The sequence below is a fragment of the Tribolium castaneum genome, chromosome 6, assembly GCF_031307605.1.
Source record: "Tribolium castaneum strain GA2 chromosome 6, icTriCast1.1, whole genome shotgun sequence".
NCBI lineage: Eukaryota > Metazoa > Arthropoda > Insecta > Coleoptera > Tenebrionidae > Tribolium > Tribolium castaneum.
Window position 1 is genome coordinate 1,777,754 of NC_087399.1, and position 106,318 is coordinate 1,884,071.

At 37.6% G+C, this 106,318-nt stretch overlaps 11 protein-coding genes and 3 long non-coding RNA genes across 21 annotated transcripts; 5 read left to right on the plus strand and 9 right to left on the minus strand.

Annotated features, from left to right (window-relative positions):
- Positions 1 to 541: 541 nt before the first annotated feature.
- On the minus strand, positions 542 to 9,883 carry LOC662621 (zinc finger protein 271). Of its 5 annotated transcripts, none has more exons than XM_064357503.1 (6): positions 9,355 to 9,883; positions 9,232 to 9,250; positions 6,517 to 6,720; positions 6,237 to 6,458; positions 4,223 to 4,453; positions 542 to 4,164 (listed from the first exon to the last, which is right to left on the minus strand). In XM_064357503.1, exons 1-6 carry the CDS (start codon positions 9,399 to 9,401, stop codon positions 1,954 to 1,956), a joined length of 2,934 nt encoding a protein of 977 aa, XP_064213573.1. In that variant the 5' UTR covers positions 9,402 to 9,883; the 3' UTR covers positions 542 to 1,953. The 5 variants fall into 5 exon arrangements, with proteins under 5 accessions (XP_064213573.1, XP_064213572.1, XP_008197279.2 ...); XM_064357502.1 differs by having other exon boundaries at positions 4,223 to 4,465; XM_008199057.3 differs by lacking the exon at positions 9,232 to 9,250 and having other exon boundaries at positions 4,223 to 4,465.
- Positions 9,884 to 10,012: 129 nt separating this feature from the next.
- rempA (reduced mechanoreceptor potential A) lies at positions 10,013 to 17,349 on the minus strand. Of its 2 annotated transcripts, XM_968680.5 has the most exons (9): positions 17,203 to 17,349; positions 16,936 to 17,160; positions 16,698 to 16,888; positions 12,941 to 15,047; positions 12,273 to 12,559; positions 11,968 to 12,221; positions 10,903 to 11,429; positions 10,441 to 10,858; positions 10,013 to 10,391 (listed from the first exon to the last, which is right to left on the minus strand). In XM_968680.5, exons 1-9 carry the CDS (start codon positions 17,347 to 17,349, stop codon positions 10,072 to 10,074), a joined length of 4,476 nt encoding a protein of 1,491 aa, XP_973773.3. In that variant the 3' UTR covers positions 10,013 to 10,071. The 2 variants fall into 2 exon arrangements, with proteins under 2 accessions (XP_973773.3, XP_064213571.1); XM_064357501.1 differs by lacking the exons at positions 16,936 to 17,160; positions 17,203 to 17,349 and having other exon boundaries at positions 16,686 to 16,823.
- A 65-nt stretch (positions 17,350 to 17,414) lies between these two features.
- hob (hobbit) lies at positions 17,415 to 37,895 on the plus strand. The gene is made up of 16 exons (XM_008199052.3): positions 17,415 to 17,554; positions 17,600 to 17,726; positions 17,770 to 17,967; positions 18,013 to 18,285; positions 18,956 to 19,902; positions 19,954 to 20,084; positions 21,939 to 23,014; positions 25,096 to 25,339; positions 29,157 to 29,321; positions 29,370 to 29,570; positions 29,616 to 30,158; positions 32,358 to 33,391; positions 36,141 to 36,989; positions 37,037 to 37,528; positions 37,575 to 37,679; positions 37,727 to 37,895. The coding sequence occupies exons 1-16, from the start codon at positions 17,496 to 17,498 to the stop codon at positions 37,784 to 37,786; spliced, it is 6,504 nt and encodes a 2,167-aa protein (XP_008197274.2). The 5' UTR covers positions 17,415 to 17,495; the 3' UTR covers positions 37,787 to 37,895.
- Positions 25,334 to 25,835, minus strand: LOC135266549 (uncharacterized). 2 transcript variants are annotated; one of them, XR_010334653.1, is made up of 2 exons: positions 25,715 to 25,835; positions 25,334 to 25,509 (listed from the first exon to the last, which is right to left on the minus strand). It is a non-coding gene; the product is annotated as an uncharacterized LOC135266549 (long non-coding RNA). The 2 variants fall into 2 exon arrangements; XR_010334654.1 differs by lacking the exon at positions 25,334 to 25,509 and adding an exon at positions 25,529 to 25,670.
- On the minus strand, positions 28,680 to 29,148 carry LOC135266548 (uncharacterized). The gene is made up of 2 exons (XR_010334652.1): positions 28,910 to 29,148; positions 28,680 to 28,866 (listed from the first exon to the last, which is right to left on the minus strand). It is a non-coding gene; the product is annotated as an uncharacterized LOC135266548 (long non-coding RNA).
- A 753-nt stretch (positions 37,896 to 38,648) lies between the features above and the next one.
- mRpL50 (mitochondrial ribosomal protein L50) lies at positions 38,649 to 39,487 on the minus strand. Its single transcript, XM_968616.4, has 3 exons — positions 39,333 to 39,487; positions 38,862 to 39,184; positions 38,649 to 38,810 (listed from the first exon to the last, which is right to left on the minus strand). The coding sequence occupies exons 1-3, from the start codon at positions 39,485 to 39,487 to the stop codon at positions 38,686 to 38,688; spliced, it is 603 nt and encodes a 200-aa protein (XP_973709.2). The 3' UTR covers positions 38,649 to 38,685.
- Positions 39,488 to 39,715: 228 nt separating this feature from the next.
- On the plus strand, positions 39,716 to 80,439 carry skd (skuld). The gene is made up of 15 exons (XM_008199050.3): positions 39,716 to 39,856; positions 46,943 to 47,267; positions 65,785 to 66,099; positions 66,158 to 66,436; positions 67,137 to 67,413; positions 67,840 to 67,986; positions 68,242 to 68,667; positions 68,722 to 69,172; positions 69,224 to 69,497; positions 70,765 to 72,636; positions 74,985 to 75,214; positions 75,268 to 75,459; positions 75,515 to 76,186; positions 78,448 to 78,962; positions 79,012 to 80,439. The coding sequence occupies exons 1-15, from the start codon at positions 39,788 to 39,790 to the stop codon at positions 79,142 to 79,144; spliced, it is 6,177 nt and encodes a 2,058-aa protein (XP_008197272.2). The 5' UTR covers positions 39,716 to 39,787; the 3' UTR covers positions 79,145 to 80,439.
- On the plus strand, positions 48,618 to 49,986 carry LOC135266551 (uncharacterized). The gene is made up of 6 exons (XM_064357509.1): positions 48,618 to 48,976; positions 49,034 to 49,181; positions 49,239 to 49,286; positions 49,336 to 49,404; positions 49,460 to 49,584; positions 49,645 to 49,986. The coding sequence occupies exons 2-6, from the start codon at positions 49,034 to 49,036 to the stop codon at positions 49,954 to 49,956; spliced, it is 702 nt and encodes a 233-aa protein (XP_064213579.1). The 5' UTR covers positions 48,618 to 48,976; the 3' UTR covers positions 49,957 to 49,986.
- LOC135266552 (uncharacterized) lies at positions 50,028 to 61,526 on the plus strand. Its single transcript, XR_010334657.1, has 2 exons — positions 50,028 to 55,747; positions 56,080 to 61,526. It is a non-coding gene; the product is annotated as an uncharacterized LOC135266552 (long non-coding RNA).
- On the minus strand, positions 56,789 to 58,971 carry LOC135266550 (uncharacterized). The gene is made up of 2 exons (XM_064357508.1): positions 57,923 to 58,971; positions 56,789 to 57,865 (listed from the first exon to the last, which is right to left on the minus strand). Exon 2 carries the CDS (start codon positions 57,863 to 57,865, stop codon positions 56,813 to 56,815), a length of 1,053 nt encoding a protein of 350 aa, XP_064213578.1. The 5' UTR covers positions 57,923 to 58,971; the 3' UTR covers positions 56,789 to 56,812.
- Positions 80,318 to 81,343, minus strand: IPIP (Inositol phosphatase interacting protein). 2 transcript variants are annotated; one of them, XM_008199048.3, is made up of 4 exons: positions 81,139 to 81,343; positions 80,904 to 81,092; positions 80,686 to 80,817; positions 80,318 to 80,629 (listed from the first exon to the last, which is right to left on the minus strand). In XM_008199048.3, the coding sequence occupies exons 1-4, from the start codon at positions 81,341 to 81,343 to the stop codon at positions 80,463 to 80,465; spliced, it is 693 nt and encodes a 230-aa protein (XP_008197270.2). In that variant the 3' UTR covers positions 80,318 to 80,462. The 2 variants fall into 2 exon arrangements, with proteins under 2 accessions (XP_008197270.2, XP_973645.2); XM_968552.4 differs by having other exon boundaries at positions 80,318 to 80,641.
- Positions 81,344 to 81,372: 29 nt separating this feature from the next.
- LOC100141573 (protein chibby homolog 1) lies at positions 81,373 to 82,214 on the plus strand. The gene is made up of 4 exons (XM_001812838.4): positions 81,373 to 81,622; positions 81,672 to 81,787; positions 81,836 to 81,934; positions 81,993 to 82,214. The coding sequence occupies exons 1-3, from the start codon at positions 81,373 to 81,375 to the stop codon at positions 81,902 to 81,904; spliced, it is 435 nt and encodes a 144-aa protein (XP_001812890.3). The 3' UTR covers positions 81,905 to 81,934; positions 81,993 to 82,214.
- On the minus strand, positions 81,950 to 86,525 carry Top3alpha (Topoisomerase 3alpha). Its single transcript, XM_968485.4, has 7 exons — positions 86,271 to 86,525; positions 86,014 to 86,223; positions 85,717 to 85,969; positions 85,495 to 85,665; positions 84,130 to 85,445; positions 82,216 to 82,869; positions 81,950 to 82,171 (listed from the first exon to the last, which is right to left on the minus strand). Exons 1-7 carry the CDS (start codon positions 86,424 to 86,426, stop codon positions 81,998 to 82,000), a joined length of 2,934 nt encoding a protein of 977 aa, XP_973578.3. The 5' UTR covers positions 86,427 to 86,525; the 3' UTR covers positions 81,950 to 81,997.
- A 121-nt stretch (positions 86,526 to 86,646) lies between these two features.
- Positions 86,647 to 96,460, minus strand: LOC662351 (calcium-activated chloride channel regulator 4). The gene is made up of 4 exons (XM_968452.4): positions 96,070 to 96,460; positions 90,108 to 90,538; positions 88,476 to 90,049; positions 86,647 to 88,422 (listed from the first exon to the last, which is right to left on the minus strand). Exons 1-4 carry the CDS (start codon positions 96,211 to 96,213, stop codon positions 87,002 to 87,004), a joined length of 3,570 nt encoding a protein of 1,189 aa, XP_973545.1. The 5' UTR covers positions 96,214 to 96,460; the 3' UTR covers positions 86,647 to 87,001.
- Between the last annotated feature and the right edge of the window lie 9,858 nt (positions 96,461 to 106,318).

Here is a 106,318-nt window from a genome sequence, read left to right on the forward strand (position 1 = left end):
ACTGCACCGATGAACAATTCAGTGCCTTCTTTCCTCACCTTTCCAAACTTGTGAAACTTTTTCTTCTATTTTTTTTGGCTGACTATAACAAAATCAATTGTATTATACTCTGGGAAAATAGGTTTGACTCGTAAAGTGCAGCGATAAAGCGCCTCATTTTCGCCGTTTATTACCAATTTTGCGATGGAAAACTTGCAGTATTTTTTAACGCCTCTTAGATAATATATCACTCGCCCGTTCGCAGATCCTCTCCGTTTAAATCGACCACTAATCTTGGGCGTTCCGCGCCAATAAATCCTCATTTTCGTTCATTTTTTCGAGGATTAATGACGCGTTTACTGTGCGACTTTATAAATATCGTGTCGTAATCGCGCCAAATTTCGAGATAAATTGCCGGCTATATTTCCTCGCCCACTATATCGCGATTGTAAAAGCGCAGTGTTCTTGAGATAAAAGCGTTCCTTCTTTTGTGTTCTACGGTGCACGTCTGGCTGATTTCCCTCAGGTAATAAGCCCATTGTCATATCGGAAAATCAAACTCTCCAATACAACTATTTTTATTAAAAAAGAAACATACATCTTGGTTGTATTACAAAATAATCTAAAAAATATTAACTAAAGTGTATATGTATAATATATAGCTTCTATAAATTTATAATAATTACTCTCGAAAATTTACAACTACAAACACTTTTCGGGTTACTTTACATAATAGTTATGTACAAAAAAGCATTTGTAATCATAGTAATTGTTCTACAATGTAACTAAGTCAGAAACATCCAGTAACAAGTAATTGTTACATTATCTAATAACAAATTTACATTTTAGCATAATTCTCCTATAGTTTTATGTACAGCAAGCTTCATTAAAACTCGTCACTTGAACGGTAAAAAATCAGATCTGTGCAAAAATCAAAAAGTGTTTTCAACACATCAGTCCCCGTTATTATAGCACCAAAAAAATTAATATCAAAACAAGTGACGCACTAACCCTACAAATTGGTCGTGAATACACAAAATAGGCCCGCATCGAAATCATTTATCACAAGAATATTATAGTATAGATAAAATTCCACGATCTAAGCTGCTTAACATAAGTACAAAAATTCAACTGGCCTCGTTAATATATATAATTATTTACAACACAAACCGCTAAATGTACAGGGTGTGCACGGAACCCTCACTGGGACATGATCCCCTAATACTCAATACGCCACCAGCTGAGCCAAATTCATAGGTAATAATAGACAACCATACGACATGTCTTATTACCAGTAGTATTACTTCTTGATCAAATAACTAAGGAATATTGATTGGATAGTCTCTCTTTCGAGCTTTAGATTAGCTTTAAATCGCCCATTCGTTGTTTGTAAAAATATAGAAAACACCAATATACTACCGGGTGACTATAAAAGATTGTGTCAAAAATCTATTGGTAGCACGGAATTGGAAAAGAATGACAACTATGTATTAAATTTTCACATTTAAATCTGATGGTACAATATTTAAGTCACCCGGTACTTTAGGGAACAACGATAGGGCACATGTAATTACCATTAGTATTACTTCTTGATCAAATAACCATGGAATATGGATTAGATAATCTCTCTTTCGAGCTTTAAGTCAGCTATAAATCGCTCATTTGCTGTTTGTAAAAATATAGAAAACACCAGTTATACCACCTGGTGACTATAATAGATTGCGTCAAAAACTTATGGCAACACGGAATTGGAAATGAATGAATTAAACTTTGATGGTACAATCTTTAAGTCACCCAGGCGTATTAAGTATTAGTAGGCCATGATGGGCTTCCATCGCGTCATGGCATACTTTAGAATATCATCGCAGTGTCAAGTGCTCCTCACTTGTCACTCTCTTCTTAACCTACTCGAGGAGGGAATACTGCTTCAAGGATATGGCAATACAAGGAACTACCTAACCTCACAATATCACACTAATAACTAGCCAAGACATTTCCGTTGGCGGTAGGCACAACGACCGGATGATTACTCGGCGGATGCATCGGCATTTGCGTCACGATGTTATTGCTAGGCGCCGTTTGCGTCTGACTAACTTGCGGTATTTGCAAGTTGGCATTCGACGTTTGTGGCGCTTGATTCGTCGCCACCTGATCATTACTTTGCCCGTTTTCGACGGTATGTTTACGCAAATGTCGCAACATATTCCCTTTTTCGACGAAAGTTTTACCACAATCGGGACACGAATGTGGTCTTTCGCCGCTGTGTGACCGACGGTGCGACACCAAATGCCCTTTGCACATGAAATCCTTCTCACACAGGTCGCAACGGAAGGGCCGATCGGCTAACGCGCCCTTGTTGTGCGACCTTTGGTGGAAGAGCAAGTTGCCTTTGAGTGGAAACGACTTTCCACATTCGGTACAAGCAAACGGGCGTTCGCCGGTGTGTGATCTCATATGGTTGATCAGATGTTCTTTGCGGGTGAAGGGTTTGGAACAAACGTTGCAACAATGCTGGGTTTCCCCCGTATGTTGTCTCAAATGATTGGTTAGATGTTCCTTGCGAGTGAATGTCTTTTGACAGAACTCGCACCGATGTGGGGACTCCCCTGTGTGGATCCTCACGTGATTCGTGAGATGCTCCTTGCGGGTGAAGGACTTGGAACAAAAGTGACACCTATGGGGGGATTCCCCCGTATGTTGTCTCACATGGTTGTTCAAATGTTCCTTCCGCGTGAATGATTTGGTACAGAACGTACACTTATGGGGTGATTCCCCCGTGTGCTGCCGCACGTGATTAACCAAATGGTCCTTGCGGGTGAAAGCTTTGGGACAGTAATTGCACCTGAACGGCGTTTCGCCGGTATGTTGTCTCACGTGATTGATCAAATGTTCCTTCCGTGTGAACGACTTGGAACAGAAGCCACAGCGATGCGGTGATTCCCCCGTGTGTTGTCGCACGTGATTTAGTAGATGTTCCTTGCGTGTGAACGTCTTGGAACAGAAGTCACACCGGTGGGGGGTTTCCCCCGTATGCCACATGATGTGATTCGTGAAGTGTTCCTTCCGCGTGAAGGATTTCCCACAAATCTCGCATCTGAACGGCGTATCGTTCGTATGCGAGCGCATGTGATTGGCCAAGTGTTCCTTCCGTGTGTACTTCTTCCCGCATATGTTGCAGTGGTGGGGGGTTTCCCCCGTATGCCACATCACATGATTCATGAAGTGTTCCTTCCGCGTGAAACTCTTCTTGCAGATTTCGCAACGATGCGGTGTTTCCCCTGTATGTTTCCGCACGTGATTCACCATGTGTTCCTTACGGGTGAAGGTTTTGGCACAATACTGACATCTGTAGGGGGTTTCCCCCGTATGACACCGCGTGTGATTATCTAAGTGTTCTTTCCGCGCGAATGACTTCCCGCAAATTGTGCAATTGTACGGTTTATCGGTGGAGTGTCGCTTCATGTGACGCTCCAGAGAGGCCGCGTTTGCGAACACGTGGAAACACGTCGCACACGTGAACATACTACCGCCTAGATGGCACTTCCCGTGACGGGTGAGTTCCTGCGAATTGGTGAACGCTTTACCGCAAACTTGACACGTAAACGGTTTACGTTCGGTGTGGTAACGTCTATGGACGATTAACTGGTAACGAAACTGAAACATTTTCCCGCATAAATCACAGACGTGGTTCCCTGTAATCACCGTGGCGGTGTTGTCGGTCGGTAAACTACTAGTCGAAGCCTCCTGCTCGTCTTTTCTCACTATTGCAATGTTGTTTGTGTTTTGTTGGAGATTCACGTTCGTGTTGTTTGTATTTTGGACGATGTTTTGACCAGTTGTTGCAATCTCACCTTGAAGCTTACCGAAAACTTCATGATACGCCAACAATTGGTTCAAGTCGTCCACGTTCACTTTGTACATATTTTGCACCATTTCAACACCCAAAGTCTTTGCCAAGTCTTGCTCTTGAAGATTCGTCGAGATCTTGACAATACTACCATCAGCAGTCCGCACATCCATCAAGTTACCTTTATGGTCTTGCAAACCAAACTGTGTCCCAGACAGTAACTTACAATTTTGTAAGTTTTTCTCGTCTTTTACAATTTGGATGTTGTCGGATAGTTGGGTTTGATCGGCGGTGTTTGCTTGATTTTGCGTGTTTTCGACCGAATTTTCCATCCGGACCTAATTATTTTATTTTATTTAGAAAAAATACAAATTGAGGAGTTTTTTTGTTACTTACAACATTATCAAGGACTTGTTGCACTTGAAGATGTTGTAATTGTTGAACGGTCAATGCCTGCTGATTCAAGTGTTGATTATCGTTTAATTGAATCTGAGCATGGGCTAGTTGAGCAGCGATTATATCTTTTTGTTCTTTGCTATCTTCAATTACTGAAACTAAATTATCTTGGACTTGGACTTGCACCATGTTTTGCTGGTTGGTGTGGGTTTGTTGCTGTTGATGAGACATCTGGAAATTATGCTACACATTGCTAGACGCTCGACAAAAGCAAAGATTAGGCCAGTTTTGGCCGAATTTTCTAGTTTTTCACGCTAATTTTCGTCAAAATTTCGTATTTTTAACCGAAAAAACCAAAAATAACACCACTGAGTAAATAAAACTTACTAATTCTTGAAATGTGCTTACACGGTCGGAAAAGTTTTTGGGTTATTTGTGACGAAATATCGTAAAATAATTCCGTTTTAAGCTGAAAATGTTGCTAAACAGGGCAAAAAGGCAACAATTATATAATTCTCGACCAAATTTAGTGATTTTCTCATTAATTCTTTAGAAAATTTCGTTAAATAATCGTGTTCCTAGATGAAAACTTGTAAAAAAATCGCTTTCGTCATAGTAATTTTTCGTGAAATCTTGCAAAAATTTCTCAGAGGCGTTCTTTCATATTCAAAAAATGCTAAAATAACAGCATTTTCGCGTATTTTTGTAAAAATTGCGTGAAACAATCGTGCTTTTGGCTGAAAATCGTGCTAAAACTATCGGAAAAAACAAAAAATATACTGCTCTCCACATAATTTAATAATTTTCGGTCCGATTTATCTGCGATTTCATCTCAAAAACATACCAAAATTACTCCAATTTCAATGATTTATTAATTCTTCGGTGTATTTGTCTCGAAATATTTATTTGTCTCGAAATATATTGCAAAATAATTGTATGTTTATAAATTCTATGCAAAAAAAATAAAAATTATGTCCTTTTAAATCGGATTTCCGCATTCTTGGCCCGATTTAATAACATTTCACAAAAAATAAATTTGTAGCTCTTAGACAATCTAAAATTATGCCTTCTTCGATATAATTTAGTCATTTTTTGACTTATTTATGGCGAAATATCGTGAAATAATTGCATTTCCAAGTGAAAATTTTGCTAAAATACCAATGATTTTACGTAAAATAATAAATGAAAAACAATTTAAAACTCTGAATAACACAAAAAGCTTATCTCCTTTGACATAATGGCAATTTTTCCCGCAAAATGTTGAGTTTTTGGCTCAGAAACGTACTTTTATACTCGAAAAATGTAAAAATAACGAAATTTCTGAATAATTTTTGTAAATATCCTGTAAAATAATAGTGTTTTTGGCTGAAAAACAAGCTAGAACTCTCGGAAAAAAGACAAAAAAATATGTCGTTCTCTAGATAATGTAATAATTTTCAGGTCGGTTTAACAAATTCTCACAAAAATAACAAAAACTCTAGCTCATAAACATACCAAAATTATGCCATTTCTGTCAAATTTAACGATTTCCAGCTTGTTTGTCACAAAATATCGCAAAATGATTATTTTTTAAAACAACTTCTCACAAAAAAAAAGGTTGTTGTTTTCTGCAATTTTTCGACCCGGTCTAGTGGAATCGAGCCAAAAACTTGCTTGAACACTTGAAAAAAAAGAAATAACACCAAAAAACCCGCAAAAAGGTAAATAATTTAATTTCTAATGATTAGTTTTTTGCAAAATCTAAGTTCATGATTCAAAAACGTGCCTAAATCCTCACCGAGAAACAAAAATAATATCATTTTCAACAATATGTCTTTATGTATTTTCAGACAATTTCTTAAAAAAATTGCGTTTCTCGTAAAAAACGGTGCCCAATTGCCAGAGAAAGACAAAATAATTTTGGAGTACACATTTTCGCCCGAACTTGACGATTTTTCGGTTCGGTTTAGCAAAAAGTCGTAAATAATTTGCCTTTTTAGTTCAAAAATAATTCTTTTCGAATTTTTTTACTCACATCTCGATTCATCTGATTCTGATTCATGGGATCATTCTGCTGATGCCCTCCCATGCCCTGATGCCCCTGGTGATTGGCCTCCAGATGCATACTACCTGTCGGTATCGACAAACTCGTAACCCCTTGCGATGTCGAAATACTGACAGGAATTTGCGAATGTTGTTGTAAAAGTAAGGGATCAGCTGGTAACAACCCAGCCGCATGTTGCCCCAACATAGCCTCCTGAACCAACCCAACAAATCAACCCATAACAACCACCACAATGAACAAACAAACAAACCTGCGATGTTATTTTCCCCTGATTATCACTACGTCCCGATCCCGGTAACCCATAAACACTCACTTGGGGAATGGGTCCCGGGAGGAGATTCGTCAACACCCAGTATTTCGCCACGCTGGAAAGCGCCACAGCGTTGAGGGCTGTCGTATTCACGCGAAGATCGGTCGGGATTGAAGTGGTTGGTGGTGGACGTTGGGTGGTGGCCTGGAATTTAACACGGGTCACCCTTGGTGGTAATGACACGAAACCCCGAGTTTTGAGACATGTGGCAAACTTACGGGCGGGTTTAACTCGAAATGTCACCGGTTTTGATGAGGATCGAGTTGATGGACCATTGAAATTAATAAATGTAACAGGTGATTGCGCCGTTTCGGTTTTTATTCTAATTATTTCGGTCGCGTGCTGCCAAAACCATTTGCTTTGACACGGGCGTGATTTATTTGCCTCACTTGAGACAAAGGATTTTATCATTATTATTACATAAACTCCTTATCAAGTTATCAACCTAATGATAAAAAAATCTGCCATAAAACAAGTCGGTTTATTGTCCTTAAATAATGACCTATAAATTCATCAAACAAACAGGAATTGTTGTTTATGCATTCGTAAATTTAGCCGGTTTGATGTCCACAATAACAATGAGTTGCCATAATTTGTAATTATGACCAACTAATTTACTGGAGAAAACAGGATAATTCGTCTTTGTCAACAGATAACGAAGCAAGAATCGTGAAAATTATGGAGGTAATTCCGGAAATTATCAAATTGTGTTTTACCATTTTATCATAATTCTGTGATTACAATTAATTCCAATTCATTAAAAAAACTGAGAAAATGCTTGATTAATAAATGAATGTAATTAAGTTGCTTTTCAAAAGCAATACAATGTATAGCACGTACACACTACCAGCTCTTGCCACTCCTTTCCATGTCCTTGACATTTACCAAGGCCAAGTTTAAAATACTTCCAAAGACTACAATGTAGTCCAACACAAACGCCACAGTTTACAATAAATAAGACCACAGCTGACTGCCAAATACACAATTTAAAAAACTAAATTCCGAAAACTTTTTTTGACTGGATGTTGGGTAAATGTTTTCTTTTCAGCCTTGGAGTAGAAGTTCTACTTTTGTGCCCAAGAACTTTTAAATCACCAATTTTTACAAAACGAATAAAAAGTACTCGTTCACTATTATAGCAGAAGAATATTAAAACATTATCCAAAACATTATATGTGTTTTGAAAGTTTTAAAGATCAATAATTTGTTCCAAAATGGACTTTACTAAGTTATCTGAATAATTACAATAAAATTTTACGACGATAGGACCAACTTTCTTAAAAGGTTTTAAATAAATTAACGAGTTGCAACGTTTCGTTGATATAACAAACATCATCAGGCTTATTTTATTTCTGAAAAGGTATTTTTTAATAGACTTCAAAATAATCTGTCTGACAAGTGATGATAGTTAAAATTTTTGTGAATCAAGCTAAGAGACGAGCTCTTTTTTCCTCAAAGCACATTAAAATTTCAATTACGCAAAACGTCTTGAGTTTTTTACTACTTCTCACTTAAAAATAGGAGGAATTTTTACGAGAAAACGATTGCAATAATTTGAAAACAAAAAATTTGTAATGTAGTTTTTTGCATTCACGCTCAAACTTTACCGTTTGTGAAATATTTTTTCTTTTGAGCAAACAGAAGTATTTCTACTTGACACACCCTGTACATTGGTTTGAAGGTGAACTTCAGGTGCACTTTCTTACGGTGTAGAATAAAATACAAATAATAATAATGTAAATTAACTTCTCAAAAGATTAGCTTTATTTTAGAGTAAAAAATCTTAAATTTTCGTGATTTTATAGCTCAGCTGAATTACTTAAAATTTAAAAATAAACGTTTAGCTTCGCTACATTAAGTATTTACTCATAATAACATAATCTATTTTAATCTACGAAATCTATAAAAAATCTACATTCCAGTTGTCTTTTGACAGTTCTATTGATAGAAGTGACATGACCACAACAAAAACAAACCGTGACAATAAATTTCCTTTAAAATTTTAAGAATGAAGATAAAAATGCACAAATTTGCGTAAACTCATTCATACATTTTCTTGTTTTTTGTGCTCCCATTGTTGTTAAAAGTACACAAAAACATTATTATGTAATTTAAACTTCAATTAATGTCATGTCATCTAATTTTAGAATACTTCATGCAGTCACTTTTTTAGCTCATGCATCGAAAACGTAATAAATGTGCTTTCTATTTGATTACATGTCCATTGTTGAACTAATCCACAATTTGAATTCGCCCTTAGAATAGCTCGAGGGTTCGGAAATGAAATTCTGGGATAATTACATTAACCATATAACCAGTCTGATAATGTAGCCAGTTTTTGGACAAGGGTTTCGTATTATTTACACAAAAAATTCGTGTATTGACACTGAATGGAATTTCTAATGAGGCGGAACGCAACAAATGGAAATATAATGAGCAGATTTTCCTTAATTTAATTAAAGAAAAAAATAATAATTGAGGTTCGAATGTAAACAAGGACATGGCCGTGCAAAAATGACAATCAAGTGACATGTTTGACAGCTCGCTGTCACATAATTTTTTTGTTTTGTTGATTAATAATTAGGGAAAAAATGTTCAAATTAACTTAATTGAAACAAAAACACCAATCTAATAAACAAGCGACAAAAATCTTACAATTCTGTTTCCCCGATTACTAAAAAGCACGAAAAAATAGATCAGCGGCAATAAACGTTACATAAAGCGCGTAATCATCCGGCACATAAACAATCCATTCGCTCAAGACAAAACAAAGCTTACCTCCGCGGCTTCAGCCCCGTGAGCCCCCGCAAGGGCGTTCGGATCATTGGTATTCATCAGTGTGGTGTCTCACCGCCCCCGGAACTCGCTTTCCATTCAACAATCGCCAACCGAAGCCGATTTTCGAAAATATCACGTGAAAATTTTCACTGTCATTGTCTGCACACCAACGGGGGGACGCGAGAGGTAGCCATTACAAACCGAGAAGTGATTTTCACAATTTTACGCCTCAAGGCGCGCAAAGGACCCGCAAGACTTAGCACAAACTCGCCGCAAGACCCCGCACATCGCTCTTATCGCCCTTATCAATCACATTTCGGCCTAAATCACGAAAAATTTTCGATCAAGACAGAAACGGTCGCGGGGCGCCTCAAACAATAAACAGAGAGAATCAACATGGCCGAGAGTGAATCCGAACCGATGCGTCATAACATAAACAAAGCTTATTCACCGGCATTGGGCCCCCGTTTCGCGAAAACAGCCCCACAATTTGGTAAATTGCACTCTGAGACAGGTCAAAGTGTGGCGGACGCCCCCCTTTACCCCAATTTTAAGTCACAATTTTAAATTACAAACCCCCACTGTCAACAACTAAGCGCCGCCCACCTGCTCGGTCGGTAACTCACGGCGCCAAAAACGAATCAGGGAACAAAGAAACGACAATTTGAATGGTTTTATTTAATCACACAAATGGACGGATTCGTTTTTAAACTTAAACTAATCTTCAATTGCTTCTTCAACAAATTCCTCGGTGTCTTCATCCTCGAGTGTCATTTTAGCGGGAATTAGGGTTGAAACAGGGACACCTAAACCATGGGCCAGTGCTTCAATTGTTTCCTTATTCAGGTAGTAAGTAATCGGTGTGTTCCCACTACTGAACAATAACTGTTTCAATTCCCCTAGTAATTGTTTAGCTTCGGTAAAATTCCCACTTTTGATGTACTCCTGTATCATTAGGGCACAAATATCGCCCCTGCGAACCGATTCTTCCAATTCCTTGCCTCCGGTCATTAACAACTGGCGACATTGTGCAATGCCTACGATAAAAAACGCAAAAATTGGGCAAAAACCTAGTTAAATTTTTACCGGCTTGGTAATCCCCCCGATCAAATAATCTCCTAATATCAACAAACCGCTTAATCATTGTGAGTCTTTGTTGGACGATTTCGGTCGCTCTCTGATGTTGGCTTGAGTCCCTGGGATTGCCTATTTTAGCCAAACACCGCGACGCCTCAGTCAAGGCCCCAAACGCCTTTTCGTAATTTTTAAATTCGTCAATCTCGACTTGTGCACAAGCCACGTAAAAATTGGCCAAAAGATCCAAAGCTTTGCCTTTCGAATAAAACGTAATAATGTTGCGTAAAATCTCGGGATTATTTTGCCAATCCAGCGATTGTAAATAATTCGCTGCCATTATGTAAATCTCTCTTTGGCGCGAAACGCCCGCGAAAAAAATGATTTTGTCGGTATCGCCACTTTTTAGCAACGCTTTCATTGCCCGAATCTAAAACAGTTCTAAAACGGCAACCAACAATTTTTTATTCTCACCTTATCGCCGGCTTGTGTGAATTTTTTCGTGGCCAAGTGGTAATTGCCTTGCAACATTAAACTTTCAGCCAACGTTTGCAAGACATTAACACGGTCCGCTTCCTCCAGTTGGTCTTTCTCAGGTGTTAACTTTTCGGCTAAATCTTCAGTCAGTTGCACGTTATGTGTCAGACAAATCGTGATCGCCTCTTTGTATTTTTTCGCAATTGCGAGTAAATCAACAGCTTTGTCGAACTGTTCGTTTGTTACAAAATAATCGGCGCATTTTTGCACCAAAGCTGGGTCACTATCAGCGTCCAAGTCTGTGGCGATTTGTTGGAGAATGTCGTATTGTTGGGCTTTAAATGCAAGGTCGAGGGCCTTGTGCAGCATTCCGGCCCTGTGGTATAAAATAACCGACTTGTCAAGGGCCCCAATTTCCTCGAAATAGCGCGCACATTCCAGTTTTTCGCGAGTTCCGGCAACAGAGCCGATGTTCCATAATTCGTCGCTCATGTGGTTCTCTTTGCAAAGTCGGACCGCGTTACCTAGGAAAGAATTATTCTGTCCAAATATCAAAAAAAAAAATCATAACTCGAAAACTAAAAGACATAAAGCCAAACGGTTTGTTCCATTGGATTCTGCGGCTCATTTTACATATTATACCGGCATTTATCCAAGACTAGCCTGCTCAAGAACTTAGTTAAAAGGTTATTTTGAAATGAAAAATGGTGGATGCGCCGAGCTAATTATTAAAAAATTCATAACTCAAAAACTAAAAGTCGTAGAGCAATGCGGTTTGTTCCATTGAATTCAGCGGCTCATTTTACGTATTATACCACCATTGTTCCAACACTGACTTATTCCAGAATTTATTTAAAAGAACTTATTCCAACGTGAAAAATGGTGGATGCGCCAAGTTGAAAAAATTCATAACTTAAAAACTATTGCTAACTTCGCGATTTTCTCGATGCCAATCGATTCCCCGGATCGTTTTACGTAGATTTACATCAGAATAGTTCCACTTTTTCGAATAGTTTTGCCGTAATTGAGAAAATAAAAAAAAATGAAAATTTCTAAACTTACTGTAGGCGTTAGCCTTTGTGAAAAAATTCACAGCCTCTTCAAAATTCCCTGTCGTTTCGTAAAACCTAGCCATGTGATAAAAGGCGGCCTTATCCCGTCCCGACCTTGCCAATTCAGCCGCTTTACTTTCCTCCCCAAGAAAACAAAGCACCCTCACTTGCGAATAAACATCACCTGCACTACTATAAATTTTCAAGGCGGCTTGCATCTCCCCTTGAGACTCAACATACTGACCCCACCACTTAAGCAAATCACTAAAAAACAAAAAATCATCACACTAACAACAAACCCCAACTTCTCCATACGGGTCTTTAGTTTTTCCCATATAAGTTTCAAGTTGTTGCGGTTGATCTAAAAGCATTCTTGGAACATCGAATTTATGAGTGTTGGCCTTTTCGTAACGAACAGCCGCCTCTTTAAAATCCCCCACGGCTTCAAGGGCTTTACCCCACGCGTGGTCAGTGTTTTTCAAATGGATGCGATCTTGCGATTCTGCAATGGCATGAGCAGCGTCGAATTTATTCCGACTTCGGAGCAATTTATTCAAAAGGTCGTAACGCTGGCATTGGATGTACAATTGCTCGGCCTCGTCCTTCAAAAATTTGGTAAAAAAACCACTACCGGAAAAAAACCGCGCACAAGAAAAAACCCACAAAGAAAAAATTTTGCTGTCCCGTCCGTTATTACAAACATACATGTTGCTCTTATTTCTTACGTCGTTAAACAACGCCAAGAAATTTTAATTTTCACTACATAAATAATTTTTTTAGAGTTATTTTCACACACAAGATTTTTTGTCCCATCCGTCATATGTAAACAAATAGTAAATTTGTAAAAAATAGTTTGAATTAGTGCCTTTTAAGTTAACAGAATTTTAACAAAAATATTTAACGATAAAAATTCAAAGCCTCATTTGTGTCACGTCCGTGATCCATGTGAATTTTTTTGTGGGTTTTTTCACGGATTCACTTACAAGCATCCCCAAATGTACGGCCAAAACGGCCAACTTCGCCTCATGTGGCAACGAATAATCAGCCACAGCCACTCGGAGTGCCATCGCAGCCCGTGCATTGCCCATATGCCCCAGACAAACCCCAGCCACATCCAAACGCCTCGTCTTGACACACATCCTCGCTAAACTACCCCAAACGCCCGGATTTTGCACCAATTTAATCGCCTTAAAGGCCTCATCCATGTTACCAAGACTCAAATTATAACTAAAATTCAAAACAGCATCGCGCGTTTCCTTATTACAACTTTCAAGCCCGTTAAAATCACTCATAACGTCCCGAACTATGACCAACTTCTCCAAAATCACCAAATAGGGCGTAGCCAAGGCCAGTAACCGACTCTCAGCCTCCACACCCCTGATATCGTGCATTTTAATCCCGTGTTCGGACGACACAAACATCGTTATAATAATATGGTCCTGATCCTTGAGCGTAGTTTTGGTATCAGACCGCGACCGTTTCAATTTTTTCTCACCCAAGCCTAACTTGACTTTTTTCGCATCACAGATTAATAATCGCGGGTCATGAGCGTCCCAAAACAAGTGCAAAGGGATGCGATTCGAGCAAATTTCGTCGAAAACCGCAACGGTTTCGTCGTCGTTTGACGAATCGTTTTGTTCGGTTCGTTCGTCGACGCTGAATTCGTCCGGACTTTGCTCCAAATCAAAGTTACCGTACTTGTGGAAATCGTACGATAGCAAATTGTCGTTTTCCACGTCCCAGACGTACAAGCGCCCATCGGGCACTAGATTGGCCGCGGCTAAAGTCAGGGCGATTTTATTGCCGCTTGAGTTGCTTTTCGCCTGGATTATTTCGCCAAAGTCCGGGCACATGTCGTACAAATTCCGGGCCGGAATCGACAGTTTCGCCTCATTCTCGCCCAGTTCGTACACTTTCATGTAGCCTTCGATTGTGAAAATCGTGAGGTAATTCCCCGTGACGTCGAGTCCGATCGGTTCGCCCTCGTGTGAGGGTGACACGATGGTGGTTATAACCGAACCGTTTAATTGTCGGAGTGTGACCGCTTTCGCGGTCAAAACAACGATCATTTTTTTGTGGAGTAAAACCTTCTCATTGTCACACGCAAACGTGCTGATTAGTTTAATCGAAAAGTCGGCCGAACTTTCGGTCTGCTTGGAAATGTTCGTATTGAGTTCGAACTTTTCCGAGTCAGACCCATCCCAGAAAATTTCATAAACTAGAACACGTCTCCCATTTGTGAAAATTGCAAACGTGTCATTGATACACATATCAGTGATTTGTGTCTCCAAAGTCAACAAAACGTTGCTTTTGGCGCTTTCGACAAGCACCTGACTGGCGGTTTTTTGCGTGCACCAAACCTCATCGGAAAAACACGTACAAATCGATTGTTCCTTCATTATGTAAACACACGTGACGCAATTAACGCTCAATAACGGGAGTCTTAACTGAACAGAACCCCACATTAATTGTTTAACGGTTCCGCTGACCGTATTTACGTTATTCAACTCCCAACAATCCTCGGGATTTTCCCCATTGTTTGTGTTCCTGGTCCAGAAATAAATGCGGCCAATGTTGGTGCCCGCACACAGAGTTTGGTTCAATTTGCAGAACGCCAAGCACGTGAAAACTTCACTAACTGTGCGATTTTTATCGTCGTTTGTGTAGAATTTCAACGACGTGGGTAACACGTAGTTATCGTTGGTTTCAATGTCCCAAATGCGGACGATTAAATCACCGGTTAAAACCGCCAAACTGGAGTTGGAACACCAGACTAAGCCCTGTGTTCCAACACCGCGACTTTGCACCCTTCCGCTTAATTTAACTTTAGCTAATTCGTTTAACTGGCCTTGACTATCAACGGAGAAATGACCGATTGTTAAACCCTCCATCATGACAATTAGGGCGTCTTTGCTCGGATGGTGCACAATGTAAGAAAGGGGCACCCCTTCCGTGTTTAAGACTTCCATGCACGAGCCCCCGCTATTAACGTAGTAAATTGAGCCCACTTGCGTCCCCACGTAAAATGACAAGTTGTCAGAACCCTCCTGAACACGGAATTTCCGGGCTGTGGTCTTCGGACGCCAATTACTGGAAATTTTTGGCACGTGAGCCCCAATTTTCAAATTTTTACGTTAATGAATTGTGCCCACATTTTTTTTTTTTTGGTCTTTTTTATTTGTGTAACTGTGTTTAGGTTAATTTTTTGTTCTAAAATGTTTCTTGAGCGTTCCTGGCTTAAAGCAAAACTAGAAAACTCCTAGTTTAGTGTCTGTGTTTAAATGACCAAATCTCGTAACCGTTTATGGCTTAAAAGACCGCTTAAACAAAAATAAATGAGTTTCTGGCTCAAAATTGGATGAAATACATTGAAAAAAATTAAATGAAATGTGATTTAAGTCGCAGGCTGCAACAATAACTTAGTGGTTTACACAACAAAACAATATTTTTAAAATTTAACTAATATAATTAAAAATAAATTGCCCATATTTTTAAATCAATTCATTCATTTTATTTAAGCATTTGTATTTACGTATTTTTTTTCCTAAAAATTCTTTAGTTGATTTGTACAAAATTCTTGAGCACTTCTGGCTTAAAAGGGAGATAAAAGACTCACAATTCACTGAAATAACATAACTCAAGCCTTTTTTATTTGTTTGCTGTTTCTACAAAAAATAATGAGTTCCTCACTCGTTAATTAGCTGAAATACATTTGAAAACATAAAATAAAACGTGTTTTGATTTGTGACCTGCAAAAATAAATTGCTAGTTGGAATGTACATATTTTTAATATTTTTTTAACTGGCGTAATCTGGAAACAAATATTAACATTTATTATGGAAAAATATTTAAAAATAAATTGTACATTTTTTTATTTTTCGTTCTTTGTAATTTTTCAGTCTTTGTTTGTGCTACTTTTTTTCTAGTGATTCTCCGTTTATTTGGACAAAATCTCTTCCTAATAAAATAAATGAGTTCCTGACTCAAAATTGGCAGAAGTACATTTGAAAATATTATGTTATATTGTATTATACTTTAGTTGGAATTTATCTAACAAAATAATCTTTTTAATTAAACGTAATCTGACGGCTTATATAAATATTTATTGTAGAATAATACTTAAAAATAAACTGTCCATATTTTTTTATTTCTCATTTTTTCTAATTAGGTATTTATTATCTGATGTCTGTTTAATTAACTTTTTTCTAGTAATTCTTTAGTTTATTTGACGAAATCTCTTGGGCGTTTCTGGCCTAAAAGAAATTAGCTGAAAAACATTCGAAAAAATAAAATAAACAGAGTTTACATAACAAAATACTACATAATTAATATTTTTTTATTTCAGGTAATCTGGAGACTTCCCAGAGACCATCAATCGAGATCCTTCATTTTATGTTTTTAATATTCATTGTAATACTTAAAAATAAATTGTCCATATTTTTTATATTTTTCTTTTTTAATAAATATGTGTTTTTGTGTTACTTTTTTAAATTCTCCGTTTTTTTTTTGATAAACCTCTTGAGCGTGACTTTTTTGGCTTTCTTTGTTAAAAATGAATGGATTTTTGACTCAAAATTGGATACAAAACATTTGAAAAAATAACTTGGAAACTAATTCTTTCACAAAAAATTTTTTTTTAAAAATTAGTTTAGTTGGTTGTTCATTTTAAAATTGTCAAAAACCGGCACAATTCATTAAAATAAACAAAAAAATAAAAAAAGGAGCCACCTTTATCCTGACCTAAAAAGATCGAGGGCCCTTTCATCCCCATTAACCGCCGCCTTAGCCAACCCCTCAACATCAAAATCCGGATGCGGCTTTATCGTAATCCTGAACGTCAAATGCGTAATCGACTCCTTCAAATCCAGATGAAAAACCATAACAGTCTGCGCCTGAGTATCCACCACCTTCCACCCCACAAGCGACCCCGCCTGACAAAAATTCCCTATAAAAAACCCCCCAAAACCCGCACACTCACCGAATCGCACGACACAAGCCGGCCCCCCTTTTCGCTGAACTCCAGCAGCGTGATGGGGGCCTTGTGCGGCCCCCCAATGAGCGCAAAGTCCTTCTCCCCGTTCCAGATTTTAAACTCGCCGTTTTCCCACCCGGTGGCCAGGACATGGCGCTCGGGGTGCCAGGCAAGGGCCGTTACTTGAAAACTGCGGTGTACGGGGTAGTTTATATCGCTCAAAGGCTCCCCCTACAAGCTCATCAGCTGGGCAAAAAAGTTCGATAACCTTACCAACTCGTCGAAAATCGTCACGTAACCGCCCTTATCTTGCGAAAAACTGGCCACGGCCAGAAGGGCCGAGTTCGGGTGCCAGACCCCGTTCAGGGAAATCGAGCCCGGCTCCGGAAAACTCACCGGATTTTCAAAATAAAGTGTCATTTTTTCCTTGTTTACATGGCGTTGCTAGGACGCCGTGGGGTTTTTGTACGGTTCGTTTGGCGCCACTGCTTTTCAAAACTGACAGATGACGTAAATATTTAGCTGTCATGTGGGTGTTGTGAAAAAAACTGTTTTTTTGGGGGAAAATGGGGGGTTTCCTCGTTTTTATCGTGGTTTTTTTCCTCCTAGTTTCGGTGGTTTTATGGTAATTGTTGTGGAAGAGAGTGTCACGTGATAACTCGTGTTTTAGGGGCTTCAGGAACATCATATCATGGCTGTTTCGCCGGAAATACAACGTTTCGCTCAAAATCGGAAGCATAAAATTGCCCTACTTGAAATTATGTGATATTCAAATATCAAAAAACGGCTTCAACATTGTGAGTCGCCCCATTTCAGGCCTTCGTTTACGTTCGGTTTTAGCACATTGATGAGATCGGGATCAAGAGTAGTTTTTTGAATTCAGAGCTTACAAAGTTAGTTACGTTGGTTGTGAAAGATGTGCGAGTTAACAAAGACATCGGACAGAGTTCCGACTTTATGGCGGTCGCCGGAAACGGCAGAAAAACGCTTGATTTCAGAGATAAGAAAATTCCCCACTTTATCAACACTTTTGCACAAGTAATAAGCGACTGTTTTTACTATCGTGATAACGGATAATTGTAGTTTATGGCTGTGCACGTTTACAATATCTCGGCTATGTTACTGAGGTCTGAAACGCCAGGTTGTCTCACACATGCAACCGCCTCTGAATTGAGACTAGACGGCAGTATTTTAAAAAATGCAAGACTTTTGTTAGTTAGTTTAAACCTAATTGATGCCTCTGCCAAAGTACTGAGGCACCAAGAAAATCAATCGAAACAAACCTGTCTTGCAGAATTTAGGTTTGGTGTTTCAATGGACGTTATTTTGATCGCTCAGGGCCCCCTATCAGTTGAGGTATTTTTTTTTAAAACGTCTAAAGTACAGAAAGGCATTACACCGTCTTGAGATCTCTAGTTTTTTAGTAGATGTATTATTTACACGTTTAAGAATCTGCTAGAAATGGCAAGAAAAATACGCCCATTTTTTTGAACTTGTAATTGGACAAGTTATCTCGATATTTCGTCAGTCGATTGTGACGAAATTTTTACTACAGTTTAAGTAGTATATTATTTGGGATTTAGCGCAGAATTTTTTAAATTGGACTTTGCGTTGATTTTTTATTCATTTTTTAAGTTCAAAAAGTGGAAATCAATGTTCTACAAAAAAGAAAATAAAAATTTGTCTGTGTTTTTATCTATTAGAGCTGTCTTGTTTATGTTTTTTTAAAGGCATTCTCTGATAAATAAAAACTATGGCTCTAAGGTATTTAATTACCTCTGCATTTACTTATCTTTAGTTAAAATTAAACCAACTCTTTTTTGCACACAGTTATAACTTCTGGCGAGAAACATTTACGTAAATAGTGGATTTATAAACTCATTTTAAAACTAAAGGGTTCTGTATAGAACTTTTTTATTTTAAAATAAATACAATGTATTTGTAAAGTCCCAAGGTGGTGTAAGACCTTTAAGTTATTTTTTGCTCTTTATTAGCTTTAGTGCTCCAAACAACGAACAAATTTCAGAAACTCAACTTCAAAATGTCTCAGACGAGTTCAATTATCAACGACAGCTTCTACAGTCTGGCTCATGGCAGCAAAACTAGTTCAAAACCCAGCCAAATGGAGGACGATTTTTTGCACAAAATCCTCCCGTTAATTCCAAAAGTGTGTTACATCCAAATCGACGACACGTCCCTCAAAGGAGTGAAAGAAAACAGCCAAATCGAGTACAACTCCTCATTGAAAAAGCTCTCCCTCACTTACAAATCCTCAAAACTGGACACTTCAAACTTAGTCTCGTTTAATTTCGCCATGTCCGACCTCCAGTTACAAAACAGTCGCGAAAAACTCCTCTCGTTAAAGTCGCTCACAATCGACGCGAAACTCAAAAACGATATTGTCAATATTTACTTCCAAATGAACACTTTCCTGCTCACTTACAACCACGACGTGATCCACCGCTGGGTTTATACCAATTTTCTCAAAAACCGGGAAACCACTCATTTTGTGAAAACCGAACAAATCGACTCACCCCAGAACAGTTTAATCGAAAAAATTGTCAAAAAATTGGTGATCAATGTTTGTGCCGAATTCTCGCAAGTCTCAGCAACGATTAAATTAAGCGGCCACACTTCCTCCATGGGCTTCAATCACGTTAAGCTCATGCTGGAGCAAGCACAAAAACACCGTGGGCCGTCATACAGTTCGTATTTTTTCAATTTGTTGTTACTCGATCGTCATTGGCAAACCGAGTGTTTGATTGAATCGTTCTGGTGGAGTTTCAAAGAGTGGAATCAGGACACTAACGTTTCGAAAAAAATGCACATTTGGGGGACGCCGGTTTATTTTGTTAAAGTGTTGGTTAGGGTGTGGACGCATGAGAATTACGAGATGGAAGTTGTCTCGTTTTTGGATATGGTGCAGTTGGAGTGGTCACTTGAACTGGCCGATTGTGTGCTTTTGGCCATAAAGTACTAATTTACTGTTTTTTGTTGCAATTTGTTTCGAATTTTTAATTACAGGTGTTTGAAACAGTACGGTTTAGATAGGAAAAATTCAGACAGGGTGGTTTGTAAAGACTTGTCAAAGCCCCAAATTTATGTCAATGTTGGGATTAATCATTTTAATTGCTTCTTCCAGTCGCAAAATACAGGTAAGTGTTTTTTTGGCAGAGACCAGATTTTTAGGAAGTTAAAAACTTGATTAAAAAGATTAAAACCCTGTTTTTTTTAAACTACGGATATCTAAAAGTTAGGATGTGAGACGAGAAATAAAATGTTCCCGTGTCCATAGTTCCGTTAATGTCGCCAGAGAGCGCATTCTAGTACCGTTTAAATTTTGAAATGAATTTAAAAAAATGGTTATAACGGTTGACACAGAGCAAATAACAAATTATAGGCAGATAGAGCATTAAATTTAAATTATCAATAGTAAGACTTAAACACAACAAAAATTTTATCATAAGCTATTTAAAAAAAGAAATAACTTTTACTAATTTGCACTCTGCTCCATATTTTTCGAGACGCTGCAAATACGGTTATAGATACAAAAAAAACGTTTAGAAGAAAGTTGTAGAGAATTAAATTTCCTACAAAAAAGTCCGCGAGACGTTATCTTTATCTTCAACCATTTAGGCCCCAAAAACGCTCAAGCGACGGATTTGCGTCATTTTGACGGTGGTGAAGTATTGTAAAGTTAATTTATACCTAAACCGTTGAAGATAGAAATATAGTGTCGCGGACTTTTTTGTTGAAAATTTAATTCTCTACAACTTTGTTCCTTACACTTTTTTTGTATCTTCAACCGTAATTGCAGCGTTCGCAAAAATATAAGGTGGAACGCAAATTGATAATTCTTAGCGCACCGTCGCATATTTCTCAAAACGCTGGGAATACGGTTGAAGATACAAAAAAAGTGTAAGGGACAAAGTTGTAGAGAATTAAATTTCCTATAAAAAAGTCTGCGATACCATATTTATATCTTCTACAGTTTAGGAATAAATTAACTTTCCGTTACATGGCCACCGGTAAAATGAAACGAATCCGTCTCTTGAGCGTCTTTGAATGTCTTTAGGGCCTAAACTGTTGATGATAGAGATACGGTCTCGCGGACTTTTTTAAAGAAAATTTAATTCTCTACAACTTTCTTCTTAACATTTTTCTTGTATCTTTAACCATATTCGCAGCGTCTTGAAAAATACGAAACGAAGAGCAAATTTCAAATTTTAAATAATTTTTTTCTCATGTTTCTTATAGAAATTTTAGTCGTCAGTTTTTCGCAGTGTATTAAGAGTGCAAAGCTCAACATTTCTGCATTTTTTCCCAAGTAATTAGTGAATTGGTTGAATTTAAATTAATTTCAAACGATTTGACGCCGAGACGGTATAACACTAAGAGCGCCCTCATTTTCATTCTGCCGTACTATATCTTTTAGGGTGGGATTTTGTATATCGTTTTGTCTCCTAAGTTATAGTTCTCCGTAGTTCCGAGTTCAATACGAAGGTTTTTCTATTGAAAAATTCATCTAATGCGCTCGGAACATAACTTTAATAACTTATTTAAAAAAAAACACTGGTTTAAAAACAGTACTATTGCGTTGGAAGTCAATTTTGGAGCTTAATCTTTTACTAAAAAAATCACCATAGTTACGTGCCATTAAAAAATAACTCTTAGGCTAAAAGAAATTTCGAAAATTTTGTTTTGAAAATTGATTACATTTTTAAAGTATACTAATTTTTTAAATACTAATATACTAATTCTTTTTTTCCTAAGATACATAGTTTAGTCACAAAACGCTTGGTTCTACACTTTTGCCTATCTATGTGTGTATTTACATTTTTTACAACAAATTTATTTATAATAAATTTATTTCAAATTACATGAATTGCGGGTAAATTTCCTAAAATCCGGTCTCTATTCATAAGTCAAAGGAGGACTAAAAACCCAATGTAGCCCCGAGTTTTTTAGTCCCCTGGTCGTAAAAATCGCAAACGTGATCGTAATTTTAGAGTACTTTGTCGTCCAGTTGAACTCAGTCGATTTGACCAAAAATCTGGACTCACTGAACGTCCAATTTGAAGAGTTTAAAATCTTCACAATTCACAACACTGGCGCTTATTATTGTTGCATCCGAACCGAGGACATTTCGAATTACAAAGTGTTCGTAAAACAGGCACAAGTCGATTCGAAAAACCACAAAAACACGATTAGTCTTCTCGACGAAATTACTGTTTACTGGTCGACGAATTTCCACTTGAAAGCCTTGCTCTTAATTCGAGACATTAGCGACTTTTTCGGCGAACTTCGCGACGAGTTTGGCTTAAAACTGCACAACTCGCACAGTGATAACGTGTACAATTGTGCGGTGGTTGGCGCTTTTGCCTTCCATGTGGAGATTTCGCCGAAATATTCGGGCAAAGTCTCGATAGATTCGCTCAAAGTGTCGAAAACGCGGCACGACCTAACCGTCGAAAACACCACCGCTGTGATCTCAATCGACGGCTGCGACATTTTCACGATCAAAGGCTTTCATTTGCATCGAATCAAAGACAGTAAATTAATCCGAGACGAACGCCTAGATAATGAGAATTTTAAAGTCGCCTGGAACAGAACCTGGGGCCTGTCGATAGATTTATTCAAAGCGGTGTTTCCCTACGAGCACAATTACGCCGATGCGGTGCAGAACGAGTTCATTTCGGTGTTCAAATGGCTCAAGATCGTGCACAATCACAAGAAAGTGCCCTTTACGAGTGATAGTCCGCTCCCGAGCGATTTACTGATAAACGTAAGGGAGTTTTTGTTTGAAATGAGCGACGATCCGTTCGAAGTTAAATTGCGTGATAATTTCGAACTACTCGAAGATGAGTATAATGAGAGTTTGAAAAGGCAAAAAATGCTAAAAGAAAAAGTAGCCGAGTTGTGTAAAACACACTTGCATTTGCCGGCCGGGAAGGTCGAAGAATTGTACAATAATTTGAAGAAGAAGAACGCGGAAATTTACATACAAAGGTCGAAGCAAATGTTAAGGGCTGCACCGCCCAGAACACGACTTTTCGCCTGGAATATGACCAACGTGGAGATCATGGTACTAACCAGCAAATAATTAAGGTTAAAGGGGAACACAACAAAGATTTTTTTTTATCTTTTTATCTATTCACTTTTTTCGGAAACGAAAAATGTTTTGATTATTGAAACGTAATTAAATTTGCGCCAACGTAACACTTTTTTATTTTTTTGACTTATTTTTGAAAAAATTTTGGAAATGAAAAATATTTTTAAAAACCAAGGCAGACCGACGAATCGACATTTCTTGCTGATTGCAAATGAATTTTTGTTTTCAAAATTTGTTAACCGGAAAGTTATCAAAATGCGAATTTTGTAAAAAATTTTGACCTGCCTCTATCATCTTGTGTGAGGAAGGCACTACTTGAAAGTAACAACAAAAAACAGTGGTCTCGTTATTTGTACAGAGAAGCATTTGCCTTTATCTTACGTTTTGGAAAAAACGGTTTACTTTATTAAACATTACAAAAAAGTTCTTAGTACATTAGATTTTGTATCTATTACATAAAAATTTAACTCTAATATCTAGAGTGAAGGATTGGTTTTGTCTGTCTTTTATATCTTTCTCTTCAGATGATATTCAAAATTTTTAAAACTATGTATTTTTTTTCTATATCTCTATGCACCCGATTTTTTTTCTACAATTCCTTATAGTAATTATTGTCAGTGAATTGAAAATATTAATAAAATTAAATATGAAAACATTAATTAACCAAACTGTCATACTAAAACAAACGATGCTTAAGTGTGTACAGTCACCCAAAATAAAAATGACGCGTCCATACCTTGGAGCCATAGCTTTATTTGATTTGTTTCACTCGATTCTGTTCGTTTTTGAGCGATTTTTTTTAATGTGTAACTTTATATTTTTCAAGCATGTAAACATGTCTTTGAAAAATCACAAAATTTAGTCGAATAAAATATTCTTTTTCTTATTAAATATTCTTATTTTTATATGGTTTACAGTCTGTAATTAGTTATCTTTCAAATTTTTTGACAAAAAAAATCCGAAATTTACAAATTTTTAAACATGTTATTAATATAAAATCAATTTTTGTATTAGATTATTTTTTGTACAAGAACTTTTACAACAATAAATTTTATTTTTGGCTTTCTTGAACATTTCAGCATGTTTTTGTTTTTTCCAAGATTTAGAAGAAACTAAAAAAGCACCAATTTAAGTCCAAAATTATCATATTTTTTTGGGCGACAAATTTCGCTAAAACTGCCTGAAAAATAGCCAAATCTGATGGTAATTGATATTAATTGTATCTTATTTCAGCTAATTATTAGTTTTTGAAACTCATTTATTTTGGAAGATTTCGTCAAAACGCACTTCAAAATCAAAAAAATAAAATCAAACTGATGTTTCACTCAACTTGCTTTGTTTTTGAGCAAAATTTCGTCAAGAATATAAGCTGAAAAATGACATAATTTGGTCAAAAAAGAAGTTTTTCCTGCTTTTTTCAAGTTTTTAACCAGTTTCCTAGTCAAATAAACCGAGCTGTTTACCTAACTGGGTGTAGAAAAACGTAACTAATTATTTCAAAAAACTTTACAACAGTAAGCCAAAAAGTAATCAAGAATTTAACATAATCTTCAATTTTGTTCATTAATTCAAACAAAATGAAATGAGAAGCGAAAGCGTCATTTTTATTTTGGGTGACTGTACTTGAGCTTCGCTCACAGTTCCAACATCTTCCGAGAGAATCTTACCTGTTTCAAAGAATTTAAATGCACATTGTTAGAAATCTTCATTAAAAAAGATTTTTTTCCGAAAATAATCAAATTAAGTTTTAACTTATTTTTTCCAAAGTAGAAAGTAGATTTTGACGTATTCTAAACTTTTGATCATTTGAGCAATGAAAAAGGAACACAAAAAGTACTAACAAAAGTGGCAAAAAATCATTACTTCATAAAGAAAAAAATATCACACAAAAAAATCTCAAATGATTTTTTTTTACGTTGGCGCAAATTCTAATTGTTTAAAAGACTCAATTTCATTTACAAATAACACTAAAAAACAATGTTCCTTATACTTATACTCGCCCCTTTAGCCTTAACTTTTTCTTGCCGAAAAAGTTGTCAACAGTTTTTTTGAAGATTTTGGCGGATCCCTCGATTCACGGCACCGAAAACGTGCTAAAAATCATGAAAGAGATCGACTCTGAAAGCCCCTGGCCCGAGGAACCGCTCGATTTCACCACTCTGTGGTGCCGCGTGGTTTCGCTACGTTGCAAGGAATGGAAGTTCCAGCTCAGGGACTTCCCCCAGCCGTTGCTGGACATCCGCCAGTGCTACATTTGCGGGCAATTAGTAGGGGCTGAACAAGTGGCACCAAGACGTGGTAAGTAGGCTTTATTTTGTTAGAACTTGTGACAGAATCGAGCGTTTTTTGCGGCCGACGGCGCCGAACATGTCCATCACGCCTTGAAAGGTGTCCACCAGGTCAAAAATAAAGCCGAGGATCATGTCCACGAGGTCGTCGGTAAAGCTCAGCTTTTGGGGGGTGGTTACCTTGAAATGAAAAAAATGATAGGTTTTTCCGTTTATTTTTTCTGTTGTACAAGGGTTGAGAGGATTCCGGTGATTAGTTCGGCGGTGTCTTGGAGGCGCTCTCGGATGCGGGACGCTTTGGTCATGACGGTTTCGACGAGTTGGTCTTTGTTCGCCACAAACTTTTAAAATTCGGTTGAGTTGTTACGTGAAAGTGAAAACTTACTTTTCGGTTTTTGTTTTGGGCCTCGGCGTAATTATTTATGATAAAGAGGGTGATAAAGGCGAGATAAAGTGTTGCTTTGAATCTTGCCATTTTTGCCGGTTGATGTCCACTACAGTTTTCATTCCAGCCTTGGTGCTTATTTATTCAGGATGTCATTATTTTTTCATCTGATATGGTTTTTTTTGATGTTGGTAATGATAATGGTCATTATCTAACTGTTTTATTTTGTTTGGAATAATAACTCGGCAAAATCGCTTTGTAAACTAATTTAATGCGACGTTTTTCGGTTGAAAAACTGCCAAGTTTGACTATTTGATAATAGAGATTCCATAAATTCGGTTATTCAAGTAATAGAAAAAAATTAACAGAATACAAGAAAATATGAAATGTTAGTCCAGAGACTGTGGTTAAGTATGAAACAAAACTCGCTTTGTGATTTATTATTTTATTAAATTTATTTAATATCTGCCTAATGTTGCTAATAAAAGAGCTAAAATTACGCAATTTGACACAAAACTGAAAAAAAAATTTAGAAATTGATTTTTTGAATATCTTTTTTAAATAATTAGAAACTGCTGTTATACTTTTTTTTTAGAGGCAAAAGGTAAAAAGTCTGTATAATTATTAGAAAAATAAATTTATTTATAATTTTTAATGGCCAAAAATAGGTGATTTTTAGGTTCAGTGGCTCATTCTGGATCGAAATTAGTTTTTTTAGTGGAAAAGTGAATAATTTAGCAAAAAATGAGTTTTTAACTTGGAAACTTGCTTAAATTAGGTCGATTTTTTGACCAGTTTATGCAAAAAAAACACACGATAAACGGCAAAATTAAAAGTTTTAAACTTAAATAAGTGAATTTTTGCAAGAATCTTGGGGAAAAAACGTAGGGGGAAATTTTTTGCTCAGAAACGTACTTTCTCGCTTGAAAAAGGTAAACATTACTTACTACTTCTTGGTTTCTCTTCTGATATATTATCTAGGTTGTCTTAACAAAAAAAATAGTTAAATAAGCTCATTATTAGTTTAAAAAAATTAAAGAACACAAAACGTCGTAATTGACTTATTTCAATGTTTTTTTTATTAAAATTTTTTCAAAATTTCAAAAATTATTTTTGTAAAGGGCATTTAAGTCCTTTAAAATCCTGTAAATACCAAGTTTTAGGCTGTTTTATTTCAAACATACATCAGTTTGGTCCGAAATTCTTTTAATAATAATTTAATAATATTTTTTTAATGAAATCTCGCGGAAAAAAATGAATAATTCAGGAAAAATTCTGTTAACGATTGCATAAATAACTTCATTTTCGATCTAGACATGTAAGTAATTTTCAGCCTGTTTTTAGTAAAATCTCACGAAATTAAAGAGTTTATACTCAAAAAACTTTAATATGCTTCAGCAAAAAAAACAAGAATTGTTAGCTTACCAAATGAAAAAGGCATAAATAATTTTTTTCCATCTAATTAAATTATTTTCAGATTTCTTTATAATTGAATTATCTTTGTAATCTATTACACAAACATTTCACAACTGTTGCATAATAAAAAAACTGTTTAAACTATATCCAGATATAAAAGTAGAAAATTATTAGAAAAAAAAATACGAACTTGAATGAATGAATGAATGAATGGTATTTGGTGGATTATCACACAACGACATAACAATGCAAATACCAGATTATCTTTAGATGTAAAAAATAATTAAATAAATAAATTCGTTAGATTAAAAGCTAATAATCTGTTAGAGTTAGATGATCCTTTATTTATTAGATCTTTGTTTAGGAAATGCGGTGAATTTTCTTTCGAACATTTTACTAAAAGAAATATATCCCTACACTGATTTTGTTTTTTATTTACTCTCTAATGAATATTTAAAAATTTGTAAGTCTTAATTTTTTATATATTATTAGATATTCTACCGTGGGTAAAAAATGTTGTAAACTAGAGCGTTATATTCCTTGGCTGAAAAACTGCGAAATTTTAAATGTAATTATTTTCATAACGATTTGCTAACTTATCTATTCATAAATATTAAATTAAACAAAAAACATATTTTTATAGCAGTTTTCTTAAATAGACACTTTTTTTAAATAAACAGTTTTACAGGAAATTGCTTTATTTTTTATTTTCTCCACTGCAGATACATATATACAGGGTGAGTCAATAGTGGGTTAATTCTGAATTTCTATAATTATGGAACCAATAATACTAAAATAATACTGTTTCCTGCTGACCAGATCAGCAATAATCGTTAAAAAAATTAAATTTAATGTTTGTATTATAATTATTATTATTATTATTATTATTATTATTATTATTATTATTATTATTATTATTATTATTTTTATTATTTTTATTATTATTTTTATTTTTATTATTATTATTATTATTATTATTATTATTATTATTATTTTTATTATTATTTTTATTATTATTATTATTATTATTATTATTATTTTTATTATTATTATTATTATTATTATTTTTATTATTATTATTATTATTATTATTTTTATTATTTTTATTATTATTATTATTATTATTATTATTATTATTATTATTATTTTTATTATTTTTATTATTATTATTTTTATTATTTTTATTATTATTATTATTATTATTATTTTTATTATTTTTATTATTATTATTTTTATTATTATTATTATTATTATTATTATTTTTATTATTATTATTATTATTATTTTTATTATTATTATTATTATTATTATTATTATTATTATTATTATTATTAAGATAAAAAACTAGTATTTATTTATTCAAACGAAGTATCCAAGTGATAAGTGCAATTAGTATGTTTGGTTGCATCTTAGGACATGTCAGAAGTAACCCACTATTGACTCACCCTGTAGAAGCAAAATTTTTCAAAACTGAAGAAAAACGTTTAGAAATGAAAAAAAATTGTCACAGAAAAATCTACGTTTATTAAAACCACAATAAAACAAGCAATTAATCAGTGCATAGACCTTTATTATTTATTACACAATCAAAATTAATTCAAATAAGGTGAGATTTTTTCGGACACCTTTTCAGCGGCTTGCGTCACCTTCGACTGAGCTTTTTCCAACTTGGAGCTTACTTTTTCCATAATTTCATCCGGAGATTTGGCTCCTGCTACCCGTGACGGGTTCCGAGCCTAAAAATTAATTAATCACATTTTTTTTTATCGATAAACTCACTTCTGGCGGAGGAAACCAAAACTGCCCCTCACCCAAATGGACCATCACCAGCAAAAACGCAACAAAACACACAATTTTCGCTTTGTCCACCATTCTAAAAATACGCATTTCCCCGTTCGTCCCTTTCTTTTAAATCCTCAAACAGGATACGAAGTTTTTGTTCCGGAAGACTACGTGCAATCATACTGTCATTACCCGATTTTTAATTCAATTTGTTATCATTATCACTCATCGCAATTTTTTCAAGCTGTACGCAGCGTTGTGGTTAATTTGGGCGAACCGTTCGAACCATTTACTGTCGAACGAGGGATGCTACCATTGAAATTTTACCATGATTTCAATTGCGAGATTGAATCGTACAGTTACGCCTTTGGGCCGTGCTGGGAGCCCGTCATTGCCCAATGTAACTTGAGTGAGTAAAAAAATGGGCGAGAAAAATGTGTACTGTAATAAAAAAAAGGTTTTGAGAAAATTCTGGCACCGTCACGTGACCCATCACCCCCACTGTCTTTCTGGGACAAAATGCGGCTTTTGCTGCATGGGCGCTTGACCATGGTCGTGCAGCAGTTAACAGTGTTATTGCACGCGTCTTTGGACCCTTATAACACGACCGAGGAGATGGAATTGACTTGGAGCCAAGTCGTCATGGACTGGACCAATGGTACTAGCCCATAATTTTGGACGTAACTTACTTAACCGTTTTAAGCCAAATTTGTGTATAAGGGAGACTTGAATATTTTCGTCCGCACGGCGTCAAAATACGACGACTGCCAGCTCCTGCATTTGCCCAACTTGAAGCTCGTCCTGGGCATCCAATGGGTGTGTCTGGGTGACCCCAACGACCACCATAATGTCATACAATGCGCTCCGGACAAAATCCCCGAATATTCCAGTAATCAAGTGCATGATTCTTTCAGAGCTTTTAGGTCGCAAAATGTGAACCTTAGTATAGTGCTTGAGACTAAACCGGTGGCCAATCAATCAAATTTCGATTATCCCATGCTTTTGCTGTATGGGAGCACACTGAGGTGGATCGAAAATTTGAAATTGATTTTGTCTGGAGTGACGAGGCCGACGAAAAGGGGCAAGATTTTTAATAATGTCCGGCCGAGGAAAATCCAACTCAGTCGGCACTACAAGAAAGTGCATCTTTTGATGGGCTTGCACAAGTTCCAAGTTTGTTATTGGATGTCGTTTGCGATGCAACGCGGGTGTGAGCTGATCGGGGGCCGGCTGTCGTCCAGTTCTGGTTTGTTTTAATTAAAGATCAACTTTCAAAATGCATTTTTTTTTCGTTTAATTGAAATCGAAAAATTTGGACAGAGGGTTTTAAAATAAATGTGCCGCTTTATCAAACTACTGACAGGCATTCAGACTATAATTCGGAAAAACACACCTTGTATTTATTTTTGAAATTGAACAATCGTCAGTAACATAGCTATTAAGCAAAGTAATCAAAATCTGTTTCATTGTTTTTTTAAGCCGTTACAATTATTATCATTATTTTCAGGAAATTTTTTTCTAATTATATTAATAACAGAAAATGGAATGATTTTTCTTTTATTTTTTCCAGGAGCTATCGAAGATCAATATACAGGGTGTTTTGTCTAAACCCCACATTTGACGTATTGGTAGTTCTAATAATGATAATTATCTGAAAATTTGTATACAGCCATAATCTCGTAAGTCCTGCTTAATGAAAATATTTTCAAGATGGTGACACTTCCGGTTATACCGGAAGTCGCTATCAACTTCCTTATTTTAAATGGAAAGCTATATTTGTTAATGCGTTTTTGGATTACTAGAGTTATTTTAAGATAGTTTTCATAAGCTTTCCCTATACCTAAATTTAGCCGTTTACGAAATATTTAGGATTTTTTTTTTGGATTTGCACCTTCCAGTTCAAAAATCGATAACTCTGCCATTTTTTAAAGTTTGGAAATATTTTTTAGCTCATTTGAAAAAGGAAGCCTAGATCTTTCCTTTGGTGTTTTCAAATTTCTAAAAAAGAATAACAAACCCCAAATATTTAAAGTTAAGTTTTGAGGACTTTAAGCACCCATAACTCAATTTTTTCAAATGAAATGCCACAAGTTTTATTTCATTAAATCGTAATAATTTTGGATCTATCTGTATTAGCATTCCCTATACTTATGTTTAATAGTTTTCAAGTTACAATAACTTTTTGTTGGGGTTGAAAAATTCATTAGTCATAGGTTGCCATGGAAACAAGAGAAAAAATGTGTAAAATTAAGGTTTTTTAAATGAGTTTATTTTGTTTTTAAAGGATGGACAACACAATTTTAAACAGAGTTTGTCGTTTGTTTAATCAGAAATGTTTTTATGGCAAACTATGCAAAAATAGCTGTGGTTAGTAAAAAATTTTCTACAATGTCAAAAAACCAACATAACTTAAAAAGTATCACAGATAGGTATAGGGAATGCTAATACAGATCGATGCAGAAAAAAATTCTCTTCTATCTAGTAAAATAAAAATTGGGACATCCTATTTGAAAAAATTAAGTTATGGACACTTGAAGTTGCCCAAACTTAAACTTAAAATTTTTTAGTTTCTTAACTTCTTTTCCAACTTTGAACACACTGGAAAACAGATATAGGCTTTCTCTTTTAATTCTCAAAATATGATTACGAAATCTCGAAAACTAGGAGAGTTACCGATTTTTTAAGTGACAGGTGCAAATCCAAAAATTTTCAAAAAATCTCAAATATCTCGAAAACCGTTAAACTTAGGTATAAGGAAAGCTGATAAAAATTCTATTAAAATAACTCAAGTAATCCAAAAACGCAGTGAAAAACATAGCTTTCCATTTAAAATAAGAAAGTTGATAGCGACTTCCGGTATAACCGGAAGTGCCGTCATGTTAAAAATATTTTCATTGAGCAGAACTTAACGGATTATGGCTGAGTACCAACTTTCAAAAAAATATCTTTATTAGAACTTTCAATACTTCTAAGGTGGGGTTTAGGCGGAACACCCTGTATGTGAATAAGAGTATCAATGATTAGCATTGATATTAATATTATATAATTAATTATATTAATTATATAAGTCAATCGATGATTACTTATGCGCTAGCGTCATAATTTTTTTTTAACAATGCTTTTCGGGACTTCAGTATCCAACACATTTTTATGACACTCACTTCGTTCGTGCCATTTCGTCATCTTTTACAATAACCATGTTTTTCGCAATTATTTTAGATTAATTTGCGGCAAAAGTACTCTTTATTTTACATTTTTCTTCATTTCTATCATCACGTCATGCACTGAATTACAAAAAAATCATATCTCACTTGTTTTAAAAATATAGAAAAAAATTATTCTTGAACTCCCCCACTAGTTCAAATTTTTGTAACGACTCATAATAAAAAACCATTTTGAAAGTTGATCTCTCGACCGAAAAATCGTCCCGAACCCACAATTTTAGAGCACATGCTATCGCTAGTACCAATCGACGACGGTCTAACCCACCGTCCGAAAGCCGAATGGTCGATCGTTTACATGAATTCGGAACTCAACGACTCGGAAATCTGGCTCAAAAGCGCCCTTCAGGAAGACTCCGAATTCGAGGCAATGTCCCTAAGACAACCGGTCGAAAAATGCTACTGTCTCTCGGTGGCCAAAGTCTCCTACGGTCGCGAGACCGTGATACCAACCCGCGAACACAACACGTGTGACCGTAACAAGGACACTCCAACCCACCGCCTGGTCGTCTACGACCTGCGCGGTGCCTGGACCAAGAGTAACCGAAACGTAGCTTTCGCCCTCTTCGACACCTTCATGAAGAACAAGCAAATGAAGAAGAATTTATCGACCGAAGCCTTGAAAGCTTTCAGGAAAGACAGCAACACGACGCCGTTGAAACGGCGCACCGACGCCCCGGGCACGCCCCCCAACTCCATCCAGACGCTCCAAGACGCCCACTCCCCCAGCACCAAGCTCCAGTCAGGCCATGCCGCCAACATGCTCCAGCAACTAATCGCCGAAGCCGACAACAAAGCTGTCGTCTACAGCGATGATTTGTCGTCGGTGACGCGCCAGCAGCACCTCCAGGGGCTGCAAGCGTGCCAAGAGGACGACGTCCAGCACAAGAACTGGCAAATTGCGCTGGTGAACGCCCAAGTGTTGCTCAAAGGCTGCGAGACGAAAGGCTACGTGATTTTGAGTGCCGCCAAAGCTGAAATCATCCAAAGGATACATCGGCCTGTTTGGAAGGACCGGACGCTGGTTTCCAAAACCACGTGGACCGGAACTTTGGAATGTATGCAGTATTATGCCACTGTTAATGCGGGGGAGAATGACTCAGTCAATGAGAATATAATGTGGCTGACTGTGGATAATATTCAGGAGAAGGAGTCGACTAATATTTCCGAACCGTCCGAAGTGCCGAATATGGTGGGGAGTGGCGTCTCGGTCGGGGCCGTGGTGAGCGACACGGTCGGACCTAGCACTTCCCGGCAGGTTTGTGTTAAAGTTTTTAATATTTTTCTCTAAACGAAATGGTTATTTACTTTTGTTGGAAAAATCTAACACAAATTTTTAACATATAAATCCCGGTAGAGATTTGATATCAGTAATGCAAAAAAATAAGCCAATAACCTTTTTATTTCCAAGTCAAATTGTAAATGTAAAGCCGTGTAGTCAATAATAATAATCAAAGGAATACTACCAAATATCGATGCTGACACTTTCAAGAATTATTTTTCAGCCATTTTATTTTTTACTGTAAAAATTCTTTAAAATACATGTACTGAAGTAATTTATTGGATTCTAAAATTTTGTACATTGCCTTGTAATTAAAATACGGTTGACAGCTGACTTACTGTAACTTAATTCGGAAGTAAAATTACCGTTGGGGGCGCCACTGAGCTAGGTCGAAAACAGTAACCATAAATGGCGGGAAAATGTTTATTCGGATATTTTGAGCGTTGTACGAATTTTGGGGCTTCACAATTATTACATTGCCTATGCGGAATGATTATTGCATCTTTGACGCAAGAAACTTATGTTGACAAATGAGAGATGACGAGGAAAACACGAATAACGAATGACTGTTTGGTTCACTTTCTTTATTGTAAAATTATTACAAAGACATTGAAAAGCCTACCTTTTGGCATAATTTACGTTTAAATGTATCAGCAGTTGTTAATCTTTATTGTAGTTTTGTAGATTTACCTCAGCATTTCATGATTTTTTCAGTGTAAAATTCTAACCTAAAATTCATAACATTTCACTAATTTATTGGTTTCTTGAGCCAAACTTTGTGTTCGCTGTGATCCATTACTTATAATCTTTAATTAGACAACTGTTTGATAACACTTTGTAATTAAAATTTAAATATTTTTCACTTTTTATCCACTTTCAAGTTCCAACAATAAACACTTTATACCACGAAAAACTACAGAACCAAAGTCAACGCTAGTATTTACCACCACGTACTTTTAAAGTAATTCTTTCTATTGTAAGTAATTAACACTATACACGCAAAATTGTTGAACAATTCATTAAATGTCAGTTAAATGTGGCATTACGAAAATTTCTTTACTGTTTTCGACATAGTTCAAAAGTCATTATCAGAGGGCGTCTAGTTAATTTTATTTCCGAATAGTTATTAATAATACGAGAGCGAAAACACAGGGCTGTCATTATGCAACGAGCGTATGCGAGTTGCATACCTAGACACCCGAGAACTTTAAGCGTTTTCGTTATGAGTGTTATTCCAAGTTTTGCTGTTGGAACATTTTAGTTTAAAACACGTTGCTATGGGAAACGTGTTTTAAAATAGTATTTATAATCTAGGATTCAGATATTAAAAAGAAGGCTTGAAATGTTACCAACAAAAAAATAATTTTTAGTCTTTTTCCAGTTTGTGGTAGTTTAGAAAATGGAAATCGGTAAATAGATTGATTAATAAGATTATTTTTTTCGTAACTTTTGTTGTCTCGTCCGTTATTCAAACACGTTTATTACAAAGCCAATAAATTTCAATTTCTACTGTTTAATTTTTTATTTATTTTTACTCAAAACATTTTTACTGACACTAAGTTCTTATAAAAAAAAAAATCACTTCTGCTGATTCTGTTCGTAAAAACTGAAAATAAAATTTAAAAAATGCAGTGTCCCGTCCGTTAAACTGGAATAACTGTTGAATTATAATTATTCAATAGCAACATTTGTAATATTTTTCACTTAAACATTCAAAAGTCTCTGACTTTAAAGCCTATCTTCAGCTCAATGGAAATGAATCTATTTGTAACATTTGTTACCTTTTTTTCTAGAAAAAAATTTATGTAAAAATGTAATCTCGAAATATACATTTAACAGACACATGGTAGCAAAGATTTGATATCAATAATGCAAAAAAATTGCACATGACTTTTTTATTTCCAAAAATAATAATTTTTTTTTCGATCCATTGCTTTTATTTCGCTTATTTATTTCTTCTATGTGTTGAGAACAAATTTAGCCTTTAGTGACTTCAAGTTACTTTATTTTTTATCATAAATAAATCTACAAAACAAGGAGTTCTGACAATAATTAAGAAATATACAGTTATAAGAAGCTTAGTGCTTGAGTGCAAACGAAGGAAACAAAGAAGAAAGCACAGACCAAGAAGTTGACACAAGTTTAACTATGATAGAGTTACAAATCGTAACTGCAGCTCCAGACGTTTTAGCGAAAAAATTTAATTCTGAGAAAAATTTGAGATTTGGCCATGAATTCTTTAAAAGAAAACGTTAAACAATCTGAACTAACTGAATATTTTGCTGGCATTAATTACGTAATAAAATTATATACTTAAGTGTAAAAAGTCCTGTATAGCTTGTTATAATTAAAAAGAAAGAAAAAAAAAACTGTGAAACATAAATTTTTATTTAAATACATAAGAGACCTACAACACAAGATAAGAAACATCATCAGTATTATGAGAAAATTCTTCAAAAGTGTATTCATACAGGGTGTTCCGTCTTTATTGTTACAAATTTAAAGAGGTGATAGAACTTTCAATTTTAAGACAAAAGTTTCCTCCAAACATGTATCAAAAAATACGAGTAATTATTGTTGAATATTTCAGAGAAAAAAAACTTTTAAGTGTCCAATATGTGTACAAAAGTAAGAGGTAGGCTATTTCTTTAAGATTTATTAATTTTTTTGTCAAATTTTTTGCTGAAAATTTTTGGGATAATATGGATGATTATTTTTATTTTAGTTGCAAAGAATAGTCTCGCGTTGCAAGTGCGAGTTTTTCTACGCCGGCTACGGCGACATCAGCGTCGACCCGGAGGCGGTGGCCGAGGTGCCGCCGCCGCCACAGGAGGAGGTGGGTCCGTGGGACCGCCGCCAAAACGCCGTCAACGCCTTCACCCTGATGCACCACGACCTGGACGTCTGCACCAACTCGCTCCAATACGCGATGCTGCTCGATATCGTCAATAATTTACTCCTGTATGTGGAACCACACCGGAAGGAAGCTCTTGAGAAGTTGGCCAGAATGCGCTTCCAACAATTGTACAGTCTGGACGACCAGAGAAAACCCATCCAGAACCAACAAACGCTAGTTCGGTCCACTTTTAGCAAATTGCGGCGGCTGGAGAAGGAGACGTATCTGGTGAGCAAGGCTCTGGCCGAGAATCCCAACGATATGGAGCTGGTGCAGGAGATGAATCGGTTGGAGAAGCAAGTCTTCGAGTGCAAAAATCAACTAAATGCGCAGAGTGAGGAGTTGGATATGATGCTGTCGTGTTACAAGGAGACACAGTTGTTGACTAATAGCCGCCTTGCGACCACCCGAAGCGACAAGCCTTTGACTATAGTTAGGGCCAATGAAATCTGCTTCAAACACGCGCAGTGGCGTTTGACCGAAGCTGACGGCCAGATCGGGATCGCAGATCTGGTTCTGAGCAATTTTTTGTACACCAAGAACTCGAAAAATGACGATTCGGTCGAGCACTTGCTCGAGTTGGGTTACCTAAGAATGACCAACTTGTTACCGAATGAAATTTACAAGGAAGTGCTGTGTCCCAGCGAAATCCAGCACGGGATGCCGATCGAATACAAGGTTTAATTTTTTGTGTTTTTTTGGTTGGAGTTGACTATTTTTTCCAGAAAGTTTTGCGCATTTTTTGCCGCGAGAAACCCCCAGTTGGCGGGATTTCCGTCAAGGAACACTTTGAGATTAACTTGGTGCCTCTCACAATCGGGATGACCAAAAAATTTTACAGCACTATGATGAAGTTTTGTTTCCCGGAGCGTGAGAGCGAAAGCGCCGATTATTCGGACCGTGTCAGTGACGACGGTAACGAACCTAAGAAAAAAACCAAGGCGCAGAAACGTAACCGGGATTCGAATTTTTACGTTTTGATTGACGATGTGGAAAAAATGAAGGAACGGGCGGAAAAAAACAAGTTGTTTGTTTACATCAAAATCCCCGAAGTGCCGGTTAAAGTCAGTTATAAGGGGAACAAGGAGAAGAATTTGGAGGATTTGCGTGATGTTTCCCTCGTAATTCCCACTTTGGAGTACCATAATATGACCTGGACGTGGCTGGATTTCCTGATGGCGATTCGGAATGACACGAAACGTGTTATCTTCTCGCAGGTATTTTTTTTTGGTTTCATTTTTACGATTTTGTATTTTTTTGTAGGCAATTAAACAAAAATTACAAATCAAACGAAATACTGGTTCAATGGATGAAAGTTCCTCGCCGCAAGAAGAAGATAAAGCCAGGATGTTGTTTGGTGCAAGACATGTGAGTTTCAAACAAAATTCTTGTGTTTTTTTATTGAATTGTTTCAGGCACCCGAAAATAAAAGTATTAGAAAAGGCGTAGGTGGAGTGTTCAAGTTTGGGAAATGACGAAAATTGAATAAATTTTAGTTAGTTGCGCTAATGAGTGGTTTGTATGTAAGTAAATTATTCTCTTGTACGTAAGTGTGCTTCACAAATATATTTATTTGTTACAACATGCATTTGTTTCTTCTCCCTAAAGCATTTTATGAGAAAGCGCTCTCTGGTGGTCGATTTTATTAAAAAAAAAAAGATTTGTTCTTGTTTTATTCATTGAATTTTCTGAAAAACAGCCAACTGAGATTTTTTTAAAACAAAAAAGTAGGAAAATGATTTGTTTTTAAGCCCATTTTAACTATTAAAGCATCGATTTTTTATGGAATCTTTTGTTTTTTTATTTTAAAAAATGTGAGCCAGATGTTTCGGCTAAAAATATGGAAAATTACCTTGTTTTTCAAGGTTTCTTATAAACTTAAGCCAGCTTATTTAATCAACTTTTGAATTAATTCACAAACTATCCAACTATTTTGTTGTAAATTAGCCGCTATTTAGTTGAAACTACGTTTTTTATTGAATTGTTTGGCTAGTTCACGTTAGCCGGTTAAATGGTTGTAATGTTGGTTGCATACCATTCAAATTAATAATTTTCTTTAATAATATAATAATTTAATTTAGTTACCTAACAATTACTTTTTTCCAATTATTTCCTAAAAATGTATCTTTTTTAATTGTCTGAACGAAACGTCCCGAAAATTAAAAAAATATTTTTTGTTTTTATTAAAGACTTCACGGGTTTTTGTTGAAAAGTAATGCATAGAAAATAGAAAATTAGAAGGCTGGGCAAGAAAATTTGAGTTAAAAAGTCACACATATTAAAATGGTTATTTCGTGAGCTGTTGGTGGCATATGTGTCAGGGGTACAGAGAGAATATTTTTTTCTAAAATTCTTTATTCAACAAAAACTACATTTACGAAGTGAAGGGCCACTCTTGCCGTTCCGTGTGGCCTTTATATTTATTTTTATACTTCAAGCCTGTGACTAGTGTCGATTCCCGGTTAAAGGCCGTTTGCCCCTTGAACAGCTTATCAGTATCTGTAAAAAGTGTCAATTAATTTTGAAATTTGTTCAGTCTTGAGTTTGTACCTGGATGGAATCGGTAATATTCGTATTGAACATGCAAATTTTCCGGCAACTCCATGTTGCGCATTTTATCCAAGGGGGTAACGTCGTCAACAGTCGTTTGGTAGAAGTTCCTAACATCATTTAAAGTTTGAACCGAGTGCAAAACTGAATTCGGAATGGCTCTGTTGAATTCCTTGGCACAGGCCGCGCACAAATCGAATTTCTGCGCGAGGCTCCCGATCCTGGTGCCGCCGTCCGTGGCCCCCATAACCTCCCGAAAAATGTGGTCCAGCCTCTCGTTGGCATCCTCCGGTGGCGTGTACGCCTCGTAGGGCCTCAGGAAGCTGCAAATGTTTTGAAATATTAACAATTTGCAATTCACGGCGCGCAGTATCGAATTTATCGAGCGTCGGGTGGCGCGCCCTCGCGTCAGCGGGGCGAAGCGCCACGTCTCCCCTCAGTCCAGCGCGAACGCACACCCGGTTCACACACCCTTTCGCGGCGAGAGACTGTTGCGCAGCGTATATTTTCGGGGGCTGCTTCCTGTCGATGCCCTTCTTCTTCTCGGCCTTGGTGGCGAAGCGGTGCACTAGGGCCCCAAACGGGGGCCGCTTCAGGAGGCCGCCATGCCTCATCAGCGCCGCCATCGCAGTCGACTAGATCGGCGCGAGTCGGCGCGCTAAGACCTGCCGCCGGCCGTCGGCCCTCTCCGGCGCGTGCGCAGCCCACGCGACGTGTGTCGCCGCTTGGAGCGGACGCTCAAACTGTGAAATGTCTCGGCTCTTGTTGAATTAGTGTGGCTTGTTGTTTCCTATCCGCCATTTTGCATTGCGTTCGAAAGGTGAAAATCGAGGTAAATGGTGGCTTAATTGGGGCCCCAACGCGCCAGTGAGTGCAGTGGAAAGTTCAAGTGTCGTGGGTGCTAAATCGCCGAGAATGGAGCAGGCATGACGCACCCAAATTTTCAAACCAACGGGGCCAGTTTAGAGGATTGCCACACTAACTTCTTCGCTCTGGTGAGTCCCCGGCAGCCCCCTGCCCGATGACACTGCGACAGTGTTTACGTTCGCCGGACTTTCCCCGCCGCTGTGACATAATTATCAACAGTTCCCCCTCCCTTTGAGGGCATTTTCCGGACATGCCCTGCGTTTTCGCAGCGTTTTGCGCGAATTTTCCGAAAAGACAAGACAATTTCTTTTGCATTTCGTGTGAACGAACGCGAGGCGCTGTTGCCGCGCTTGCACGTAACGGTCCCGATTCTGCTCGTGCCTTTCTAGGGCGGGCATGTGCGCCCCAATGCCCGCCCGGGAACGTGCCCGCGGGGCCCAAAGCGTCCCGAGACGGCCCCCAGGCATGTTCCGCATGCCTTCGCTCCGAGATATTTGACATTGACGTATGTGGGCTGCCAAGTGGCAACGTCGCGCCGAAGCGGCTAGTGACAGGCGTACAGTCTATGGTAAAACGCAGCTGATTAACAGGCCAGCCTACATTTTTAATAATAAACTGGACTATTTTTTCGAAAACGGGGTAAAACCCCTCGGGACTGGACGATTTTTCGGGGGATAACCCACTTCGGGTGTTTGTTTTGCCGCAATCAGTTCCGCTTTACTTTTAGAAAGTTTGCTTAATGGCTGAAGAAATCACAGATTAATTAGAGTTCGTTATTCTAACATAACCTAATTGTGTTTTGACACGTTTGTGTTGGCGCGATTTTCGAAATTGACGACGCCCCTGGTCTCTTGTCGATATCCTCGTTAGACAAGAGGTTAAACACATCGACCTTGAGCTTATCGTGTTATTATCGCAAGACTTTGTTTCAAACACATCGGGAGAAGTGGACAAGCACTTTGCAACACAACTGAACTAAATAAACAAAATTGCGATCGCTTTACATGTTTTCCAGAACCGTAATGTTCAACAAGTTGGTTCCTTATCAGGTGTATAAACAAGCGACACATTTGTTTATCACTTTGACTCTTTCTTTAATATCTGGGAATGGCATTTAAATGGCGAAAGATTCCGTTGTGTTACGTCACCGATAACATTGATATCTTATCGGAGTGCATTTTCGTGAAGAAATCTACAAGTGGTCTATAATTCCGTATTCCTAACCCCCGTGCGTGAATTCATTGGGTTATCTCGAACCTCTGTATTTTTTTAACGTATTGTTGGTAAATAGCCGAGATAAGAAAAAATGACCTTGATGGGGCTCTGGATTTGGCTCAAATCGCCGCAGGGAAGGCCACTCAATTTATTACTAATCCGCAGACAAATTCAATAAGACAATTAACTGTACCACTTTAGTCGTCAAACAAATTCGGTATTTTTAGATGTTTTGTGCTTTGAGAAATTAAATATTTTCAAACGTAATTATGTCGTGCTGATTCCGGAAAGAAAACGTAAATAAATGGAAGGAAATGGTGTGATGAATGAGCTCAGTTTTTTGGACTGTCTGACAAGAACGCGACATTTCCGTTGTTTGAAAGAAATTTTTCTGCACGTTTTAGCACTAGTTGCATGATTTTTCCATGACGAATTATTACAATTTTAAGTACGATAAATATTTGTCCGATTTTACTGTCGGCAGTTTTATTCTTGAAAAAATACAAGAAGTGCCGTCAGGACGCCGCCTCCGTGTCAGAAAAATAAATCGTTTTACTGCCATATTCGATAAATTAATATTTACTACACAGAGTGTTAAGTTTATGTGTGACTTTTATTACAACTTGCTATAAATTTCGGGTGTTAATATCGCGTTGCATACCTTTCAGTAACGAAAATGTCGAACGTAAAAATGTGTGTTACAATAATCATGATATTACGACCTTATCGAACTGGGTCATTCGAGCGAGATTTTTCCATTTGTTTTTGTAAATCAAGGAAAACTGAAGGAAAAGTTGCGGCGCGGAAAATAAATGGCGTACACATTTAATTTCAATAACGGTTTTGAAATTAATTAGTTTGGAAGCTGGAAGCTCAAAAAAGTATAACATTTCGGAAAAATCACAAGTATTATTGTTGAAACGTAAACGTTTACTAGTCTTGTAAAATAATTATTTCTTGATATTCTGTTCTATAATTTATTTATTTACACATTATCTAAAAATCCAATTTTTTAAAATTTTTAATCGAGTTCGTATCGGAATACAGTGAAATCTCTCTTAACGGACACCTCCTATAAGCGGCATCCTCTAACAAAGGAACATTTTGTTGGCTCCGTTTTATGTATTTTATTGTATTGCTTTTCTTTTAAGGGGACTCTCTAATAAACGGACGCGGACAATTCAGTTCGGATCATTGAAAACAAAATCTCTCTTTTAAGCGGACAGCCTGTCACACGCACGTGTGTTATTATTAGTTGTTCAGAGAATCATAAGCGGGTAGTACATGTTTTATTTTTCTCAGAAAAGGTTTTACAGTTATGCGGTGTCTAAAAAACTAAACTAAAAAAGCGTGTGCTAATAATAAAAGAAAAAAAACATAAATTCTGAGTTTACTGAAAACAAAAGAAAAAAGAAAGAAATAGGATGAACCTAAGCAGCAAATATTGTTCAATTAACTTATAAAAGCGCATAATAAAAATATTTTGGTTTCTGGATTAATTGTCGGTATGCAACTAAAGTGTTTGAAAGATATTGAAAAAAAAAAGGTTTTAATGCATCTGAAGAATGGCTAGAAAAATCTTGAATTTGTTACAAAAGTTTTAAGTACATTTTTGGTGAATCTGCGAGAGTTTTTTTTATAAATAGTTGATAAATACGTTTGTTTCTATGTATATATTGTTATTTCTCTTGAGAGGACACCTCCATTAACCGGACACAAAGCATGTCACTGTCGGTGTCCGCTTATGGGAGATTTCACTGGATATTTTTAAATGCATTTTGCAGGCGCAGGCCTCAAATACCTGTATAAACTTTTTGATAAAATAAAAAAAGAAAAATATATTTAAAAATGATTGAAAAAGAAATAATATCACGACATTTTATAAGAAAATCTTTATTAAAAACGGGACGATTGGTTTGTTGTATAGTGTTACATAAAAAATCGCCTTAACTGATCTTCGTAAGCTTTTACCTACTGATTTAATGTGACCCACTTTTGCACAACCATTTAATAAAAAATTGTGAGTGGCTAATTTAGTTATTTTTTAAAAATATGTTGCATCTTTTAAATTCTTTAGTTTACCATAAATGGTTTTAAATTTATTATCCTTGTGCTGGTATAGTCCGTGCCCGAAGCCGGTGCATTGGCACCCGTTCTACCTGAGGCGTCCCCTTTTAGCGGCCCCAAAATCCTTCCAAATCCGCCATTCAACACCGTCTGTTCTTGTAAAACCGCTCGTTCGCGTCATCGGTGGTCTCTTTTGTGTCCCTAGCTCGCGCGTGTGCGCCGATAACGTCTTGTTTTCTTCGGCATTCCGAAGAGGCTCGTTTACAGCACGTGGTTTGGTGTGTGTGTGTCATCTCATCATTCCCTGTTGGCACTTGGCACATATTCGATCATTTTAGTATGAATGCATGTATCCTATCAGGACCGGTCTGAGTCCACCGTGACACAGTTTGCAGGTCAAGGAGTGTGTGCGTGTGTATCGATCGTGCAAACACCACCACCACACACACTTGTACAAGCTCTTCGGATTCGGTCAGCATCAATACACAGAGAGAACCCCCAACAAATCGCACAACAATCAATAAAGTCACAAACGGAGGGCTGAACGACCCTTCGATAATCACACCGAAAATTTTTTCCGGTCCGCGTTGCAACACTTGCCTTGAATATGAATATAAAGCTGGTTAAAAAGTTTGTCAATATTTAGAGCGGTTTTTGTTGTAATAATAATTGTAAGTGTTCTCGAGATAAGCGCATGAATTGTATTCGTAATTTAGTTATCTTGGGAAAAATTAACCAACTCTTTACTGTAGCTGTTTATAAAGTTCTTTGGCACGATAAGTGGCCCTTTTAGTTGTGTACTCAAGTGTAATTGAATAAACAAACAATATTATAGACCACTTATTTCCTACCGTATTTTGCTCGGTTCGTTCCAGTGGAAAAAGTTAATGGGAAAATCAAGGAAGTGTACGTAGAGTGCGCGGTCTCAGATAATAATTAATAAGTGTGTTATAACAATAGTGTTAATTAAAAAAATTAGAAATCATGTTATTTGGCAAGGAAATACAATTAGTGATTTGGGAATGTGATAAGAGATAAGACAGTGATAATTTTTTCCAGTAAATCAATTGTAAACAAACCAATTTTTAAAGATAATTTAATTCCTTTCTATAATCAAGTTAAAGGATTTGTTGTGTTTCGATTTATCTCATTGGATTCAAAACAATTGTTCTATTAAGTTAATTAATTAACTACTTCGGTCACTTTTTTTTTACTTTTTTTTGGTTTTAACTTTTTAGTTATAATTATACGAAAATAAACCATTTTTTGATAAAGTTTTTTTTTCTCCGAGCTCCATTTTTGCAGTTTCAAGTCAGTCTAGAGTAATAATAAAGTGACTAACCATCCTGATTTGTCCCGCTTTTGATACAAACAGAACCAAATTTTTAAGATTTTTAAATTGCAAAATTCTTCGAAGTTTTAGAATGTTCGAGAAACATAAATTTGTTAATTACAACAAAAAATACATTTTTTAAAGTTTACAGATAACGAGAACAAGATTCATTTTACATTGATTTCTCGATCTCATCACTTTTTTTGTCGCTAATGGGGTCAGATTTCCCAGGAATTTTTATTTTGTAAAATCTGATTCTACTTGTAAAAATTTTTTGGTCGCTTGAAAAAATCAGTTAAATACAACTCACAATAAATAAGTTAAATTTAAGCGTAATTTGGACAGTTTTTGATAAAAATCTTGCAACAACCAAAATAATATGTTAGGTAGATATTTAGATATTTGGTCACGAAAAGTGGGTCACATTAAATCTCCCTACACAATACTAGTTTTTGCTCAAAAAAAAATTATGGAACTTCGAATTTTCCAAAAATTTACGAACTTAAATAACGATAATTTTATTAATTGAAAAAAATAATAACGTTTTCGAAGTTTACAGGTAACGAGAACAAGTATTCATTTTACGTTAATTTCTCGATCTCATCACTTTTTTGTCGCTAGTGGGACCAGATTTTCCAGGAATTTTTATTTCAAAAAATCTCAGCTAATTCATGTTCTAAAAATCTTTTGGTGGCTTGAAAAGGTCAGTTAATACAACTTACAATAAATAAATTAAATTTAAGCATATAATATGTTAGATAAGGTAGATATTTAGCGATGAAAAAAAAACAACAGGCTTTTCTTCAATGTCAGTATTTTACGTTCTGTATTATTGTTATTATTAATATCCTGAGTGTTTTCATTGAAATCAAAACTTTGAAATTGAAACGTTGAATGTGCGAATTAGCTTTCTTCGAGGTTTTCTTTAATCAGTTCTTTTGGAACTTGAATTATTACCTGTTGCTTCTGCCTACACTGACTACAACCAAGACTAACGCCCCAATTTTTGGTTTCTGCGTACTGTTCAAAAGCAGTTGTTTAAAATTTTGCTAAATTATGTAAACATTGGAACAAAATAATCGCCGAATTGGCGAAATGGACCAAAACTTCGGGTTTTTTTTTTTGTAAAATGCACTGTGATATATCGTCGGGAAATAAAAATAAAAAAAATATAAAAGACCAACGACGAAACATATTCAGCAGAAATCCGACCACACCGCTGCCGTCAATCAATACCCGGGCATCGCGCAAGGGTGTCTAGCACCCCTTCGACCGCACAGCCCCGCTTCTACGGTGGTACATTCCCGGTTCTCTCTCGAGAGATAAACGTGTCGATCGACCTTCTCGACCACGTGCTCGTGACGATGACGAAGCTTCTTCTCTCATACATTCACAAGAAAAGTGGAGGAGAATCAACACACCAATAATCAATCGAGATGAAGAAGATGAAAAAAAAAGGCGACCTCAACGGTACAAAAGCACGCTTTTGTTTGGCTTGTATTCACTTTCACTATCACCGGTAGCTGGTTGGTTTACAATGCGGTAATAAAATTATCGCAATCTCGCTAATCGTTTTATTGCCGTCGTTAAAAATAACAATGATAGCTTTCCGACACTTGACGAATTTTAACAGGGATGAGTGGAATCCTCGTAACGGTATGATGTTTTTTAGGGGCGGAAAATTTCTATTTCTCACTATTAAATACCTTATTTATTACTTACGTAAGCGAGGTTTGTGAATGGGCGAAAAAGTGGGTCGCGTTTTTATTTATCATTTTGGAATGAAAGTTTTTTTTAAATGTACTATCTGTTTTGGCGCTGATGAAGTTATTTTAGTGTGACATAATGTTTGTTCAATAGAAACAATCGCCACTTTACCCGTTCTCCGATCAAGTGACATCGACTGTGTCCAAACTTGTACACACGATATTAACATTGTTTACATTACACACGTGCCTAACCGTTCGTAGAAGTTTACATCCAATTCGCCCCTAAATAAATTAACTTTAATAGCTTCCCGTGTTTTATACCTAAATAAATTTTCACCAGGGGTTGTTGTAGTCAAGTGGCCGTAAATACGTTTTTTTTTTTTACTAAAAGTATATTTCGCCCTGACTTTATCAAGTGACCGTGTTTAAATTAAAAAAGTGTGACAGCTGCCGCCTTGATTTACAAAATTACAATGATTTAGCTTGGCATAAATCGACCGCATTTTGGTAAATCGTATTATCCCCTTGACACCCAACATCCCGTGTTACAATCGAATTAATTTGCAAGGGTTGTTCTGTAACGTGTGGCAACGTTGCGTTTCGATGTTAGATGAGATATGTGTAATGGCAGTAGGCTGGGCCGTGTGCTATAACAGCAGAGCAACAGGTTGGTCTCAGCCAACTCTGACTCGGCCTCTCCCTTTTCTAATCCGCACCAGCTGATCGAAGCAAGCCGTGGACAATGTTAACTTTATGTTTAAAAACTTAAATAGTAGTGATTTTCTCGGATTATTCGATAAAAAATATATAGTATAATTTGCAATAAGTTCGGGTTAGAGAGGTTGTACTGTACTGCAGTTTGATGTTTGTTTGTTTTTTGTGTGTTTCAGACGGAACTTTCGGGCATCAAATGGCGTAAGCTGGTGTATTGCGAGTTGGGGGGTGGCGGTGCCGCCTCCGGCCATTGCAGCGGCGGCGGAGGAGGCGGCGAACCCCTTGAAGATCCGGTGTTACGCAGCTACGCCCGTTGTCTCGCCGCCGATATACTTTGCGTGTGGCGGCGGGTTTCAACGCCACGTTCGACCGATATGTTCGAACCGGGACCACCACCGCCGCCACCACTTAGTCTTTCGACATCGAAAGAACTATGGATTTTCTGGTATGGAGAGGAACCCGATCTGGGGGTTCTTATCGCACCGGAACTTAACACTCCTGGTAAGGAACGACTTGAGTGCATGTGGTGTGTGTGCAGTAAGGGATGGGAAAATTAAGAATTAAGTTATTAGTTTTGGAGAATGAATTATTTAGACTGGCGGGAAATACAAGCGCTTTCAAGTGGTCGAACCCAATTTACCTGTCCTAATCTCCCAATCCTTTTGCCAAACAAGTGGCCGATGTTAAATTAATATTACCTGGCTTTCCGGTCTCTAACTTTTTCAACACTTCAGCTGTTGAAATATTCTTCCAAACACACTTAAACCACAATTAAGAAGGTGTAAAACACCATCGAGATGTGTCTTTGTAGATTTACAAACCCGAAGAATTCTCGTAAAAACGTGTCTTGTAATCTAATAGTGCGAGCGGTGTTTTCTATCGTTTAATTGAGGAAGAAAACGGATCGATTCTGACCTCTTTATCTGCGTCTTTGTGACTTTGTGTCCTTAAATAACCTCGAGGGTCGATCGAAATCGGCGCGCTTTTTGTACGTAGGGTACGGTAGGGAAATGAATTTGGACAGGAAGTGCTTTTTGTATTTTTTACGTTGTAACCCGTCTTGGCTTTACCTTTGGTGATGGGTGGCGCCTGTACATTCCCGTGTGTAGGAGTCGGGATGCCGGGAGAGCAACCCGATGCCCGTTTGTTGAACACACACCGACGCCGGGATAGGCAAACCGACGCTGTGAGGAGGCGGACGTCGCGCTGCTTTCCCTCCCATGATCAATACACGCGCGGCCGTCGACCAAATCGGCTGCAGATGGTGTATATATACATACAGCAACAAAAAAAAATAATAAAAAACATGAACGTATGTTTGGGGTTGAAATGGCAAGGGTGGGTGCAAAAAGGGCGTTCCGTATTTTATTTTTTTCCGAAATTGTTTTGGTCTTTGTTGTGGTGGTCGACCGTGAGAAATGTGGAGGAAGAGGCGTCGTCGTCGTTGTCATGACGACGACGGCATCTCGAAGCATAAGGCACAAAGACCTTATCGATGGGCCGTACGAAAGAGCAGCTCGGGTATGCACGTTTAGTGATCGAAAACAGGGGCGGAACGCGGGGGAATGACACATTAATGGGCTATCGCAATCAGATCTGTTAAATAACACGTACGCCACTGGAAAAATGAATAACATTTTACATTTACCTGCAAAAACTCAAAAAAATTCCTGTTTAAAAAGTTCTTAAAAAATATAAAACTATTAGACACAACTCCATTAAGTTTATTTCATTGGAAAGATCTTTTCGTTTTCTGTTTTTCAAAAAAGATTATTTTTTTCTGGCTACTAGTTTTCGACAAAATTGCAAACAAAAGCAAAAATAGGTAAAATGAAAAAAATCATAACTTAAAAACCATTGAAAATTTTGCGATTTTCTCGACGCCAGTCGATTCCCCGGTTTATTTTACGTAGGTTTACATCAAAATAGTTCCACTTTTCCGTAATTGAGAAAATAAAAAAACAGAAATTTGTCATCACAAATAAATGATGAGTTGTATGCGTGTTAGTAGTATAAGCGAACAATTAGTGCTAATGAGGTCATTATCTAATGACCGCTGCAACTTTCTCTTAATGACCGCTACACTTTGGCCGCTACAATTTTGCTATATGTCATACAATATATAAGACCAAAGAAAATTTAGGAAAATATTCAGTGTTGTTCTCGTGTTTGTTCTTGAAGAAGACGTCTTGGTGTATTGTGAAATTAAGGTAAGTTTTTTAAGAAATTATTTTAAATATTTATTAACTGTTGTGAATTTGTGTTAGATGCCTGGAAAACGTGTATCTTCTATGCCATTGAAAAAATCATCTCCGAAGCGTTTTAAAGCCCCAGGTGATGGTGGATGTGTAGAAGAAGAGGAAATTAGTGAATTTACCAACCTGCAACCCTCAACATCTAAGGCAACAGAATCAGGTAAATACTTTATAATTTATATAATAATAGATTAATCATTAATTATAATATTTACAGTGAATGCTTTAAAAAGACGCCTCCCTAACTTCGAAGATGGTCCTTTAGGTAATTAATTACATACTCATTTCTATATTATAAATGTACGTGTTTGTAGATACACTTGTAAATCAAATCGGTGCTGGTCAAATTGACGATAATGAAGTCTTTGAAAATTTTGCTGATGGTAAGTAATAGCAACAACTTATTGAATATGTGAATACTTCAATATTTTCTTACAGAATTTAACTTTATTAATAAAAATGGAGAAAATGAATCATTCATAAAAAAGTTTAATACATTAGCGAGACGTATGAGGTTTTCCTTTAAAGATAATGCGCCGGAGAATCCAATTGAATGGATGCAAGTAAGTGTCACGTTATGTTTGTAAATTAGTTAATTAATTAATGATATTTTCGTTTAATAGAATGCAATTGAAGAACTGTTGGCGCACATTTTTAGAGGATTTTCAAGTGATGACTATGTCGGCTTAGTTCTCGAAAATGAAGAATTCCCCGAGCGACCTGTTTACATTTCCTTCCGCAAATTATCCCAATATAATGTCGCAATGGTGATGGAAACTGTAGGAAATGTTCTTCAGAGCAATCGTGCGTTCTTTGTTAATGATCGTTTATCGATACGGGTGGACAGGGTGGCTTTACCTGTGGGAAAAGGATTTCGTACCGCCACCGATGGATTAGCCGTAAGTTATAATGAACATTGTCTTAGTAAAAATTAATAAATAAATAAATAAATCTAATAAATATGATTTCTGTGATTTTATTTTGATTTAACCCAGAATGTGTGTGTGTGTGTGTGTCGCGCCCGTCCCCGCGCCGCCGCCACCCCGTCCCGCGCCCGTTCCCGCGCCGCCGCCACCCCGTCCCGCGCCCGTTTCCGCGCCGCCGCCCCGTCGTCCGCGCCGCGCCCCGTCCGCGTCATGCTGGTGAGTAACGAGATATAAGGAAAGAAAGAAAAAACATGGATCTTGCAAAGTCTTTATTTATTCATGAAATATTTGTTAAACATTTTGTTGCATAGTTTGTCATTATTGTGAAAATCTTTGTTAAATAACTTTAGAAAATCATCAACAGAATTGCCTAATGCGTAGTTTAAAAGAAATAAAGTACAGTATTTGCCACAGACGGTTGAAGAAAAATCTTGAATTTGAGAAATATTGTAAGACCACATCATAGCATTTTTTCTAAGAAATTTTAAAATATTCGGAGGCGGCTGATTTCCAAAACTATCAAAGAAGTATGCGAAACCAAATTTATCAATGTAAACAGCCATCCAATGACTACCCGGGAGGTAATCAGGGTCTCTGTTGATAATAACCATAGAGGGTCTGGTGATTAGGACAGGTAGAGTGTTATACGCAGAAACAAGAACGTGGTGTCTTTTCTTCCGAGAGATCATCTCCAGACACGTTTTGAGTTGTAAAGTATTCATTGTACCAACTAGCCAAGTTTTGTACGTTTTGAACAGCGCACACCGAATCGCTGATTATATGATTCACACAACAATTCGTATCAAAATGTTCTCTCAAGTAACGAAGCGATGGACACTCTAAATCTTCAATGTTTACAATTTGACTTTTTGGTAAACGTTTCAAAAGTAGACGCTTCTTATCTATTCCTTTCACGTATATACACTTTGAATTTTTCGTAGTTTCATTCAATATTTCAGACAACTTTTCGTAGTCGTAATTACCGCAGTTCCAAGAAAGCCCGTGAAAGTTATTCGTCAACCAATCGGCTTGCTTCTGATAACGATGCGGTAAGGTTGAAAGATCATCGGGTGGTTTAAACAAAAAGATGTCTGGTGCGCTTTTGTTCGTATTAAATACAGCTAATTCTTTTATGGTTAAAGTTTCGGTACAATTACCGTAATTGAACCCTTGAAAATCCACAAACACAACCATTTCGGATGACGGGTAAAATGAAAGTAGCAAATTTTTCATTTGTAATAGCAATTTATTTATCACTTATATAAATTTATCAACTACTATAATCTACAATTACATTACGTTTTTTATCAATTTCTATTACACTATCAAATTCACCATACACTAAACAATTGACAGTTTCTGTAAGAGCAGTGTTAAAACCAACTTCTATTCGTAAACTTCCGTTCTTTATCAAATTCCATGAAAGAGCATTATGCGATGATAAGTCAGGTGTCAAATCAAAAACAGCTATTGAATATCCATCAGCATAATTATCACGTGAAATCCCATTTCCAGTGTTTAGAAAATGTATACCAGTACCAGAAAATAATGTGTGGTACATTGAAACAAATTTCTTATTTGGACCGATAAATGTAGGTTGTAAGGGTTTACTAGGAATTTGGTTACCATCCACGTACAAGGATAGATAGTTTAAACCAAAGTTTTCGAAATTAAATGGATTTAAGGAATAATCACCGTTAAATGCTTTATTTGTCACAAAGCACAATGCACATCTTTTTGGAAGTTGGCCCAAATAAACATTATCCAATGATTTTCCTTGTACTCCTTGCGGTATAGTCAAAACCTTTAATTCTGTTCGCGTAATTGGATATTTTGCAGTTGAAAGCTCTAAAGCCTTTGCATGCGCAAGTAATACGCTTGGATTTATCCGATTTCTTCTAATCATTAGAGTTGCATCAGTAATTTGAATTTTTCCATTAAGATTATTTGATGACATCAATGCAAAACTATCACGAGAACGTACAAATTTTAATCTCATTTCTACACCGTTGATTAAAAATTTTTCTTGATTAAATATATCACAATTTAAGTGACCAATAAGATCGACTTCTTTACTCGTCGACGTTAGTTTGAGTCTATTGGCGAATCCACTGTTCTCATTGGTTACTACATTCATTTTGCCTGCCGTATCGGCGTACCATAATCCACAAGTTAAATGGGAATTCTTCGCCCCTGAGTCATAATTTAAAAGTGTCTCCAAATAACATTTATAAGCGTATGTATTATTTGGTGGTGAAATCAGTTTTTGATTTAGGTATACATCAACTTGACTAAACATTGAGTGGAGAATATTATTAACTGGACCAATTGTATCTTCAGCGGTATAATTACTACCGTCATCTTTGCATATTTTAATACAAAGTGAAAGTAAAGTTTGCGATAAATCTATATAGTCTTCACCACCTGGTATTACAAATTCTAAAGGACTATTTTCAGATATACTAGATACAGTTTTGTAATGAACCCATTGACCGCTTTCGATGCTTGTTTGAGTTGGCGGTAAAGCAAAAAGATCCAATTCACTTTTCGCGCACTCACAACTATGAGGATGTAAAAACGACATTCTAGCTAAAGATATCTTGATGTTTAATAACTGAACTCGTTTTACACTTCTTTGCAGAACGACGTGAAGAACTATTCTGACTTTTATTTTGTACTAGCCTTCTTTTTATAGATCCAGATCCTACCAAGTTGTCTAATTTATCTTGAGCTTTTCGTTTCAAATTTTCAACTGACTCATTTACACGTGTCTTGAATGCATCCTTTACAGGCACCTCATTAACAATGTCGCCAAGAAAATTTGAACCAGTGCGTAGTGTTTCCTTACCAATTGTTTTAACACCACTCTTTATTAACGGCATTACCGTACGAAAAAGTCCCCGTAAAAAACTACCAATACCATAACCCTTTTGGTAACTAATTCCTTTGTAAATAGCACCTACACCTGAACCAGCTTGATTGATGTAGTAATCGTGATAATGACATGAAGGCATTACGAAATTTTTTTAAAATGAAGTTTAACGCACACTGTTCCAAACTGAAATGGCACTTTCTCACCAGTTGCACTTCTTATATCAATTTCAATGTTTTCAAATTCCCTTTTCAACAGAGGCACGTAATGCGGATGCGAAAATAATTGCGTATGATGTGTACCGTAAATGTAGTGTTTATTATCGATAACAACGATTCGAATTACTTTTGCCATTATATCGCCCACCAATTGTGGTTCAATTATATCACTGTATACGAAAAGTTGTGAAGGCAAACCCAACATAATGTTTGCTGGATGTGTTGAAGTTTTACTCAGTACATTTGTATCCGGTTGAAAACCTAATTGTAGACTTAATGTCGGTGAAAATGATAGACTTGTCAGATATTTGCTACTGCTTGTTACAGTTACTCTTTTTGAACCATCATTTAATCTGAACTCAACATTATCTTTTACTAAAACTCTTACCGAGTTTAGAGCATCCACAATAGATTCGATCGTTTCGTAGTTACCAGCTTCAAGCTTAGTCTTATATTTCGTCATAATTACATCGTGTTCAAATGTGATCGTTTTCATTTTAAGATCGCGCATGAATTCTTTCGAAGACTTGTATTTCCTTCTTCGAACCTGATCATCGATCCATGTCGCAAAACGGGGATCTTTAAACAATATGTCAATGGCTTTTTCACCTTTTTGCATAATCGCCGATAAACTAAATTCAAAAGAGCAGTAAATAATATTTTCACCACTGTTGATGGTTAAGAAGGAACACGGATACTGTATTTCCGAAAGTCCCACACACCATTCACCATCCAAATGAACAGTTTTTGGAAGTTGTGTGCAAAAGTGCGTTGTTGTATTTTCGGGAAAGTAATTGGTTGAGCTGTTTGATACCAAAGTTAAATAAAATTCGTTATTCATATCGATGTAAGGGAACTGCACGGAATCCACGAGTTAAACTTTGAAGGATAATTTTTCCACTGCACAAAAATTTCACATTTACCTCTTTTATATTGCTTCTTCAATACTTTTTCAATGTGAAATGTACTCTGGGGGTCGTACGTTACGCGCTGTAATTCGGGGTGATAGAAGACGCCCTCTATTGGTTCATCCATTAAATCGGAAATTTTGTACACAACGGGTTGTCTCATTATAACATCAGTTATTTTGAATATTTCACCGCTCCAATTACTCATGTAGCCTTTTTCAAATACGTGCTTGTACTTGGTGATTCTGACGTAATCTCCAACTTTGTACACATTTTCGAGTTTGATCGTTTTAATATTCTTCTTTCTCGTACTCATAATGTTATCGTATACTTGCGCAACGTTGTCAGGATTTACCTCGTTAGGAGCCATTTTAATAGTACGATGATAAGAATTATTGTAAGAGTGCATGAATTCGGGTAATACATCAATGTATTGCATATTATTTGCAAACGTAAAATATTTATGCATTTTTGTTTTTAAAGTTTTATTGAACCTTTCTACCACAGCAGCTTTTACATCAGGATTATTTGTTACATAATAATTTATATCATATTGTTTAAACAATTTTTGGACATTTTTCGCTAGAAATTCTTTTCCCTTGTCAGTCTGAAGATTAACCGGAACACGCTCATCAAATATTTCTTTAAAAGCTGCAGCCACTTCATTTCCCGTCTTTGTGTATAAAGGTTTAACCCATGCAAACTTGGAAAATACATCGATGACAGTTAATAGGTAATTTACACCTCGATTATGTTTTGCGATGTTTCTCATATCTATTAAATCAGCTTGAAATAAATCGTCTATGTTGGTTACATGATAACTATTTCTAGGAAATCGACGACGAACTTGCTTATGTAATGTATAAGATTCCACACCTTCTAGCCATTTATTAATTTTTTTCTTATGTATATTTGTAAACTTAGCTAAGTTGTTAGGACTCGAAAAACCAAGAGGGTCACGAGGTATAAAATATCTTTCCTTTATTTCATCCATTTTTGTCTACTTGCTTTCATACGGCGACCAAGGAACTCTCAAGCGTTTTTGTTTTCTTGATGACGATCGCATTGATTTCTTCGTTATTTGACTATCCTCTTCTTCTTCTTCTTCTTCTTCTGTGTCAAACTTTGACGACGATATTGGTTTTACTTTCACTTCGTTTTTTACTTCTTGCTTTTCAGCACCTTGTTCATTTATATATTTCAAACGTTTTGGATTAATTATAAGAGTACGTGGAACGTTTATTTTATACAAAATTTCCGCAAAATTTTTCCATCCGACAGGCTCGGCATTTAACTTATTACTACTCTTCATAACATCAGTGATTAGATCAAATATATTGGAACCAGGAATTGTGTTTCCATCGTAGATAACGTTTCCGGTTTCATTCCATGCAACTCCATTGTGTGTTAAATTGTTTAACAAAGCATTCGCTTTAACTTGTAAGGGTCTTGGTAGGGAACTCAAAATGTTTCGAGTAATTCGTTCAGATTGTTCTAATTGATTTTCTTTAGAATAAATCACAGGTATGGTAACAGGTTCACGAGAACGACTTATCATTTTTAGATATCTTTGAAGCACTTGATTATACAAAATCCATTTTTCATTATCATCAATGTTTTTCGTATCTATGATTCTTTTCATTTCATGATCTAAATCATTTAGGGTGTTTGGCTGAGTGCTTTTGTTATTATGCAAACGTTCAAGTTCGGATGAATCAATGAGTACCATTTTTTTCGTATGTTCCATTATTTATTAAATAAATGACCCAACACACCCGAAATTATTGGAGCCAACAACAATGGTAAGAAAGCACCTCCTTTTTGCACAATTAGTTTCTTTTTTCTCTGGAGAGATAATTTACGATTTACTAAATTTCTCAGTAATTTTTTATGTTTCTTTAATTTGCTCTTTTGAGAACCATTTAAAGGAACTTTCCCTAATAACGTATTGTGAGCGCACTCGCATATACAATGCACCAAGTTTTTATCGGCAGAATTAAGAATTGATTTACGATAAACAGGTGTTGTTCTATGCAAAAATTTTAATAACTCGGCGTTTCTTTCTAACGCTCGCGACATCTCAACGACGACTGACGCATAAACTACTTACTTTTATATTTATAATCTCTCTTAGGTATGTATGCATAAGAAGGTTCTTCATCAGGTAGAATATTTGTTCGAATACGGAATTCATCTGGAGTATCTTGTTTTAAATCAATCAACAAATAACCATGCGGTCTCATTGTGGCATCCTTATAAGCTTCCTGGATAAATTTTATATTTTCAGGAAAAATCTGTCTAGCTAAGAAATTAATTTGAGCTTTATCACGAGGATTTTTAAAATAAACGATATAGTTCGCATTCAAAGAAATATCTCTCTGTCCTTTTCCTTGATGAAACAAATTTTGCGTAATGTAGAAGACACTAAGGTTTCGATGATGACTTCCCTTAGTGAAAATATCGACCACACTGCCATTAGTCTCTCTCATCAGATCATCCAAAATTATCAATGTCGCTTCTGTACCATCAAAATCATTCATATCAGGAACGCCTTGACGAAATTCAAGATTACTATTATTGATTACATTAGTTTGATACAACGGTTGCCACTCGTCATAAAACCAAAGCACTCGTTCAAATTTTTTATCACAGACCGAATTTATGTGGTTCAAAAATCGTATAATAAAGTGCGTTTTTCCGCAAGCAGTTGGACCAGCTATAATTGCTGTAAACGGAGATTTGAATCGTAAGTCCATTCTATTTCAAATAACTTTCATTATTCAACACCAAACCAATAATGATAACTTTTGCTACGCGGCGGAATATTTAAAGAAAACAGAGTATACATTTTATTTAATTATTTATTATCACAGACAGTTATAATCATTATTTTCCCTATAATATTGTATTCTATTTTCGACAGCAGTTTTTACATTCACAGGCAGTTTCAAAACTATCTCATACAAGGTTGCATTTTGTTCATACCGATTCTTAATAATATCATACAATTTTTGAGATAAATTTTTACATCCATTCTCCATAACATCAAGCGCAACATTATTTATAAAACTATCGTAACATGGATAGAATTTATATTGAATTCTTCTTGCATGAAGCAGATTCAATAAATGCTCGCCCATATTTACGACAGTTTTAATTGTGTTCAATGATAAATAAATGCCCTTGTACACGCTGGGTTGACTAGGTATAAATTGAAGAGTATTATATCTACAAACCACCACGACGTAGCCACTTAGCATACACAACATCTGACCTTCTGGAACACTAATTTCTTCTACTTCTTCGTCCTCCTCTCTTGATTCAAAGATCTTGCTCATTTCTTTTAAAAACTCTTCAAAGGTTTCAATAGAAAAACTTATCGCCGATGTTAATTCTGGATTATGTATCTTCAACAACGGCACAAAATCATGGAGTGGTTTTACTCCAATCGATAAAAGTTTGCTACCAGACTTAGTTATAGGATACACCACTTCATGAATTAAACGAAACTTCTCATTGATCACCATCCGAGCCGTTCTCTCAGCTTCATCTTTCTCACTTCTCTCAGCTTCATTTTTCTCGATGTTGTCGGCCATTTCCATCAACGATCGCTCCAACACAGGATCCGACCATTCAGCTGGTGTTATGATGTCTTCTTCAGCGTGGATAGGCTGAGGCGACTTGGGGGATGCAGCTTGGCTAAGACCTATTTCAGATACTCTCGCTAATTCTATGGATTGCGATGGTGGTGGTGGTGGTGGTGAAGCAGCTGGAAATGCTGACAAAGACGACTTCGGAACCGATGGAACTTGCGAAGCACTAATTTCCTCTTCTTCTACACATCCACCATCACCTGGGGCTTTAAAACGCTTCGGAGATGATTTTTTCAATGGCATAGAAGATACACGTTTTCCAGGCATCTAACACAAATTCACAACAGTTAATAAATATTTAAAATAATTTCTTAAAAAACTTACCTTAATTTCACAATACACCAAGACGTCTTCTTCAAGAACAAACACGAGAACAACACTGAATATTTTCCTAAATTTTCTTTGGTCTTATATATTGTATGACATATAGCAAAATTGTAGCGGCCAAAGTGTAGCGGTCATTAAGAGAAAGTTGCAGCGGTCATTAGATAATGACCTCATTAGCACTAATTGTTCGCTTATACTACTCGTGTTTGTTTGTGGTCGTGGCGATTTAGTTTTTCAGTTCTACTTGTAAATTGTTTTTATTAACAAAGAAGTAGATAATGAGGTCAGTTACAACGTATACGTATTATAATGTCGCTTATTACGACGCAAGAATATTATCAAGCTAGTTTCACCGGTATTAAAATTAGAAACAATGTCGACTTTTCCCAGTTTATCGGAAGTGTTTTTCTATAGTTTTATGATTTTCTATTTCAAGAGTTTAGTAATTCTCGTAAATATTGGAATTATGTTGTCTTTGGCGTAATTCGAATTTACATAATTCGCGAGTACATAATCGTGATTGTAATGGAAGGTTGTTAAATCACCGTTTGTTGTTTTATAACTACAGAAAGAAAATATTTTTATTAGTGATTTTATTTACAAATTGAATTGTTTTACGCAGGTGGAATAATTTTAATTATTAGGGAATTAGATTCGAACTCATCAATCATTGTCTGACAGGCTAAAATTAAATATTTGGCACTTTAAATAACGATGTTTCAACCAACCAAACAACTTTCTCCTCCTTCCTTACCAAATATTTAATTTTCTAATAGAGTAATCAATTTTTTCGAACAGTAACTAAAAACTTGCACCTGTCATTGTTTACAAATCGACGTATAAATAAAGAATTTTGTAGTCAAACGCAGGTAATGATATAATTTATCGGTTTTCACATTTACGGCAGTTTAAAAGTAGTTTAATCGTTTTATGAAGTTGTAAACAGACAGTTAGTAGGGTAATAAAAACGTTCAGCTTCACGATCCACTAGTCTGGTGTGTCAATTTTTTTTTTTTTCGCTAATAACGTCTCAAATATTAGTGTTTTTTTCGTACGAAAGAAAATTAATCAAAATTGGAACACAACGGCAACGTGTGTCCCGTACCACGTTTCTTCGTACGATCTAGTTGGCGCGCGTTTCCCCTTTCTCCAAGTGACGTCACATGACGTCATAACAAACGTCACGTAATTGTTGGGGGCTCCTCCTTCGCGGTTAGCGCGCGCATACACACACATAAAGTGGAGTCCCCCATCTAGCACACATCTGTCCCGAAAGAAGAGAGAAAGGTCAATGATTTTACCGGCCGGTGGAGCACTCGCGGCAACGTCGCAAGCTGGAAAATCGCGCGAAAATTAACCAATTTTCCAATTTGAATGCCTGGTTGATGTTACTATCGATATTCAACTTGCTTTCATATTTTCCAAGGGTTCCTGTTTGTTGTCCGAATGTATTGAAATTTTGCATACTTACGTAATCTGCGTGACGGTGCACTTTTATTAGTTAATTACCCCATAAATGGGGTGTTAAAGGTGAAAACGGGATTTGATGTTCTTTTGTTTGCTGCGCCATCTGCGATCGCGGCCCAGTCCGGCCCTGACCTTTTGCGACATGACCGATAAGCCGATTATTATCGATTTCGGACGGTTGCTTATTCATCGATTTGGCACAGGTTTCCTGTGTTTTTTATGTAGATAATGATAATCTCTCATTATGAATATTTATGTTTGCGGGGGAAAAGTTGAGGTAGAGCAGTGGCGCGCACGAGCAACATACATGTATTTTTTTCTAATTCCACAATCTGCAATTCAAAAAGCTCTCTTCTAATGATCGTGGAGTGGATGCCGGCCCAGGTAGCAACGATGCATATACACAGGTTCATCGAACCGGTCGGACTCTCTACTACAGCATGTCGTTCGTATACGTGGTGCACCGGTTATTTAGGACGTCGTCTACACGTTGTGAACATTTGTCGGATGAATTTTGAAAAAACCGTTTGAAGGAATGAGTTGTTAATTTTTTGGTGCAGCTAAAAATAAATAAAACATTTTTGTACATGAAATACGACCGGAACCGTGGTCATTGTTTGGCTAAAACGTGTCCGTTTATCAAACGCCGTCTCCATTTTTGTCGCCTTATTCTCGAATAGAAGTCATTGTAGACCGGTGCTCGGTGCAACAAAAGATTCAGCTGAGCAAAGGAATGTGATAAGGTAGTGTTCCGTGGCAAGTTTTCTTCTTGTTGTCTGAAAGTCCTGACGGATTTCACGAACAAGTCGACCTCAAAAACCTGACATTCTTTTACGTTAAGTAAGGTCCAGGTTCCAGGACAGTTTGTATTTTCACTTAGATAGCAACAAATTTTATGTAATGCCAGTGATTGTGGAAGGAAGTAGTACACAGTAGAGAAAACGTTGTTACGGTACTTCCTCGGCCAGATTCGGTGCCAATTGATTAGTTCTGGTGTTTTTTCCTCTTAAGCGAACAGTTTTCAATGTTATTCATTCAATCAACAGGTGATGATAACTCGGAAAAGTCAATCTGTTATTGACTTTTGTTACTTAAACAAACCGTGACGAATTTAAGGAAAAAGTCGCGTCACGTGCCAGAGCGCAGAAAATTGGTTTAAATAGCAACGTGTGACGCAATTCGCGATACCGATCGTCGGTTTTTTGATAAAAGAGTTGAAGGAAAAGGGTCGTTGGCGTTGGTGGCGGCGGCGGCGGCGGCGACGCATCCACCCCCTCTTTTACACAGGGAGGCATCGATTGGTGCGGGGTGTCGCGTGGGAAGCGGTATCGGGCACATGTGCACCGCATCGTCGTCGATCAACGAGCCGAACCCACGTGTCCGAACGATTTTACACCGTTGCCACGGTGGGCCACACAGTGGTGGCGAGAGTGGAGGGTCGACAATTATTGAGTTTTGTACCATTTAACAAAAAAAATATGGGCTAAAAGAGAAAAAAAAATTGGAATTGAAACAGAAATCGGAAAAGTAAATTGTGATGTTTTCTCCGATTTTATAAAAAAAAACGTCTACTCTTTGAAATAAAACTTGGACAAACATTAAAAAACCATAAATAATTGAAGAGTTGTTGAGTTTTTTTGTCCAAAATCAGTGTTTTCTAGCCGGTGGTTCGCGATGTGTATTGTAATAAAATTTTTGAATTTGGTATTTATTTGGTGTTGGAAATATGTGTAGCATATTTTCCAAACAATTTGTGAAAAATTATTATGTGTAAATTATTTTGAATAAATAATATGTAGTGTGTGTTTTATTAAAAAAAAAAAAACGCCAAAATTTTATTAGTGAGAAGTGCGCTCTAAAGTGTTCGTCATTTGAATCTCCTTCTGGACCTCTTCGGATGTAATCACCAGGACCTCTCTTGGTGGAACAACTTCAGGACTTCTTCTGAAGGATTGTGTTCTCCAAGAGAAAAAGTCGACGAGACTTTTTCTTCTCGAGTTCACCTGCAGACGACGTCTTCTCCAAGGGTTAGGATTCACTAGGTCCAGGATTTGTTTGAAGAATTTGTTTATATTACCTTTTGTGTTGTTACTGTTATAATTATTGTTACTGAATAAATTTTTCTTTTCAATCATACTTGTGTTTAATTTAACGAACCTTTCCATTTCTCCGCTGTCTAAAAGCTAGCCGTAAAGACACTCTTATGTGACGTATAGTTTTTTCCAAATTTTAGGAAATGTTGCTAGCACCCAGTTTAAGTGAAATTAAAGAAGAAAAAATAAAGAAAAAAAATACATTACGGTACAAAGAGGGTTCGCAAAAAAAGTAGCACAATGGCGGAATTTTAAATCAAAATTTCAAAATATTTAAATTAAATAAATATTAAATATATTATTACAGAATAATAATAAATTTAAATGAACTTAACAAACAAAATTATCAGCAGCTCATCGTGTCCGTGGGTCACAAATTGTGTTTGCTCATTGTTTTTAAACCTAAAATTTCTAAATTCTTTAAAAAAAGCCTAAAGTGACTAGATATTTTGCTAAGTACACTAAAATCTCTCAACAAGGGACACCGATGGGGAGAGATGTCCGCTAGTGGGAGGCGGAAATCTTAATATAGGTTTTGTTCCGTTCCTAAAAAAATGTCCGTTGTGAAGAGGTGTCCGTTAAGGGAGCTTTCACTGGAGTAATAATTAGTTCATTTTTTACTATTTTTATATTAGTTATGCAATAAACAGTTTTAAAAAATTAAATTCGTTGGGGGAACATTGTCGATCATATGATGAACATTTCGTTTTATTTAGATCTCGTATCCTAAAAATTTTATCATTTGGATAACATGCTTTTTGAGTCTGTTTTTCAGTTAATAAATAATGTTTAACGGAAAAAACACGTTGAACAAAACAGAAAAAAATTAGCAAAGTTCTTTATGCCCGAATTAAACTGTAGTTATTGTAAGTTGGTATAATATTTTTTTTAATGCGTAGGTTAAATTTTGATGCTGCATTTTACGAAAGCAGAATTATTTTCCATTTTGAAATGCACAACTTGACGGTGAAAAGAGAACTTTTCATCTGTAATTTTATGCTCAATGGCTTAATATCTTTGTCAACAATGCTTTCACCTTTCAAAGGAAGAATTTTATTTGTTTCGCCTAGAAATAGTCTTGGACTGATTTTTAGTATGTAAAATAATAAAAAACATGCCGTTTTTTGAACTAAAAGCACGAGTCATTTGAATAAAAACTCCACGATAGCGCGTTTCCGTCTTCACTTTTATTCCAAAACGCTCGATCAATGGCATTTTTCGCCCCATAAAAGCGCAAAAATCCCAGCTGCAGGTGCTAAATAAAGGCAATAACAATGGCCGAGTATTGTGAATCAGTTCCGTCATGAACGCTGCAAGGCGACCTACTGATCCACAATGCGCAGAGTAAAATGTTGAAGGTCGTCGATTTAAAGCTACATCAACGTCGTAATTAAATTTTTGCAAGTACCCTTAGGACCACCAATGTTACGTCAGCTTTATCAATGACACCACCCGAATGCCAGCGCGCAACTTTCTTCATTTAGCAATGCGGCGACGACACCAACAACCTGTGCGCAATATTGGCCTCGTTTTTTTCTGACTACTATTTGGAGCGTTCCCTCATCACCGATTTATTATTTAGGAGATTTTAAACGGCACGACCAGTTCGTTCATTTTTAATTACTAGCTTTGGGGGAGTTTTGTCCCGTGTTCTAGCTCTTTGAAGTCGTTTCATTTGCATTTATACGCAGCTGCTGAGCCACTTTAATTATTCCAGTTTCACTTTTAGCCAATATTTGGACTTTTACCGGCTGGCGTTTAAAAATACGTATCCTGGAATGATAAAAGGATTAGCCGGCGCACTCCGCCTCTGGCCTTGGCGTTGTTTGATTCATGAATGAAAAGAAAAATCGTATAGTTTTTCACGTCGTTTTCGTGTGGGCACCATCTCCGTTTAATCTCGTCGTCGTGACGAAGGTGCCAACGAAAAAGAGAGAGAGTTTTTGTTTTGTAAACAGGCGTGCGCGTGTCGTTATCTCTCCTGCTGCTGGTCCGTTCGTTCGACTTGTGGCAGAGAGTGTACTTTATTAGCGGTAGGCACGCGGCAGGAATCGCAGATTCGAATATCGGAATTTTTGCTCTCTCTTGGCTAAATATGCATGCAACAAAGGACGAGGAGGAATCGATGATTGCGATGACGCCGCCCATGGCATGGACGGACGGCAAACCCGTTCCGATTTGGCCAAGGCAAACCGGCAACGTGACGGTTATTTCTGGACCGTATCACTATTATTGTTACTCGGGCTGCTGGATGCCTCTCTAACGCCATAGGCGGAGGCACGTGTTACAAATTCCCAATTCTGAGAGAGGAAAAACGAACAAATGCGACACATGCACGAACATGTGTGAAATAGGCCCAAAATAAATCTTATGCAAGTGCTCGCCGACACCTGTACGAGGGATGAAATGATTTACAGTTGAACCTCGATAAGTTGAAGTACAGACGCTCTAAAAGAAAATGACACGTACATAAACGAACGCCTACTAGATCCCGTGACCACAAACAACCCCTCTCATAAATCAGAGATCGTCTTTTGTAATTTTGAGAAAAGATTTTGACTAAATTTTGACGAATAATAAATACAGAAGATAGGGATTCTTATTTCAGTTAGATTAAATTATTACGAATTAAATTTTACTACAATGAAATCTCCAATAAGCGGACATCGACACGACGGTGACATGCTTTTTGTCCGTTATTGGAGGTGTCCTCTTATGAGAAATAAGGAAGTATACATAGACACACACTAAAAAGAATTTATTAAAGAATAACAATACATATCAATTTTTCAAAATTTGCTACATTTTGTTTACCAATACTCACAGATTCGCCAGAAATGTACTTAAAATATATATAGTGACGAGTTCAAAACTTTTTTAGCTACTCTTCAGTTGTCTTAAAAATTTGATTTTTCAGTATCTCTGCAAACTTTTGAATAACTTTCATCTCGACAATGAATTTGCAATGCAGATTATTTATATCATGCGTGTTTTTACGTATAAACTTATAAGTCAATTGGTCTGTTTTCAATACTTATTTCTACAAAAAAAACTTACTCCGAACAAATAATTCCACTTCCATGCCATTTCTTTTTTTTTTTGCTTTTAACAATATTTTCTACGTGGATTTTCCTATTTCATATTTTTTTGTACATTTCGTACACTCGGTTTGTTTTGTTTAAATCATTTTTTTATTTAATGTTAACATATACTTTCTTTAATCTTTTTTAATCCAAATCTGAAACATGTATCTGCTTATGTGATTTCCCGAATTTTATGCGCGTAAGGCATGTTGTCCGCTTAAAAGAGAGATTTTGTTTCCAAGGATCCGCGTCCGTCTATTAGAGAGACGGAAAGAGAAGCAATACATACCATTTGAAATACAGTAGCTCAAAACAGAGATAACAAAAATGTTCGTTTATGAGAATTGTCCGCTTATAGGAGGTGTCCATTAAGAGAGATTTCACTGATTATGCTGAGAGTGTTTAAAATGTTTTCTTGCAAGTTAAAATAATATAACAATAAATAATTGCCACAATTTTTTTACGGTAGAAATAATTTACAAAAACTATCAGTTGTTATTGTTTCACGTGATCAGTTAATCACGCATTTAATTGCGGATTAAATTAACGACGCTTTTTTTTACAGAAAGCAAAATTAAAATTTAATTCTGAATTAAACTATTTCGAACTAAGTTGTCATTTAACATGCATTGACAAATGGCAAGTTAATCGCGGATTAAATTTTAATGGTGATTAAAACGTTCTGTAAACCGGCCTTTAATTTATTACTTAGTTAATGAAAAATGAGTTTAAAGGACCGGTTTACTGAATCGCAGTTAGCTTTTAATTCGGGATTAACTCGACGTTTGTCAATGCAATTTAATTCGGAATTAAATTTTAATGTCGGTTTCTGTAAACCGGGACTAAGAGTCGGTTTACAGAACATTTTAATTGTACTCAGATTTTAATTCGAGATTAACATGACATTTGTCAATGCATTTTAAGTGTCAACTAAATACCGAATTAGTTTAATTCGCAATTAATTTTTAATTTCGCAATTTGTAAAGTAGATCGGCCCTTAATGTTCTATTAGAACAAAACTAGTCTGGGTTTAGTTAGAGACACGTAATTTTTTTTGGGCGGCTGTACCTGTTACAAAAAAAAACGAGATATTGAGGTTTTATTGCTTTATTTGACCAATTAAAAAAATATTAAAACCACAAAATACATAAATAATACATAAATTTCTTGAAATTCTTGAAAATTTAGTCGTTGGTTAATAAAAAAAAATTTGCAGATTCGGAGCAGGGTTCGTGGGAGAGCGGCCTGTCCTACGAGTGTCGATCTCTCCTCTTCAAAGCCTTGCACAACCTGATCGAGCGTTGTCTCCTCTCTCGCGATTTTATCAGGTTGGGAAAATGGTTCGTTCAGCCGTACGAAGGTCCAAAGAAGAACGACTTCACCATGACTCATTTATCGTTCTCTTTGGCGTTTTTCGTGCACGGCGAGAGTTCCGTATGTGCAAGCGTCGACGTACGCCAACATCCACCAGTTCGAAGACTCACCAGATTGCATTTGCAACAAGCTCAATCCTCAACTTCTGGTCTCAAAGGTAAACCTATTTTTTTTTTTTTTTTTTGAAATAAAATGTGTAATTTTTTTACTTGTAGTGATTTTGGCTCCGTATGGACTTGCGGGGACTTTAACCGGTCAAAGTTTCAAGTCTTCGGACCAAACCTCACGTTTGCTGGAAGATTGGAGCCACTTTTATCCATTGGATAAGAGTAGCAGTTTGACGGATAGCAGTGTGGTGGAAGTCATTGTCGGAGGTGTTAAAATGAAGTATCCGTCGTGCTATGTTCTTGTCACCGATCTGGACGATAACGTCAATTCGGCAATGAATTGTACGGGGGTTAATCCGCCTAATGGGCTCGTCAAGAACGGAACGAGTGAGTCTAACTTTGTTGCAATGAAATACGAGACGACGAGACACCAAAAAAAAACATTTTATTGTGGCGAAATTTATGACAATTTTATTATAACAAAAGGGGTTTGGACGGACCTGTTGGAGTGTCACGAGTCGTAAAAATTAATTTATTAGGTGGTGTTAATGTCGACAGGGTTTATGAAATGTTTTGTTGGTAATTGCACATCACTCGTAAAATTGTTTGATTTAAAGTGTGGTTGCTTGCATTATCAAAGTCACGTCGCTGATTGATACACACTGATGTCTATCATATCAATTTTCTAGTGGTAGAATTACAAAAAAAAATAAGAAAGCAGTGTCATCTTACAGAAAAAAAATTGCGGTACATTTCTAACCATTTTATTTTTTTTGTAATTTTTTCTAATTACGTTTCGTACGTTCATGTTTATTTTTACATAATTTAAATGAAGTGGGCATTAAATTTAAATGAATGTATTTACGAAATCGGCTCTAAAGGCCGCTTAAACACTATTGATTAAAAGAGCAACCTACAGTGGGTCAAACCGGCGTCCACCCTCGCCCCTTTTACAGGCTAATTAAGCGGCATTTAGGCATGCATTCAGCGTGACAGATTAATTAAATCTTTGAATGGTTGAGTCGTAACGTTTGCTTTTGACACTTGATTGAAATGAATTTTATTTTTTTCTCCAATGGTGTGTTAGGTTCACCGATACTGACCCAAACACCACCCCCATCTCCGATCCAAATCAACAGTAGGGTGCCCCAACCAGGGCCGTATTCGGTCTCGGTGGAACACCTCTTATCCATGTCACGCGACGAAACTGCCGCCACTGTTCTGCCCGAAAGGGCATGGCAGGAGTGCATCCATGGGGGGCCCCCAGGCTGCACCCCCCAACCAACTTCCAATACACCGCACGAATTCACCGGCCAATGGGATTTCGTCGATCCAATCAAACGCGCCAATTGTACCTGTTCTAAGTGAGTGGAATTTTGTTGAAATGCATGTATAGGCCAGCTCTAAATCAAAATTTTGGGGAAATTTTTGAAAAAAAAAACAAAATTAAGTGTTTTTTCAAGATTCAAAATCGGTAATGTTACTAGAAATAAACATTTTAATCAGTTATTAATATTATCCCTTTACTTTTACTCACCCTAACTCTGTTAATTTGTTTAATTAAAAAAATAGTCAAGTGAATATTTTTTTGTAAAATTTTATGCTTGTAGATTTTGAATAATCTTTGAAAAAAGCTTGTAAGCTTTTGCCCAACATTTTGATTTAAAGCTTGTTTGCCTGGACTCGTAGCTAGGTTTCGGTGCTTTTATTTTTTTTATTGGCAGATCGAGGTGTAGTTTAGTTATGTTTTTGTAAATTGAGAGTTGTTAGTGCACGTTGCGACATTGCAGGTGTAGAAAGTACGTGGGCAGCATGACCAGCAATAAATGGAGCACCGGGGCCACCACCAAGACAACCAACTCGCCCCGGCCTTCGAAGGCAGTACGGGGACGTGTACCTTTCCACAGGCGCTCCCCCGTACCTGCAGACTCCGACAGGTTGGTCACTCGCTTCATGGGTGACGGGCTTTTAGGTCATTCCAAACCAAATAAAAAAAAAATTAAAATTTGGCATTTGGAATTACCCATTTTTTAATTTCTACTTAAATGAAGCGACATTAACAATCTCATACTAATAATCGGTTACCACATTTCATAGGGCGGGCCCCAGGTACACTAGGCATGTTTTTGTTGTTCATTCATCGGACGCCACTCAGAATTTCAGATAACAATTTTTTTCCGGTTTTTTTTCAGATGCTCTGGCTCCTACACGCCTCAAGGGGGCCCACCGTCGTACCCTCGCACGCAGGAATCGGTGGCCATCCCATCGGTGGGGAGCCCCCCATCGGTGGCCCCCTCGCCACTACCCAACCCCCACTCGCAACCGGCTTCGGTGCCGCCTGGAGACCAAACCATGCCGATGTTGTCGCCCCATCCGCCCACGTTGCTTCCGTCACCAGTTGAAAAGACACACACCCCCGACCATCCCCCCAAAAGCGTTGAAAGTACGGCAAACAGCCCCAGTTGTCCGACTGATGCAAAAAACGAACAAGTGACGAACGTAACGAGTGTTCCCGTGTTAAAAAGACCGGTTTTGAGTGTGAAAGAATACGAAAGTTCGTTAGGGGATGAGGAACAGACTTTGGAAATGCTTTATGATTATTCGACGTTAGAAGCTTGGTATTAAAAAAAAACAAACGTTCGAATAATCGGGTTAATGTGTGTGTTTTTTAGGTTGAATCATCCGGTTAAGCGGTTTAAGCCGGACGGTAAGGAAAACAAGAGGAATAGACTCGGGAAAAATGATATTTACTCAATGTACAACCACAATGGTGTCACTGTAAATAACAACGACGTAACGAACAATTTCAATACCAAAAATCAATTTATTAAGCAGGAAATTAAGCAAGAAATGACTGAAAGTGAATCAACGACGCCGCTCGGGCCGATGCAAGGTCATGGGGTTAAGAGGCCTGGAGATCCGTACGAGTTCGATGAAGAGGGCGCCGGTTCAGCCTGCATTGATGGGTTCAAACGCGGGCAAACGGTGGTCAAAGAGGAACCCAAAGATTCGAAAAAAATCAGTACTGGAAATTTGTTTACAAGCGAAGGCTTGCAACCGAGCTACAAAGATCTCGAACAGATTTTTGATAACAATTCTGACGATACGAGTAGCGATGAAGCTGTAAGTCTGGTGATTGTTTTTTTGTGTTTTTTTTTATTAGTGATTTTGTAGATTCAGGTTCAAACGCCGCCAGGTTCGACGACTTTGAACCATCACGAGGATAATAAAAGACTTTCGGGACATGGAGGGTGTCCCACAATGGGGTGTTTAAGGCCCGAAGAATTGAGTAAAATGTTTCCAACACCTCCAAGTCTCGAACATAATCCGATCGCGTCGCCTTGCGGACAAATGGATTTAGCACTGCCAGATTATACGGATTTAGGGATAGTCAGGACCAAACAGGAGATTTATCCCAATATGGGGAGTCCCCCGGAGGAACACATAGGTAATTAAAAAAAAACACAAAATATCGTAAAAATACACAATCAACTGCCAATTTACTGGTCTATAGAATTTAACGTATTTTTTTCCTTATCATTATTATTACACGTGATTATTATAAATCGCACAAAACTTTTTTTATAATAGATTTTTTGTATAAATCGGTGATTTATCTTAAAACAATAACTGTTAAATAATTGTGAAAATAATTTATTAACAAATGTTATAAATTAATAACATTTTTCTTTGTAGTTTTTTCTTTTCTTACTTTCATTAAAGTTTTATTCATTCATATTAATTTTATTTAAACGAGTATTTCGTTACAGACCAATGATATTATCTTACGTTGGACAAAGTTCACAACTTTTAATAAACAGAATTAAACTGCATAAAAATAGCGGCCACATAATACACATAAACAAAAAAGAAAAAACACTTTCTGACACAGGCCACAAGTTAAATTTTAGTAAAACCAAAACTCTAGATAAAGAAATAAACACACAGAAACGATTACTGTTGAAATGATTTATCCAATGAGCGCAAAAATTATTGGATAATCTTAGAAATGGAAATGGCAATATAAAAGTTTTGTCGAAAAAAAATAAAGTGCAAATCGTAAAATTTTAATATAAACAACCAACAAAATCTAGATATTAAAAAATGAGTCAATTCTTTATTTAAATACAAATATTAACTTCTTAACAAAGATAATACCTGTGGACAAACTTTTCATTCAGATATTGTTCGTAATATTATTATGAACCCCTCCTTTTTTTAAATCTTCTGTTTGACTGAAATTTACCTTTTTTTTTGTCCAATTTTTTACAAAATATCGCTCAAAAACGTATTAAAGTGAGTGAATCAGGTAAAACACAATAAATTTAGCTTCATTTTTGTGGTTTTTTATGTGTGTTTTGTAAAAAGTAAATATATTTTTTTTGTTTAAAAATCACTAAAACGAGCAAAACAAGCTATAGTTACAATGATTTCCATCGTATTTGAAAACTTTTTAGTCTATTATAGTCAATTTTAGGGAAATTTCTGAAATTTATTGGGTGTTTGGCTTACAAATGTGCAAGAAAGCTCGAAAACTGAATTATTGTTTTGTGACCAGTTCGGGCAAATTTTCCAAAGCAAAATATTCACAGAAATTATTGTTGTTCTGACGATTTTAATGAAGCTGACAATAAACCACTGAAACGTTGACAATGAATTTTTTATTAAAAAAAACAATTGTTGATTTTAATTTAATTTCTTCGTTTTTTCCCCAGACGACTGGACGTACGTTTTCAAGCCGCCCGTCTTGTGTAAAATGGTGGGTTCTAGCAAATACGCCCCTTTGACGAACCTGCCCAGTCAAAGCCTTCCCGTGGTGACCCTCCCATCGTACTGCGTCTACAAACCATCATGGATACAACACGCCGAAAAACCCCTCCAACAGCTCCCACCACCGTCCACCACCCAGCCTTCAATCCCCAACAACCTCCACCAAAACTCCTTCCCTCCCAGTCCCCTACATGGCGGCTTCCGGCAACCACCACCTCCCTACGAGCTCCCAAGTCCGGCAACGTCAACCGCCAGTTCCTACCTTAACAAAAACCTGAATTCGGTCGAAGCTGTTCCCACACCGTCAGTGCAAAGGACACCCGAAGCGAATTCGCTCGCTCTAAACATCCTCCTAACCGACACCGCATCGAATATTTTCCGTGATCATAACTTCGATAGTTGTACGTTGTGTGTGTGCAATGCTGGCGGCCGTGTCGTCGGTAACATTCGTGGCGCCGACGCCGGTGTTTATTTGATAAGTTCGTCCTGTGATAAAACGCAAAGTAGTGTTCAACAACCGAGCAGTCCATTCCCCGGGGCCTGTTTGGGACAACCGCCTCCTTACGGCATGCTCTCGCCGCCCCACCACCACCAGCAGCAACTGCTCGTCGACGAGGACGGCATTCGGTGCAGTTGCGGCTTCTCGGCCGTCGTCAACCGCCGGCTGGCCCACGGAAGTGGTCTCTTCTACGAAGACGAGATGGAAATCACCGGCATTGCCGAAGACCCCGGCGAGAAGAAAAAACCCTCGTTGTTGTCGTTCCTCATCGCGAGCAATTCGATTAAACTCGACCCGAGCATCGACCGGGACCAGGTCGATGTTTTACCGCACGGTCTCCTGGAATTGATCCGGGAACAGTGCGTTGTGATCCCGAATACGGCGAACGCCCTCTGTCGGGCAGCCAAATACGTCTGCACCAAGCAAACTTTCAACAATATTCACGTCCTCGAATACTCCGATAGTAACGAAGTTACGACAATAGCCCTGGAACAAAGTAAAAGTAGCTACGACTTGGCCGTCTGTAAGGTCGAGGATAAGGCGAAGCCGGCCGTTGGTTACGCCGTCCACCGGTGGCCGTTCCTGCGGGCCAACGGCCCGCAGTGCAACCAGGACATCGTCCGGGTCATGCGCTCCCTGCAACCGCTCCTCCAGGAAGCCATCCAGAAGAAATGCCAGACGCGCCTCTGGGAGGCCCCCAGTGCGGTCAAAGGCCCGCTCACCTGGCGCCAGTTTCACCGGCTTGCCGGGAGAGGCACCGACGACCGCTGCGAGCCCCAGCCCATACCGTCCGTGGTCGTCGGCCACGAGAAGGACTGGCTGTCGGTGTCGCCTTATGCCATCCAGCACTGGGAAAGCTTGCTGCTTGAGCCGTATTCGTTCGCCCGTGATGTGGCGTACATTGTGGTGGCGCCCGATAACGATGCGATACTTCCACGTGTTCGGACCTTTTTCAAGGAGCTGTCCACGGCGTATGAGATGTGCAAGTTGGGGCGGCATAGTCCCATCACCAAAGTGCTGCGCGATGGGATTTTAAGGGTGGGGAAGACGGCCAAAGCTAAATTAGGGAATGAACCTGTCGAGGAGTGGTTTACGCTGCTGGGGGAAGGGGAAATTACGGATATGTTGAAGTTGTACGCGCAGGTGTGTAAGCATCATCTAGCGCCACATTTGCAACAAGTGCCGATGGATAAGACGTTGCTTGATCCGCCACAAGAGAGTGGGGATAAGCCGGCACCGAGTCCCATGCCACCGCCGAGCACGCCCGATGGGGGACAGGCGGCGGAGAAGGCGCCCAGTACGCCGAAGAGTGACCAAGGTGGGTGGTTTACACAGAAAAAAATGCGAAAAAATGTAGGATTTTGTCGTTTTTGAACTAATTTGGGGTGTCTTAGTCCAATAAATGTGAGAAAAAGTTGAAAATAATGTAATTACTGATTTTTACCGGAAATTTCGCGAAAACTTCAAAAAAAATTGGTTAAAATCGTGCCTAAAAAATTGGATGTGTTTTAGTTTTTTTGGTTTATTTATAACAAAATTTTTCTCAAGATCAAACTAAAGTGAGTCAAAACAGGTTAATTTTTTATTTATAGGTATGTTTTGTAACAATCTTGCATAATAAATATCTCTAGTTTTAAATACTAAAATGAGCGAAAAATAAGCTGAAGTAACAATAATTTTCATCTTATTTTGGAGTTTTTTTTTAATTAATTATTGAGGATTTTTTTTAAATAATTGTGTTTTTGGCTGACAAACGTACGACAAATTTCGAAATCAGAAAAAATAATAATTTTTGTGTGACAGAAAATTTCAAAAACATGTCTAAGCTTGAGAAATGTTAAAATAATAAAATTTGTGATTAAATTTTGAGGTTTTTTTTTGTTTATTTTTGACGAAAAGAAGCAAGTTTCTAGTGAAACATACAAAATATTTTCGACTTTCAGTTTTTTTTATACAAAGTTTTTTCAATAAAGTTATCTATCGGTTACATACGTATTAAATCAAGTTTAAGAAGCTAAAATATCATCAACTTCTAACGAATTTAGAGGTTTTTCATTTAATTTTTGGGAAAATTTTTAAGAAAATTGATAAGTTTACTACGAAAATCTCTACAAGACTGAAAAAAGCAAAATTTGAGAATTTAGTTTTAAAACATGTTTAGTTTAAGCAATTTCCAAAAAAAAATACCACGATTTTTGTTGAAATTTTTAGGTTTTTCCGTCTATTTTTGTAAAATTTTTCAAAATAATTACGTTTTTTGGCTGTCATATTACTACAGAATTACGACGAGACTCAAAAAAACTAAATAGTTTTTGTCTAACTGATAATTTAGTTTAAAAACATGTTCAGAAGCTTGAAAAATGTAAAAATAATACGATTTTTTATAAAATTGTTAGGTTTGTCTGTTGATTTTTTAAAAACTTTTACTTTAAAGTTTTCTTTATGGGTCTTGACCACGTTTTGCTTAAAAAGTTAGTCTCTGATTTACGAAATTAATCGAGCAAAAATATCAGTTTCGGTAAAATTGGAAAGTTTTCATCAGTCAATTTTTGGAAAATTTTTCAAATTACTTACATTTTGGACTGACAAAGTCACTAAAAGACTTGAAAAAGTAAAATAATAATTTTTGTGTTTTTGTTTGCGAATGTCTAAAAGCTTAGAAATTGTAAAAATAACTTTTCATTTTTGATAAAATTTTTAGATTTTCCCGATAAGTTTTGACCAAATTTTGCTCAAAAAATAGCCAGATTAACGAAAATGTGATTTGCTGCGTTCCAAGTAAATTAAATCAAGCAAAATAAACTAAAATAACTACAATTTTGATATTATTTGGTGATTTTTCGATTACTTTTTGTGAAATTTTTCGAAATCATTGAGTTTTTGCCTGAAAAATGTAGTAATGAACTCGTAAAAAGCAAAAATAACACATTTAAGAGCTTAAAAAGAGTGAAAATAAGACGATTTTTGATGAAATTTTTAGTTTGTTTCGATTATTTTTGACAAAATTATACTCGAAAATGTGCTAAATCACGAGAAATATGCAGAATAATATCATCAATTTGAATTTGTTTTTTTATTTTTCTAGGATTTGATAAGATTTTGCTCAATAAATCGCCTTATGCATAATAATTTGGAGATTTTTCAGCCAATTTTGCCGATTTTTTTTTAAATAATTGGATTCTTGGCTGAAAAATCTACTAGAGAACTCGTAAAAAATAAAAATAATGTTTTTCATGTGAGATCTTATTTTAAAAACCTATTTAGAAGCTTGGAAAAATTAAAAATTTGAGGATTTTTAATTAAATTCTGAGGCTTTTTCCTTTATTTTTGAAGAAATTTTACTCAAAAATGATGGAAATATGCAGAAAACCATCAATTTAAATTTATTTAGGGAGTGTTTTAAGTAGATTTAGCTCAATAAATCAATCTCTGGTTCACAAACAAAGCAAATCGAGTTGGAGATTTCTCAGTAAAAATTTTCACCATAATAACTGATAAACATACTATTAAAAAGCTGGAAAAGAGCAAATATCATCATTTTTATCTAAAAACTTAGGTCAAAAACACGTTTTTTTGACGAAATTTCTCTCAAAGAAGCAAAACAACATCGATTTTTTGAGTGCTTGCGATAAATAGAACCACATCAATTTTATAATTTTTTTGTAGATGGAGACGGCATGAAAGAATCCACACCTCAGGCAAACACAAACGCCGAAAATTCGTACGATGACGACGAACGCGAGGTTCCCTCCGTTGTAGTTTACCTCGTTGAGCCTTTCTCACTAGGTTCCGACCAACCGGAACTCCAAAGACTAGCCTGTCTGGCACTCCTTCGTTGTTTTCAGTCGGTTCTTGCCGCCGTACCCGAAAACATCCGAAACAACATCAGTGTCCAGGTTTGCGTCTCAACCCATTTTAACCGAATTGTGTAAAAAACTCAATTTTTCAGATCATTTCTTTGGAAAGTATCGTCGAATTGGGCCGTGCCAGAGATTGGACGCGTCTCAGCGACCACATGCGCGCCCTCTCCTTGAACATTTTCAGCCAATGTCGGCGCCTTTTAGTCCACACGAACAACGTCAAGTCGTTGACTGGCTTTGGAACGGCTGCTATGGCCGATCTGTTTTTAAAGAGCAAAGATGTAGGTTTTGAATTAAAAAAAAATAAAAATAACAATTTATTTCTGTGTTTTTCAGGACAAAAATCGCGCTGCCTACAAACTATACACTCCGCCGTACATTCTCGCCCCAATGCACGAAAAAATCGAAGCGGTGGAGTCGTTCGGCAAAGGCAGCGGAGACCAAGCCTCCGTCCTCTATCTCAGTTACTGTCTCTCGGAAGATCAAAGCTGGCTACTGGCCGTTGCCACCGACGAACGTGGCGAAATTTTCGAAACTGTCACAATCAACATAGACATACCGAATCGTAGCAGGCGGAAAAAAGCGTCAGCACGTCGTATTGGCCTTGAGAAATTGATGAACTTTATCTTGGGTGTGATGTCACAAAGTGTGCGTCCATGGCGATTGGTTGTTGGTCGCTTGGGACGGATCGGTCATGGGGAATTGAAAGGTTGGAGTTGGTTGTTGAGTCGAAAAAATCTTCTAAATGCGTCGAAAAATCTCAAAGAGATTTGTAATCAGTGCTCGTTGATGTATCCGACTTCGGTTCCGTGTATTTTGAGTGCTTGTTTAGTGAGTCTTGAGCCGGATTCGGTGTTGAGACTTATGCCAGATCAGTTCACACCAGATGAAAGGTTTAGTCAAGTCAGTGTTAATTCGCAATTGTCGACACCGCAAGATGTGAGCTGTACGCATATTTTGGTCTTTCCGACCAGTGCCACCACGCAGTCGTCGCAAACCACGTTTCAGGTAAAAATATTACAGATTTTCTTTGATTTTGTGAAAAAAAATTTTTTTTCTTCCATTAATTTATTTAAAAAAAATTGTTTTTATAAACAATGAGCACAAAGCCATAAAAAATACAGACAAAGAGAGCATTACAAAAAACATTACACAATGTTATAAGAAAAACTATATAAGCACAAAATTTGCATAAAATAGTTGAGCTTAGACAATTTCTTGCCTAAAACGGTAAAATTATCAGAATTTGTTCTTTAATTTTTATTTCCAATTCCAAAACCATCATGTTTTATGTTTGCTGTGTGACAGAATAGTTCAAATCATAAATTTTGAATTTTTTCATAAATTTTTGAAGAATTCGCTCGAAAAAGTGCGAAATATATTTTTTTTACTACATTTTATTCAATAAATTAATTGTTGGTAACGAGGCGACGAGATAAAAAGAACATCGTTTTCGATCGAATTTAGAAGTTTTTCAGTCAATTTTTGGGAAAAATTGCGTAATACTTGTGTTTTTTGCGGATAAATTTCCTTGAAAACTCGGAAATGGAAAATAATTTTCGTCTGACTGAGAATTTAATTTAAAAAAAGGTTAAAAACTGTAAAAATAATACGATTTTTGGTGAAATGTTGTGAAAAAAATTAATTAATTATTCTTTGACATTATTTTGTTCTGTAATTTTTTCCAATTCTAGAGGCTGCATTTTTTATGTTTGATATGAAAAAAGTTAAAATAACACGATTTCTGATTAAACTTTTAGGTTTTATGAGCTATTTTTTGACGAAATTTCGCTCAAAATGAGTTAAATGACTTGAAACATGCAAAATAATTTTTTTTAAATTCATTTTGTTCAATAATTGGTTTACAAACGAATTCATTTGAGTGAAACGAAGTAAAATAACATCAATTTCGACCGAATTCACAGGTTTTTCAGTTAATTTTTGGGAGATTTTGTAAAAAACTTGCGCTTTTTTCTGATAAAATTACTTCAGAACTCGAAAATGGAAAATAATAATTTTCGTCTGACTGAGAATTATAATAAATTACAGAGCGTTTTACTTTAATATAAAAAAAATAATTATTTTTTGGTATTATTTTGTTTTTGAATTTTTTTCCAATTCTAGAAGCTGCATTTTTCATGTTTTATTTGAATATTATACGGTTTCTGATTGAATTTTAATTTTTTTGTTAATTTTTGACGAATGTTGCTACATTTTGTTTAGTAAATTAATCTCTGATTTACAAACGAATTAAAATTGAGTGAAACCAGCTAAAATCACATCAGTTTGGATCGAATTCAAAAGCTTGTTTTTAGACGATAAAATTACAACAAAACTCAAAAAAAATCAAAATAGTTTTTGTCTGATTGAGAATTTAGTTCAAAAGCATGCTTGGAAGCTTTAAAAACTGTAGAAATAATAGCGTTTTGATGAAATTTTAATTATATAGCGCTTTGCATTTGGTCTTTTTTTTTTTTTTTCATTTCCAGAAACTTTATTTTTTTATTTATACAATTTTTGATTAAATGTTAGGGTTTTTCGTTAATTTTTGACGAAATTTCATTCAAAAAGAAACTAAATCAATTGAAACATGCCAAATAACATCAATTTTTTTTTTTACATTTTGTTTAATAAATGAATCTCTAGTTTTTTATGAAAGTTCAGAGCGCTTTACTAGATTATAAAAAAATATTATTCTTTAACATTTGTTCTTTAATTTCTATTTCCAATTCTAGAAGTTTAATTTTTCTATTGTTTTTAAAATCCCGGAATTTTTTCAAAAGTAAGATGGCAATACTCTTTTTTTTAGTTCGTCCTCTGTAAGTTTCGTTCTCTTCTGTATTTTCTTTTATAATTTTTAAACATTTTCAATACGGAGTCATCTTACATTTGATAAGATTTTTATATTATTTATTTCTTCAAGTAAAAAAAAGGTTTTTCTCTTTGAAAAAATTGCTTCCACGACTCTTTTAAGTAAAAAAGAAACATTTGTTTGAAATAAATAGTTCCGAATGGCAGATTATGGAGATAAAAGAACTTAAATTATTAAAGTAATGATAGTAATGAATATTAGATTCATCTCCTGTAATTTCAATAATCTATAAGTTTTACTTTCAGTATGTTTTTTATTTTATTGACTTAATTACTTGTGTTATGTTTATGTATGACGCACTGTTTTGAAACACCAATAAAACAATTTCTATTTCTAAAAAGATGAGATGGAAAAGTACGAGTTTTATTAAATTAAAAATAATCTGTAATTTTTTCAGGAACAGCACATCACGCCTGAGCTCGGCGACGACGAGCTCTTCAGCGCCTTCACCGCCGAAGACATGCCCGAAGGCATCGACAGCATGAACGACTTCAGCGACATCTTCAACTGGACGGACACGGGTCCTGGAGGCGGCCAAAGTCCCACGGGAAGTCCAAGACGTGAAGAATCAGGTCCTGGAAGTCCCAACTGTGGGGTGAACAACGGCCGACCAGGCAGTCCGTTCCACTGCGGTGCCACAAACTCCAAAGGAAACGAACAAGTCGAAGAAGTCGGCACGTTATTACAGCAACCTCTAGCCTTAGGCTACTACGTCTCGACGGCACCCACCGGCCGCATGCCGAAGTGGTTCTGGGCGTCGTGCCCACACCTCGAAGGGATTTGTCCGGCGTTTCTGAAAAACGCCTTGCATTTGCACAGTCCGAGCATACAGCAGAGTTCCGACGACTTGTTCCAGCAGGCGGCCGTCACGTCGCATCCGCTGGACTCGCAGTACACCACCGATGTTTTAAGGTGAGTTGGAGAGGCGCAGCGAGGGGCAGAACTGAGGGCGTTGTTTCAGATACGTACTTGAAGGCTACAACGCTCTGTCTTGGCTAGCGCTGGATTCGAACACGAAGGACCGATTGTCTTGTTTGCCTGTGCACATGCAGGTCTTACTGCAGTTATATCACACTACAGCAGCGCTTTTGTAAACCACTGAACTAGTTGGGGCTTTAATTTATTTCGATTGGGCGAGTTGTTGACTCTGAATATCGGCTTTTGTTGTTAAGTTTTACTAGTGGTCGTGACGCGGCAGAGAACGAATTGAATAGAATACTCATCGTGACGTAATAGATATTTTGTTTTGTTGTGTAACAATGCCAATCCCTTTTAATTAAGTGTACAAACAAGGAAATTGTGATATTTAGAGGTTAATTTAAGCGTAAATCCGAACGCCGAAAGTTTCATTAACTGCCAGTTACTTCAGTGTTTTGCAAAGTGTGTTATTGTTATTTTATTTGTTGTTACTTTGCGGTTTAAATTTTGAATATTGTAAAGTTGTAAATTGTGTACAAGAAATAATTTATTTTTCTGTTGTTGTATATAAACATGTACAAAAGTGAAACCGAGATACTTAGACTGAACTAGGCAAATTACTATCAAAATTTTATGTAGACCACTCATCGACATTTGTTGGTAAATAATCAAACCAAGTTTGCCAAAGACAGATGGAGATTGGACTTTGGGTACAATCGTGTCTATGTACATAAACCAACGTAAGACATTTTAGGACAATTTGTACATAAGGAAATACTTAATCAAAAGTTTCTGTCAATTTGCTACGTTTTACAATAGTCCTAGCAAATGTTATAACCGATGTACGTATATTGAATGTAATAAATATGTATTAAATACTGGGGCCAATGGTTTAAACGTATCTTATAAAACTTGCCTCAGAGGTTTATCACTCGGGTGTTTCAGTGGCATGTTGACGGCCTGTGCATGATTTCGTTACCTATTTAGTAATAATGGAAAGTCTTACCAACGTACTTAACAAAGATCTCATCAACCGTATGTTGGTAACGATGTTTGTTTCCCTCTTTCACCATACTGTGATTTTGGTTGCTCTGTGGAGTCGGTAATCTATGCAAAACAACTAACTCTTAACAGTATTTTATATCTTGTAACGTCTGGCGATTCGCTCCTTACTTACCTGCTATCATTATTTATATACTTATTTAATTTCTACATAATATATTTTTATTATGGACGGTATAGGACTGTTATTGTTCAAATAGAGAGACGTTCAACATTTGTACTGTACATACATAGCTACTGTTGTATAAGAATATGTCAATTTTAGGGAATTGGGATTTATAGTTAAATAAATTTGTAAATATTTTATTGACATTAGTTGAAATAGTAAATACACATAAAATGTTAATAACTTTATAAATAATTATATACATATAATTAGGTATTATTAATAAATCGCTCCATGAGTATAGCCACCCACTTTCACTCAACCCCTCAAAAACTTATCAAGTTATCCACAGTCTGCGACTTCTCCAACACCGCCCTCTGCTCGCTCTTCCAGAAGTTGAAGTCGCGCAGAATGGGCCTCCCGTAAGCATTATGCAGCTCCCGGAACGTAATCGTAATCTTGCTCGCCGGAACCGCCTCCGGCACCTGGGGCTCTTCCAGCCGAACTGAAACAATCATGTCACAGCCCTCAGGCGGGGAGACCACTCACCCGAGTTGGTGCTGGAGCGCAGACTGTGCGAGCGTTGGTGGGGCGCCGCCTCCGGCTTATTGAAGGGGTTGTGGCGCTGCCGCGGCGGGGGCACCGGCGAACTCACGGCTTGCGCCACAGGCAAGGGGGTCTCTAAAACAACGTAAAAAGTGCTCTGCCCGACCTCGTAATTCTCAATTGGGGAAAAATCCATGGTGCTAATCTGATAAGATAAATACCTTCAATGTCATCCAACTGTCGCTGCAGCTCGGCCACCATCAGTTTCATGTAGTCGTAGCCCGCGCACGCTAGGGCCTTCATCCACTGCTCCATCGACTCCTGGGACTCGGCCCCCAGGATGTAGCTGCGGTTGTTAGCCCCGTGGAAGACGATTTTGAACGTGAACTGCTCATCGTCCTCTTCCAGTTCTACGAAACAACGTCTATTACATGGTTTAAGACAAGTTTTACGCACCAATCGTGCAGCCTTCCAGTATTATCACACCGACAGGTTCCTTGTCCCCTTTCTTGTCAAAGTAGAAGAGGAGGTTCCCCTTCAGGATGAAGTACCGGCGTTGGAAATTCCGGTTCACTTCGCCCCGTTTATTCAAATAACCCTCGCGATCGACTGGCGTTGCCGAAATGGCATAAGCGCACAAATTCTTTTCGTTTATTTTCATTTCAAATAACCTCAAACTTGTTGGTGAAAATGGCAATGTGGCCACCACAACGCACTAGAAATGTTACTAGTTGTCATGACAACGCCGAGTTGTTTGGTTCGAATTTTGTTTCTACGATGCCGCTTTTTGGGAGTAAGTTTGCCCCAAAGCAGCCCCCTTTACGCAAATTTGCCAATAATGTGAGTGAGGATTTGGATGAGTTGGTTTCGGGGCAAAGAAGCGTGCAAGTGCGGCTGGGGTCACAAGAGCTGGTTTTTGAGAATGGCGACTGGATCCCCGGTGAGTTTTCCAAAAATTGTAATTTTGGACCAACTTTCGGATTTTCCAGAAAGTGGCGAAAGCGGGACTGCTCATAAGTCGAACCAGAGGTTACGGAAGAAAATTCAAGAGTTGCAAGAGGAGAATAATATGCTTAGGCTGAAGTACGCATTAATGCTCAATATGGTTGTTTTTTGCAAAAATTCGATAATTTGACTAATGGTGTGTTTGCAGTTGACGCAGACCACGGCCGAAGGGCATTTGCTGGAAAAGGAGTTGGAAAAGTGGAGAAATAGGAAGTGAAAATTTTTCGCCGGCCATTTGCAGTCCAAGGTAACTAGACAACAATTCGAATATAAAAATAATTTTATTCTTAATTTATTTGTACAAGATAACTCAATTGGGGCACTTGTTTTTTGTGTGGCCCTCTTGCCCGCACTTGCTACATTTTCGTTTCGCCCGGTAAGGTGGCGCGCCTCGGCTAGTTTTTGTTTTGGGGGCTCGTCGCTGGGGGCCACCCCCGGGTCCGTCATCGCCAGGGCCGCCGCCGCCGTCGCCCCCATCGTTGTCCTAGTCACAGTAATAATAAAAAATAAACTAAAAATAAATAGTACCTCATCCGCCCATTGGAAAAACCCGCATCCTTGTCCCATCGGTTTCGGGCAACAGTAAAAGGGGCGCCCTTTGTTGGGGCCCTCTTTTGACACCGTCCGCCGAGACGCTGGTAAATCGCACTTGCATTTAACGTCGTTTTGCTGCTGACTGTTTATTGTGGTGTTGGCATTTGTTGGCTCGTCTGAGGCCCACAGGAAAAAATCACAAGTTTGGTTTTTGCACTTGTAGAATTTGCGGCCTTTGTTGGGGCCGTCTTTGCGTACGGTTAGTTGTACGGCCTCTAAGTTGCAAGCGCAGACGATGTCGTCCTGGTTCATGGTTGTGTTTGAGCGGTTTGATGGTCCTGAAGGGCCAGGAGTTGGGTTAAATGTGGTGGTATTTGAGGGCCAACTGTCACGACGTGGGTTTGGGTGGTTTTGAGTGTGGCCGTTATTATGATTATTATTCGGGACGTTGTTAGCGTTTGCTTGGTGATTATTGTGATTTTGGTTATTTCGTACCCCGTTTGTTCTTTTAACTGACGAAAGGTTGATGTCTAAAGCTTCCAAGACGTTGATATCGCAGCCTCCGATACAGAGTGTGTTAGGGTTAGGTTCGCCAACAAAAACGTTTTGTTTGAATTTCATTTTTACTAGTTTTACATTAGGTCCGCACTGAAAAAAGTCACAAAAAACAGAGTGTAATACATTTTATCAAAACAAGTTTTTAAGTTAATGTAGAAATTGGTTTTCTTTTTCAGATTTTTTGCGAAATTAAGTCAAAAGTGAGATTGTTTTTTTTTCGAGCGTTTTAGAACACTATGCAGCCAGAAACTCAATTATTTCGAAGAATTTTGTCAAAAATAAACCTGAAAATCATTAAATTTATGTCAAAAATGTTTTTATTTTTGCATATTTAGAACACAAGATTGCAGGTTTTTAAATTAAAAACTGTGTTTCTTTCGCCAAAAATTGGGTAAAAAATTCAAGAACCACAAGAAAGTGGTTTTTCAGCTGAATAAGTGAAAGCCGGAAAGTCAAATTAGATCGGGAAATTTAATTTTTCCTTTTTTTTTTGAGCGTATGAGTAAAATTAAACGGACTTAAAAACCGAATAACCACCCAATTTATTGCTCAAAAATTCTGTACAATTGCACAATTCTTGCTTTTTTCAAGCGTCTTAGTCATTTTTCTGACAATAACTCAATTATTTCAATGAGTTTCGGCAAAAATAGACAAAAAAATCACTTGATTATGTAAAAATACGTAACTATGCCGCAAAGTTTCATTAAAATAAGTTGGGAAATCATCGCATTTTATTGAAATATGTTTAAATTTCGCTTTCTTATAACGCTCAGGTATGTTTTAAAGCTAGAAACTTAGTTTTATCGCCACAAATATGATTAGTGGAAGATATATAAGCTGTTATCTGTTCTGTCTTTTCGTTTTATGTCCTTATATTCACAGTAATTTTTATTATTAATATTATTATTATTATTATAGGTACAATTATGATTGAAAAATTTGGTCTTGTCTCGGTATTTTAATAAAACCTGGCCGAAAAATTCAAACATTTATAATCTTCATACAATAATTATTATAAAACGAATTGCATAGACTGAGCGGAAACATTAAAATTTCCTTTTCGTAAAACATCATATTCTATTGTTATGTCTTTACTTTTTTCCAGATGATTATTTAAGTATTTTTCTGTCGCAAATTTACCATTTTTGCAGCCAATTATTACCTAATTTATCTGCATCTCACTTAAAGTGATTATGTTTTTGTTAATGACGATTTATCGATATTCTCCCACAATTTATTCACTTTATCACCGATCGTTGTCCCCAGCGGACGTCACTATTTGATAAAAATAAATGTTTGTTATTTTTTTAATCGGTAAGTTTGGGATCAATCCGTGATTTTACCACTTACCTGCGGACAACTCTCGTCCAAAACTTCAATAGTCTCCACATTTTGCGACAACCAGATCGCATTCCGACAGTCTGGATAACCCGTACACGAGATAAACTTCCCCGCGTTATTTTTTTTGTTCCTAATGGTCATATCATTCCCACATTTTGGACATTTCAAAACCGGCCTAACTTCCACATTCTCATAGTGTTCATCCTCAACGACCTGTGGCCGATCAGCCAGCCGATTAGCCAAGCATTCGTCAATTTGCCTCATTTTCTCAACCACAGTTTCAAAAACCGCCCGATATTTCTGAATTTGTTCTCTCCGCACAACTTCCGGGTCTTTCAAACCGTCGCAAATCAGCTTCAAGTCCTTCTCAAAATCGGCCCGTAGAATCGGCTTAGCCAGACTCACTTCTAGCCCGATATTATTGTAACCCTCAACCAGGCCCATGCCAAGGGTGCCCGGGACGAAATAAATATTTTCATGCAAGCCCACGTATTCCCGCGTTTTGATAGTGTCGATGTGCTCGGCGTGGGTGGCATCGGTCCCAATGCCGTGCTTTTCCATCAACGCGATCAAGTCGGCTTCGGTTAGTAACTTCGGGGGCGCAGTTGCGCCTTCGTAAAGCTCCAAAACTGAGGGGATGAAAGTGTCGCCTTGTTGGTAGCTGTGGATTTCTTTGGCGTTCCATTTTTCGTAGGTGTACACTTCGAGGTAGTTTTTTTCCAAGATTATTAGCCCTTTGGCTGTGAATTTTTCCCCAGCAATGTCCGCCGTGACCACGGTTTCGAAACCTTGAGCGTCCTTGTGGACGCAAGCTAGGAAATGGCGCACGATGTATTCGTAAACGCGTTGCTCATTTCCCGTTAAATTATCCGCGTGTTTTGTTGGGTGTATGGGAGGGTGGGCCTGGTCTGACTTTTTGCCCTGTCTGGGAGCGGGGCCCCCTTCGTTCATTATGCGGTGCGCGAAAGCGCCCCAACGTTGGTCGTTTTGTTGCAATGTTACCAAGTTCGCTAAGTTTAATTCCTTAGGGAAGATGTTTGTTTCGGTTCGGGGGTAACTGATCAACCCTTGAGTGTACAGTTTTTCGGCGATTTTCATCGTGTCTTTAGCCGTGATTTTGAGTTTTCGGGAGACGGTTTTCTCCATTTCGACGGTGTCTAGGGGCAAAGGGCGCCACTTGCTTTTGGGCTTGCCTTCGACCTTTTCGACGGTTGCGTTTGGAGATTCCTTACAAATGTCCAAAATTGCCTCGCAGGCGTTTTTGTCGAAGAGGCGGTCGCGTTTCCACGTGAATTCGGTCGTTATGTCGTTCACAGTGTGATTCACTGCGAAATAACCGTTTTTTTAATCATGAAAATTGGTATTTAAACTAACTTTTGATTTTCCAAAACGGTTCTGGGATGAAATCCTGAATGGCTTGGTACCTTTCTACCACAAACCCCAAAGTGGGGAACTGGCAAGAGCCGTAACTTATCAGTCTATCGGCGAGCTTTTGGGGGAAAACTCTCTGTAACCGCAGGGTTTGCAATCTGGTAAAAGCAGCTCCTGTTTAACCACGTTTCTTCAACAATAAATTACAACAAGCAAAGAACTGACCTGTCCTCAAGTCCAACTCTTGTCGTACATCAACCGCGTCACTTACGTTCTTGTTGGGTTGTCCTAGCGTATTTAGGGCCCTAAATATGGAAGCGGCCGTGATTTCGGAAAACTTGGCGCGATAAATCCTCAAATTGGGCTTAACGTCGCTACAAACCTTGATTATTTCAAACCCGATATTTTCCCCTTCGCGATCGCAATCGGTCCAGATTATCAGCCCCTGACACGACCTGATTTCCCGCTCTAAAGTGCGCTACAAGTAGGTTTAGTCTAAAAACTGGGGACACCACGTCTAACCTTAATTTTTTGGTAATCTTCCGGGCACATTTTAACAACCGGTGCGTCGAACAGTGCAACAGGATTGCACGACTTCCAGTTGCGAAAACTGGGCCCGAATTCGTAATTTAATAAATGGCCTGAAACCGAAGTCATGATCATGTGGGCCTGTTGGCCCATCACGGTCGCGTCGAATTCGTAGATTTTGTTGTAGGGCGAGAAGCCCTCACGCTGGAATTTTTCTCATTGTTAAAATGCTCAACCGAGTGACTACAAACCTTCTGTGAAGCCCCCCGGGACAGAATTGCAGCGATATTTTTGGCGGCATCGTTTTTCTCGGCCACGTTTAGGTATCTCATGATTGCTGGACGTGCCCCAGTGCTACAGAATCGTGCGCTTACATTTAGTAAAGAGGAAATTAGTAAACATCCCATTTAAAACACATTTTTTGCGGTTTTTAACCAAAACAAATTCGAATTTGGGATTTTTGACGGACAGATGACAGCAGCAGCCATGTTTGTGGCACACAAAGTCCCCAGATTGCTGGATGTGGCTAAGGTGCCAACGCGTTCGAGTTTTTAAATCGGAAAAATCGCGCGATATTTTATTCAGAACGTAAGGGCCGGTTAATTGTATTTTCGTAAGAAAAACTGATCGAACTAAAAATGGTTTATTGCAAGTTTATATTTGTCGACAAATTACAAAACTTATGAAAATATATACAGATTTGATCGTACCACTAGGTATATGTACAAAAGCCTAAGATTACGATTACGATATAGAACGGCCACCCACATTGTCAAATAGTCAAAAAACGTGAGATCAGTCTCAAAAAATTTGTATAAAACTACAAACAATCACTTACATGCTACGTACTGGCTGTATATTAACGTACATCAACATTGACTAGCAGAATCAATTTACAAAAAAGAAATAATCAACAAAAACGCTTATTTTATTCCTCCTCGTGTCATAAATAGGTCGTATAAGTCTCTGTGATCACGCACCGTTACACCATTGTCACATTCCGCCGCTTCTTGTCACCACTGTTCACCGACGAGAGCGACCCCTGAAGACTGGGGTTAAACGGGCCTAGGGCCTCATTGCGGGTCTGATACATGTGGTTATTGCCTTGGTGCACCCCATAAATGTTGTAATTGACGGGATAACCGTTCGAATTGAACGCCGGTAGCGGTGGGACGGGTGGCGGGATGTGGTGCTGGGTCGGGTAGTGCCCATTCAGACTCATATGGTCCTGGGACATATGGTCGGCTTGGGGGTTCATCAAGAGGTCCTGATGGGTGTTGACTTGATCGTCCATATTCTCCATGGGACTGTGACGGCGTTCGTGTTCGTGCAACAATTGAGACGCGCTCCATGAATTGTACGGACTCAAAGTGTGACCGTTTCGGTTTAACGTACTGTTTGAAATAACACTCAATCCTTGGTAACCTTGGTTCGGAGTCCCTAAATCCCGCTGTTGGTAGTGGACCATTTGTTGCTGTTTCAATTCTTCGATCAGTTGTTGCTCCTGTTGGTTGACCAAAGAGTAGCGTTTTTTCTGCTCTTCTTCGTACTCGTCCTTGATCGGGACGCCAATTTGGTGAGGATCGGGCAAGTCCGTAACGTAGTGTTGATTCTGAGGCACATTTTGCGGACTACTGGGTACTATAGTGATGGTCGAACTCAATTTGTCGTTTTTGGTTGATTTCTTGTGCGAATTTCTCGCATCGCGTCGTTTGATCACGCAAAAGTAACAATAGACGATTAGGAGGATCACCAAAAGGATGAAACCTATGACTATGGGGAGGATCAATTCCAGACCCACACCCATGGTTTTTTCGATACTGGGGCGCACCGGGTCCACTCCTACCGAATTCGCGTTGCTATTCGACCAGAATGGGTGGTCGTTGGTCGAATAGGTTGGCGGTACGGTGGGTGGGGGCGGTGGTGATGGGACTAAAACACGGATCCAGTTGGAGACAGGACTGCCAACTTCGGGCCAAGTTTTTGGGTACGCTTTGATCGCGAAATAGAGCGGTTTGTCCAATAGATCGCGATTTTGCGACATGTCGAGGGTGTAGGTGGTTTCCGACCCCGGGGGTAGAGGGAATGGCTGCGCATTATCCCATTCTTTGGATTTTGTTTCGAAACCATCGGTAATATCAGGGATTGAAGCCGCGTATTTGATTTCGTAACGGGTGACTGTTTGGCCGCCCAAGTCAGGCGAGGTCCAAGTAAGACGAGCTTTCATGTCTTCGGGAATGATTTGGGCTCTCAAATCGCCAATTCGTCCACTAGAGATTGCTTCTGCCGCGGTTATGTCATCAGAAGTTATCATTAGGGTTTTTTTCGGAAGAACCCGCTGGAAGGGCGAAACGGGGGTAACCCCAGGTGACGAAATGGATGATCCGCAACATGGTTTATTATCTGTAAAAAACAGTTAATTAATTTTATTCTTCGATTGTGAGTGTTTTTCTTACCGTCAAACTCTCCCGATTCCGTCCACGTGTAGGCCGTGTTCCCATTATCATTGACCGTGACCTCGAAATTATACAACCCTTGTCCGTTCTCCCCCACGTTGAAATACCTGGTGTAGACCCCGTCGCCCTTGGTGACGTCCGGGTCCCCGGAGCCGGTGTCCAACAACTCGAAGCTATTCTTGTGCGGGTACGAGCCGTTAATTTCCGGCTTGGTCACCGTGACTTCGACTTTGGCGCCCAGAACGGGAATCTCCCCTTTTTTCACTTCGACCAAAAGAATCAGCGGCCCGTTATCTTGGTTTCTGTGCGTCCAAAATCGGGCTGTGACGACCGGCGCAGTGGGGGAAATTGGTGTCGCGGTGACTTGGAGGAAATGAGGTTGGGGGTTTCCCGGGTACGGCTCAACGACGTACGTCCAGGTGCCACTTTCGGAGATGTTTGCCGTCAAACCGATCATTTTGAAATCGATGAAACGGTCGTTACGTTCGGCGAAAACTTGATGCGAGGGACTTATCAGTTTGATGCTTTTGATGAGAGGTGTGACGGAATTGTGGGTGAAGAAGGTGAATTGGGAGGGTTTGCCCATTGTAGAGTCGAGCATGAAACTACCAGTGATGGAGCTGCGACCATCGTCGGTGATTTGCCGACGGTGGATTTCGATAGGGAGGTCGGACGGGCTTCCAGAGTAGAAATTTTTAACGATGTCGTACAGAACATTTTGGAGTTCGAAATAAGTTGATAAAAGAGTGGTGTCAACGTTTAGTTTGCGTTCGAAAACTGTGTACGACACTCCGTTGGTTTCTTCGGCGAGTCGGTTCAAAAGATTCGCTCGCATTATTGTGGGATAATTGATTGTGGCGATTTTTATTTTGGATTTTTTTACTTTTTCCATCGTTTTGTTGACTTCTTCGAACGATTCGATTCCTGCAGCGATTACCACGATGACGTTATTAGCCGGACCGTTTGTTTTTGTTCGGTCGTTTAACATTTCAACGGCGTCTTTGAGCGCACAGTTGAGACAACCGGCGCGAAGAATATCACTCGGAATGTACGGAATTTTCGAGTAGAATTTATCCCGATTGTTATTCTCGTCTTTATTGCTATTTTTCACCGAAACAATATTTAGGACTTTCTTCGAGGATTCCTCAGCAAGGACCATCCCGACTTCGGCGTTGTCGGGCAAAATATTCGACGCCCAATATCTAAACGCCAGCCTTAAGTAACTCCAAGATTCGCGTTGCATCATATCTTTGGTACTTTCCAAGACAAAAACATAACGCGTCAAATTCTGTTTTTTGTACGTGATTTTAATGGAAGTGTCAATCAATTGATTGCTGTTGACGTTGTTAATGAGACTATTGGCACTAAAATCGGAATGTTTCAAAACCACGTCTAAGACACTTCGTCTCTGGCACATGGAATTGTGTTTCGTTGGGGCATAACGATCGTGGTTGCCATCATCACAAAACATTGAAACTTGAGGTGCTTCAGCGGCAAACATGATCGAACTTCGTGCCTTCTCGTCGACCATTTTGGACGTATTGTAGGCAACACTAGCCCCCGATGTGCAGATTCTTTAACAAATATTTTTTTTATTAAAAAAACCTACAAAAGAAAAAAAATTGTGCTTACCCATTATCACTAATCGGCAAATCCGAACAACCCGTCGCCTTGGCTTGTTTGTTCTGATCGTCGTAGAAACACATGGGATAGATGGGGTCGTTGTAATAGCCCTGTTCGTCGAAAACCCCGTACCGATACTTGGCGAACTCCTTGACCAAAGACCTGGCCAGCGAAGCATCCCTTTGCATTAAACTTTCATACGCTAGATAAATTTGGTCGCCGGGTTCGCCACAACCTAGCGATTGTTGCGTGTAAACCCTTCCTCGGGCCGGTCCACGTGGCAACACTGTCACATCGGGGGTTTCACCCGAACCGGAAACAACAGCCGAAGAGGCGCAAGAATCCGGCCATGTCGGCGGAAGCAGGACAGTTGCCGAGCGCAGAAAAGCCCTACTGTCGAGGGCGGAGAACAGATATTGAGATGCACTTGTAAGAGTTTCCTGAAATCGAAAAGAAAAAACGATAAGTCGGTGGAAACGAGGCGCGCGCGAGGTCGTGTGAAATGCTATTTGCATCATCTTGTATCTCTAACCCACTTTCAACATCGAGAAAACGCATCTTCGATCGCGGTGTTGTAACGAAAAGGCCAATAAACTGAAGCAAATGTCAAGACCGAGCGAAAAACTCAATTTTCCTCATGTGGAAGTAAAAACTGACGTCACCGATGACTAATAAATATAGTATACTTTGATGTGCCCCCTCGCTAATCAGGAATGCACATCAGTATGTAGCGCATGGTGATAGACCTGAGGGTCTTAATTGAATACCAGAGGGTGCATTTCCGGATTTGCATATTTTGGAGCAATAAAAAGAGCATGGAGCGATTTGCATGTCAAAGGCGTAGTTGAGGGAAAGAATGCGCCTATCGCCAGAAACAAAGGGAGTAGTTATCGAGAATAGAAAGGGAGTGAATGTCTTTTGATGTGTTAAGACGGCGTCTATCATCCAAACGGATGTAAATTAACAGTTTAGCTTCTCCTGAGCCGTGAGAACATGAAAGGCGCTTCGTGACTCGAAACGCTAAACTTAAGTAAGAAGATGGTAACGTGGAAGAAATAGAAATAAAAAACCTCTAAACACATATAAGAGAACGTAAAACGTAAACATACATGCGCATCATCACACAAGTTATAAATACCATCACCGAAGAAGCAATTACGATGGCGAAGAAAACCAGCTATGATGTTAACCTTTTGGCCGTTATTAATTTTTTTCTTTGTAATTAAAGGTCGAGGCATCCTTTCCAATTTCGCTGGCGATGATCACACGAAGAAATAAAAATCCGTCTGCATTAGTGGCGCTTTATTCCACAATATATACCTTTATGCATTCAATTAGTGTGAAGAGGCCTTAATTACCGGAATGTATGACGTCTATTATGCGTCAAGAGTGCCGTTAGACAAACGTTTCGTTGTCTCCTTTATGGAAAATGACACACCCACACCAAATTTCGTCGTTACGTAATGATAAGGATTTTTATAATTGCGTATTGTGATCGTGATGGCCTAGAATTCCGTGCGTTGTATGAAAACTTTCACATTGGATGCTGTGCCCTTTTACCTTTGAATAAGAGATGATGCGCGCGATATCCGATTATAACATTTGTGAGGTAACGCTGCGACCCACTTGGTTTTCGAAAAAAATTTCTTAATTTGAGGTGATTAGCGCAGACACGGGTTCTCATTAATTATAAGATTATTAATAACAATACCAAGAAAAAAGGAGAAATTCTCCTCATTCGAGATGCGGTTCAAAGACCTCCACCCGGCTTTTCTACCGATAACTAACCACCGAAAATCTCAGCGCAAATATTTAAATAAAGCATGTGTCGTAACTTTTCGGCCCAGCCATTAATACCAGCTTCCCAACAATTACAAATGTCCAAAATGAGAACAATTATCACAGGAATGTAAAACCTAATGTTCCTCCAAATCTTCTCATGTTATTATATTGCAATTATCGTACAAAAGACAACGTAAGATCGGTTCATTACGATGCCTCATTTACAATTCAAATCCATGAATAATTTAGGTTAACAAAAAAATAATTATCATAGTACATAAATCAGAACATTTGCCGAACTCCGAGTCAATAATTATTGTACTTTAAAACAAAACCAGTAAATAACGTAAGTAATGATTTTTTTCCACGAATAACAACGCCAATGTAATTAGTGATTACCATAATTATGCATATTTGAATGTATAATTCGTTTCACGGCACAAAAACACCTACACCGTCCGTGGAAGTCGCCAAAAATCGGTGCTTTATTGCAGTTCTTTCAGTTAAGATGTTTCATTTACATTTCTTTGCTAATGAGTCATCCTAGGTCAGCTTATTAGGAAGTAACTGTAATTATTGTATTGTGTAACAAACCTATTCAAATTTAATTGTGCCCGCTTTCGCAATAAAATACACAATTAAAAACTTGCGTCTTATTTGATTTTTTTCCCGAAATCGTCCGTAAGAGTCATTAAGGCGAGTCAATTTTCTGTGCCTTGTGGGTGCGAGATCGGAAGAATTTCGTAACCTTTAGCAATAATTAAGTCACGAATCGACTCAACACAATGACAGAACAACAAAAATGCAAATTAAGGTGGAGGTCACACAGTTCCAGCTTTCTGGACCACCCATCCGCCATCAAAAATATTTTTTTAAATCACTAAATCACCTACTTTTAAATTCCCTCACTCATTGTTGCCGCGTCCCTCATCCATAAATTTCCGCCGGATTAGAAGAGCAATACTGTTAGTGTGAGGTAGGCAATTCGAAACGAAAAAATTTCTCACACTTGTGTCGAAAAATCGTGATCCGATCACTTGTGAACAAGTCCACCTCGAGGCGATCACGATCCGAATCATGAAAATAAAGCACAAAAACGTGTGTGAGAATTGAGCGAAACCGAAAGTGTGGATAAAAATACGATTTTCGCGAGACAACGAAATTCGTGTGTGATGCCGTTACGGACGCCACTCGGGTCAGAGGTTACGCAGCGCAAGCTAACGGGAGATGTAACCAGAAACATGCTCAGCGCTTTTTATCGCCTATTATTGGCGAAGAATGGCGATTTATGCGTAGCCTACCGTTAAGGCCATCAGAGGTATTGGGAAATTCGGCGACCTTGCGACCCCTTATGGAAAAACTGACACAAAATGCAAAATTTTTTCGTTTTAATTCAGGAGGTCCAGTTAATGTATTCTAAGGTTTCGGAAATCGAACATTGGCGTGCATTATCGATTTCACGCGCCCCCCGTTCTCACACTTGATAATTGGTGTAAATTGGCGCAATTGTGTTGTGTTGGCAAATCTTTGGTTCTTTTTGTTCGTCTGTGTTTCCCTTTGCTTTTATCTTAATAGCGGCCGGGTTTAAGTGAGCACTTTTCTATAAAATTAGCTGAGATGACTAATCAAAATTTTTAATTTAGGTAGATTTTTCCGGCGATTATTATGCGGTGTGAACAGGCAAAAGAAGCAGGGAAATGCGATCCGTTGACACTTGTAATACTTCACCACCAGAAGGTTAATAGATTTACGTTGACCCGTTTTATAATTAAAAGCCGATTAAATCGCGAAAAATTTATTATTGTTGACTCTATCTGGCACACAGAGGTCACACAATACCTCGTCAGGTTGAAGACGTGCCTTCGGACGTCTAAACTTATCGAATTTCTGCAACAGTTGCACCACCTGCACACGAAATTGAAAATATTGAGAGACGTATTTACGCAATAATTAGCTGGAGGATCTATGGTGGTATTTACATAATTTACGGTCGGGCCAACGGTGGCTAATTAACCGTCACAAAGCAGGTTCATATATTAAATTATGACAAGTTGTATTGTACACCAGAAAATGCCGATCTTTGTTGAGCTCCGGGCAGCCGCTACCGTGTATACCATTATTCTGCAGGCTACCAAGAAGAAAAACATCAAGGCGGTCGGCGGCCGACATCGATATTGAATTAGGTTCTGCGGTTACTTTATGTGCACATCAATTCCGTTGCGGTCGAAACTCATTAGACGCTTCTTCCGTGTTGATGGCGAGATTTTGGTGACCTTTGAGTCGATTTTTCCGTTGGCGATGTGCAGAGAAGAGCCGTGGGATTGTTTAATCATCCAATACAACCTTGCCGGGCCTCGCCCATCACGACTGCAGGTGTTAACAGATAGACAAACAGTCCGTATGTTTATTTTCAATTGTTGAAATTATCACGGTAGCCAAGAATTCCTCTTCTTCATCTCTGGACTTATCGTCTCACGCATCGTCGAAGTCTCTTCCCAACTCGCGCTCGTTTTTTAAACCGAATCGAGGATAAATCACGTCGCTCCAGAAACGTGACTCGGACGAGTCACGAAAGTCGAAGAAGAGCGCCTTCGATTAAAATCGAACTTTAAGTCTTTTGTTTGGGATTTTGTGATGTTTATGTGAGAGGAGAGAATGTCAAGGGAACGGCGCGCGGTGCCATCTTGGAAATGAATTATTGCAATGCTCATCCTTGGATGATAATTATGCGGACTTGCATTCTCCTAATAGCGAATCGTAAATTGCCGGTATTATTGCATTGCATTGCGCTTATTTGTTATTAAAATTACGACGAGGCATAAACATTACATCATGGTGTTTTTTAAACCTCTCATGATGTACACACGGCGGTTTTTTACCGACCTTCAAGCAAAAACGTGACGATTTGAAAATACCGCAGGGAAGCGGTTTTTAAATTCTTTAATTTGGAAGAACGTCGGCAAGAAATTTTCGAAATTATCATTTCGGGCGGTTTTTGCACACACGCTCTCAAGCGTGAAATCTCCATTATTCAACAAAAAACGCATTAAATAATTCTTGCACCCATTCATTGTTTCAGTTACGTTTTTGCAAATTATTTAATTCGGAAGTTTCTTCTTAAACGCTTAATTAACACACAACTACAAAGAATGAGGTAACAATTTTAATCATGATACGAAACTACTGTTCTTAATTTTACGTCTAGGTTTAGTTGCCCAATAAAAAGCATTTCAGCTCCAATTAATTCAAATTTTACCGGGTTTCGGGCAATAAAAGGGGAATTGTTTCATGGTATGTTAACATAATTTATATTTTTCGCCACATAAAGTACCATTTTTGAAGGAAACGTGAAATCGAAAATTTTTATCTTTCTCGGCAATTTTACGTGACAAAACCTAAATTTGTCCATTTTTGTAAACCGCGCAAAACGTGACCGCAAATTGCGGCGTCGTTTACTTACAGCTAAATAGTATTTATCGGAAGTTTTAAACAAATCGCTGCAATAACACGCCTAATTACCAATTCGTGCACGCTTTATTTATCTCCGATTTGTTTGTTTATCGCTTCTTCAACAAGGCAGGCAATTCGAAGAATGCTCGACTCTGACAGAAATTTTAAAACGGCGATTGTATCTCGGGATATCGCGTTAAAAAACCTTATCTCGTCTGATTTGCATACGCGTAACCTCGAACTTTTACACACAAAACTGATGGGTTCACGCTCAAGCAACCAAGTAAAAGTTGAGGATTTGTTAATAAACTTTCAAATCGAATTTGCTATTTACAATTGATTACATGGAGACATTTCCTGGTGATTTCACCAAAAATGCGACCCTCATCGCGATGCATTTAACGCGCATGAAATTACACTTTGTTGTGACAATAGACGTGTAAAAGAAAAAATAAATTACGGCCGTTAAAACCGTTTAAAGCTAATCTCGGGGGTATTTATTCTTGAAAACCATTAAGACACCAGAGTGGTTCGTTATCAGAAGAATTTAAAAGCCTGGGAGGACCAGACGATTATCGCAAATCCTCGAGTAAACACAGGATAACCGGCGATAAGGACGTCTTTGATTACCGTTTCTTCAATTGTTACAACAGCAGGAATGTTATCAGCACGCACCCACCGTTATTGTTTTTTTATTAAATAATAGACATGTGTGGGCTTTAATTGTTCAAATGCATACCTCAAGGTTATCAAGGACGATCCTGCAGTCCTTCCGCGGGACGCCCTCCGTGATTTTAATCACAAAGTCATCATAAGCCCCATTTTTCAATTCGAGCCCTTGTCCCAAAACCACCACCAAAAATCCAAAAAACAACCGCTCCATCGTTGCAATTTTTACAAACTGGCACACATTATTTATACACTTGGTATTTTCGCACTGAAAGTTGTGGCGTCTCGACGCTATTGATTGTTGATTCGCGTTACTACGACAACGGCGGTAACAACAAAATGCTATTTTGAGGTCGACGTTACGGTCCGGTAATCGGGTATAACGTAACCGGAAGTCGAGAAGACTGAACGCACTGATAGTCGGTAACGAACTGACGGCAAACTGCGGCCGAAAAGAGCGACGAGGCAGCTTTTACTCCCACTATTTTACGATGGATTCGATGGCCGGTATAGCACGATGTCGAGGATGGGTAACTGAGGTAGCTGCTGCCTCGGGGTGGACGAGGTCTTTAGAGCGGGTCTTCGGGTTGCATAGAGTTATGCATTCGATGCTAGATTAGGAAAATTGGATTCATCGGAGACGAGTTTCATTATTGTAGTCGCGGTTGGAGGTGCGTTTTGAGGAACTAATGGACGTAATCGTAGGATGGGATCTTGCACGGTGGGCTGTACTGTAATGCAATAATCTAATTGTATGCGGAATAACCAAGGAGGAAATTAATCTTTTCCGAAAGCGCGCAATGTATTCCATCACCAGCTTTTCTCATTTTTATTTAACTGAATCGAGGGCGAAACCAAAGGAAAATAAAAAAACAGAGAAAGATAAAAGAGAAAAATGCGTGCTAGGCACGAAATTGCAAAAAAATAAACACTGACTTCCTTGCGAAACTATTTTCAGGAAGAGATTCAATCTATTATAAACAGAAATTGCATAATCTGCATAAAAAACGTTCGGACAATTTAGAAGAAATACGACAATTTTGTTGAAATCGTTTGAGTCCAGACGATTTCAGGCAAAAATCGCTGTAGAAAAGCTGAAATCGCTTTATTCTGACCGAAAACGTCGAATTCGGATTTCTTGGATAAGAACCACACAGCTAGAAATCGTCCAAAATCAACTGATTTTAACAAAACTGGTCCTAAAACGTCGTTTTCAGGGCAAAATAAAACGTTATTTTTTATCACAAAGAAACAAAACCCTTTTGTCGCTTTTTGCAATAAATTTTGACCCCATTTGTTGTCTGCTTATTATCACCTGCAGTAAAAACTGTTTTTGTTTTAATTAACAGCCTGACCCACATTATGTATTTGGGTAAGTATTTACGCTGTGTCAACACGCCCGAAAAAAGAACTTTACTATAAATTGTTTAAATGAAGTATTTTTTTAAGTTTTCTTATTATTGCTTTTTTTTGGAACATTACAATAATAATTTAATAATTTTTAAAAAGACTAAGATTATATTGCCGAATTTATGAATAAATTCTCCATTAATTTTGCTTGCCTTTACGTGTTAATAAAAAGCAGGATAGAGAGGAAATTAATAAAAATACAAAAGGCGAGGCTTCCAAATTTTGTTTATTTTATCAGTCATTTGCATATTCATAGAGTTTCTAAAAAATATTCACACCGATTTATCTCCGAGTGCATCACCATCAGATACATTAAGTGAAAGATGCATACAACGGCATTTACACGAATCATAATAACTCTCATTACTCTCACGCCTTGAAAAAGATTCATGAAAGGCTAATATGCGACAATTGCAGTGTCATTAGTGGAGATAACTCTAAGCACGCAAATTTATTGACCGTAGAAATTACGTTTGAAATGTTTGATCAAGCTTAAAGGCCGGAAATAACGGTTTTTGCACTAAATAAATTTGAAACGAGTGTTAAACAAATTCTCCCATCCCCTTTTTTCTGTACATTTAAAGTGGTTTTGAATTTAAAATCCACCTGCGGAACTATAAACTTAAACGCTTCTTCCAACCCTTCTTTAATAGTTTCACTCTCATAAAAATGTCATACGTTTGATTGATAAGGTCAATATGGAGGCTCCTTCCACGATAAATCCCAACTTGAATCAAATATAGAACAGTTGGTTGTGACACCGATACGGAAAAATTTTACGATCAAAACGATTATTTAGTTGTAAATTTAAATAATTGGAACTTTCACAAAGACATCTTTTATTGACTATTGTTTAAGCAATCAGCTTTAACGTTACATTCAACATTTAAAATTCGTTTCACAGCACCTACAACATTGTTTACCTAATTTTACGACAAGATAATCGAGGACAATGAAACGGTAGCCATCACGAAAGTCGGAGAAATTGGCAAAATTATACCGACATTAGGCACAAACGCAATTTTTTGTCAATCGTTTGATTTCCGCCACATTTTAACAATGCATTTACATCACAGCCAATCCGCGGTCAAGGTTCACATCGAATTAGAAATGCAAAACGTAACAGATTAACCAGACGCACCTCCAAAACTATGCAAAAATATACAAGAATTCGTGAATAATAATGGAAAAAAGTACGGATGTTGTTTTATGTCACTGTTATCATTATCACCGTTAGAATGTAACAGTTTTTCTGCCCCTATTTGGAATATTTGGAATATAAATAAATAAACAAAGGGCTATACTTTCGTGATATTTCAAAACTATGCTCAACAACTCGTCAAATTCGGGTCAACTCGATTTAAAATCATCATTTTTGTCGCAGAAATGATGAAACGGCAACAATTTGCAAAGTATGCCAGCAAGAAAGCAAAATCATCGGCGTTTAAATCTCCATTTCAATGGAAGAAAGTCGAAATAAGGCCAAATCAATTATTATTGTTTTAACTGTTGGTTCGATACCCCTTCTCTTGCATTTTTCATCTCCAATTTAATCAACTTATACCATCAGTGCACGACACAACGACACGCCATTCAAACCCAAATCCCCTTTTTCAATATTGAGAAAAGCAAAAATAAGTCCCGATTGCAATTTCTTCCGAATGATATTTTTCATGGAAAGGCACGTTCCCTGATTTATATCCCGTCCAATTCCGGGTTCGACAGTGCCCGCCATAAAACTGTTTACAAATACCCCTACATAAGTGAATTAGGCAAACGTTCCCGAATCAAGCCGCCAGATCTAAATAACTCACTGGCGGCATCTTGACGTTTCCTAAGTCTTGCCTAAGTAGTGCATTTGACAGTTGGATATATTACAAAAGCCGTCTTCGCTGCTTTATATCAAGGGGTTAATTTCGTCTCGATTTTTTCGGCACACGTGTTGGCAATTAGGGTGGATACTAATCGCCTTATTTTTAGCCCAGAACATCAAATTGTACGCTTTGATTATCGGATTTTTTAACACTATTAGCAGCTTTTAACACCGTAATTCACGACGGCAGCACCTGGTCAAAACGTTACCATGCATTAATTTCTCCTATTAACGTTAGCTATTCAGATTCTCCTCCGGCTTTGTGATGCGAAATAAAGACAGTTTTATGCGTCTGCTCCGGGAAGGTATTCCGAAGATGCGATTGATTTATGGCCGACAGAGCACTTTGTTTTTAAGATTATGTTACATAATTGCTGTTTACGCATGCTTTTATGGCATTTTTTATGGTTTCGTATAACGAAGGTGTGCACACTGGGCCAGAAATCGAGAAATTCAACTTTGTTTCACTTTGTCCGCTTGATTATTTCGTTTCGTTAGTCGAAATTCCAGCTGAATAATTCCGATAACCATTTAGTTAGATGCGCGAGGAACTCCAACTATTTTTTCCATATAGTGAATCAGTTCTGGTTTTGAAAAAATTACAAATTTTTCCGCTTGAAAACGTCAATAACAAACACTGATGTTTGAATAATATTCAGCCAATTTCCCCAATTACTCAATAAACGAGAGTATGTCGAATCGGCGTCAAGCCGTTAAATCGAAAATGGCATTGTTTTCTCATTTTGTCACAGCAAAGCGTGCAAAAAACGTCGACAAGCAATTGGCTTCCATTAAATTCCGTTCCAAACAAAGTCCAGCCTAATTGGAAATCACTTCTTCGACTTCGTTCCCGATAAAACCGATCGCTGTAAAATCCATGTCGCTTCAAATACGCTCGACTAATTCCAGGTCAAACGATGTCACTAATTCCAAATAAGAACGCAACCGATGCTTGACGAATCCCAAATTGGATTCTACACAGTTATTTATTATCATTACGTACATTTTCACTCATCATCCATAGAAAGTAAACTTTGTACGTAATTGCAGTCGCATTGGGGGAGAAAATACGTTGCGATTATGGATTTGGCACATGTCAACGGCACGCGCTTATCACCCGCATGACGATTTCCCCTCGATCAAATTTTAAAATAAACAAAAATATTGTACTAACGTAAAAATCGCCCCCTTCTAGTCCCGTGAATCCCGCGGGAAATGAATACGGCCGACCTCACCTACCTTTTGTACCACGCAAAGTAAACAGCGAACCTAATCAGAGTCGCATTTAAAATTTATTAAACCGTCTCCGCCCACCCCAATTAAAGTGTCTAAAGCAGGGCGACGTTTTCAATATGTCCCAAACCGAATTAAATCCCTTCGTTTGCACTCTTGTTTTATAACAAACTGTTAAGTGGCATTGAAGTTGATGCTGATAGGATCGTGAGGGTCCCGTGAATGATAATCACATCCGGTTTCAGTGCCTATACTACCGGAACTCCAGCAGTCTTTTGTGTTGTTGTTACCTGCTCTATTAGTAACAAACGTAAATTATAACACAGCGACGTGAATAAAATTACTTAATTCTGGCGGTCCTCTGTTATGTTAAGTGGCAGGAAACGTCGATTCCTTCGGAATCAATCACGCGGAAACTGCGTCAGGTGTATGCACGTTTCTTGCGGGAATGCGAACGTGACATCGTGATAAAATAAGGGATGAACTGACTGGATGTGTCCGGGGAAAGACACGTTTTCGAATCTTGGAGCTTTGTTAGGATTTGCCATCAATCGTTGTTGGAAAAGAAAACAATCATTAAGGGAGAGGTTTTTGACTTTTATTGACGACCGTGCAAATCAAATAAAAGTACAGTATGAAGAGTACAAGTTATGACATCGAGACGCTTTCTCCCTTGCTTGTTCAGCATTGATTTTATTCCTTGATAGGCGGATTCCCCAAACTACTCGAAATGCCTGTCCTCTGTGGAATTGAGATAACGAACACATGTGTACAATAAATCGAATTACTCGAACAGTCAATAGAGACGTACGATTAGCTCGAGGGTCCACTCAACGAAAAGCTCTTTAATGAGCATTAATCAAGCTAATCAAATTCTAAACGAGGCTAGAGAGGAATTTTGAAATGATGCAGAAAGAAATCTCAGCGAGAATTTCCAGAAGATCTAGAAAGAGCTTTAGGGAAGAAGAAACTCAAGAAAAATCTAGTACAGAAAAAATGCTAAAGAAATAATTGAAAATATTCTGCATGGAAGTAAATAAGATTTTTGCTGTTTTGCTGAGGTTCCTAATATCGTAGTTTTCCTGCGTTCATGACAAAGCTCCCGTTAGCGCAATCAAATCCGTTGCAATGAGCAGTTTCATGAAAATTTACGTAACATCGTGTTTCCGCATATGTAAATCGTCTCTCCGAATTGCAAACGACGTTAATTCCTTATGTAAAACCGCGATAAAAGGGTAAATAGACTACAACAGATTTTGTAATTAAAGAAAAACTGTAGTTTGGGAGATAACTGAGAAGAGCAGGAAACGCTGCTGCTCCTCAAATATTTACCTGAGCAGCAGCTCGAATTAAATTTCGATTTATGAATTTGGTCGAAAAGGTCGGGTAAACACGAGTGAACAAACTCATATCGCATGGGTGACAGTCCCTTTAAAGCACCTATATCCGGTCAGTATTTCCGCTTTCGAGCGGATACCTGCATTTGTGTGAATATGGAAAGTTTCATATCTGTGATTCCTGTGATTTGTTCAAAGGGGCTGGGATAGAGCTTCTTCCTTGTTCCTCCGGTTTAATAACAATAAAGCTATGATTTTGTGACATGTGAGTGCACACCGTAATAACGAGACGATTTTCGCTAGGGCTTTATGTTGTTAATGTTATTATTATTGCATACGAAACCATTGCAAAAGTGTGAAGTGTTTTACGATTCTTGGTTAATCGCAAGAACGCTCTTATCGGACGTTTGGTCACACACTTGTGGTTGTGCGATAATTGGCGACACTCGAGGGGGAATTTTATTGCTCATTTTAAATTAGCATTTTACATTGCAGGAAAATAACCCATTCATTTAGCCGCAACTATTTATTTAAAGAAAATATGAGTAACAATACATTTTTGCATAACAGTGGTTTATTAGTCAAGCTGTTGAATCGAGTGGCATGCGTGTTTAAACGCTTAATATAAAAATTAAAAAAAAACTCGCTGGAACACACTAATTATGAGATTCATATTGCCATATTTCCTGGCGTTTCCGCTTCCTCTCGTAAAAAATAAAGCGTCTCCCCTTTTCTAAACCAATTTTTTCAAACAGGTGGGTGTCGTGACTCGAAAACTGGAATGTTCAAGCAAGATTTCCACTTTGTTAATTAGCATTTATCAAATTATCGTAGCGAGTTATGCAAATGCTTACCCAACATTTTACTCTATCTTGGGTATTTTAATGTTTGGGGTCATAGTGCACGCTGGTTTAATTAATCATCAAATATGCAAAAATATACGTGTCCCGTTCGAAAAAACGCCGTAACTAAAACCGTCTTCCTAGTTTCATATTCGTCTCACCCTCGCACAGGAAACGCAAAGACCCGATTTTTTATTCTTTGGGAGTCTTTTTTACATACCTCCACCTCATTGAAAAAATTAAAATCTAGGTTACGCGCATTTCCTGTTCTTTTTTTAACACGATTTTGTCGAAAAAACATCTGCATTTCCTGTTTACGACCCTCCTTCGATCCAACTTTTTCATCTCCCTCGGGCAACGCAAGGGATGCAACCCTCTTCTTATTAATATTTAGTCGAAACAAATACGAGTCCGATTGATTCATTATTTTTTCATGAATTTATTGCAACCGTCAAACAAAACGTGATTACAGAACGAGGGGTGAAACTTTGACTTTGCTACCTGTGCGAGGGGCAGGTGTCTAAGGGTTGCTGTGGGAATGCGAGTCAGGTTTTTACAGCGAATTCCTGAACCTTGTTAACAGTTAGAAAAACACGGTTTTTGCACAATTTGCATCAACAATGAGGCGAAGAATCGCTTTGAATATGAATCGGTTGGATCCTCACCTAAATAAATCGTGGACGTGGGGTCATGTCCATGGGTTGCGTGCAGAGGATGCTCCATAATGGCCAGGTCGCGATTAGAAATGTGCATACGAGTAATTATTTAAATTATCGGATGTGTAATCAGGGAATTATTGCTATTAGCTCATGAAATTCTCGATATTTTAAAACTGCTGCAGAAACCGGAGACATACCGAATGAATTTCATCCGCTGCAAAAATGTTCGAAACGAGAAAACTCCTCTCAGGTGTTCCGTGCAAGAAAATGCGTAAAAATGCCGATTACTGCTTCTTTTGCTTCATATATTTCATAGTTGCAATAATATAAATTCCGCGGGAGAGAAACCGCGAAGACACGTTTAATAAAAGCTGGACGTTCTTGGTAATTTGTGTCCCGTGTGTGCGCTGATTGCAAAACGAAGAACCTGTTCGAGGTCGTTCTAGTTGAAAAATATCGTCAATTTTGTAATCCTTTCAGTGGAATAATAAATTATTCGTCCGTTTGTACGATTTATATTTCCATGCTCATCCTCGTGCCCCTCCCATTTCTTGTACAAATCCCGTACCATGTCAACCAGAATTAATATTGCGGTACTGGTTACTAAACGTGTAATTTAACATAAAACGTTTATAATTATGTCGTTTTTAAACAAATTGTAAGGCGAACCAGAGCATGAATGAGAGACACGAGCGACGTTTTTTAAAACTTATACTCCAGGTGCCAGAACCGGAAATTGTCTTCTTTGCAAACTTTGACCTGTTGTTGAGGCTTTCACATGACGCCACCACATGTTCTTGAGCGAGATAAGGGTGCAGGTTTACAGCAACCTGATACTTGCCGATGCCGGAAACTGCCCTTAGACACTTTTTGAAAAACTATAACCATCAATTTTTGGCACAAATCGGGAAACCCGAGCTTTTAATCCCAGCCAATAAAATCCTCGTTTCCTGTCTTCGTAACCACATGGTGCGTGCCATTGTCTCCTTACTGTAATCCTCCCATTGTAATTCACTGAGGATAACTTGCCGGAAATCGCTTAACCATTTGTCATAACTTACACACTACAACTGGAATTATCCATAAAGACACACCGAGCATATTTATTAAACACAAATTCCTAGATTAACATCAAATTTTGAGAAAAAATCATTCCCTTTTGTGCTGGTGATGCAATCAAAGAAAAACCTCTTTAGAGATAATCCAATCATGTCAGCCGCGTCTTTGACAGCTGCATTCAACTGTCATCACACAAAGCCACTTGATTTTTTCAAACGGCCCGTTTTAATTGGCCTTTTTTCCCGCATCGATATGCAAAGGATGGTACAGAAGTGTGACGAAACAATGGAAGAGGGTTAGGTCTAATCAACGCGTGTGGGTGCACAATAGTAGTACGAGGAATTGTTTTGCATATTTTTTCAATGATAATGTTGAAATCAAGGTCATGCGGTTTGGGGGGACAATTGCGAGGCGATTTGATTTTCAGGTGCGGCCAAGAAAAATTTTGCCGTTTAGTCCGAGCGTCGTGAACAAATCAATTCTCGTGATGGAAATAAATGCCACCCATCGCCTCTTTCAATTTCAATTTGATTTAACTTAATAGCATTTGTGGTTAGTTCAGCTGCGGTAATTATCTCATTTTATTCAAATGGTGATGCCCACGCTGGGCTGTTCCATTGTTCGCATTGTCGTGGCACATCTTCAATAAAACGCCATTTTCCCCGTGTCGCATCCAGCGATTTCACTTTCTAAGACCCATCATCCCATTATATCAGGGAGATAAAACCGAACAATAAAAAGCCACTCGGATGATGATCGTTTAAGATGTGCATTACCAATAACTCGGTTCTGAGCCATTAAACACATTAAAGTCCAATCAGGGATCGATCGTAAACGTTGGTGTTTCATGTTCGAAGATTAGCTTTGAAGGGGGGACACCTCTTACTGGTTAACCCTGAACTTGACACGTCAAAAGTCCTGTTCTTATCGGTGAAGGGTCGCTTATGGAAAGTGTCGATGAGCGATTTCCATAGAGTGCGTTAATTATATAACGTGGAGGTAGCTTGGGTCCCCGTAAATTGCCGCGATTATATGGTGTGGGCGAGGGGGGACAAGGAAGGGGCTGCTGGTCGTGGGAAAGTGAACAGTCGTGTTCGTGTGGACCATCCTGAAGATGCCAAGCTTCACTCGATGAAAGAAACCAACCATAGATTTCGTAGTCTCAATCACCCACGCGAGTAATTGCGTCCATCGTCAAAAATTCCAAAATTATACTTGCTTTTCATAAATCCGAGCCAAAAACACCATTTTTATCATAATTTACATGTTTATTTTCAGTATAGCGAAGCCCTTCTTAACAAATTTTTCGGAAAAAATTTTTCGTCAAAAATTATAAAATTATACTCGTTTTTTATAAATACGACCCAAAAACTCCATTTTTATAATATCTTACATGATGTATTTTGAGTATAATGGAAAAAATGTTACAAATCCTGGATGATTCACAGATTCACCTTCTGAGAAATGTGACTTAATGGCAGACACGGAATTTAAAATTTTTGGCTTTTGTTGTAGCGTTTATGGAGCAGTAAAACAGCTACAAAAGATCGAATAACAAGGGAGGTTGGGAGATGATTTACGACGGGTCAAAAATAAATGAGTTGACAGTCTTGACCCATACTTTGAATATTAGTTCTCGTTTGTCGTAAAATGAGAAGACTATAGGATAATGATGGGCTGGTAGCCATATGTCATTGAGAGGGTAGTAAAATGTTAAAAGCAATATTCATGGAAGCCGTTAAAAGTTGCAGTCGAAAAATGTCTATCTTGTATTTTTACCCAGCGAGAAAATCATGAGTGAGACTGACGTTTTGCTTTTTAAGTTGATTTTTTACCATGCATTTAAAGTGACGAAAGTGTTACTTTCCAACTCGTCAAGTGATAGAGACAAAGGATATTTATACGT

Bases quoted from the DNA above. Each gene is read 5' to 3' on its own strand.
- hob (XM_008199052.3), top strand. From the start codon at position 17,496: ATGGGGGGTTTCCTCGTTTTTATCGTGGTTTTTTTCCTCCTAGTTTCG. The intron at 30,159-32,357 runs GTTTGTTTTAAT...CCACAATTTTAG, and splicing joins CCGGCTGTCGTCCAGTTCTG to AGCACATGCTATCGCTAGTA. The intron at 37,680-37,726 runs GTGAGTTTCAAA...GAATTGTTTCAG, and splicing joins TGTTGTTTGGTGCAAGACAT to GCACCCGAAAATAAAAGTAT.
- rempA (XM_968680.5), bottom strand. From the start codon at position 17,349: ATGACACTTTATTTTGAAAATCCGGTGAGTTTTCCGGAGCCGGGCTCG. The intron at 17,161-17,202 runs GTAAGGTTATCG...ATGAGCTTGTAG, and splicing joins TGACGATTTTCGACGAGTTG to GGGGAGCCTTTGAGCGATAT. The intron at 16,889-16,935 runs GTGAGTGTGCGG...AATTTTTGTCAG, and splicing joins GGCTTGTGTCGTGCGATTCG to GCGGGGTCGCTTGTGGGGTG.
- LOC135266551 (XM_064357509.1), top strand. From the start codon at position 49,034: ATGCCTGGAAAACGTGTATCTTCTATGCCATTGAAAAAATCATCTCCG. The intron at 49,287-49,335 runs GTAATTAATTAC...ACGTGTTTGTAG, and splicing joins CTTCGAAGATGGTCCTTTAG to ATACACTTGTAAATCAAATC. The intron at 49,405-49,459 runs GTAAGTAATAGC...ATTTTCTTACAG, and splicing joins CTTTGAAAATTTTGCTGATG to AATTTAACTTTATTAATAAA.
- IPIP (XM_968552.4), bottom strand. From the start codon at position 81,343: ATGAAAATAAACGAAAAGAATTTGTGCGCTTATGCCATTTCGGCAACG. The intron at 81,093-81,138 runs GTGCGTAAAACT...GTTGTTTCGTAG, and splicing joins ACTGGAAGGCTGCACGATTG to AACTGGAAGAGGACGATGAG. The intron at 80,642-80,685 runs GTGAGTGGTCTC...TGATTGTTTCAG, and splicing joins GCGCTCCAGCACCAACTCGG to TTCGGCTGGAAGAGCCCCAG.
- LOC135266550 (XM_064357508.1), bottom strand. From the start codon at position 57,865: ATGCCTGGAAAACGTGTATCTTCTATGCCATTGAAAAAATCATCTCCG.
- mRpL50 (XM_968616.4), bottom strand. From the start codon at position 39,487: ATGGCGGCGCTGATGAGGCATGGCGGCCTCCTGAAGCGGCCCCCGTTT. The intron at 39,185-39,332 runs GTGTGTGAACCG...AAACATTTGCAG, and splicing joins CAGTCTCTCGCCGCGAAAGG to CTTCCTGAGGCCCTACGAGG. The intron at 38,811-38,861 runs GTACAAACTCAA...CACTTTTTACAG, and splicing joins ATATTACCGATTCCATCCAG to ATACTGATAAGCTGTTCAAG.
- Top3alpha (XM_968485.4), bottom strand. From the start codon at position 86,426: ATGGGATGTTTACTAATTTCCTCTTTACTAAATGTAAGCGCACGATTC. The intron at 85,446-85,494 runs GTTAGTTTAAAT...GTTATTTCGCAG, and splicing joins ACCGTTTTGGAAAATCAAAA to TGAATCACACTGTGAACGAC. The intron at 82,870-84,129 runs GTAAGTGGTAAA...GACTTTTTTCAG, and splicing joins TGGACGAGAGTTGTCCGCAG to TGCGGACCTAATGTAAAACT.
- skd (XM_008199050.3), top strand. From the start codon at position 39,788: ATGACGCACCCAAATTTTCAAACCAACGGGGCCAGTTTAGAGGATTGC. The intron at 66,100-66,157 runs GTAAACCTATTT...TTTTACTTGTAG, and splicing joins CTCAACTTCTGGTCTCAAAG to TGATTTTGGCTCCGTATGGA. The intron at 75,215-75,267 runs GTTTGCGTCTCA...TCAATTTTTCAG, and splicing joins GAAACAACATCAGTGTCCAG to ATCATTTCTTTGGAAAGTAT.
- LOC100141573 (XM_001812838.4), top strand. From the start codon at position 81,373: ATGGCAATGTGGCCACCACAACGCACTAGAAATGTTACTAGTTGTCAT. The intron at 81,623-81,671 runs GTGAGTTTTCCA...CGGATTTTCCAG, and splicing joins GAATGGCGACTGGATCCCCG to AAAGTGGCGAAAGCGGGACT. The intron at 81,788-81,835 runs GTTGTTTTTTGC...GTGTGTTTGCAG, and splicing joins ACGCATTAATGCTCAATATG to TTGACGCAGACCACGGCCGA.
- LOC662621 (XM_064357502.1), bottom strand. From the start codon at position 9,401: ATGATCCGAACGCCCTTGCGGGGGCTCACGGGGCTGAAGCCGCGGAG. The intron at 6,459-6,516 runs GTTTGTTTGTTT...GGGTTGGTTCAG, and splicing joins AGGGGAAAATAACATCGCAG to GAGGCTATGTTGGGGCAACA. The intron at 4,466-6,236 runs GTGAGTAAAAAA...AGCAATGTGTAG, and splicing joins AGAATCAGATGAATCGAGAT to CATAATTTCCAGATGTCTCA.
- LOC662351 (XM_968452.4), bottom strand. From the start codon at position 96,213: ATGGAGCGGTTGTTTTTTGGATTTTTGGTGGTGGTTTTGGGACAAGGG. The intron at 90,539-96,069 runs GTATGCATTTGA...TTTCGATTTCAG, and splicing joins TCGTCCTTGATAACCTTGAG to GAAACTCTTACAAGTGCATC. The intron at 88,423-88,475 runs GTAAGAAAAACA...TGTTTTTTACAG, and splicing joins GGAATCGGGAGAGTTTGACG to ATAATAAACCATGTTGCGGA.